We start from the raw sequence: 144,179 nt of genomic DNA, 5'->3' as shown, positions 1-144,179 counted from the left end.
TCTATGAGTTTCATATGAAAAGTAATATTTGAAATAATTTGTTCAAATTAATTTTGAGATTTCTCACTATCGAAATAGAAAACTTGAGAAATTTTAAAATTCAAGCGGTGATTTTATTTTCATTTATTTTTTTGCTTCGTGTTGATTATGAAAAGTTTCGTCATTTTGCTTTCAGATTACATTTCTTATTTGTGTAGATTCCCAAAAATGTAATCTACTCTTACTGAAAAATAAAAAATGGGGTGATCAAGGAGGAAAAAGCAAACGAACAAGTTTTTAAAAATACGCAATGAAGTTAAATAGCTATTCTGATTAAAAAAAAAAGAAAGAAAAAGAAAGAAAGAAAGAAGTGAAATAGTGTACAGTTAATAAGTGGGAGAAATATTTTTAAAAATATATTTGCGTTTCTTTAAAAAGATATTTTGCAGTTTTATATGATCTAGTACTTATACAGTAGTAATAAAAAAAAGAAGGAAAAGACAGTATTTGAAAGTAATCAAAATGTTTCGTTACACTTAATTGTTTTGTTCTCAAAGGTGCAAATGATTAATAATATTATGTTTTCAGGATACTTTTTGTGATATAAATTGGTAGAGCATGATTAAAATTTGGGAACCTTTTTTCATAAGGGTGAAGTTTTAATGTGTGCACAGTTGAATTTATCATTTATACTACACTACGCTTCAGTCATTTTAACTAACTTTGTACCAGCACCGAGGCAAGAAATAATATTATATTAAATGCTAATCAATGATTATAACGTTTTTTCAATTATGTCTTATCGTCGCCACTCTTGAGACATAGTGGCACATATGTACACACATATGTATGTATAAACACACATATGTATGTATGTACACACATATGTATGTATGTATATACACACATATGTATGTATGTACACGCATATGTATGTATAAACACACATATGTTTGTATGTTCACACATATGTATGTATGTATATACACACATATGTACGTATGTACACACATATGCATGCATGTACACATATGTATGTATGCACACACGTATGTATGTATGTATGTATGCATGTACACACGTATGTATGTATGTATGCACACACGTACGTATGTATGCATGTACACACATCACTAAGTAAGGTTGGTGACTTTGCCGACAAAATGGTACTTTTTCCTTTCAAAATACCCAATGGCAAAAACTGGGAAAATCTTGGTAAAAACAGGCAAAAATCGCAAAAACCGGTCAATGGACTCGATTCTAAAAATGTATTTTGTACGTAATCCTATTGAGATGTAAGTCAAAACAGACAAGTAGGCTTAGTTTTAATTTTCATTAATATTTACTTGATAATTAAAGCAATTTAAAATAATGTTCGAGCAAAACTCGAATAAAAGATTAGAAATATATAACATCAAAAAACGTAAAACGTGTTGAATTAAACTGAATATGTGTCAGCTTGAAGTATTTTAAGCATAACTTTCATCAACATCGTTATGCGTAGTTTAATCTTCAATATGAGTTTTACTTTTATTTTCATATTTCTATAATTTATTAATTTTGCTTTTTTGTACTCAGAGATCCATTATTCTGATGGTATAGACAAAATGATATTACTTCTCTGTGAAAAAATAAATAAAATTCAAGAATTTGTTATTTAATAGTTATGACCGTTGTTCAATAGTTTAAACCAAAGTCCTGTGAGTAATTTTAATGTTATTAACTCTCCACTTTCATTTGTTCTGCATACAAAATATTGATTAAAATGTTTTTAACTAAAACAGTACAAATTTAACATTTAGATTACTATTTCATTGATGCATTGAATAATATGTTTAATAACATTAAAAGACTTATTAGAGATAAAATTACTAAAATAAAGCTATTTACAGCCGATCGCCGTAAATAATGCACATCTAATTTCGCCACTTTGGCGAAAATAGGCAAAAATGTATTTTTACGAGTACAATTTTTACATGTTTGTTCCATGGTTTTTTCCATCTTCGTCAAAAACGTGCCACCCCTCTCAGTAAGTAAAAATTAGCATTAGAAAGGATAATTGCTCCGTAGCATTAATTTTCCAAAAATAATTTAGAAAAATATTGGTTTATTGATAAAAATGATGAAAACGGTTAATTACGAAAAATTCCAGACGTTATACCTGAGTTTTTCTTTAACGAGTCTTTAAATTTTTGAAAGGAGGTTTGCCGTTTTCTGTATATGCAATCAGTTTCACCATCTACATCAAAATATTTCCTGCTGTCTTCCGGTAGGAAGCTTAGTTGTGACAGAATTACAGCGAATAACTGAATGTTAATCTGAAAGTACTTTCGATTTATCTTTTATTTTACCTGATTCTTACAGAGAATCCTCGTTTGATCAAACGCGATTGTTTCATTTCGTTTCCGAAAATGTTTCGAAGTGTTTTGCAGATGTTTTTTAAAAGGCGATTCTAGTTAAAAACATTTGTATTATACCTTATTCAATATGGTGCCCGCCATGTTCAATAATTTTCTGACATTCCAATTTAAGGAAGAAAAAATCCTGAGTCTTTTGCAACTTCAGGACACTTCCTCATATGTAACAAAAAAAAAAAAAAAATTCTACCGGCTCACGGCAGTTTAGTTCTATGCGCCAAATCTCATATGATTCAAAATGTTAGTTTAAAATCAAATAAAAATAATAGCACACAAATGAGACATTTAAACAAAAAAAGGGACTTAAACAATGAATCACTGAAAAATCGGTGGGTTCTTTGTTGTATTAAATAAACTAAATGCAAAATTGTAAATTATATTTGTGTTATGTTAACTTACTACCACACCATTTCAAGGACAAAGATTCAGATTCGAATATGTACTCAAAAGATGAAACACCTTTCTTAGTTAGTCTTCATGCCAAATCTAATGAAAGACATCAAAAAGGTTAATTAGGCACATTAGGAGAAGAACGTTAAGAGAATAAACTGAAACGTTAAATTGAAACGTTAACTTATGAAAATGAAACATTTTTGTGGGCAACTTGGTGATCAAAAATCAATCTGAAAGGAGTATATTTTGCTGAAAATTTATCAGACGTATACTAAAATTAAAATTAAAACTAGAAGTTCAATAAAATATATTCTTTTGGAGTAGAAAAATAACTCTTAGTTCATTAAAAGCAATAAATGACATTATATTGTCAAATTTTGAACCTTCAAAATTATTTTTAGCAATTTCTCACAAACAAGGCAAACAAACTTTAGACACCTGAAACGTGACTTTTTTTTTTACTTTGATATTTTCTCTGCTTCTAAGATCAATTTGAAATGAATATCTTTTGCTGAAAATTTATCCGACGAACACTAACATTAACACTAAACCCAGAGTTTTAATAAACAAATATTTTTATGAAGTAGCAAAATAACTTTTAGTTTCATTTAAAGCAATAAATGACCTTATATTGTCATATTATTGACCTTCAAAAGAAGGCAACAACCTTTAGGCACCTGAAACGTGGCTAGATTTTTTTTTCTTTAAACTTAGTTTTTCCACTGCTATCGTAGTAGCTTTTTACTCAAAAGCTTTTCAAACTGCGTCACTGTTAATTTTTCGTACATTACCTTACATTAGGATGGTTCAAAAAAAAAAAAAAAAAAAAAAACTTTTTTTTAACTAGAATCCAGGAAACCCCCTATTTTTTAGACTTACTAATAGTATTATGCTGCAAAAGGTTTAGCTTCTAACTCAAATTTTAAGAGGGTGCTCAATGACCCCCCAATTTAACATTATCCGTGACATAAAAAAGTGTCACAAATTTAGAAACATTTAATTTACTCAGCTATTTTTTTTATTTGTAAATAATTATTTTATTGCAATGTATATGCAAATTACGCGTTTATATTATAATATGTAGCACTGTTTTTTTTTTTGTTCCATATATTTTTTTAACCCCCCTCCCCATCTTATGAAGTTTGGGGCAGGGTATTGAGCACCCTCTATCAGTTGAAATAGGAAGCTAAAATTCTTCCAGTATATTACTATACACAAGTCTAAAAATATTAAGGGGTGTCTTGTTATCTAGGAGAAACTTTTTTTTTTACATATATTTTTGAACCACCCTACTTTACAACGTAATGCGAACATTTTACCTTACAACGCTTTAGCTAAATCCATGCAGATGTTAAACATCAGTTTATTTCCAAACTTTCATCGGTGAAATATATGACCATCTTATAAGTATTCTTTGAGAAAGCATATCGGAATATTCTGTTGAATTTCGTTATTTTGGTTAAAGATTAGAATTAGATTTTTATTCGTTGTTAAAACAATAAATATTACTTATTTTTTGATTGAATGCATAAAAGTGAAGAAATTTCCACTATAGTTTCAAATAGTTTTTGACAGTTATTATTTACATGGTCAGTGGTGAATTTATTATGTCGTAATTTCAAGGGGCCCCAACGACGAATGGGCTCCGAAAGGGATCCAAAACTTCAAATGAAAAAAAGTTTACGTTAGACAAAATCAACCCCAAAATGTATTGGGGCGGTCCAGCAAATATGTATCTATGAGGATTTATAATAAACTTAAAATTGCTATTAGTAGCAATTATTCTTTATGTTTAATGCTTGAATTTTTTCCAAAACGTTTTCGTATATTTTTTGTGAGTATAAGATATTTATATATTTCAAACAATTTTCAATATAGAATGAATGTTTTTGTGTAAGTGTTCAAGACTAAATTAAAGCTAATTAAAAATTTGCTTAAAATTGAGCTGAATACTGTATAAAAATATTTTTAGAACAAATCAGGAAACTTACCATTTTTACAAATAAAATGTTTACTCTGCTCGATAAATTAAAAGCAGTGTAACACAGTTAAATTTGCACAAATATGAATAAGAATTGCATACACGTGGGTAATAAAAAAGGACCCATTTTCAATGAAGAAAGGAAATGAATTTGTGGTTGAAAAAGATAAAAGCTTTCGACGAAATATTTTGTCGAATATTTTTTCATGCATAAAAATTATTTTTTAAAAATTTCCCTGGAGAAAAAAGGTTCATTGCAACCCCCAAACACGTGACTGCTATTCTTGCTGCTATTTGTACAATTTAAAGTTATACTGTTTCGAAATTACGTTTAGAGTTCTATATTAAACTGATTACTTGACTTTATTCTCCGCTAGTCAAGCTCAAAGCAAAAAGTATTGGATACATAAATGCTTTAAGTGATATCTAGGTTTGTTTTTACATCGCGAAGAAAATATTTTTATTGCAATTGAACAACCAATAATTAGATGTTTATAAATAGTGTCATACTTTTTTCAGCAAATTTGAACCCCACTTTGTCTCAAAGTTTCATAATTTTTTTTACCCTCTTTCCCCCTTTGTCACTAGTCGCGCTGTTTTTCAAAAGCAATTTTTTACTTTAAAAAAAAAAAATTGATCTCAAGCTTCTTGTGTTACGGCTTTCCCCCTCCAATCTTATCACAAGTTCATAATTTCACGAACCCGCTCGTTTAGTTTAACGTTAATTATTTCACTAGTTGCTGTTGTTTTTGTATTTGCAAAGATGAAGACCAGATTCTGCTCGAACTTTTATGAGGTTTATAAGCTTCTGGAGAAAATATGCTTTCAGAAGGCTACCTTATTGCCTTTACAACTGTCAGAGGAGTGACGCCAGAAAAGTAACAACTTCAAACGTAACCAATAAAAACAACATCGCTCGTTCTTTTTACCAGAACTTAAACGTAATCCGTGATGCTTACACACAATTAACATTGCATTGTACAAACGTACATTTAGATAATGATAAAATTAAAAAATATATACTTACAAGGGAAAATACTGAAACGACTGGCACAAGCACGCTTTGTAGCAGTACCAAGAGAATTAATGCAATATTATTTTAATTTTGCTCAACCCCATTAGCTTGCTTTTAACTTGAGTCTGTATTAAATTGGTTATTTGCAGTCAAGAACATCTCTTAAAAATTTTAATGCTAAATAAGTCCTTAAATTTCGCCAGGTGAGGGTGTCACCCTCACCTGGCGAACTGTGTCATAATAACTGTGTCACCCGGTGACACAGTTATTATGTCGCTTGAAAATGAACAATTTTTTTGAATGTTAATAAATAATTGTACAATGTTTTTCAATAAAATATGTTTGAATGTTTATTTAGGTGCATGATTGTGGTGAAAAACATAGTGCCAGGTTATCTAAAAAAGATTATTGAACGTGTTTGTATAAGAAGTAGAAAAAAAGCAAACCAGGGGAGCTTACATTTATAACTATTTTCAGGTATTAATGCTAAATGAAGCAGATATCTACAATTGACTGTGTGGGCCAAATACAAGACAATATTCTTTATTAATCAATCATATGATAACAATAAAGCAATTAGTTTTACCTAAAAATTTTCTTTCCGCCATTAGAATTCAAAAAGCATATAATTACCCATATAGTAAGTTTTTAGTAAATCCTTACGGAGACATTTTTTTTTTGCGTTTTCTTATTTTTACCAAAAAGATATGTAGGATTTAACGCCCTTAACAATGGTGGTGCACAAAAAGTATTTTCAAGCGTAGAAAAAAAATCTATTGAATATTTTAGTTTCAAGTTTTAGGTATGTATATAAAATGGGTTTGTGTATAATTGTGTTTTTGTTTTCCTAAACGAAGTATCGTACACAGCTATGGTCGTCTAAATATTACTAGCATAATTATCACAAAATACTTTTGCATTACGAGGCGTAATTTTTCAATTTAATTGCAAACAATGGCTGAAATATACATAATGTGAAAATTGGTGAATGAAAAAATGTTAAAGTTGACTACAAATCTGTGATAAAGTGACTTGAAATTTTAAATTTCAAGTTTAAACTGCAAATTATCACTACACGTTGGAAGCACGTTTGAAACACTTTAATTCAGAAAAGTGCTACAGTTGCCTGAATGGGCGCTAAAATGTGTTCCAAATGTGCTCCGTTAAAGAAAAACTTGTACAGAAACGTGCTCCGAATCTGATCTGAAACTGTCCCGTTTAAGAAATTTGCGTTGAACTTCGGAACACATTTGGAAACAGATTGGGGGAGCATTTGAAAACTGATTGAAAACAAAGTTGGAAACGCTTGTGATTCTTTCGTACAAATATAGTTTTTACCGCTTTCTTTAACAAACAATCAATAGAATTTGATACTACTGAAAACTTGGTTGCAATGGTTTGCTGTCGGATGGTGCCCCAAATGCCGTCAAAAAGGATGTACGTAGTATGTCTAATAAATACGCGGACTCAAACAATCTAGCGGCCATAACGCGAACTATAGTCCCGCTAATTGTCGGCGATAGTTGCCTGACACCCAATGAGATGTCAATGCTTGGCAGATCTCCAAACTGCACGCATGTTGCTATTTATAATAGTTTCTGTTGTCTTTGTTTTTACTGTTCTTCGAAAATGGAAATTGATGAAATCACGGAGTAACGAATCACACAGTTCTCAAGCGTTTGAGAGATCGTGTGCGACCAAATTTGACTCAAGGAGGTGGATATGGATCACCATGAAAATGCACCAGCGCATTCCGCATTGATTGTTTGCCAGTTTCTTGCAAAAAATTCAATCACCACCCTTGAGCATCCTCCTTATTCACCAAATCTCGCACCCTGCGACTTTTTCCTATTTCCAAAATGCAAAAATGTGATGAGGGGACATCACTGGGAAAATTTAGATTCAATAAAGCTAGAAACGATGAGACAACTAAAGAGCCTAACTGCTGAAGCCTTCCAAAGGTGCTTTTAAGAGTTGAAAAGAAGATGAGATAACAGTATAGCAACGAATTGAGAGTACTTTGAAGGGGACAAAATCGATGTGGACAACATTTTGCAAAATAATTTTTTTATGGCCCAAGTTCGCATATTTATTGGACAAACTACGTACTTCCGTGATTGATGACTGTCCATTGCACTGCGGAGATTGACAGCTATCGCTCAAGCCAGCTGTAAAATTAACAGCAAATCTACTAGCATTATGAAAAGTTTTTGACATAATTATTGTAAAATGTGCCCAAAACGTGTGGTCCAAAGTGTTCTAAAAGCATGTATCAGTGTTCGAAAAATGTTCTCAAATGCTTTTCTAAAAGTGTTAAAAAAAAAATTTACTAAACCAAAAAGGTGTTTTGAATAGTGTTCTCAAAAGTGTTTTGAAAACTGTTCCAAGTAGTGTGCTTCAAAGTGTTCTAAAAATGGGGCAAGTCTCCGTGCTCAAAAAGTGCCTGAAGAGTTGAAGTGGAAGATTGGAAGACGACATCTTGATAAAATTACATGGTTTAAATTTTATACTCAACGTTATTCATGATTAGTTGGCATATTTTATGTGTTCCTAGATTTAATATTATTTAATTAAGAAAGAGAGTTTATTTTGTTTCCTTAAAGTCACTTCCCACTACACTCTCAGAAATATACTTTCAAATTTGAAGAAATTTTCTTCGTTTTTGACGAAACCACTTCCAGGGATATGCTCCGAGCGAACATTTCGTCAAATTGAAGAAACTGCTTTTGTTAGTGGTTTGAGGATGCGAATTTTGTCAAATGTAATGAAATATTTCTTCATTCTAGTTTCGTCAAATTAACAATCATTTTCGTAGTTTTGAGAGCATTAGTTTCGTCAAATTAATTTCGTCATATATTAGGACGTTAATTTCGTAAATTTTTAAGAAAATTTATTTCCTTTTTTTTTGAGAATACAGTCGAACCTTGTTAATTCGAACACGCCTTAAAACAAATAACTGCTGAAATGAACTTTTTTGCAAGTCTTGTCTTATTGTTTATTGTTTTTTGGATAAAGCGAACCACGTTTCATAATAATCGATTTTAATGGTCCCTTTAAGTTCGTTATAACGAGGTTCGACTGTATTTTATAAGATTTGTGTGCGTGTGATCAAATCCTAACATCAGAATCTTACCACCGTAGTTTCCCACTTTATTGCGTATAGTCACTTTCACAGGCCCGTCATTTACGGGGTCAGGGGGTCAATTGACCCCCCTCCCGTCTTGATTTTTGAACATACATGTTTTTACATTTGACTGGCCGTTGTTTTAGTTGATTTTCTGTAAAAATTTTATTGAGTACAGACTCTTCGTCATATTTGGGAAAAAAATTGAAACAACGGGCCTGCAGCCCCCCCATCAAAAAAATGACAAGTAATTGTTAAAAAAAGAGGCACATAAATATGTCAAGCAAATTTATGTAAAAATGCAAACAAACAACTTCTTAAAAAAGGTAAAACAAATCATTGCAGATTAAACTCCCCATGGTATCTAATTAAACCCCCCATAATGGGGGATTTCCCTCAAAAAATCTAATTTTGGTCGGATATTTTCCAAATTTGGCACAGAGGTTCGTTATTGGAGGCTCGGGGATTCACACAAGGTCGTTTATGTCCCTCTATGTGGGGGGCGGGGGGAGGTACAGACAACCCAGCATTGGGGTTTCTCCGTATTAAAAAAAAAGTTTTTTGTCCAATCTTTTTTTAAATTTGCCATAGAGGTTCTTAGATGTTCAAGAATCACGCAAGGTAGTTTTCATCACTTTATAAGGGAAGGGGGGGGGGGGGGTTCCTTGAAAAAATTCAATTTTTGTCGGATCTTTCCAAAATTTGGCACATAGGTTCTTTGATTCACGGGGATTCACGCAAGGTAGTTTTAGACCCTCTATGGGGGGGGGGGGGGGCAACCCCTATGGTAGTTTTCCTACAAAAAATCCAGTTTTTGTTGGATCTTTCTGAATTTGGCACAGAGTTTCATTATTTGATGCTCAGGAATTCTCATAGGGTGGTTTTCTTTCCGCTATGGGGGGGCAACCCCCATACGGGAGGGGGGGGGTCTTATAAAAAACCAGTTTTTATCATATCTTTTCCAAATTTGGAACAGAGGTCCTCTGATGCTCGGGAATTCACACATGGTAGTTTTCAACCCTCCATGAAGGGGGGGGGGGGGAGCAACCCCGCATTGGAGGTTCTCCTTACATAAAAAAAAGTTTTTGTCCGATCTTTTCTAAATTTGCCATAGAGGGTCTTTGATGCTCAGGAATTCACGGAGGTTAGCTTTCGTAAATGTTGGGGGGGGGGGGGGGGGGGCAACCCCGATGGGGGTTTTTCTTGAAAAAAATTCATTTTTTGTCGGATCTTTCCAAAATTGTCACAAATGTCCTTTGACGCTCGGGAATTCCCGTTTTCGTCCCGCTATGGAGTGGGAAACCACGTGTGGGGGGGGGGGGTCGTATAAGAACCCAGTTTTTGTCTGATCTGTTCCAAATTTGGTGCATTTGTCTTTTGATGCTTGGGTATTCTCATAGTGTAGTTTTCGTCCCGCTATGTGTGGCAAACCCCATAGGAGTTTTCCTTATAAAAATCCAGTTTTCGTCGGATCTTTATTCGGCCCAGATGTCCTTTGATGCTGGAAATCCACATAGGATAGTTTCCCATAGGGTAGTATTCATATGGGATACTACCCCATGTGATTAAAGAACCTATGTGCCAAATTAGAAAAAGATCTGACAAAAGTCTGGATTTTTGTAAGGAAAACTCCCCTAATGGGGTGGGGTGGGGGGGGGGGGCTGCCCCAAAAGCGGAAAGAATATTTCAAACTGTTTGAACTACATCGCTACATCGCGATGTAAGGATGGCGATGAATCACGATGTAGAAATTCCAACATCGCCCTACCCTACTGGGAATATAAAAGTGCTACTTCCTTTGCAGTCATTGGGTTCTGGAAAAATAAATCATGTGCCACTTTTATGCACAGTTATATCGATATATGCTCGGGAGAAAATTGCTGAGAAGTTTCTTCTTCATTGCATCGAATGAAAAAATTCCAGAAAAAAAAAAAAAAGATTTTTATCCAACTTATACCACAAATTTCAAAGAAAAAGTACAATAAAATGGACAACTTTTAGTATATATTTGTTCTAAAATTAGATACAGAAAATAAAATTAGATAATCTTAAGAAAAGATTACCTTTTTCTTTTTCCAATCAATTATTTGTTTTATTAATTTTGCTTGTATGCAGAATGTTTATTTGGCCAAATTTATGTTTAATACAGGAACTTTATTATTGCATGCATTTCATACTTCATATTTTGAAAACAATTCTCTGCCAAAATTGCATAAGGTATTTGAAAATATAAATTTAAAAAAAATGCAGATGTGAAATAAATCTTTTGGTAAAATTAATTTAGTGTAATGTTTGTTAAATAATTATAAAAATATACCTTTGCTTTTTACCCCTAAGTTTTTATTTTTATTTCCAAACATGTGTAACATGAAATCAATGTATAATATACGAACATTTAGAATATAGTTATAATTATGAAAAAATCTTCGTCTGTCCTTGTTCTGATTATCTCCGTGATGTTGGATCCATCCTAAAAAAGTTTAAAAAAGAGAATATATACATAATAAGTAAAGATTTAAGTCCATGGGTGTATGCCCTCATGCACATGGATCTTTTTTCTATTTCGAGGAAAGTTTTACGATTAAATTCAGCAGTTTATTTCTGAAATAAAACATGTTTTCACGATTTCTTTCAAAATCTGAGTTTTTTTTTTAAGTTAAAAAGCTACGATTCGCTTGTGACTTTGAAAAGCATCTGATTTAATTTTCATATTTTTCAAAATATATGATTATTTCGATGCTGACAGCTTTTTTTCAAGCAGATTGCAAGAATGAGTTATTTTTACAGCGGATGAACAAATTTTTTTTTTTAGGCAGCTAGACTCTCAGTTAGTTTCTGAAATTAATTTCTGAATAATATTCTAGAATTAGAGTTTCTTCAATTTATCGAGAATCAGCATTATTTAGCCATTAAACGAGTTAATTCTTTTGCACATCAAGTCGTGAATTTTCATTTTTTTGAGCTATAAAAAAATCAAGGGTGCGAAAATTGTTGGTCTGTGATTTTTTTTAAATTTATTTTTTATTTTAACCAATAGCCAAAATACACCATTTTTTTTTTCGATTTTCGTGTTCCGTTTTCTTCACAAATGTTTTCTGAAGTACTCCCCCCCCCCCTACCCAAATTAGTTCCAATAAAGTATTTATGAATTAAGTAGTACTGAAACTGGTGATTATGATTGCATTTGCACTTTTTTCAGAGATTTTATTGTGCTATGTTATCAATAAACAGCATTTACTTACCGAGCTTTACCTCCTTAAACCTCCTTTTATCAAATTAGAGTCAAAAACCCAGGGCTCTAACACTCGAAGCCACGCTCCATTTCATAAGTTAACTAGTAATTACATAAAGCTATCTTCTAGCTGATGGATAGGGATTTAGTAGAAAAAAAAACTGATTTTTCTGCTATACTGGGGGGTAGAGTAATTACAAAATGGGGCGTAGCTTAAGGGCGTGTGTACTTTGGATTTTTTTAACTCAGCTGGTAATGATTTTAAGAGGGAATGCTGGCCAAGTAAAGTTGTTAATTGATAGTATAGTACCTTGAAATCTTTAAAAAATATTCGAACAAAATCATAAAATCATCAGAATCAATCACTAGTACAAAAATATTCAAACGTAGCTCTATTAGTTTGGGACGGAGACGAAGAGAGTATCACCTTTTAACTAAGCATATTTGATTTTTAAAATATGCAATTTTCACGCAGTAAATAAAAAACGCCAAGGGAGAAGAGTTGCCAAAGATAGGGGAAACCCAATAACAAAATGCATTTTGTTATTTGTTTGTGTCTTGAGAACTAATTGACTGATATCAATGGATTTTTTTTCAAAGGAATATAATGAAAATAGGGACTAGTGTGATGAGCAAAGCTTGTTACATATATAAAGCTTATCATATATTTTCATTATCCTTTTAACTTTTCATATAGTTTCCTTATCCTTTCAATTTTTCAATTGAAGTTCGGTTAAATTTTCAGAAATTTTACTTTATATCCAGCAAAATCACAATTCCAACTAAAAGATTTGGATTTATTGGAAGTTCATCTATAAAATGCTTCTTAGTCTGATTTAATGTAGACCGGAATTTCTCACTTTTTGTTGACAATATCTTGAGGCGGCAAATATGGCAATAAAATTAATGCTGCATTTATTTTAGCTGTAGAAACTATGTAGAATGGAAAAATTCATAATTATGACAAATCATGTAACACAAATTGACATATAAAAACTTATAGATTTAGTGCATGAAGTGGGAAAATAAACAACAAAAAATGCTTATTATTGTTATTACAATTTTCAAACATGCTATACTATCTTTTCTTTTTAAATCGAGGTTAAACATTAAAGCTTCACTTCAATAATTTATTTTAATTTGGTGAAAAATTGAAAAAATATTGAAAATATTCTGCTGAAATATCAAGCACAAAGATAGAGTTCTTTGTGGAAATTAATATTTTCTCTATCTTAGAATGATTTTATCAAATTCATATTTACTTCAAGTAAAAAAAAAAAAGGCTGCACAAATAACAAACATAAGCACTTATTGCTAGAAACATCTGCCGCAGGGAAAGAGATTATATAAACAACATGGGGTAAGCTGGTAAGCCTATTGGGGGATTGGTATATAGTATTTGTTTAAGAAAATAAAAATGCAGAATGAAACAAATTTGAACTATTAAACTAAAAAATACCCTTCGTTTAACAGAATTATTTTTGTAAAATGAAAACACATAACCATGTAATTTATTCCATGTTGAAATTAAAAGCTTCAAAGTTCTATGCCTTTTATAAAAGCGCTGTATTTATCATCTGTGTTAGTTAAGCTACGGTGTAGGTTTTTTTTTTTTTTTTTTGTAATTTTAAATTCGTTCAAACTCTTTAGTCATGTTTGTAATCTTTTAAACGAAATAAAGGAAGTACGCTTTTGGAAACAAATGTCAACGAACCAACATTTTCTTTTACAAATAAAAAAAACAAGCTAGCTAAGCCTAGCGTGGAGGTGACTCAAAGTTAACACACACAGAATTCTAAACCTAATCGAACCATTCGTTTTCAATTTTAATGTGTTTTAAATACAACTATAAACACAACACTAAACAAAAATGTAACAATACATAAAAGAAGGCACATTGCACATACAAATTTCAATAAATACTAACCTTTTTTATGAATCCTTTAGAATAATTGAGGTAAGATAATTTAACGAGCAAGTACAAGATTGTAACGAAAACTCCCAGAATGCACTGCAATGTGACGAAATCGGGACGAAATAATTTCCTGAAAAATTTGAGATTTCTGGTTTCGTCAAATATCACGTGATTCGGTGACGAAAGGATCGTCGAAAATAACGAAATAGTGCTCGAGGATTGCCGAATCGTCAAAATTGAGCGTTTCATTTTTGACAGTGTACTAATATAATGATACACATTTAAAATAAAGCCATAATTTGAGCATTTAAAGCAACGACTGATTGGAGGGAAAGTAAAATTTATTTAGTACTCTACTTGCTACTTGTAAATTTTAGTAAAATATATTTGTTATTCTCCCTTCAATTGAAAGTGTACTTCTTTATAAAACTTAGCCAACTTTTTGAATACGATGGGTGTTGCACCCATTGATTAATTATGTAGCGTTTCTCATAATTGCTTTCTCAAGAGCATAACTCTCAAAGTTTCTTCTCTCTCTCCCCTTTCCCCCCCTTTTTTCAAACAATAATTTTAATCAAATATAAAGAGTTGACATCGAAAACAATACCGACACAAAGCATCGATGTAGGGGACGATATGGGTCCAAATACATCGGTGGTAAAAACACCGGTGTTTCAAACACATTGAGGTCGATGTCGCGTCATTTGGATGATCGGTGGGGGGGGGGGGGGGTAACTGACTCCCTCTGGATTTCAAAAAAAAAAAAAAAAAAAACGTTGATTTTGTGTGTAATTTGTGTTTTTTTCCTATGAAGAACCCTAAGTATATATCCCCACACTGGAAAACTTTGAAATGACGGGCCTGTGTCGCATGACAACTTAACTGACGATTGTTAGACGTTGCTACAGAGTCTCTAATATTGTGTTTTGTGTTTACAGTTAATATTTAAAGTTAAACTGAAAATCTACTCCTGTTTTTTGGGTGAACTATTGACTATTGAGCAGTTTAACATGAATATTGACAAAAGGACCATTACTTATAATGAGGAAATCAATCAAATTAAATAACAAAAAAAAAAAAAAAAAAAAAAAAAAAGATAAAGATAAAATTCCCCAACATAGCTGGAATTCCACTCACTCAACAGGTTTTCATGCAAGTTAAGGAACAAATGCTTGTTAATAAATGTTCCGAATTTCTGGTAATTCTTTCACGTTTCAAAAAATTACTGTCGTTTACTTAATGATCCAATCTTTGCAAACTTTTAAATTTATTTTTGCTTTTCTCTAAGAGGCTTTCTTTCTTAGTATACCGATTTTTTTTTTTTAGTATGTCACTTAGTTAAAATACTTCGGGAGAATAATTAAAATACACGAGCTTCTCGAATCGCAAAACAAATTATTCCTCTTTCTCTGAATTTTGAAATAGTTCAGTTCTGTATTTTATGTTTTAGAGAGTTCTTATATTTCAATATTGGGAGTAACAAAATACAACTTTTGGAGCAAAAACTGCTCGATAAATATGATTACTTTTATAAAATGTGGAAAAATAAATTTCATAGAGTTTTGCTTCAAGTTCAGAAATAAAGTACTATTCAATGTTTTGTGCGCAATCATTGCAAGTATGTGATTTAAGTAAGTTTTCTTATACCAAGATATACTGAAAAATGCTTGGAAAATTTCGATACAAGCGAAAAACAAACATTTCTCAATTTTTTTTTCGCGTTACCACATTTTTGGAGCTACTAAGCACGTTGTTTCCTTATTTTGGAAACTATTTCTCGAGTTTAGAGTGTTAATTCTAAAATTTCCACTTCCTAGTTTATACTAAATACTTGATAAACTAAATACTTGATACTTAAAACTAATCTTTTGTTGTTATCATGCTTTGGAACAACCGTCCCCTTAGATTTTCTTCTTACATGCACTCATGTTTTGTTCTAATATTGTTAAATATTTAGCATTTTTTTTACATTTATGCTACTGATTTATTTTTTAATGAAATTAACATCCTGACTTATCTCTATTCCCCCCCCCTTAAACTTCTGTAGTCTCCCATTTAGCAAACTAGTTAACACTTTTAGACATTGTTTATATAGCGAAAGTATTTTCTTCAGAATATAACTGAAGAAATTAGGAAATCTAAGCACATTTTGTTTAAAGGAAAAATCTAACTCTTTCGTCTCTTTCGATTTCATTGGAAAATTCCTTATAGTAAGTGAAGTCGAAACTTCTGTCTTATCAAATATTTCTCTGAGTAACATGAAAATAATTCGTAATTAAAATTAACACGAAAACATACCATGTAGCTTAATACGGACCATGTAATCGTCAGAGCAAACTTTATGTAATTAACCCTAAGCTGTTATAAAAATTATTAACATGACAACTTTCCAATAAAGCTTGAAGTAGATTTTTTTGTTGAGCGAAGAATTTATCGATTTTCAACGAGAGCTGTTTAGAAACTACTTATTGAAGTCATAGAAGAAAGATAACGTGTTAAAAGGTGATAAGGGTTTCCACTTAATTAACCTGCGCTACCACATCTACTTAATATTTCATTTTTGGTTTTCAGTTTTACGGCAAAATTTCTGTAATTCAAACTGCTGAACTTTATCCTCTGAATTTTTCATAGCGTATGTCATATTAATTGTTTAAACATTACTTGTGCTAGTAAATATGTGTTTCAAGCTCAATTTGAAATCATATAATGGAGAAAACGGGTAAAACCTTGCTCTGTTCTTGATTTTTAACTTATGTATATAAAAGAGGCGACATTTGTACATTCGTTTGTCTGTGCGCGATGATCAGGAGTTCCTAAGGCAATTACGACACCATGGGATAGGGGGGGGGGTCTACCCCGGGTTTACCCGTATGGGGGGTGACTTAAGATGAATTGAAAGTTTTTGAAAAATATGAAGCTAAAATTCATTTTTAGGACTATAAATTTGAAAATGTGTTCCATGGGGTAAAGTCCCGAACTACCACTGTTTTTTTTTTTTTTAGAGGGATACTTTTGGAGCTTAAATTAAACATTTTGTGTTCATTCTATTTAAAGAAAGTTACATTTTTTTTCCTTCAAGGGAGGTTAATTTTTATATCGTTTTAATCAGTGGTTGGAATTAGCGCGCTAGAAGTAGCGACGTTACTGTAGTAGCTACATTTTTTAGTATTTTGTAGTGTATCGCACTACGTTTTTTAAAAAGTAATTTAGTGAGTAGTTCGGTACAAAAAAATTGTTTGTAGGGATTTTTGTAAACTACTTTTCAATAAACTAGAAAAAAAAATCAAGGTTCAAACGAATTTGACTGGCGCAAATTTTACACAAGTACATCAGCGGATTCAATGAGAAGTAAGACTCATAAAAATAACTGCCAAGTTAGTTACTTCTTTGTTTTTTCTGGCTGCCGAGAATGTCCCGTCGATGAACGATTTAGATTTCAAAGAGATTTTTGTTCCAATACTGTAAAACCACTTATTTTTGCGAAAATTAAGATATCGGTGATTTCATGAATTGAAAATTTCATGAATTTTATATGAACAGGCCGAAAATTGAAAAACAAAAATATTTCGCGAGGCTTAAATTTTCATAATTACGATTGGCACGCGAAAATAGGTGCTTTTACAGTACACATCAAATAAAGAAACTACTGTAAATGTTACAGAGGAAGGTGATATTGAACAGTCCTAACCGGCTTATTATGGTATATCTAGACCTCGGAGCCAGAAGGACGTAAGTCACGTTATAGTAATTTTACAGGAGAAAGGAAAAACTTTTTTTGTGGTGCATGCAAAGAATCGGATGCACGCTCTTTTAATACTGGTGAAACTTTGAAGATATTTTTTAATATGAATTACGTTCACTTGGCTCGATGCGGAATAAACTTCTACATACTACAATGCACAAATAAACGGAAAATCGCAATTTTTGGACTTACGTCACTCTGACTCTGAGGTAGGGGAAGGAGGGGTACGTTGGACCGCAGGGTAATTTTCAGAAACTATAACTTTATTTTTTTTAATGATTTTCATCAAGATTGCGGGAAAAAAATTTGAACTCCTTTCTTTAGGTTTCTTTAGCTTAATATAGTTGGCAATTTTTTCATTTTTTGTCAAAAAGGAAAAAATTATGACATCACTTTTTCAGACCAAGAAGGTGGGGTAGGTTGGTTTACTCTTTGTGGAGCACGTTGAGCCCAACCGACCTACCCCACTTAATTTAAAACTTTTATTTTGCTTTTAAATCTCAATAATTAGAACAATATTCTATGATTTCTATTTTTATTTTTAAAAAATAATTGTGTACTAATGGTGAATGCTTACTGCTGTTTTTAAATAAAGAAAAACAATTTAATATGTTATATTGATCTTTAAACTTAGTATTTTTCATTCTACACACAACAGTGAATAAAGTATTTACAAAGTTAAATAGTATTTATCACTAAAATTATAAAAAATGTTGTTTGAGTTATGCGGTCCAACGTGCCCCACCAGGAGGACCAAGGTACCCTACCCGTGGGGCAGGTTGGTCCATTTTAAGAGGTTCCGTTAAAAAAATAATATAAAAAAAGTTTATCAATTCAACACTTCCAAAAAAATCTGTGGGGTTGAGAAGTGTTTAGTGAAACTTATTGTAAAAAATCAAACGGATCATTAAATTCTTTGATGAAATAAAAAATGATGTGTAAAAAAGCAGACCAACGTGCCCCGCCTCCCCTTACAGATAAAAGAGTATGATAACTTACATTTTTGGAAAAAAAAAAGAAAAGAAAAAATAGATAATTCTTAGTAATATTCCATGTTCAGGTGAGCTAATTATCAAACTAAACCTTTTTTCGTTCAAGCCTCTTACGGTGTGCGTGTGTGTGTATTAGAGTGACCCATAAAAATCGAAAATTGATTTTTCAATTATTTTTCTTTTTACGTCAAAACAATTGTAACAAAACGTTTCATGTAATTTGAACAATGGCAACCAGTGCCGACTTCCATCTGAAAGTGTAAACCAGCACTTGTAATTCTAGATTTTTTTTTTTTTTCAGAAATTCGAAATTTCTGTTGATAAGACGTTGCCCCTTTTTCCCACCTGCACCACAAAAACGTTTATACAAATTAAAAAACATTTATGTTTCTCTCACTTTGCTTAAATTTTATAATTTTCTTCCAAAAATCAATTTTTTTTTTTTTTTGATGCATATTTCTAAAAGTGTAAAGTAAATTTTACGAAATTATCAGACTGAGAAATAAAAATAGTAAAGTAGATAACTAGCAATAAATAGAATTTTTGCTCTTCTGTAATATTTAAGTCTCCCTCCCACATGGTACTCAAAGATATGGATTTTTTCAAGATTAAGTTTTTCATTAAAAATATTTTTATTTTATTATTATGCATTTGCAAAGATTGATCTGAAAATGTGTTCACAAGTAATTTTTAACTTGATATTTTATTTCAATTTTTATGCAATTTTTTAAAAGATAAATAGAAAAAAAAATACATTTTTTGAAGAAATTTATAAATTTTAGGCCAAGTGTGGGAAATTTAGATTTTTTTTAATTTGAATAAATGTTTTTGTGGCCCATGTGTGGTGTGGGGTGTATTGATGCAACGAATATTTGGCCTATTCAGCCCATCCGCCAAATATTCGGTCTCAGTCGAATACCTACTTTACTACTTGGCCTTGACCGAATACTAAACAAAAAGTGTGTTTTATTTCCCTGCATTGATAGTTTTATAAAATCATATCTATGCTTATCATATTTATTGTGCATTTTGATTGAAATCTTGGTATACTATATTGCATTACCATTTTTAAGGGCATTTATGAAGGAACGGCGATTAAAAATGTCGGTACTGCAAATCTTGACCATCTATTAACACACAATCTATACAAAGTACAGTGAAATCTGTGTATTACAATACTGTCTATAACGATTACCTGTTTATAACAATTTTTTTGGCCCTAGCAAAATGTCAGCATGAATAACCAAACTGTTTATAAAGATAACCTGTCTGTTACGATATTTTTTTTAGGTCCCAACAGTATCGTTGCAGACAAGTTTCACTGTATTCACATAAAGCCATAAAAAAAAACTTTTTCTGGCATATTAGGAAGGTAAATGAAACTAATTCTAATACATAAAGAATCTAAATAAATAAAATAGAGGCATACATCATGCATGAAGCAAAGGTTAGTTTTCTCATTTAGAATAAAATGCATAAAAATTTGAATTGTATGATATAAATGAATATTTTTTTCCGATCCTTTCATTTTTTCTTACTAAATATGTGACTTGACAATGTAGAAATATTCATTAATGTTATGATTTTCTACAAAATAATTTAAAAAAATTCTTTGTAGCACTACATGCATCCAGAGGCTGCAGTTTCGTCTTTGTTATGCACATCAGTCTGGGTTAGACATGTATTATCTTGTCTATTGCTTGTGGTTTTTTACCTTAGCCCTGGCTTAAGCGTGGTAGCTTGTTTACAGCTGTAAAGGTGATAGAGCAAAGTTTTTTTTTCTCTATTAAAAAAAATTCAGATACAGAAAAAAAAATCAGCATTTTTAATAGATAGGTCTTTTTGTGTGCATGTTAGTGTGTGTGTGTTGAAATAAAAAGTTAGCAGATTTTGAAAATGGGAGCTGTTCAATGCATTTGGTACATGTAGTAATTCTGGGAGGTACTTTCTCGTCAATTGGGATAGGTTAGGGAATTTAATTCTCACCACTTTAAAACTCTTTTTTTTCTTTAAAATAATGGTTTTAAATGGTGTAAAATGATGGTATTTTAAAGATAACAGTCCATTTCTCTTATTTCACTGAATTAAAGCTGAGATTTCAGCCAAGCTTCACTTTGTCGCTGGCTTGCAATTTGGTTAAAATACTCTTTAAAGTAATTTTGTATTTGAAAGTGTAGCACAATTATGATGGAAATATTTTCCGACTCTTCTGCTAGATTCGTGGTGATATTTTTCTCTGAATTATATATTTTTTTTAATTTTATTGTTCTGTCCACTTGAATTTTGTTGAATAAGAACAATTTGAATCTGGTATCAAAATCAGTTGCAAAGCAATATAGTATTCATGGTATCATGTAAAATTGGATCTTCAAATTTTCTTCTGGTACCCATATCAATAAAACCTGTCTTTAACTAAGTAAAATTATATTTTTTGTGTTTGAATAACTTCAGAAATTAAATGTTCTCATAGCGAAATTTGTTTTGTTACTGCTAATTTTGGCAAATGTCTATACGATAGAAAGCTATATGGTGCGATTCCGTGTTGAATCATTTTAGTTATTTAATTCTTTTTTCTTAGTTTGTTTGAGAAACTTTGTGACTTTATGACTGTAATAGAAACTATGCTCTTTTATAGCTTGAATATGGGACTCTTATCTTTACGAACAGTTGCTAAAAGGTTTCTTTTTAGCAATTTTCCAGCCGAATATGACGAAATAGTTTTAAAGTTTGAACTTATGTTAGCAATTTTTTGAAAAAAATTCTCTAATTCATTTTTTAAATCATTAGTAATGTATATTGAATTATTAACCATACAAAATTATGCTTTAAATGCAACTTGTGCTTTGCTTGTAGACAAAATTAAGCTGGCGGCAGAATAGCCGAATATTCGGCCTCGATTGTGACCGAATATTATGTATTCGATATTCGGCCAAATAACTATTCGTTGCGTCACTAGGGTATAAGAGCAACGTTTTATCAACAGAAATTTCGAGTTTCTAAAAGAAGGCTTCTTTTTTCGATTTTTTCAAGCATACAAGTGCTGCTTTATGTACTTTCAGACGCAAGTCGGCACGGGTTACCGTTGTTCAAATTATATGAATCTTTTTTTCCACAATTGTTTTGACATAAGAGAAAAAAATATTGAGACTTGAAAAATCGACTATTTTTTGTGGGACACCCTAGTGTATGTTTAAATAAAAAAGTAGTTGTAGTTAACTACATTTGAAACAAAGTAGTTGTAGCTGTAGCTCGCTACAAAAAAAAAATGTATTTTTTCCAACCACTGGTTTGAATTATGATGATTGTTGGTTAGGACTGCGATGCTTGTTGCAACCTGAATTTTTTATTAGTATGCGGGGCATTAGTCAACTGGGTGGTTTTACGAGACTTATCTCCATTGTAACGAGAATTTTGATCATTAACTCTTCTGTAAAATCGTCTAAAGAGTGATTGAAAATTTTTAACACGGGAAGCTCCGTCTGAATACAGCGAGTCTTTTACAATTTTATAGCTTCTTCCTTGAAGTTTTAATAAGTGCAGTTTTTTTTTTAATACGAGGAAAAAACACCTCCTATGTTATCCAACTTTATTTCTATAGCGCTATGTTACATATTATGCCATATCAATATTTATTTATGTTTAAGTACGTCCTTGTTAGACCTTAGCATGCCTCTAACCAATATTGCAGACACGAAAATGCGTAAGTTTGTTTCAGTTAATATATCATCTTACTCCAATTATTAGAACTTAAATAAAATATTTTACTGAATCAAATTTCCCTAACAACAGTTTAACTAGAGGTTGATGATTCAATACGATAATTATTTCAATTAAGTTTAAAAGTTTCAGTTTATAAGCGAATGTGAATAAAGATTGAAATGACTAAATTCGAGTCAAATGCTGGATTTTATGAATTAGGTTATTTTCTTCTCATTTCATTAAAACAGAGGTGAGCATGGGGGGAGGGGTCATGGCGCAGACTGCGTCATTGAAATTTTTAAAGGGGGGAGGGGATGAGTTTACAGGGCTTTTGGTATCATTTGGGGGAGTGTTCCGTAGAATTTGAGAGGTGTGCCTATATCCCTGGGGGAGGCGGACGGCATCTCTGGTAAATAAAAACAGTTTAATAATAAATTTTTCTGAATTGTTGCGAGGAAAAAAAAAACATGGTTTGTAGTCTATGGGCCAAGCACAAATATTGTTCTGGTCCGTTTCCAATCTTGGGGACTAAGAGAACATACTTGAAATCTATTATCATTGATGAACTCAATAGAAAAATACAATGTTCCCACGCAGAAACTGTCTCATTAAGTTTTAATTAGTAATTGAAATACTAGCTATGTTTCATGGCCTGTTAGCACTTACACCAAAAATGCTGCCAATACGTGGTGCTATTACACAAAATATTTGTAATATAAAAATTAAAGAAACCGTTTTTCAACCGTAACTTTATTGTTTTACTCAATTTTTCGATGCAAAATATATTAATACGTTTTAAATTACTTACTTTTACTTAGTAATTTTGTAACAAAAAGCAAATCAAAAATCGTATCAATCAGCAGTTCTTCATGTAATTCTTAATCTCAAGTTTTTTTTTTATTACACTAGAGCCAGCGCACGTAAATATTGTTAAGTACAAAAATTAGAAGGTACTTTACTTCATAAAAAAGATATTAATCGAACACCGAATAGCAACAGTTGGCCTACAAATTTTTAAGAAGATAAACAACTCTAACAGATGCCAATACCTGTTTAAAAATATTATGAAATTAAATACTAGCTGACGATAAACTAAAAAGTATATTTCACTTTTATATCACAATGTTGTATCTTTTTCTTTTTTAATAATATTGCTTTTTGATTGCAGACGATACTTTAAATTCCTTTTTAGCCTACTTTCCTGTTAAACAGACATGAAAGGGGTTTCAATGGGTTAAGTTTAATGTATCGTAAAAAATACTGCTTAGTACAAAAAAAAGTCAATAGATAAAATAATTTAAAAAAAAATTTAAAAAAAAAAATAACAACTCGAAAGTAGGATTTTAGCATGGGGAAAATTTGTGTCTGTCGGTCGATCTATGTGCTCCCTCCCCCCAATAACTTTTGAACGAATAGTACGGTTCAAACAAACTTTTTTTTTTTTTGAAAGATCTCCCCGACGGCACCTCATTCCGGTATTTCATTTTTTGATTTGAAATTTTTTTTTGTTAAACTTTGAACAGTTCAAAAAACTTAATATTAGCACTTGCGAATAAATTTAAGGAAAATATAAAGTGCGAACTTAAAGGTGGATTCATAAAAACTTTGTTGGAAAAAGCTCTTGATGAAGAACATTTTTACAAAACATTTTTTTTAACCGACTTCAAAAAGGAGGCGGTTATCAGTTCATACCGTATGTATGTTTTTTTTTTTTTGTTTGTCCACTCACAGCGTCTCACCTAGTGAACCGATTTTGATGATTCTTTCTTTAATGGATAGGGGATGGCTCAACTTAGGTCCCATTACTTTGTTTGACCATATTTGTCCTTTAGAAAAAAAGTTATGGGCAAAAAACCATACATTTCATGCAATTTCCCTATTAAATGATTAAATATTGTAACGAAGTTCGCGCTTACATTCCGTGTATAACGGTGGCTCAGTGGTAGAATTCTCGCCTTCCACGCGAACAACCCGGGTTCAAATTCCGACTAGGACGAAGTGAATTTTACTAAGATTTCGTTTCTACTGTTTCTCGTATTTTCTCGAATGTTCTATTGATTTCTGTTTCTTTCCGATTCTGGAAAATTCCGGCATTTTCTCAAGTGGTAAAGATACATTTTTAGTGTCAATCGCTTAAAGTTTAAGATGTGCTTATAGTTTTTTTTTAGTATGTAGCATTTTTAGGAAAAAAAAGGGTAAAGTTTCATGATGGTAACTTCTTACTTTTACAGAAATATATACATTTACACTAAAAAGGATGAAAAAAAAAATTTTGGAAAAAAATAGAACCGACTTCAAAATTGCTCTAAAAAGGGAAAAATAATTTTATTCTTTAAACACCATCGATAATACTTTTAAACATAATTTTTGAAGTTGGCGCAATAACGATAGAACAGATCATTCACCGCCATAATTCAACTACAACTATATATTTTACCAGGCCTAGTTCCTTGACTACCACATACATTATGCATTGATAACAGCATCTTTGGGTAACGATATAAATGTTTCGTTTCTAACTTTGGATGATTTTCTGAAAAAAATATGAACGAAGCATGGTTACACTGGATTTTACTTTTTGTTTTTGCGCCAACTTCAAAAATTATGTTTAAAAGTATTATCGATGGTGTTTAAAGAATAAAATTATTTTTCCCTTTTTAGAGCAATTTTGAAGTCGGTTCTATTTTTTTCCAAAAATTTTTAATTACTTATTTCAAGAGCATTTTTTCGACAAGAATTTTTTTTTTTTTAACATTAACGACAATGCGAAAAATTATTTTACGGCACTAAAAATTGAAAAAAAAAAGTCTAGATTCTGAATACATTCTCAGTTTTTGTGACAAGAAAAAGAAAAAGAAAAAGAAATTAATAATAAACATAGAAATACCATATCTCTCATATAGTATTTCTATGTTTATTATTAATTTCTTTAATGTGTTTTCGTTATGTCTTAACATTGACGAAAGTCAGAGATAAATATGAGTGAATCAAAATGAAATGAATTTAAAGTGCAAATGTTTTTATCCGGGCAGCGGAGTGGGAGGGAAAAAGGACTAATTCCTGACTCGTAACTTCTACCTTATCCTCTTGCTTGTGCATAACTATCAAGTAACTATTCGTTGCCGATGCTTGAATAATTTAATCCAGTGGTGGATATCCTTTTTTTACTTACGGGCCACAACTCACATTAATAGGAATTTCGCGGGCCATAACAAATATAAAATTTATATGATTGAAATTTTTCTAGATGGCGAGAGAAAGGAAAGACAATTACAAACCAAAATTGCATTATTACTACATGCTTATTTTATTGCATCTGTATTTCAGAAATCAATTTATGACTACTTGGCTTCAAAATTAATAACACCGAAAGATGTTTAGTAGTTTTGGAAGGTTTTAAAGAGATAATTTCGTTTTGTAACACTGAAAAAAAAAAAAAAAAACAACGGACCAGATTGGTCTGTTTCAAGGGCTTGTTTGGTCTGCGGGCTGTAGGTTGAGCACCACTGAAATCAGTGCTCCCAGTTCTTCAGAGCATTGGATGGATCATAAATGCGGGAAGTATTGAAATACAATGGAACACAATTCCCATTGCATCAGATAATGTAAAAAAACTAGTTTCTTGTGCATGCCCGAAAACTTGGTGTTCTTCGAAGAGATGTACATGCAAGACGTAAAATTGTTCTTGCACATAGTTTTGCTCCTTTTGTAACAGTAGCTGTGTAAACTCTCAGGAAGAAAATAGCTCTATACATGAAAACTGGATACATGAATTCAGTGATTCTGACGATGATACTTCAGAATGAAATGATTTTTTCTTGAAAAAAAAATATTTTTGGTGCATATGCATAATTTTTTTAAAGCACATGCATAATATTTTAAATGTACATGAATAATATTTTTAATATATTTAAAATTTATCCGTCGCTTGCTTGTCATTTTTACTCCTTTTCATGTATCTCTAATTGACCGTAAAAAATTTATGAGATAGTATTTAGTTGGGAACATGGTGTTTTTTTTTTCATGTGTAGACTGTCAGGAATCAGAAAAATATCATTTTTTATAGTCCCCGAAATTGGCAAGCGAACCTTGTTTCTAAGCAACTTTTATGCCTTCGTCCCACAGCCTATTTGCGGCAGTTGAGCACTGTGTGACCCCCTTTAATTATGTATTATAGCGGAGATTGGGTAAATTTGATACACATTTTCCATTTTGATTTTTGTCATTTTCGTTACTAATGTCACTAAAACAAACTTTCCTGTAACGCTATTACTATCTTCCTATTAAATAATGATTTCAACACCTTTATTGGCAAAATTTATTTCATATTAAAAAAAAAAGAGATTCTAGTTGATTCATTAATGAATGAGTTGCTATGCTGATAAGCGACGAAATGAAGTTTTAAAGAGTTATTTTAAACTGAAGACTTTGGCAGAATGTTTGAAGTTTTAATCCGAGTTAAACGATAAATGTAAATCTGAAAGTAATGTAGGTAAGATCTACCTTACCTCCATTACTTGTGGACTTGTATTGCATTTCTTCTCTCGTTCCAGTTATGTGTTATGAGTGTTCAAAGTAAGAACCATTACCTATCTGCTTGTCAAGAAAAAAAGAAGAAAAAATAGAAATTAATTTTACTTAGAATGATAAACATTCAAGTAATATTGGTTTCTTTCTGCAGCGACAGCCACAAAATACGCTTTCGTCATTTCTGTTGCAATGTAGTGTGCTGCACCGGGAGCGACAGCTGGGTGTTCCATGTCATGCTATCGAATAAATGTATTTTCTATTGTAACTTTTAAAGGGAAAAATATATGAGTAACCAATTTGCAACACAATCGCGTAAAAAACGAACTATGTGATGTGATACTAGTATATATAAATCCAATACGCCAAAAATTGGTGACAAATATTTGTCTCGTTATAGTTATTTTTCAGCAAGCATTAACGCGTAATATTAACATGCACCACAGAACAATAACGAAATATGAAACGGAATGTTTTCAATTACAGAATATTTTATTTCGCTAAGCACTTTGAATATTATTTTCGATGTAAATTAATTAAAGAATAAGATATTATCAATTAAAAATAATATTTCAAACAGTTGTACCTTGAGCACAAGAAACTCTTTTTTTTTCTTTAAAATGAAGCTAAGGTTTTGGCGTAATTATCTTTACTTCAGTATTTTAACTAAATTATCATTGATTTGGGAAAACCTGCTGTTGGGGTCATGGTTTTTAACATTATTAAAAGTAAATGCAAAGTGTGAAAGATTGTTGGATAAAAAGAAAAATGATATATCTCAGAAACGCTTTCGAAAAAATACAAATTGAAAAAATTACTGACATCAACTTTTCCTTTTTGTTTTAAGTAGCATCGAGTGCAAAGTGGCTTTTTATTTCTAAACTTCATTGATAAAACTCTGCGTTAAATTTGCTTTTATTTTCGGCAGTCGCAGAGCTACGAGGAAAGTGATAATTTGATTTATTGTCTCCGAAAAGTCTGGTTATTTCGTAGAGAAATTTATGAGTTCTTGATGTTCAGGAAAATAAAGTTAAGGCTTCGCTTATTAACTTTAATGTGATTTTTGAACATATTTTACGATTAATTTTAACTTGCCGACTCAGCTTATTTCGTATAGTAAATGCTACCGTTTCTCTAACAACAGTCTTGTAAAGTTTTCTCTACTTAAATAAATTAACGTTCGACGGCTGTACTTTAAGCAACGATAATTGATTCTTATGTGATTTAGCGTAGAATACAAAACATAATTTTCCCATTTAAAAAAAAAAAAAAAAAAAAAAAAAACGTTTTTTTTATGTTGGTCAATCCTGATGTCAATTTAGTTGAGTGGGCCGAGTTTTTGAATCATTCCAAAAGCAAACAAAAGAAAAAAAGAATAATAGTAAGTATTAAGTTAAATTTTTAACGAAGTTCAAATTATTTAAGCAATAATAGAACTGTGGATTACGGATCTGTAAAACAGTTTCAAACTTTTTCTTATGATCCAAGTTTTCAAAGCCTTCCTTTTTTCGAGTCGTCAATTTTTTAGAAAGCATTTTTTCACCATAAAAGGGAAAGTAGGATGATGACGTCAAAGGCAGATCCAGCTTCTGGTTTGGGAGGGAGGGGGGGGGGGGGGTCCAGAAAGAATTTCTCTCATTTCCAGAAAGGGGGGGGGGGTCATAAATGCCATTTTGGGGCATAAATAGGGATTTGGAGCCATTTTTTCGAAGTATCAGCTCAAAAATGCAGTTTCAGGTTATCTCTGGTCATTTCAGGGTGCGTCATGACCCAATCTAGATAATCACTTGGATGACACTCGTTTAAGAAAAAACATGAAAAGCTAGTCAAATTTACGCAAAAAATCAATATTTTTTTTCAACAAAGTATGATTCTAAAGCATAATGAACATTTTGAAAACAACTACTTTGCATTAAAGTTTTAGGAATTTATTGCATTATTTTATTTAATGGCACCAATGATTGAGTGGTAATGCACGGCACGGTAGGGTCATTGCGCTTAAACTTTGAACCGAGTATTTATGAACTAAAAAATCATACTTAGTTATGTGGGATGCTCACACGACTAAATGCGCATGTCACCACTACACGAGGGATTTATTTGATCATTTTTCACATATTGTGGTAGCAAAATCGGGATACATAACGTTTCGTTATCTCTGGGTCGTATACAAGGGGGAGGTTTATAGGGATCAAACCCCCTCTGAAATTTTTTGAAAAAATTCTAAATAATGCTTTTTGTTCATTATAAAGATTTCTTAACAAATGAATTTAGTAAAACCCTCCCCGAAACAAAACTCTGGTTACGGTCCTGCGTTATCTATTCCGAGTTCTTTGCAAAAGTAAGTTTCCTCTATCATGTCGGATTAGAAGCATGTTGTCTGGGTGATCATTGCTATCATCATCACAGAGCTGCTTATCATCCATGTCTTCTTCTGAGCTGGTGTCATGTACTCGACAGCTCACGTGAACGGCGTAACCCTTCATCGCCATGTTGGATTTCAATACATTACAGTTGACGAAACAAATAACTCAATCCCTGTTCAATGAGGATGACTGTTGCATGTTATATATCTCATGGTCATAAAGTCCTCCAAGTGAATCTATGCCTCTGGGGGCGCTGAATCAGGAGTTGTTCGGCATCTGGCTTGAATCGAAATTCTCGAAATGTTGGTAGATGGTGCTTCTATCTATCGTGTGCTGTCTGGACAAAGTCGGACTCCACATTAGTAGTGCTCTGTAAACGGAAGCCGTACCTCTTTGCCTTAAAACTAGGTAGTATTGTCTACTCGGTCTCGGATACCCCAGTGATTTAAGCAACAACAAAAGCAACAAGAACTCAAAAATAAACAAAATTGCGCACGAACAGTTAATGTACATTTTAAAGAAGAATGAGAAAATTACCATTTGGAAATAAAGTGTACACTTACCTTCAAGTAAGATGTTGAGTTTTATAACAAAAATGTTGCAAACTAATAACCTTTATATTTAGTTAAATGTTTTAGTATTCGTATTATTAATGGCACTAGAGATATTGCAATTTACTGTATAATGACTTATACAATTTACACTGCGTTTTTTGACATTGAAGTTTAAACAAATCTATTGTTTACACTGATTATAACATAACTAGAGACCAGTGCCGAACTTGTTCGGGTTGAAAAATTATCTGTCTTAAATAAATTTTATGAAGTTTTTTTTTAAAAATAATATTATGGTATACAACATTTTTTTGTTCCGTTTCTATGATGTTTTAAGAGAAATTGATTCACTTTACTTCCTAATCAAGAGAGACCAACATAATTATACGTTTGACCTTCTGTTTTGATGATGGTGATGGCATAAGAAATTATCATTGGAAATTGTAATTACTTATATTGGAAATGGAAATGTGCAAAGACCATGGGAATTCGATAAATATGAGCTGACTGACCTGCTGCTGGTCCAGGAAGAATAATACTTTAAATAATACTAGTCCATATTAATTTTACTTGGGGTCAAGTTCCATTGTATACATAAGACAAATTAAACTTTCACATATAAATTATTGTAATACCGCCTTTAATTTTAATAGAATGAATATGGGCTCTTAAAAGTGTTGACAAGATACGGATATCAAACAGAGTTCCTAAAAGGAGATGACTTTAAACTGGCTTGAAATATATCTGCACGCGTTCATCAACGGCACCCAACAGGAATGGTTTGGTTTAAGTCAACGGCAAATCCGAAGATGACGCCTCTCATAATGTTGTCTTAACCTTTTAGTTCTTTTAGAGTTCTATCCACGGCTTCTGTATTCAAACAGTGGCTCATCGTCAAGTAGTTTAAGTAGTAAAGTAGTTTCATTCAAAGTAGGTCAAAGCTGGAGTGGTCAATTTTGAGTCAGTCTGAGTAAAATTCTGAAATTTAGTAAGGAAATAACCCTCAAGCACATCCTCGGTTTACCTGTTCATTTTGGCCACTGTTATATTTATTAAACTTTTTCAGTTCCACCGGGCATGCCGAAAAACATTGATTTGAGTTCTGGTATCATAGGCGAGTCGCTGATCGGTTATCAACTTGGTTACGTACCAAATATGCGACGTATCAAACATTTAAGCATACAAAAATCCGCTCTCTCTCTCTTTATAATATTAGTTTTTAGTTTTAATTCGTTTGAATAAATTTTGAAGCATAAACATTCTGTGGCTCTAAATGGCTTGCGTTGTTCAAGGCTAATAGAACTCTATGCAATTTTCCTCTGCAGCCTCACATACATGTAAAGATTCTGGCATTCATGCACTTACATCGTGAACTTTTTTTTTCACGTGTTTCCTACCCCCAGCATTCAGTTCAAAAGAAAACCTTCGACTATTCTGCCATTGAAGGTGCGGGAAAACCGGCTATTATTTTCACGTTTATAACAATAAAACGGAACGAAACATAAACTGGTGGCAAAGACAAACCATTGGTTTGAAAAATTAGTATAAGTACATATATGCATAATTTATAGCCTATGTCACTCAGTAAGAATGCACCTTTCATACAGTGAAATAATGTTTCAAATAGTTGCAATGATTCCAAAGATTACCTCGAACATGTCGTCGCCTCAGAGCAACAGTAAGATATCCAATCCCAGAAATAACACTACGATATCTTACTGTTGCTCTGAGGCAACGATATAAACATACAAAATCCGATCTCTCTCTTTATAATATTAGTATAGATTAAAAGCATCGTTTTTTGGTAGTTATTTTGTAAATACATACATGTTTCAGTTCAGAAGCCGACAACCATTTTCAAGCTTTCTCTATTATCCGGAATTTTCCCTGTACCGAACATGGTTCAATCCACTCGATAATGGGGTCGTTTCCGAAATTGTAAAAGGTTTTTTTTTTTTTCAGTAAGAGCATGTATGGGATTTGACAATGTTTTAAATAATTCGACAAAGTTTAATATTTCTAAAAAAATGTTTTAATCGGTGCGCAAATTCAATTTTGTTTTTTACGCTTTTGCATATGACATCACAAGTGATAAAATGCCATTCACTAATGCCATTAGGGCACAGCGCAATATTTAATTCACAATTTTACTCACATGTACTGGAAACTATATGGTTGACAGCAAGCGTAGAGCGCAATATTTAATTCGCTTCTGAATTATCATAAGCTAGAAACGCGGTAGACATCAAGCGTAAGTATTCATCGTGCTAGTTAAGTACGTGCCAAAGTTCATCACTCGGGACGTCATAAAGACCACGCCTTGTTTAAAAATTTGGACATTTAAAAAATAATTAAAAATTAAACATTTTGAAAACAAAAGATTTTTTTCGCTCTATGTTTCTTTTTTTTTTTTTTTTTTTTTTGCTCATTCTTTCAACTTTAGTGACTAAAAGTAGTACTTTTGACTGATGGAAATAACCCCACTTCGATTATTCAAGGATATGCAGTAATATAGGTTGTGTAAAAGAATTTACTCATAATTTTTTAAAATTACGTAACGTAGATGACAGCAATCAAGGACCTGTTGATTTTCAAGAAATGCATGCTTGTTTTGAATCTCATACTCCTCAACACGAGGCGCCGCCCGTACTTTGCCTCGTAAAATTTATTGTACAGAAACGACATACCTCTGGTTTTATAAATATCAACAAAATAGAAAGCAGATGTGAATGGGACATTAAATGAGTCTAAAATTGGTGAAATCTATATCCTCCAGAAAAGAAAAGTTCCACAAAGCGCAGAAAAGATCTGTCCTTGACAGGCGCTTGATGATTTGAAGTGAAGAAGGAGAATTTTTCGCAGTTTCCGAGGGAAAAAATTCGAAATGACTTTCCGATTGCTTTGCACTTCATTCGCCAATACTTTGCTCTAGTTCTGAGGGGAAGTTGACATTCATTTGGTATTTGGATGAATGACATGAAATATCGAGGAAATAAAACATAATTTGAAATTAAAGTTGAGGTTTTAACGTATTTTTTTTTAAAGAAAATGAGACTGGCTAATGAATTACAGTTGAGATTTAAGTAGTTTTTAACTAATTATTACTACATAGTCAAAAAAAAAAAAAAAAAAAAAATCTGGAAACATTTCCGAGTACAGTCGGATCTCGATAACTCCAATATTTCTTTATCTTGAAGTTCTCATTGGGTCCCAAACTGTTTGAGACAGTTGTGGAACTACCAATAACTCGAACGTTTTAGACGGTCCCTTGGAGCTTCGAGTTTTCGAGAATTTACTGTATTTCGAAATCCTTTTTCTATTGTTTTCAAAAACGTTTCTGAATATTTCGGAAACCTCTTTCTGTAATTTTCAAAAACATTTCTGAATATATTGTGCAGTGCTGCTTTACATGTTTATTTAACATGTTTATTAAAGCTTTGCATTGCTTTTAAAAAGTAAAATATGCCAATTACTCTACCTGTTACTATGCCTCATAAAAATGCATAAAAAGTTGCTCATCGACTGGTCTATAAGCAACATAACATTTTTTTGCCACATGTGTTTAAATTCTTTAGTTAAAGTTAAAACAAATGAAAAACACTTTGCTTTTTAAAATTTCGATGTTTTCGTTTAGTAATCGTGATTGTAATCGTCATCAATGCACTGTATTTATAGTCAATAATGTTTTCGACTCCTCTAATTGTAGTCATATTTGTAAGCAAGTTTATAGTCAATATGATTGTAATGGATTACGTTTCACAAAAATTGATAACAAGCATGACGTAGATATGTGTGGATCTATTGCTTATATGCAATATTCATACAGAATAGTTATCTCATATATGAATTTGAAATGCACAAATAAATCTAAATGTTCCATCTTTTAAAAATGTATTAATTATTTGTTGTGTCATTATTCAAAAATTGTAGTTTTAAAGTTAATACTACAGGATTGTTGAAATCATCATTGCAGTCATCTCTTTGAGTCAACATCTTAAGTTTTTGAGTTAATACGCTGTTGCCGTTGACTTTTTGATTGATGAATAAAATCGCAATTCTAATTGCCTTTTTTCTACGCTTGTAAAAATAACCGGCACAAAAGGATTTAAACAAATATATTCATATAAAAGCATTGAATAATGTGCCCTTCTAGTTGGTTTGAAGATTCTAGTTCTTTATGTATATTTTTCTTCAGAAAAAAAATCTTACAACTTTTTGTTAACTATGGCCCAGTTTTATGACAATCCAGCTCTTTTTTTTTTATGACAATTTCAAAGTGAAACTTTATAAATACCCTTTGCATTATATTAATTCACAGAAAATATTTTTAAAATGTGCGTTTGTCGGTAGAAATTTAAAGCTAGAATTTAGAAAGAATAGAAAAAAAAAACCATGAAAATATGCAACAGCATTAAATTTATTTTTCATACTAAGAGAAAATCACCAGCTTTTTTTTCCCTTATAGTTATAACCCTTTTAATGCGTAGATAATTGTGTAAACAGCTATAGACATTTCAGCAGAATATTATAAAATGAAATGAAATGCATGTTATTAAGATCTAGCTTTTTTTAAGAATAATTTTCGATCGTAAGTTTTAAGTTAAACCAACAAAAACTGTCAACACACAATGAGAAAAACACCTGTTGGAGTGCCGCCACCACCACTATTCGGATTTTCCGATCTAAATCACCTCATTTCAAGCACTTCGAGAATTGTGCAAGAAAAATCGAGACATTTCAAGTCCACTTTCAAAATAAGACGGCAGAAAAAACAACTGAAATAGTGAGGTAAAATCACTTCCGTGTAATTCTCTCCCTACGACTCCATGGGGAGGGATTTTCATTCAATTTCGCCGTTACTTTTTTATCGCGGCGTAGGGACCTACCTCCCCATTAGCGAGACGAGAAGGATGGGAGTCACTACATCGTTATGATGAACACCGGCCATAGTCACGAAATGATCTTTAGATATTTTTTCCCCCTTTGTCTTCTCAACCCCACCTTGCGTATTCTCTTCTAGTTTTATTTTGTCTATAAATCGCATCGTCCGTAGGGATTCCCTTTGCGCTGTCACTCACAAGTTGAAGATATTAATGCAAATGAGCGAGCACACGCGCATAACGGCAAAATTAAGAATTCATGGAGCTATTAAGTAAACGCTTAAAAACATGACTTTTGGAACATTAAATTTACTTTACTACTTAATGTTTTGAAATAAGAATTTGTTATTTTAAGTGAACAAAAAAAAAAAAAAAAAAAAGCACATGGTGAAATAAAAGCTTTTAAAAACGTTTTTAACTAATTATTTCAATCAAGAAAAGCCTCATAAATCTGCATTATTTGAACCTTTTTTAGCTCAAAATCCACAAATCTATGCTTGCTTAAGTTCGACCCTGAAATTAATTTGTTGAATTTATTAAAATACTCATATAAATAATAGCCAATGATCGAGTAACCCGCGAGTTTCAACAATGAAACTGGCGCCACTGCATGATAATTTGATAATATGTTTTGGTAATGTTTAACATGCAGGGAAAGGTTTTATTGTGACAAGGCTGAACTCGATCCGGTAACTTAACTGTTTTTCTGGTAAGGCAGTCATTTTAGGGGAATGAAGAATGAAAAAAGTGGTTGAAAATTAACGCTATCCACTGGAGTTCAGGGTTAATCAACTGGAGTTAGGGTTAAAATTTCAAATATCAAAATATCCTCAAACGGGCGATTGCTTTGTTCAAATGTAGAAGAGTAGAAGCAATTTTCACCCGTCAACCTTGATGGGCGACTTTCTAGTTAACTAAAGAATTACTATAATTAATTTTTGCTTTTGAGAACAAATAATAGATTTTAGTCTCACAGAAATAGATCCACTATGTAACTGCCTGAATCCTCCTCCTTCCTGGTCTACCTCGAAAGTAAAAGTTATGCCAAGAGTCCCATGTTCAATATTCTGGCTTAAATAAAGGGAGGAAAATGTGTAAAAATTTTCTATCGGAATAATAACAATAACCCCTAAAAACCTTGGACATCAATCCCTAAAAATGCCCATTCTACTGAGAAAACTTCGTAAATAAAGGAAACACTCCTCTAAATAGGCCAATACCCGAATGAATAAATAGAAATTTTGCTAAAAGAGTCATTAAAAAAGGCAACAGTACCGAAATTGTGTCAGTAGACCCTGTAAATCCCCATTCGAATTTAGAGAACAGTCCTCAGGAATCCGCAGCAGAATCTCAACATTAATCCTTAAAAAATCCTTACTTGATGAGCACTGCAGTGCATAAAATCCCCATCAGAGTAAGGACAGCAGTCTCGGAAAATTCCTACTAGAATGAGGACAATACTGATGTTCCAAGTAAAGAAATCGTATTTACAGCAGGGCTCAAAATCAGATACTGCTTTTTCAACTTTTACGCCTTCATATATTTGATTTCGATTCCACATTTTCAGTTTTTTTAAAAAAATACTTCCCATTCGTTTACAAATGATCTCAAACATTGTATGTAAGTAAAATAAATGTTATAAAGATCCACCTCATGACAGTAATTCAATTTTTATAAAAAGTGAAGGTACGCTTTTTGTACTTAGCAATTCAGAAAAGTCCCCTAGACTTTCAATAAAAAAATGGAAAATCCTCCCTAAAACTCTCACTAGGATACGGACATATGTTTTGCAAAAATCCTCGTTAGAACAAGGGTACCGTTTACAAATAGCGTCAAAATATATAACTGGAAAGGAAAATAGTTCCAAAATACCCTTTGGAATGAGAAAAAAATTCAAAATAACATCAAAGTTCTTTTTTAAAAACCCCATTAGAATTGTAACAATAGCTTCAAAAAAATAACTTTTGAATAGGTTCTCCAAAAGTCTTCTGAACAATATCGACGTCAATCCTTCGAAATCCACATCAGCATCAACCATTCTGAAATAGCGTTAATGGTAAATCTGAAACTCCCGATTAGATTAAACATAACCGTAAACGTCTCCACTAATACAGCTGAAATCCTTGATCAATTCTGATGGAAATAAAAAACAAATATCAACAGCGAAAAAATAATCAAAGGGTTAATTTTTAAATTCCCCGTTAAAAGAAAAGTCTCAAAGCAAAAACAAGAAACTTATTTACTTGCACTCACGAAAAATATGGCAACAGATATTTATTCAGGTATTTCTTCTCATTGAGTTTTGTACGCTAACTTTAGCCTAGTTCATAAGTATTAGTTGATAAGTTTAAAATTGATTTTTTTTCTATGTTAAAAAAACTTATCACTATTTTCCTGGTTAATTTAAGCGCTTGAAATTTTCAAATTCGCAGGAGGAAAATATCCTAAAGGGGTATTTTTCACGCGCTTTCCAATGAAACTAGAATCAAGACGATACGTTAATTATTTTTGGGTACAAAGATCGTTTCATGTCAAAAAAAAAAAAAAAAACCTTAAATTTAAACTCTGAAGATTCGATTGGTTTTTTGTGGATTAAAGGTATCATATGTTCTATTCTGCACTCCTGACAACGTGCATTCAAAACTTTATGCTGATCGGTTGAGTGGTTAAGAAGTGAAAACATCACAATCAAACAAACAAACATACATTCTCACCATCGCATTTATAATATTAGTAAGGATAACGATACTTATACTTCAGTATTTACAAGTCTTTGTACATCTTATTCAACTTGATAGAAGTTCTCGAAACATGATTCTAGTTGTTTTAAACACTAAGCATATTGTAACACAAGCTACGCTATTCGAAGACTAACGAAACTTCATTTTCTCAGCCTTCAAACTAAAGGATTTACTTTTCCACTGATAGAATATATTAGAGCTCTATAACAATTTTGATGTCTAAAGTTCAATTTAGGCGGTGGTCTAATGTAGGCGGTCTTCCCTATTTTAGACATAGTTTTAGGAATGCTGTCCTCCGTGAATACAATGCATATACGTAAAATTTCCTACAAAAACTGGATAAGAGAAATCTTTGGCAGACAAATTGTTGTTCGCTAAGCGGACTTATACTTTCTCAAGGTTCCACTGTGAATGATTCATCAGTTAAATAAAAGCTCAGTTGGTTCCTGAAGAGTTTACTATAACAGAGTTCACTGAATACCGAATTTACTGAAGTGAAGTTCTTACTTCATAGTTCTGCATCACTAAGAAATACAGTACGGAAAAGCGTTTTTCACATCATTTATTTATTTATTAACTTTTTCAACTGCGCTTCAAAGATCCATGGCTATTTTTTGTCACCCCAGTAATAAAATGGAAATATATTCTATCTGAGACACATGAGGCAAGAGGACTTCTTGGTGATAAGAGCCTCGCTGTCCAGGAGAGTGATGACAGCTCACCGAAGTTGTGAACCAAGCCGTCACGACTACCATTCTTCATCCTCTGAGAGACCTTTTCGCGGTTAGTATCTATCTCATAAAGATCATTTGTGGTTAAAGAGCTCCGATTTTCCAAAATCCAACTTTTCTAGTGACAAGTTTTGTTTAGTAGACATTCAATGAGAATTTAACAGTAACTCCCCGGAGCAGTGGTTTTCCCGAGACTATATTTGACTGAGTGCTTAAAATGTTTTGTAAAACAACTTTTAAGAAGAAATTTTTTTAAATGTTATGCTAAAAGTACGCGGAACTGCACTATAAAAAAATGTGTCAAGTTACCAGTATTAATGGGTGTAACGTAATCATCAATTCGACGACCATGTCAAAGTGGATAGATCACGTCTGATACTATTTAATATTTTAGGATGAATGAAGTTTTGAGATTTTAAAAAATTCCAAACAGGTCTAAATTTAAATTTTGAGTCGGAAAATTGACATTTTTATTGACGGGCTCATTGACGGGAAATTTTACACTTTGTTTTGCCTGCTTGCTAAACATGCGTTACTTGGTTCAACTTTTATTTTTGAGGCAGACCGAGGCAACGGCAGGAAATGCAGCTAGTTCATATGTTGAAAAATAATTATTTTGTTTAATTTATGTTTTTCAACTTAAACGTTTATTTCAAAAAAATTTATTGATTTATTTTTAAGAAGAAAAGTTTTCTGATTTTTTTTTTTTTTTTTGTAATAACTAAATTTGAATAATTTTTAACAGTTTAAACTGACTTTAAGAATAGTTAACATATATTTCAGACAATCCAACCCTGCTCCTCTCAACTAATTCTCAAAAAAAAAAGAATCAAGTTCTTGGTAAATCAAAGATCCTCGTGCAACACCTTTTATTCCTGGGGTCACTTTTTCCCTTCACACCTCTTCTTTTGCCCCGGCTATCCATTATCCGTAGCCTAGCGCCCTAATGATCGATGACGTCACGCCGGAAGTCAGTCATCCGGAAATGGGGCACTTTTCTTGATGAAAGGAGCCACCATCTTGGGGCGGAAGAGTCGGTGGCTCTGAAGGAAGGGAAGCTTCCTGGGGTTACGAATCCCCAGAGCATGTGGTAGTTGGAAAGTTTCGATTGGGGTTAATGTGTTGAATGTCAAAATAAAAAGATTTTTTTTCCAAGTGTGGTAATTGATGTCATTCATTTGTAGGAGTGGTTTAAATTCTCGCGACAAGAAATCAGGTTGAAAACAATCACGTGCAAAGCTTTTCAGAGTCGTCCAATTATATTTCAATTAGAAAAATCTTTAGTGTTCTGTCCAATAGATTGAATACTTAAAATATTTTTTTCACTTCCTAAAAAGTTAAAGTAAAAATATTTTATTCTGCTGTGATATTTTTCTTAATGTGGCAAAATATAGTCCATTAACGATACAACAAGTGATTGCAATGCCGGTAGACCGAGTACCAGTATTTGGAGCTATTTTGCAATTTCGTAATACCGGTATTTGCTGGGGTACAATACCGATATTTTCGATATTAGCTAAAAACGATAAATATTTTTTAATTAAAGAGTTTTCAATTTAACTAATTATATATCTACTCTTATTTGAAACATAAATTTCTTTCTCAATGAGACAGTTCCAAAATTAATCTATAGAAGCAAAAATTTGGCTACAAATGCACGAATTTATTGAATATCGCACTTTCATAAGTTTATGAGAACCACGTTTTTAATTTCTCCATTTCCTTGACGTGCCCGTGTAATTACGGATATGTTTGTGCTATGAACAATTTATTCCAACCATCAATTGGAGCAATTCTTTATGATATTTATATTTTTTAAATATTTGTATAAACTGTACTGGAATTTCGAGAAAAACTTTTTCTTGTTAGTATAACAAACAGTAATTTGTTGTCGCCGGTATTAGCGTGCTGTTTTGTCTCGCTAATCTGTTTTATACTAAGCAAGATAATATTTATAATGTCTTGAGCCTTTACAAAGAGGTAAGACATAATCAGTTGGAGCATATTTTCAGAAATTTACATAATTGTAAAGAATTTCGAAAATAAAACGAAAAAAAAAACCTAACAAGATCAAATCATCGTAAATTTCAAACCAAAGTGCTAGCAGAAAGGAAACACAAACTTACTCTGACCAAGAGAAAATCGTTGAAGATTATCTAAATACCGGTAAAGAATTGTCGCTCGAAGAACAGTTTCTATGGTTATTTGCCAAAAGTTGATAGGTCAAATCTGTCCACTTTCTACTTTACCGTTCGTTATATGTGTTTAGAGTGGTATTTTTCTGTGCCAAAATTTGATACGTCTAAACATAAAGTTAAGCTGAAAAATATGAACTACCAAACATGATATAATAAAAACTTTCATATAATTTTGCAAACTCTACATATCGTGTTTCACCACATCAAATTTGACACATCAACTTTTAGCAAGCAACCACAAATATATCTTTATATATTAATAGGCAAGCCGTTTTCTATCGGTACCGATTCCTCCTCTGTTTGTGAACCGATTTCCTTCATTCTTTTTTTGTTCGGTACCTATTGCCGAGTTTTAGTGTCATCAATAAAATTTTTTGAAATCGAACGCTAATTAATGGAGACATTGATGAAAAACGCATTTTCGTCCTAAAGGGCTCTTTCTACGAGAACGGATGGTCCAATTTTTTCGAATTTGATATGGTTGCAAAGGTCTTTAAAAAACACTCCTAACGAAAAAATTGTCAGGGCGCCCAAGGTCCAATAACCTAAATCCACTAGAAAAAAAGTTATAAGCGTTTTTAGTTAGCGAAACTCAAAATTTTAATTTTATCTTTTTTCCATTGTTGAAACTCATTGTTGGAAACGTGAAACATTAAGTTTTAATTGATTTTTTAAACAGCTCTTTCTACATGAAAAATACATTTTAGCGCTTCGAGCTTGGTATGGTTGGAAAGCTCGTACAAAATACTATAAAACACGTTCTACTCGGTTTACCGTTCAAAAATGCCAATCCGCTAAAATGGCTAGAAAATGCGCTAGAAGCAATTAAAAGTTAGTGAACATTTATTTTTATTTGCTTTTTCACGCGACATAGTTAGCGTGAAGAAATTGCTGGATAATATTGTGGTGTGGCCAATTCTTGCTTGAGCATAAAGAAATGAAATACTTACATTTGTTTTTATTATTGAGGCTTTTTGAGTAACTACGGGCATTTAAAATACTTTCATTTTGTTTATGTTTTCGCAATTATAATTTTTAAATAAATCATTTTACGGAGTGAGGGACGGCTTTCAGTTCCAGCTCCCAATAATACCTGCATTTGCTATCACCACAAACAGATCTCAAGGTGAAACTTTTGATAAAATTGGCGTATTATTACGACGTCCAGTGCTTTCGCATGGACAATGGGGTTACAGTCAAAAATTTTACTTTTTGTCACTGAAATTGATAGAATAAGCAAAAATAAATAAATAAATAAATAAATAACATGGACCCAGAAAATACTTTCCTTTTTCCAACAGTTATTTTTTAATTAATTTTTTAAAATGTCAGATTTTTCAAACAAGGCGTGGTCTTTATGACTTCACAAATGATGCTCTTTGGCGCATCTTTCTACCACGTTTCCACGTTATGATAATCAAGAAGAGAATTAAAACTGCGCTCTACGCTTGCTATCAATCATATCGTTGCCAATACATATGAGTGAAGATGCGAATAAAATGTTTTGCACTGTGAATGGCAACATTGAATGGCATTTCATCATTTGTGATGTCATCGTCAGAAGCGTGAACAATAAAAGCACACGGATTTAAGTATTTCTTTTTAAATATTTAACTTAAACAAATTATTTAAAAAATGATTAGATCTTATGTTTTTAAGCATGCTCTTTCAGGAAAAAAATATTTTTAAAATTTTAGAAACGACCCCATTATATGTTGCCGTGAGTAGAGTTCGTTCCTTTGACTATTGGAAATTCTAATTTAACGGCAAGATCATGCCTACTTTTACAAAGAATATTGTTTGTACAGAAGTTTTACGTATTAAGGGAGTTTTGCAGCATCATTTCATTGAGAACGACTTCTATAATGGGGTTGTTTCCTTCATTCAAAAGTAGTACTTTTTTCACTGAAATTCATAGAATGAGCAAAAAAATAAATAAATAAATAATAATAATAATAACATGGACCCAGAAAATATTTTCATTTTCCCAACATTTATTTTTTAATTAGTTTTTTAAAATGTCCGATCTTTCAAACAAGGCATGATCTTGATGACGTCACAAATGATGCTTTTTGGCGCATCTTTCTATTGCGTTTCCACGTTATGATAATCAAGAAGCGAATTAAAATTGTGCTCTACGCTTGCTATCAACCATATCGTTGCCAATACACGTGAGTAAAGATGCGAATTAAATATTTTGCTCTGTGAAGGGCAACTCTGAATGGCATTTCATCATTTGTGATGTCATCGGCAGAAGCGTAAATAATAAAAGCGCACCGATTTAAGTAATTTTTTAAAAATATTAAACTTAAACAATTTATTTAAAAAATGGTTGGATCCTATGTTTTTAAGCATGCTCTTTCAGAAAAAAATACTTTTAAAATTTTGGAAACGACTCCATTGTGAAATTGGCGAACTTTATCCGTTTTGGCACCAATGCCAGGGTGAGAAATATTTTTCTTTTGCATTCTTAAAAAAGGAGTACAGAAATGTATATTTGCAAGGAACTGACTACGAATCAAGTCCCTCTTTAAGGTGGAGTTCATTAAATTGTAACCGTTCGAGACAAGGCGGAGGAAATAAATGACAAGAGGAATATACAGTGGGGAGAAAAATACATCAAGCTTTTTTTTTTTTTTTAATCAGAATGTCTATGACAAACAGTATGACATGTGGCAAAGGGAAGAGGGTTTATGGTGAAGTGTGAAACTTTGCGACAAAGGGTAGAGGGGTCAAAAATTTTGAAAAGTGCATTTGTCAGTTTTCCCCTAAACCGTAAACAAATCAGAAACACGATTTTTTTAAAAAAATAGCACTTTTATTGCGACGTCCAGTGTTTCTGAATGGACAATTTTTAACGTAGCAAGTAGGATTCGTTTATTTGACTGTTTGGAACTTAATAATTCTAACGGCAGAGGTCAAGGCAACTTAATACTCAACAATATTAATCTTATTAAAAGAAGCATTGTTCATGCAGAAGTTTTACGTATAATCTGAGTTTTGCAGGATCATTTCATTCGGGGAGATTTCGATAATTGTTAAATTGGCAGGCGCTCTTCATCTATTGGCGTCAAATTTTTGGCACCAATTGCAGCTCGAGAAATGTTTTTGCTTTGCATACGAAAACAAAGAGTAGAGAAATGTTGCCACATATGGTTGCCACAAATGAATCCATGAATGAAGTCTCGCTTTAAGGGGTCCGGGACACATTTTGAAATTTTTTTATTATGTACTTCAGAGTTTTGATTTTTTTTTTACACTGAATCACCATCTAAATAATAAGCAAAATACAACATAAATATGGAAAAAATATTTTTTTATTTAAATTTAGTTTGATTTCTTTAAAAAAATGGGTTTGCTTTAAATTGCTATAACTCAAAATATTGTCGATCAATTTTCAATTTTGTTTTAAAAAAAGTATGCACAAATATCTAAGCTTTAATTTTATTCCGCGATTTCAAAAATATTGATTCAATAAAAAATAAAAAATATTTGAAGAAAAATTTTGAAAAATTCAAAGATACTTTTTAAAAAAAAATCATATTTTTTGCAGTAAACGTTTTTTTTTTTCAAAATCGCCGAATAAAAAATAAAGTAAACTGTTTGAAAAAGACATGCTCCAAATTTCATTACTTGATCTTCATTGGTTCCTGACTTATAAGAGTTTGAATGCAAGAAATCGGGAAAAATTGCATCATGGAGGAAAACGCGTTTAAAGTTTTAAAGTTAAATACACATTAGTTAGGTGCGGGCAACAAAAAGAATTATATCTTTTGTTCTAATAAAGATAGAAACACGATTCAAACTTCCTTTTAAGCAGAAAAAAAAAACAGAGTAAGTTTTAAATGATTTAAAAAAAAAAAATTCAAAATTTGACGATTTCTGTATCCCGGACCCCCAGGTGGGGTTCACGAAATAGTAACAGTTTGTGACAAGGGAGAGGAAAGACATGACAAGAGGGGCATACAATGGGTAGAATGTGACAACAAGCTTTTTTTAATAGGAACGTGTATGGAAAACAGCGTGACATGTGACTAAGGGAAGAGGGAATATGGTGAAGTGCAAAATTTGTGACAAAAAGGGGAAAGCGTCGAAAGTGTTGAAAGAAGTGACATCAGTTATGCACCGCCTTTAACCATAATCAAATCTCAAAGACGACCTTTTTTTTAAAATTGTACTTTTTCTGCGACGTCCAGTTATTTTCGAATGGACAGTTATATGTTGCAACGAGCAGAGTTCGTTCATTTCATACTTGGAAATTTATATTTCTAATGACGATGTCAAAGCAAATTACTCAATAATAGTATAAGTTTTATAAGTAATATTGTTCACGCAGAAGTTTTACGTTATAAACTGAGTTTTGTGCTGCTTCATTCCATTCTAAAATTGGATGATTGGCGATTTTTATCCACTGGCGTGAAATTTTTTGTTTCCAGTGCCAGAGCGAAAAATGTTTTCCCTTTGCATACGTAAACAAAGAGTAGGAAAATGTCTATTTGCATAGGGTAAGCACAAAACAACATGGTATCCAAAATAAAATTATTCAAGCCAGGAATTTGACGACCACACTAAATTCTTGATGGGGTTGTTTTCTTCAGTTAAAAGTACTACTTTTAGTCAATGAAATTGATAGAATAAGCAAAAGAAATAACGTGGAGCCAGAAAAACCTTTTATTTTCCCGAAAGTTAGTTTTTATCATTTTTTTTTTAAATTTTTGATTTTGGAAATAAAGCGTGGTCTTTATGACGTTACAAGTGATGTACTTTGGCGTGCTACTCCATAGCCGAGCGAAATTTTTACGCTTTGCTGTCAACCATGTTTCCAGGTTATGATAATTTGCGTTGTGCGCTAATGACATCAGTGAATTGCATTTCATCGCTTTTGATGCCATGTGCAGAAGCGTAAAAAATGAATTTCAATGTGCGCATCAATTAAAATAGTTAAAAAATATTAATTTTTTTTCAAATTATTTAAAAAATGGTTAAAACCTTTGTTTTTAACCTCTTCAGTCGGAATTGTGAAATATTTGACCAAAAATGTTGATATTTGGTACACAGTGTACTATGGTAAAGGGTATCTTATAGACAAAATTTTGAGTTTGTAAGAGAAAAATTAAAAGAGTTATGGCACGTCCAATATTCCAGACTTATATTTTTGAAATCAATATTTCATATACAAAAACGATAAAATACCAAACAAACTTCATTATAAAATATTCTACAAACAATTATAAAGCATAATATAAGCGTTTGAAACAATTAATTAAAAACTATATATTTTTTAAAAAATCAGGAAAAAAACTTCACTTTTCAGATGAAAATCCATGGTTGGAAAAATGAGCCACTCTCTATCTCACAATCGTTATATGTCAGTGTTGTCAATCCCAAAACGAAAAATTATTTGACAGATTATAATAAGCGGAGTGTAAAGAGTTAACTACAAAGAAATCAACTAATAAAATCAATTATTAAATAATTAGCAGCTGATTAAAGTGGTTGTCCGGTATACCGGACACCAGGTCTGAAGGGGTTAAGCATGCTCTTTCAGAAAAAAAAATACCTTTAAAATTTCGGAAACGACCCCATTACCGAATTATCCCCTTTCATCCATTTATTTTGAGATTAACAGACAAAAAGCAAAATTGAAATCAATTATTACTGTTTGTTATTTTGTGTAAAAATTGTATGCTTCCAGATATGCAGCAAACATGAATAAGAGTATAAATAAAAATGTTAGAAATAGTTAAATTCATACAAGTTTTCTCAAATATTCATTTATGAATATGGTCGAATTTCGACCACTGGCGAACACTAGTTATAGTAACTGTTCAGCTATTCATAATAATGATGAAAAAAACTACCCACAACACAAAAGAAACATCTACACTCACAACAATGACTTTTTCAAAACCTTCAAGTTTAAGACCGAATTATTTGAAGATGAAGGACTTCTAGGCAACTACAAGAGTCGTATCGCGTACTATTAAGAGTAACATCGGTTTGCATGAATTCAGAAAGAATATTTTTACTACAGGAATATTTTTCACTAAAATGACTTCCAGGCTTAGTGACAATAAAAAAGATGCATCATGTTCTTTGCTATTATTGACCTTTTATTATGATATATGTCCCTTCATTTTATATTTGTTCACAATAAGTAAATAATGCACTTTTTGCACAAAATAATAAAATATGGCAACGAAACATTATGTTTTTGGGAAATTTCTAATAACGGTATCAATATCGGTATTCCGGTATTACGTTAAAAAAATACCGAACACCGGTAGTGCATTTTTAGTCCGGTTTTTCCATCTCTAGATACAACTAATGAGTCCGTAAACGCTTTTACATTTTACAAAAAAATATGAGTAACAAATGAGACGTTTAATATCCAAACAAGCTTAATCCATGATTTTTCAACGAGCTTTTTCGTTCATAAATTGTTACTTTGTCAACACTATCTCTTTAACGAAGTGATTGCAAAGAATCCCTTTCAATCAGGTTGAAAACAGCTGACAAAAAAACCATTTTATTTCACAACCAGCTCAACCCATGATTCTATCATATGGCCACTGTGGAAACGTTCACGTAGCTTCAACAACAATCAACACACATTGATTGCAAATTCCAGTACATGCCAAAATTCTCAATTTGTGATTATTTAAAATTTATTTTTCAGAAAAGTATTTTTTGCTGGAAAGGATAATATAGTTGATTGAGATCCATATACATACTGACAAAATGACATTAGACATTTCAGAAGCTCTGTTCAGAAATATTAAAGCGCTTTTACAGAAATTACATTTAAAAACTACAAAATACTACATAAAATTTAAGGAATGTGCTTATAAATGAATTCATTCATGTAATATATGATGAAAAAAAAATTGTTTTTGTAATTTCATATTTTTTCTTTTTCATTAACGAAACATGGAACAGATTTGAAACATATTAGAGATCTAAAACTTCTCAACATCTATATCGAATACGCATTATTTTTTTAAAAACGCATTCTCCGAGAAATTGAATTAATCTATTCACCGAAAAATGAATACCTAGAGAAGTAATCTAATTACTATGCACAACGTTAAACAGATTACTTCCTATTAATGCACATCCTGGACGAACTTTTACGGAGTAATGGCTTTTTAAGGATTGTCACTTGACATTTGCTTTAGAACAAAAAAATCGTCGCAAAAAACACCGTTTTTATTTTGCGGATAAAAGTAGTAATTTAACGAAATTCAGCTGAGAAATAAGGTACATGTAATAAAATTTCAAATAAACAGAAATATTTTACGGATAAACATTGATGGTTCCGCTGTAGATGCGTGAAAAGTTGAAATGAAAGATCTGTTTTACAGAACAGTTATTTTCAATAATACATTAGAATATTATGTATTTTTGAAAAATAGATGAGACAGTCAAAAAATGACACTGTTACTTTTCTAAAAATCAGATTGCTTGAAGTTAAAATTACAGAGCAGCGGTCTTGAAAGCTCAAGTCTCATTTTGGCAAAGAATATGGTTCTAGCTTATAAGCAATGTTAATCATGATAAAGTGTAAAATTCATAGTTGCCACTGGCCACAAGGAGCATAAATGTAAAAAAAAAAAAAAACGCGATTGGAAAATCATGTGTCAATAAACATAGCGGCAAAAACATAAAACAATTCATATAACCTTGTCCACCAAAATTCACATTCAACCTTTATGAATTAGTTTAGTTAAAACTAGTTGTACCCCCACGGCTTTGCCCGTAATAGAAAAATTAAAAGGTCTTTTGGTTCGCCTGTATATTTACAAATAATGTATGGTGAATTTTCTCGCCAATTGGCTTGCACCCATGTTACGGTTCCACGTTATGATAGTTTCGTATCTCGCCAATTGGCTTATGCTCATGTTACGGTTCCACGTTATGATAATTTCGTAATTTACTCGTTCATCTTATGGTAATTTTGTTCTTTAAATTGGAATAGAAAAAAAAACATCGAATTTTCAAAAATTCGCTTAGAGGTGCACACCCTTATGCTACAAACTAACTTTGTGCCAAATTTCATGAAAATTGGCCGAACGGTCTAGGCGCTATGCGCGTCACAGAGATCCAGACATCCTCCGGACATCCAGACAGAGAGACGTTCAGCTTTATTATTAGTAAAAGATATGCATTTACATTTGTTAAAGTATTTAGAATTATTAACTTCAATAAAATAAATAATATATAATTCAATATTTTTTTTTTAAATGTCGCTTAGCACTTCAAGTAAAAAAAGTGGCCACTATTAAAAAGAAGGCTACTAATGACTTAGTTCCTACCAAGCACTGAGAAAAATTTTTTCCCAGTTTTTTCTCTTTAAAACGTAACTAGTTGATTAACATTTTCTGTTTATTCTCACCCAATAGTTTGAATTTGAATTTAAAATTATGACGTCAATTATGTCAATTAATTGACGTGGTTGATGTTATTTTGCCAACCACGCTGGAAAATTGATAATTAACATTGAGACATTATTTTCACGATTTAGTATTTTTCGATTGGAAATTGGTTCTTTTTTTACTGAGGTTAAAAATTTAAATTCTTTTTCTGATGAATTCGTTGTGTGTGGACGCCGTTTTATTGCATTAACTTCTTTTTTATTGCATGACGCCATACATTATTATTTTGACATCGTTTTCATAAGTTAGTTAAACACAGTGTAACCGAAAGTGAAACAAAGAGCACGGACATTTAGTGTTATTTTTTACTGTAACTAAAATATAATTCCCATATATATAATAGCCGATAATCGAGTAACCCGCGTGTTTGAACATTGAAACTCGTGCCACGACCTGATAATTTGATAGCATGTTTTGGAAATGTTTAACATTCAGGGAAAGGCTTTATTGTGAAAAGGCTGAACTCGGTCCGGTCGGTCACTTAACTGTTTTACTGGTAAAACAGTCATTTCAGGAAAACAAAGAAACCAAAACAATGAACGCTATTCTCAACTCCAGAGTTCGAATACGCTACCTTGCGGTGGTTAATAATACTAAAGAAAATGGTAAAACATTCCATTTCACGTGTTTTCTTTGGTGTAAATTACAGGCTTCTGACAGTTTATTGTGTAATGTAATTTTAGAAGAATAAAAATGAAAGCTTCCCACAAACACGATGAAAAATTATTATCGTTCTCGAAACGTCAAAGCAAGTTATAAACTACGGCATTTGTTTGTTTTACCTTTTTCATCCGCCATTAGACAGTGGTTGCAATGCCCCCTGTAGTTAATTGGAGTTGCGAATCGACTAGAGTTTAGGGTTAATACACTGGTGTTAAAGTGAAAATTTCAACGATCGAAATATCACCAAACAAGCAATGGCTTCGTGCAAATGTAGAAACAATTTTCACCCGTCATACCATGACGGGCGATTTTCTAGTATCGTATAATAAGGGAATTGCCACAAAGAGAAATGTGTCAGAACAGCAGAACCTAAGTAAAACATCAGAACGTACGAAAACAAATTACTTTTTTTGATGCAACGTTTATTTAAGTCAAAGCGCAAATGCTTTGTGGAAATTATTCAGTCTTTTCGTTGTTTTTTATTTTTTAACTGTAAATGAACGGCGGGTTTAATCTACAGTAGAGCAAAAAAAAAAAAAAAAAAAAAAATCGCAATGCGAATGCATTCTTTTCGCCCGCCATGACAACCAAAGTAGTCAATTGCTGGAAGTTCAAATCTCGACTTGTGGAATACCGTTTGTCGCATTAAGGCTTCTGGAGCGTTCCTTGCATTCTTCTGCGATGTTGCTACGCAGCTTTGATTGAACTTCATTAAAACACGCACCCCGTGAATTTGAATCTTCTTTTTCGGATATTCGTTTTCTATTGTTTTTGTCGTCCTTTGCTAAAACGAAATGCGAGTTTCATTACAAAAAAGTGATCTCCCGTCCCTATCCCTTCTAAAAAAATTTTTTGTTGAAAAAGTTCGCTCTCAAATAAGAACTGAACTTTTTCTTGCATTTTAAGGGTTTTTTCAAGTAAAGAATAAATGCATTAGCTACATTTTGCTCTATGTTTTTATGTTGCCATGCAGTTATGGCGTTTTAATTTAAGACGCAGTTTTTAGATACACTCAATATTTATTCAAAACAGAAAATTTTTAAATGGGAAGAATCTTTACATAAAAGAAGTTATTTTCTGATACGTAATATACTTCACATCAGGGGTTCTCCATATTTTTGGCTCTGCGCCCTCCTTTGAACATTGACATGAAGTCACGCCTACCCCCCCCCCCCCCTAAACGTTATGTTTTTATACATGTACGTGGTTAATACAATAATAATCTAGAGCTGATAGTTAATAAGTAAAAGTCCAAATAATTTCACGCACAAAATTTGACATAGCCACACAAAACTTTATTTTGACTATAATATGTATTACTAGAGCATATGAAATCCAAAGAATAAAAAAGGAAATTCGAGTAAATACAATTTTTTAAGTAATTTAAAATTTAGATGAGTTTGTGCACATTAGTTGACTTCACAACATTTATGAGAGGGCTGACACTGTAATTTAATATTCAAGGTGACCACAAAATTGAGTAAATTACTGTTAGTTTTACTTTTCGATTTCTTTTATACCCTCACTCTCCCTTGAAAATGTTCACGCCCCCTAGGAAGCGCCCCCCAGGTTGAGAATCGTTGCTTGACATGAAAGAAGATATTATTTGATAGTATACTTTACGTTGATGAAAATATTTTCTGGTAGTATATATTGCATCAATGAAGGTTTTATGTGGAAGTATATTTTTTTTTCTTTCTTTCTTTCTAATGGGGCTGCGATAGAGGCCCTGCCTTTTACAGACCTAGTGCGAGCCCCCGGCATAGCAACCACTCTTTCACGTGGCACCACTTTCGATCTGATGCCATTGCCACGCGAATTTTGACGTCCAGTTTCCCCACTAGATGGAGGCACCTGGGCTCTATTTAATGCGAAACAGCACTACGAGTTTAACTTTGTCATGAGATTCTCCATGCCAAACGAGTATTCGAAGGGGATAATAATCATACGACATCATAATCATACGACATGGATGCTTACTGCATCTTAAAAATCCACCGACTGGAGCCAGGACCGAACCTGCGCCTTTGAACGTAAGAGAACAGCTTCTAACCACTACACCGCTTTGTCGGTTTACAGTATATCTTATTTCAAAGAAGTTCTTATATATATATATATATATATATATATATATATATATATATATATATATATATATATATATATATATATAAGATAGGCTATACATTTTCTTTTTTTAACTATATAAATACTCGTTCGAATCCGTATTTAATCAACACGTTTTGCATACAACAAAATCATAGCAAAATTGAGATTTTAGACTTTTCTTTATTTTTCTGTATATTATGAGAAAAAATGCAGCACATGCCCCCTTCCCCATCCCCTATATTTAATCCAAAAGCTGTCCTTCAAGTTTCGAGAAACAACGTTTCCAAAATAAGATTTCTAAACTGGGTTATTTTTTCTGAAATCTCAGTGATTTGCTTCTTTGTCACACAAGTTAGAATAACTATTGTTGGTGCAAATATAACTTGGAAGCGTGCGAAGAGGTGTATTTGGTTCTCTATAGCCTTCTCAAAGCTTCTAAATTAGCTTTTCCCCAAATATAATTTGTATTATTGGAAGCAGATATTTTTATAAAACGATTTGGCATTACTTTGTCAATGGGGTATTTTTGACTCAATATTTTCTCATCTAACACATTTTAAAACTCTAAAAAATTTTACTTGTAAAACATTGAATAAACGGTAAAAGTTCTCATGTTGGTTTGTATGAGGATATGCATTCCAGTGTAATGCAACCCAAATTCAAAATAACAGAATATCAGAACTGTTTGAACAAAACCTGTCCCTAAGTCGGAAAAATGAACGCATGCAAATTAAAAAGAGTAAAACACGTTATTCATGAATGGGTAAATCATTTTAAACAACTTTTCCGACATTATTTTAACAACTTATGGATCATTAACACATTGGAAAATTATACTAATTTTTTATATGTGTCAAAAAATTAGAATGATCTATTCATTCAATGTGTATTTTAAAAAGTAGCAAAAATATTTGCATACCTGTTAACCGACAGTTTGTCACAAGTATGGAGCTTGGTGCCCGAATAATTTTACGCCCTTTTAAAAGTCTTTTATTGTTAAAAATGGGTCGTCAAGGTGATAAATAGGAGAAAAAACGAAGTTACATATTGTATTATTGCTTAAAGCTAGAAAAACACTATCCAACTCAATTCAAATTAAACGTTTTACAATCTATGGTATGTAAGATTTTAGAGCAATATAGAAGGACTAACCAACTAAAAAGTAACCAAAGTAAATGAGATAGAAAAATTGTAACAAGTGGCAGAGAAGAACCCAAATGAAAGTAAATCGTCCAAAATAATCGTTGAAAAATGCTTCTTACGTCCACAAGTGTTGGAAAGAATGTATAGTTATCTTGTCCACGCTAACTACACTTGGACGGTTGCGTAAATTGCAGTCTCAATCGCGGATCTACGAAGTAAAGCAGATGATAAACATGAAGCAGAAACGTGCATGACTCTCCTGGAGCAAAGAGATGCTCATACAGGGGGGCCACAAGGTTGGAAAAGTATTATATCCAGTAAGGATTTTTTTTTTTAAATATCTGTGAAGAAAAAAAGGTGTTCAGGTTTGGCGTTTAAAAAGTAAAGCGTCTGAGAAATCTTGTGTAAGACGTTCTTTCCAATTTGACGTATCCTTTTTGACTTGTGGGTGCATGAGGGCCGCTGGGATTGGGAATTGTATTTATCTTAAAATGAAACAATGCGTAACTTCCGCTGTTTATCAATAATACTGCATGATACTTCATCTGAGGCACAGCAGTTACACATTTAGTGACACATTTTATCTTTCAGTAAGATTCTACTCCGTGTCATGTTTCTAAATCGACGCATAGATTTATACAGAAAGAAGAATTTCGGTATTAAACTGGTCAAGCAACTCTACCAATCTCAATACGATCAAGGACTTGTGGTACCGTCAAATCTAAAGACAGCGGTTCAAGACTTGGTGCCCGCCAACAAAATTCAGCTCGTTTCCGCATTGAAGAAAGTATGGAAACAGTGTCAGAGAGAAACGATTAATGTAAACAGGTGGTAGAATGCTTGTGTGAAAGGATTAAAGCACGAAATCCAGCAAAAAATGACGAATTCTAGTATTGATATTGTTTTTTTTAAGTGTTTTTTCCCCCTTTGATTTGAATATTCTAATTTTTTTACTCAATGTAAATCTTCATCACTATAAACTTTCGGATTATTCCGTCTAAGATTATTCTTAGTTGAGCATATTTGAAATGAAATGCACACTTTAAGGTCTAAGAAAGGTAGCACGTTCAGTTAAATTCCTAATTTGCACTCATATTTGATTCGATTTTTTTTTTCCAAAATGTGAACAGTATTCTATTCTTTTGAATTTGGGTTGTAGTATCCACATAAAGTCAACGGAAATGGAAGTTAATCGACTTGCACCGCTAAATTATTTGTGACAGTAGATGGATGTGGGGCAAAGTAAAACAATTAACAAAACTTACCTTTTTAAATTTAAGAAAATGGAAACTTGCTTTGAAAGTAACCTTACACAAAGAAAGAAAATCAATTTTAAAATAAAACTCGCTTTGAAATACTATTTTTTGTTTTTGGAAGAAAATTTTTATCTTCAAAAAGGAAAGTAATAATTATTTCACATTTGTTGGCTCTTTTTAAGTTGGTTGATCCTATTAGTTTTAATGGCACAAGAGCCTTAATACGCTATACTGCGCCAAACGATAGATTTGAAGATGTAAGAGAGTGGGGGGGGGGAAACAAAAGGTGAAAAATTACTTGAACTATAAAGGACACAAAACTTCAGGAATTCAGAAGAAGATTTTCGAAAGAAACAAGAAGGAAGGTCTGAATTTTTAAAAAGAAACCGAAATAACAAACTGTTAAAGAATTTTGAAAAGGCTATACATAAGATTTCTCCCTTTATTTATTTTAAATGAGATTCAGGTAAAAGAAGAAAAGCAAATCAAGTAAAAAATTAAGTTTCTTGAAGTTTCACCTGTATTCCTGCGCGCTTTATAATATAATTTAAATGTTATGCAAACGAATCGTAAAATTCATGATACGTGATTAAATTATTAAGTGTGTGTGTGTGTGTGTGTAAAAGGTTAAGGGGGAGTTAAAAATTACTAAATCACAAAAATGAAGTTAGCCTGAAAATGAGTTAAAAGTTTTTCTTTTATGATGATTTGTATAACTAGAATGTCCTTTATGGTCTTAGAAAATGAAAATTTGTTTCTCAAAATCTTAGTGGTTTCTACTTCTGAATAAAGTATTAAAAGTTTCGAAAGATGGTGATTACATACCGATTTTGAAATAATAATAATAATCATAATAATAATAATAATAATAATAATAATAGACTTTTAGCGCTCTTTAACTCCCAGGTAGAGATACATTCATTATTTCCGATTCTAAGAAACAAAAAAATATTATCAGCTCTATGATGATTTGATGAGATAAGGAACAGCATAAATAATTGAATTAAGAACATTTCGTTCTATTCTTTTCACTAAAATGAAAATCAAACTACCAGTTCTACAACTACCAGTTCATATTCATTTCTTTACTTTTCAGCATATTTTGCTGTAGGTTTCATTAAAATTCTCATTTCTATTTCGAGAACAAAAAGGGGGATTTCCCTAGCAAGAATTTGAACGTTTTTTAATTTTTTTGTTTAAATTGTCGGTAAATGAAAAACATATCAAAAGAAAAATAATACGAAAAACACACATTTTTTCTCCTCTCCGTTGCTTAGGCAAAACGAGCGAAATAGTTTATAGATGGCAGCGCACATTTTTGGATAATTCAGTTCATTAGAACTTCGGTTTAAAGGTAATGAGCTTTTGCTTTATATTTTCTTTTTTTTTTTATTCAGGGATATAAAATTTTAATAAGTTCTGGAAGTCCAACGATTTAAAGATAAAGTCAAAATAAAAATATTTTGCAATATTACACCGCTTTTTAAATATTATCAGGTTACTGCTAAGAGTTAACTAAATATTTCGTTATTTTAAAAAACAATTGGGGCAAAGTCATTAATTGTTCCCAACCACTTATTATTTTAACGTTACAATATGTACTAGTCCTGTGATTTTTAAAAATAAGGTTCTGCAATTGCAATAAGTATATAACTAATATGATATCAAATAACGTTTATGAAAAATGGCTGAAATTGGCAATTACCTTTTAGTAATCTGACGATGTACCATAGTGAGGCATTAGGAACTTGATCGGTAAGGCGTCAGACTCGTAATTGAAAGGTCCCAGCCTCGATGCCAAGCGGTCAAAGAATCTCCATGTTCGTTAATGGTGACTGGGGCACGTTAAATATGTCGAGGTTACAAGGTTCTAAAAGTGAATCAATACCTCTGGGGGTGCTGGGCGGCTGGGCCAGGTATTGCTACGCTTCCGGATCAAAGAATAGGAGCTGTCTTCAGGGCCCGATCCAACCGGTTAAACCACAAAGTAGTGGTAAATACTTGGGACCCTGGTGTGTGATGGTTTAATGATGTACCATAGTACAATACTGATTTCTTTTATATATTTTTTCGCTTATAAGAAGACTATATGAGCTGCTAGTGTTATAGAGCTGATATATCAAACAGTCCGTAAGGAACTTTCGAAGTACATGTTCCACTTTGTTATTAACAATATGAAAAATTCCGGTCTAGTTATTGAACGGTTTTAACTTGACATTGTTATTTTAATGGTTTCTGAATTGCGCTTAATTGATTTTTACATTGAAAGCTGTGAAACCAACGTATCTAATTTTTAAAATAAATTTATTACCACGAATGTTACACAATTTCACTTCTATCATAACAGTATTCTAGTTTTCGTCATGAGAGTAAAAATGTGTTTTCTGCAACGAAAAAATAAATAAATAAATAATCAGTTTTTACAGTGTCCTGAAGTGGGAAAAGAAATTATTGTTTTTATTAGTGGAAATTGCTGATGGAAAATAATTTTACTAGACATTTTCTTTCAAGCTCGATAACTGAAGTTTATACTGTTTTTCATGGTTCATCTTTTATTAGAAGCAAATTGGCCATTTGAGCACTTACGAAAATGTTTTTTTAGGCTTTTTAACTTAATAATAACGACATAAAGATAATGACATCATGTAGCTAGATAATTGAAGAGACTTATACAGACTGTGCTGATGCTTTTATGGTGCTCTAAGTTAACTTCGAAAAAGTTACGAAACCTTAGTTTAGCCGCTTTTGTCGTTCTTTTAATAATTTAATCAATTTTGTGCTTCTAGATAAAATTATGTATATATTTGCTAAATGACTAATATCAAAACAATAATCGATGCTAATTTTCTAAATAAAATGCAAATTATGGACATATAGTCTTTATAGAATGCATTGTCACGTGAAAAATTTGAATGACGATTTTAAAATGCAAAGAGAATTCAGGTTGAAAAGATCTTGTAGGTAAGATAAAGTTAAGAGCGAAGAAAAGGGGTAGATTAGCAATTGGCATTTTTTTTTCTTCTCACCTTGGTGAAAACATAAAAATAACGTTTACGTCGTCACTTGTTTGCTCCTCATTTTATATTCTAATGGACTTTCTTTTCTTAACTACATGATATAAGAGGAATATTTTACCTTAAATGGAGCTTTTAATGTAGTTCCTTTTGCATTTTGATGTCCTTGTGTGACATCAAGTCACACGAGGCCATCAAATAAATGATGTGTGATATCGACAAATAAGTTTTCAAGTAGCTTTTACGAAATATGGCAGCAAATGCTATGATATACTATGCCCATATAATTGCAGGATGTCACCAACTAAGAAATTTGTTGTTTCCAATAGCAATAAATTCAGTATATGAGACTTTCAGAGCGAAAGTGGATCAAGCCGTTCATGTACTTGATCCACTTAACTGTAACCGTCTCATACAGCCAAGGAAAAAGTATAAGGACAAGTTGAAAATGGGTGTTATGTATGAAAGTAATCGTCAACTGTGCAAAACAAAATCAAACATAATTTGATACTTGTGAATAGGAAACATTAGAAATCAGTTAGTATGTAATTAAATTAAAATATAATTGTTCAATCACAAATTAAGACAAATGTATTAGGTGAAACATGGAAAAAAATTATAAAGACATCAACAAATATGTCCCGAAAAAAAATAGTGTTGGACAAAATCACTTTTTTTTTTCAATCACCCTTCATCAATCGTCCAGTCGTTGACTCAGAAAATTCAGTTAAAGCTTATTTTAAAATGTTATTACATACCAATTCAATGGATGACGTCTGTTCGTCGTAATTTGCATATTGGATCCCATCGTTAGACACTTTTCTAGTTAAAATGCCACACCGATTCTCTATGGGGTTTATATAAAGACTTCTTGCTAGCCAGTTCAGAATTTTCACTGGATTGGCCTCAAACCATAAATGTGATCCTCAAGACACGGCAACTTGCATTGTCTTGGTGTAACAAATAATCAACCCTGTGATAAGGGGTGCTACAGGTAATAAATTTTCAGCTAGTATATCAACATATGATTCTGAATTCAAGAGATCTCTGATAGACACAATTGGTGGTGCTCCATTAGCTGCAAAACCTGCCCAGACTCGTCCCAAAGCAGCATCCGAATTGTCATTTGGACAAAAAGGTTTCGTTTCGCAAATCATGCCATTAATGGTTAAAATCATCTGGTCCGTGCAAATAAAAGTTTTTGCCATCAGAAAATATGGCATGTTTCTATTGAGATCTAACAGAAAAGTGTTTCTTAGCGAATTGCTTCTTTTGAACCTTTGTAAATTGTTAATGTGATCGTAGTTTAGCATATGTAACATATAGGAATTCCTTTGCAAAACATTACGCCCTGTTCGGGTAGTGCAAGGTACATTCATTTAACTTTTAATTCGAGTGATAGAAATGTGTTTTTTGAAGCAATATCCATGAACAATTGCTCGTTTCTGGCGCTTAGTAAGAGTGAGAAGCTTGCCTGTACGCTTTTTCTTTGCCATTCTCTTTTGAATTCTTCAAAAAATTATAAATTACTATTTTAGATGTTTTCCCTGCTCGCAATTTCACATGAACTAATTCTACATTTTTTGATAGCATTAATTTGTCACATTTCGCATTTAGAGAGTTGTGTGCTGTTCGGCCTGATAAAGATCGAGATAACAATTTTACTGCATAACAGTTTTGGGTTATTGTAAATAATCATATGATTCGACAAAATATGCAAATTTTTGTTCTCGGTCTCAAAATAAATGTGTGTCCTTATAATTTTTTCCAAGTGGCAAACTAGTAAAACTTAAAAAAGTCATGCAATTTAATAATTTCCAAAACATTTTAAGCGAAATTTAATTTGTTTGAAAATGCTTTGTTTCATGTATTTTTATCACAAAAATATTTGCATACTTTTCCAACCAAGTGGAGCCTAGAATTTTAAAGTGGCGCGACTTTTTGCTTATCCTTATAATTTTTTCCTCGGCTGTATAACGAATATACGGCTATTCTACACTCTAGTCCAGGAGCTCCCAAAGTACATATGTGCTACAGGAAGAAGTGAAGGTGTCTCGAAGTGGCGGCGGTGCCAATGTATAAACGTACATACACATACTAAAAATATATTGTGGTGCCGTGAGAAAAATCTAATTTTACAAAGGCTGCTGCAAATCAGACAATTTTCTTGGTCAACACTTGTCCTAGTGCATATGTCCATTGTTTGAAAATTATTTTTTTAGTTACAAAGGAACCAGACGAGGTGTGATCAGATCAAATCTGTAGTTCCAGTGATTATGCAGCTATAAAATACTAGTTTTTAGCTTCAATATTGCCATGATAAAATTATGAGATACATTTTTTTTTCTAAATACAGTATTGGACGAAATTTTTGAAAATGAATTCTCAATTTTTTTAACGAAAAAATATTGCTTCTCATCCCGAATATAATTTGACAACTTTTTTTTTTTTTTTTTTTACAGGAACTGCTTAGTTAAAAATTTACCAAGATGACTCAAGACATGACATCCACGAACTGCATTCTGGATTTGATGCAAAGGTTTCGAGGTTCAAGAAAACTTGTTCTTCTAATCGTTGCTATTGCACTGCTCTTGGACAACATGCTTCTCAGCTCTGTAGGCAAGTTTCACTTATTTTCCTTTATCTGGCGGAGAATAATAATGTCTTCTTTCAGAGATTTTTGATGTGTGATGCGTGTCACTATTGGTATCTGCCGCAGTCCAGACGCATTAACGGGATTTCTTTTCAAAATTCGAAGCATCCACCACGTGCAGTGCGGATCGCGGGTAGACGCAGGGCTGCGGAGTTGAAGTTGGAGTGATTTTGGGGTAAAGGGAGTCTGAGTCGAATGTTTAAAATTTCAGGTGTCGGAATTGGAGTCGGCTATTTTCCCTCAAATTCCACAATTCTGTCAATGCTTGCAGAACCGGGGTGGGATTAAGACTGATTTTGAGGTGGGTCTGAGTCGGAGCCGAAGCCATTTTCCCTTAATTTCCGCAGCCCTAGTCAGACAGGCATCAAAAGTAAAAATTATAAAGTTTGGTGAACTCAGGGATTGAGAGAAATACGCCTTCCAGTTCTATTGCCGATTGCTATTTTTTACGATGTCATAAAAAACTCTTAAACCTGTGAAGTACATGTATCATGGTGAAAACTGCATACTCATTCGACAATTTGTAGCTTTTGTATGAACCTTTAAAATGCATGAAGGATTTTTCAGATACTCTGTACAACCCCACCCATTTCCTCTTAATCTTATGAAATATTATTTTCTTTGCTTTACTTTTCATATTTTGACACACATTTCTCTTTACGCTTCATTATCTCGATTTTATTCGTGTATCAGCAAATGTGTTTACATTTCTTGATGTTGGTATCATTATATATCTTTCCAAATAACAATCACTTTTTTTTTTGTATTTGCATTCATTTCAACTATCAGCTGTTTAATTTTTTATTGTAGCTACTTATCTTAACATTTAATTATTTCCATGCACCACCCCAATTTTTTCTAGAGCAGGGGCAAGCTGCGACTTTCCACATCTAATTGTTTTTTACTAGTCTAGAGGCTACTTATGATTTTCGATGAGTAATTTTGACATCCTTTAGAATCGATTGCTTTAACGACTCTTCATTGTAGTTTATGAGTCGCATGTTTTATAGGTACAACAGCTTACTGGACTAATTAAAAGTATAATAAAAGTTTTTAATCAGAAAAATGAATTCTAGTTGCACTCTTTTTGTAATTTTTTTTTTTTTTTTTGCTTTTAAAATGGGCTTAAGTTAAATTTTATTATTAATTTAAATTTACTTCTTGAAGCTCTTACTATCTTTGAATATGAAATTATGCTTCTCATATACGGTACTTAATGAACTTAAACAGAATAATGCTATCATGCACGCACGTGATACCTACTTTTTCGTTATTAGCTTCTGTTACTTGGAATATACTAATACGTAGATGTTATCATACAAAGAAAAACTTGTAATGAATTCTGTTGCATTTTGAATTTATGATGTGCAGAAAAATGGAGAACTCTCATTGGCCACGTGAGAATTCATGTATTCGGATATTTGCTACTTCATCGATTAGTTTTTTATGATAAATTTTAAGTTAGACCATTTGTTTAATTTTTTTGAGTAAAAGGGGGGTGGGGTTGGCTATGAATATAAACAATAGAAAATGTTGTTGTGCAGCAATAATAATGTAGAAGAAAATCCCGAAGTTGGGTGAAACTGCACAAGCATTCTACGTCAACAGCAGCATCACCGAATTGCCGCATTTAAAACCTGTGTTTTCACTGATATTCCAAGACATCGTCTCAGATCTGAAAATTTACATGAATATTTATTTTTTTTTTTTTAAATTCATTAAAAACGTTATGGAGCTTGAAACTTCAATCTACTTAACAAAAAATTCTTAGTTGCGAAGACAGTTGTATATATCTTTCTGTGGAAATTAACTAAAAAGCATTCCATGAAAATCTCTTAAGATTGCACTTATAAGACATCATTCATTTTGAATTTCCCTTTTCAAAAAATATCTATCTTAACAAGAAATACTAGTGTTCTCATACTGACGTTATCAAAAAGATATGAGCATTACAAATATTTCAAATAGAAGTGAATTCGTTAAATACGCTAAGTTGAACATTGTACCCTCATATGAACGAAATGCAAAATTACAAATATCCCAGGTGAACTTATTTCGAGTGGGAATGGTAATCTTCTTCTAGCAATTGCCGGAAGTGAACCGAATATGACGGATCACCTGTAGATGTCATATCTATTACCGATGGAGGATCGATGTCGAGTCTTGTGTTCGAATCGGAACGGCTCGGCGGAAAATCCGAGTTTCGATAATTTGTGGAATAAGTGGAATATTGGTGAATTATACATGACCCAGGAAAATCTTTGGTAGGAATTACCAATATCGTGAAGACTGCAAAGCATTTCAGAAGATGTAATCAAAAGTTGTTCAGTCAAAGAAAAAAATCGAATACTTAGCATGGACATGGCACTTCTTCGATACGTTCATGTATGTTTTCATCCAGAGCATTTTGTTTGACTCAATTATTTGAAAATGAATTTTCTAGATCAGTTCCACAGATGGATGGGAGAATGACGTTTCTATATTGTGGATTGATAACAAAAGATAAGTGAGGTCAAACGTTAATTGTCCTAAGGGGTAACTATCTCATGTATGAATGTGTAAATTGAACGGATTTACAGAAAATTGTGGATATTTGTGTAGGAGTTACTAAGAGTCGCTAAACACGTTTTTTGCAAATTTGAACATTTATAACGGTTTTTACCTTACAAAAGTAAATAGAGTAAGTTGAGCAAAATAAATACCGTTGTTTAATTTATTTTTACTTTTTAACACAAAGGTATGTACTCATTTGTGGCCGTACACCTCGCAGTTCATTTATTTTGATCTTTTTCAAAAAGGGTTACTCGATCTCTTGTATCTAACAAAAAACTGGTTTGAAAATTATAGCGGATAGGAAGGGGGACAGTTTATACATATCGTGAGTCTATTGCACGCTTGAATTAAAACGCTTTCTTGTTGTTAGTAGAATTTGGTGCAATTACAAAAGAGGGTACAATAGCAAATTATTACACTCTTTAGCCCCCCCTCCCCCCCAGACAGGGCCGCGCCAAGCCTGATTGGCGCCGTCGTGCAATTGTCTAATGAACGCCTTTATGCACTAGCGTCCGACGAGAATATATTTAACTCCTGGAATGAGGTTTTGTGGACGAATATGACGTGGAAAAAATACGTTTGGCTTTAATTCATTAAAAAACAATGTGTAAAATGTGTCTTTAATTTTGGCTTACTGTGTATGTTTTTACTTCATATCTCGAAGTCATTTCGAGTTTGTAGCTTTTCTGATGTGCTAATGCGTTTTGGAAAAAGAAAAATGTCAAATACTAAAGTTAACGCCTCTCTAAAGATCTCTCTAACCTCTATTTGATGAATAATTAAACATTTTATGAGTGTTAAAAACCTGACAACAGGGTCTCATTATGTTCATTATGTTCAACATTATGTTTCTAAATTGAAGTATAGAGGATATTCCACCTTAAAATCTGAAACTGAAATCCCTTTTCCGATAAAACCAATAATTCTAAAATACGAAAACATTAAAAAGGCATTGGCTATGTCAATAGCTCTTTTAATACGCAAATAATTAAAATAAAAGGGCAAGGGGGGGTGGAATCGAGTAATTATGGTCAAGTCGTTACTTTTTGCAACTAAAAAGTTACCCAAAATTGATGTATACAATACACAAATATTACTCATAAGCAAAATATGCAAATGGGCTTACAGTATTTTTTTATGTATGATAACATGACATAGTCGAAATACCACGAACAATAGTTAGCAATCAAAATACAACATAGTCACATCAAGAACCAAAATGGGGAATCGAAATTTTCTTGCGCCTCATATGCTCAGCCTTGTGGACTATATACCGAACTAGCATTCACGGCTCCACATAAGGAAGAAAATTGCTAATATAAGCAATAATTAGCATCACGTTGTTTTCAGTGTGAAAGATTGCTCTTTTGAATAGAATATTTAGGCATATCAAGACAATACTTTTTCCTTTTAGATAGGTAGCGAGAGGACTGCTTGTTTCAATAAGCAGTGTAATTTCACCGCCACTATTTGATATAATCAGGGCCCAATGGACGCACGGTCCGGCAGGTCTATGGACCAGGGCACCACAGTTTTAGAGATGACAAAATAGGGTAAATTTCTTCGATTTTTTGTAAACTTCCACATGAAAAAGTATGCCGATTTTCTTGTGAGAGGCACCAAATTTTGCCCGGGCTTGGCATTACTTTGGCTTGATCGGACCCTATATTTAATAAAAAGTTCAGTTTTATTTTTTTGTTAGGAAAGATTCTCCCCATTTGGAGCAATTTTGATTGGTAGAGCTCGGCGCCTTTTTGACTCTAGCGCCGTCGTGCTCCGCACGACCTTGCACAATTGGGGACGGCGCAGCCCTGCCCCCAGGCTACCCCTTTAGTCTACCCAAGGTCCCTATAACTAGAGAACCGACGCATATGCAATTTTGGATCAAAAGAGTCGTCTGTTCTTGATCCATTGCCTTTGGGGCGTATTATTAAAAATATCGCTTTAAAGCTTTATAATAGCTTTATTTTTAAAAATTAACCTCAGTTTTTAACTAAATGAAAATATTTTGTGTCTTTTTATTTCCTGTAAATATATAACACCTAATTGTTGACCAACTATTTAGTAACAAAAGAACTTTAAAATTTAAATAATAAAATAAATAAATAAATAAATATTTAATAATAAAAATATAAATTACAAATTAACAATTTAATTTTTGAAAAATAATTTAGTAACAAAAGAGTTTAAAAAATGAGATAAATAAAACAAATAAATAATTATCCTCGTATTAATAATCGCCGATGATCGAGTAACCCGCGTGTTTCAACAATGAAGCTCGCGCCACGGCATGATAACTTGATAATATGATTTGGTAGAGTTTAACATGCAGGGAAATTCTTTATTGTAACGAGGCTGAACTCGATCCGGCGACTTAACTGTTTTACTGGTAAGACTGTCATTTTAGAAGAATGAAGAAACACAAAAATGGTCAGCAATTACAGCTATCTACTAGAATTAAGGATTAATCCACTGGAGTTAGGATTAAAACTTAAAGTACCAAAATATCACCAAACAGCAGCAATTGCTGCGTTCAAATGTGGAAGCAAATTTTCACCCGTCATACCATGACGGGCGACCTTCTAATTTAATAATAATTATAATAAATTACAAATTAACATTATGATTATAGAAAAATAATTAATCAAAATATTTATACATTTTTTAACACTTATAATATCTTACACTAATATTAACATTACGGAGGTGATATAGGAACTATTCACATATGCCCGAAGATGTTTTGGTCACAAGTGTCCCATCCTCTACCTTAGAACAAACTTGCAAAAAAAAAAGAAAAAAAAAAGAAAGAAATCTTAACTGGCTGTTACAGTACCCACGTTTGAGAGCAACAGTTACTGGGAGAGTTCCTCGACCTCTTATACTCTTTGAAGGCAATTGACTGGTTAGTGGCAGCACGAACTGTCAATTTCGCACTGCATTAATGGAGCTGTATGGCCATGCTCTAATGTAAATACGTTGTCAAGGACATTGAAATGTGAGATCCTGCTGCTAAAGTGGGAAGAGACTTCGCCGGAAAAGAGAGAGCTTTATGACCGCTGCCAAAGCTCCGCAGAAAAGATCAAGTTAAACGGTGGGCTTGCACAGTTAAGTCTATGATCCGTGAAAAATGCCCAGAATTCCAACGAAACCACTTATTTTCATGTTACATATTATTAAGAAGAAAAGTAATTGAAGTAGAAGAAACCAAATGCTATATCACTCAATATGCGTTGGTTGTAAGATCATTCTATAAAATGTATTATAGTACAGTAAAATAATACAAAGTAACGAATTTCACTTCTTGCTTACATAAGGAACAGAATTTAAAGACAGTACGGGACGTAAGTATCCCCTAAATCTAAAATTTATTTATGAACTAGTGGGCTCCGCTCCTGCTTGTTAACGCTCGCCAACCCCCGGAACTGCTGACACAGTCCCCTAAACATTTTGCTGTTGCAGAGTTTCTGAGCAAAAAATTATCAATATCTATGAAAAGAAAATGCCAACTGATAAAAATACAGGGTGATTCAAAAAGATTGACCCGATTTGAAATGCGTATATATGAAAACTATTGAAAATAGACCCTTTAGATTAATTTTATATTACGTGGATGATAATAAGTTTTTTTTTACATACAAAATTAAAGGTGCTCAATATGTCCACATTTGAAAGCGTGGCATATGTCTACATGGTAGTCAAAGTCGTCCCAAACTTTTGCAAGCATGTCTGCATCGACTGCTTCCACAAAAATCCCGTGTCTTAAAATTGTTTATAAGATCTTCTAATGCTCTCCGGGGCAGGAGGTTCGACAATAGAGTATTCTCGACGAAAATCATGCGGAACAGTTGTTAGGGATTCGCACTTCGTGAAAAGCAGAACACAATACGATTTTTGCCGTGCAGTCGCCATTTTCACTAACACTGAAATGGCAGGTGAAGAAAGAGAGTTCGTGCCAAATATCAGCCACTCTGTGAAACTCGAGGCTTTCCACATTCTAACGATACCTTTATTTACTTAAACGGATTAAACGAAACCTATGTGTCTGCAATTTCCTCCACATTTGTGCTTTCTACGTTGTTATTGCAAAATTTCACCCTTGAATACGAAGTTCTATATTACCTTTTCATTAAGTAGTAGGTTTTTACAAAAGCAAAATAAATTCTGTAAAAGTTTTTTTTACCAATAAAAGAGTATCATTGCAGTGAAACAAACCCATCTGCGTTCAATTATACAGTAGACCTTCGTTTTACGCGGTGTTGATTATACGCGGTTTAACATTTGACACCTTTATCTTATTTTACGCGGATGAGTTTCGGTTTTACGCGGATGCGGCAATGCAAGCAGATAACATTTTCCCATCTTTCAAAATCCGAACTCCTAAGTATTGCAGATTACACGTAATAAACTGCATTTTGGCGTGTTAATAATCGAGCTTGAGTCACTGGACATTTTATGTGATTGTTTAAAGGAGCTCTTTCAGAGGTAAAACTCACACAGTTCAGAGCTCACTGGAAGAAGAGCTTGCAGGAGTGACAAAGGATTCTAAAACCAACGAGGATACCGACACCGGTGACACACAACCAAAAACGTTCACATTGAAAATTCTGAGCCATTCCTAGACAATAGAAATGATCTTTCTGATTTGTTAGTGAAGGAAGATTCTATCGTGAAAATGACGCAAGTGATCATGGATGCGTTAATGCTCTGCAAAGAATTACAGAGAAAAATTCTTAATGACTTCTAAAAGACTATCATGGCCAGATCCTCTTTATAAGCAGAACACGAAATTAATAATTAAGTTTTCTTTGCACATGTTGTGCATAAAAATCGATATAGTGCACATTAAACTTATTAGACAATTAGCCATCACTAGAATGAAATATTTTTTTATCTACGGAACCTAACCCCTATTTTAACATTACTATTAGGCGTCAATTTACGCTGCATTTCCGTGGAATGTAACCCCCGCGTAAAACGAGGGTCAACTGTTGTTGCTTTACCACTTCTAAAGCTTAAAACTGACTGTCACAACATAGCTTAATCAAATCTCTTTTTGAGTTTTAAAAAGATGAAAAATCTTGCCCCCCCCCCCCCCCCCCCCTCCAACCTTTGTCCGCAATTTCCTCCAAACGTGTGCCTTACAAAGCTCACGTTTAGAGGGTGTTGGTTATATTTGTTTTTTTTTTGTTTTTTTTTTTTTTGTTTTTTTTTTAGCACAAATATATTTAGTTTATTTCTTACTGGGTGGGAGGTTTTCTTACATAAGTAAATCAATAATTCAATTATGTAAAAGTTGTTTTTTTTTTGCTAGAAAAGTATTATTGCAGCGAAACAGACCCGTCCTCACTAAAACATTAATGTTTTATTGCTTTATCACATTGAAAGCTTAAAAATAACTTTTACATCACAGTTTAGACATAAAATCATCTTGCGTTGAAAAAGATGAATAAACAACCTCACACCTCCGAAACCGTTGTTTGCAATTTCCTGCAAATGTGTGCTTAAAAAATTACACGTTTAGAAGATATTGCATGGATTTTTTTTTCTTTTTAGCATAAATGCATTTGTTTATTACTTTTTAGTGAGTCTTTTTTAGCCTACTTTCCCAGTAAAAGTCAGAAAAAGAAGAAAAAAGCATGAAAGAAGGCTTAATGCATCTTAAAAAAATATCGCGAAAAAAAAAAAAATCAAAGAAGTAAATTAATTTAATAAATGTTGAAAAATTAAAAATTGGAAAGTAGTGTATTGAGATGGGGGAAAATGTCTGTCGGTCTGTCTGTCTGTCCCCTGAAAAAAACTTTTGAATGAATAGTCCGATTCAAACAACCTTTTTTTTGTTCGAAAGATCTCAGCAAGTACACCTCATTCCCATATTTCATTTTTTGATTTGAACTATTTTTTGTTCAATTTTGAACAGTTCAAAAAGACTTAACATTAGCGCCTACGTTGAAATTCAAGGCAATTCCGAACTGTGAGGCGAATTTGCTTCAAACAAACTTTGTAGGAAAAAACTTTTGATGAAAAACTTGTATATAAAATATCTTTTTGTTTTGAACAATTTTCCGTTCAATTTTGAACAGTTCAAATCCCTTAACATTAGCGCCTACGGGGAAACTGAAAGTCAATGTAGATTCCATACTTGAAGGCGGATTTACTTCAAATAAATTTTGCTGGAAACAGCTCTTGACGCCGAACTCCAGACTCCGACTCGACTCCTGTGCTCGATAATTAATCGGACTCCGACTCCCCGACTTCGACTCTGACTTCGTAGCTTTGGCAAAAATTTATACACGGAGGACTGATGACTGACTCCGATTTTTGGATATTCGACTCCGATCCTTTAGCCCAAAATGAGATTGACTCCGACTCCGCAGCTATGGTTTTAACTGTGATATAATTATAGTTGCTATGACTTGTTTTTATTTTCACGCTAAAGTTTTAATTTAGGCATTCAGTTTTCGGCGAATAAATTCGAAGTCATTCATGTTTCTACATAAAGATATACGCAGACGATTTTTTTTTTTTTTGACAGTGGGAATTATTTCTTTAAGTTGACATTTTATTGTTTTTATTTATTTTGGTAATTGCATTAATTCATTGAAAAGATTATTTTTGGCAACAGGGGAAAAAAACATTTTTTTTTTTTTAATATGATGTATTTATTTTAATAAAAATATTTATTTATTTATTTTTTTTTAAAGATGAGTGAGGAATATTTTATTCCTAGAAATCAGCTTAAAATATTTAAAAAATATTTTTGAAACAATTTGCGATTTTAGCTATTTTTGAGAATATTGATCAGGTACTCGAAAGTAGTATGGGTGTATGGGAAAGTAGGCTCGTTTAGTTCTAGACAGAACTTCTTGTTTTAAATAAATAAATTTCCGTTAGAAAAATATAATTGCAACAAAATAAATCTGCCCTCTATAAAATATTAATATTTTATTGCTTTACCACTTTGAGAGTTGAAAATAACTGCTACATCAAAGTGTAATCACATCATCTTGTATTGAAAAAGATGAGCAACTTTACACCCCCGAAACGTGCATTTAATTCTTCTTGCAAGCATGTGCTTAAAAGAGTGCACGGTTGGATGACATGGTATATTTTTTCACTTTGGCACAAATGTATTTGTATATTTCTTATTTGGTGAATTGTTTTCTGTAATAAATAAGTAAAAATAAGTTCTGTAAAAGTTTTTTTTCTACCAGAAATGTATCGTTGCAGTAAAAAAAACTCGTCTTCTTTAGATCATTAATGTTTTATTGTTTTCTCATTCTGAAAACTTATAAATAATTGTAACATCATACTTTAATCACATCTTTTTGAAGTGGAAAAGATGAACACCTTTGTAACTCCGAAACACATGTCTGTAATTACCGGAAAATTCGTGCTTTTTTGTGTTGCTGTTGCAAATTTTTAAAGTTAAAAGCAAATGCATTTATTATTATTTAAGGTGTTTTTGAAAAAAAAAAAAGAAAGAGAGAGAATTCCGTAAAAGTTGTTTCACCGCTAGAAGAGTATCACTGCAGCGAAATCAACCCATCCGCCGTAAATTATACGTGCTGTATTGCTTCACTCTCTACTTTTAAATCTTAAAATTAGCTGCAACATCATAGCAATTTGTCCTTTATCTAACTTATGGTTAATTCCATGAGGGTGAGAATCAGAAGTTTGACTTCGGAATCTCTTTTTATTTTCATTATGTCTAAGCAGGCGAAGAACCCACTCTGACTATCTTTTAATGGATTTATTTGGTTCTGATATCGAAACGATATGTTCGAAAAGATGTAGATCTCATAAGAATGAAAATACATCGAATAAAATGTATGACATTCAAATACATTTTTGATGGTAGATAGTTTATAATACAGTTTGTCATTTGCAGAAAAGTAACCGAAAACTCTATACCATACAGTTCATTTCAAACTCTTTTTAAATCATGAGAGCTAAATACTATGTACGAAGCAATTTTTAAAACACTGCAGACACATATTCCGGGGTTGCAAGGCACCTTTTTACTTCCTTTTATAAAGTAAAGGGCTTATTATATTCGCGAAAAAAATTTCACCCAAAAATAGGCCTTAGTTTCCATTTTGCTCCCCTCCGAATGAATGTTGAGTTTATTTTTCAATCCGACCACACGTAGATATATGCCTAAGGACGTATAGACACCCGAAATATCCATTTTGATGTTCCCCGAATTAATTACAACGAGTTTTCTCGTGACGTCTGTATATACGTATGTAAGTGCGTATTTGTGTGTGTGTGTGCGTATGTATCTCGCATAACTCAAAAACGGTACGTCCTAGAAAGTTGAAATTTCGTACGCAGACTCCTAGTGGGATCTAGATGTGGGTCTCCCCTTTTGGATGTATTCGGATGTTCCTAAGGGGTCTTTAACACCTTTTTGAGGGGAAATCATTGTTAATATCAATGCAAATTCAAGTGGTGTTATAATTTGGCAAACACTTGGTGATATATCGCCAAGCTTTTTTTTGCCAAGTTTTTTCGCCAACTTGGCAACAAATTTGGAGCTTTTTTTGGTTTTATTTTGACCACTATTGGCGATATTTAGAGAGATAACCATTGAACTACATTAAAATGTCCAATATTGGGAAAATTAATCTGTATAAAACGTTTTTTTTTTTTTTTTTTGCTTCAGTTTGCACAAGCTTAGGGTAAAATTATTTAACGTGTTTCTTTGCTTACTCCAAGGCTCTACTATTATCACAAAATTCGCGTAAAAGGAAGTCATCAGCTCGTTTTCAATGCAAATTTGCCTATAAACTATCTGTCAGAAATATCTTGCAAATTTGCGTTTTTAGCAATGTTTTTGCGTATTTTTATATTTAAGTATAAAGGCGTTTATATATTCTAATTTTTATGTAGAAGAATTTTACAATTTAAATTATCCTTTAAAAATAAAACAAAGATATATAGCATTTTGCATAGACTAAGTCTTACACTTATTGAAGACAGTTTATGATTACTGCTTTTTAAATTTCCTTTAAAGGTTCATTCATCGTTTAATTCTTCGTTACAAGCAATGGGGGAGGACTTTAATCAAACCTCGATGTCACCGGAGTTTCTAAAACAATGCTACCATTTTCTTTGGCCTATCTTCTCCCCCAACTGCCTCCACGATCTCTGTCATCAATAGATAAAGGGTCTTAGTCTCTTTAAAAGGGATTTTCCACCTCCGCGGTCGTCAATGACAACTCGCTCCCCCAACTCCATTGTGCAACCTTATTAGAGAGGGTGGAAGGGTCAGACGGTTTATCCCAGGCTTCTAATAAAGAGGAGGACACAAGTCATTTGTGAGGGACCGGTGGAATATTCAAAAGGAAATGCTTGAATTTTCGACATTCAACAATGTTAGTAATGTGACGTGTAGTTTTATGGTTTCTAATTTAGTTAAATTTCATTTTGAACAACATTAAAAAAATAAGTATGGTAACGGCACTAGTAACAGAGAGTCAAAAGTTTGGATTTAAATAATACGAATTTTAAGCGGGTTAAACTGATGTTGCTGTGACTCATGAATACGGTCCAATCATCTAGTGTTATCAGAGTGAATTTTATAAGCCAGTTGGTATTTACAAGGGACTGGTGGATGATTATGAGCAGCCACAACGAGGTCTGATGGTGTTGCATGTTCATTTGAATTTCATAAGGTTTTAGATCTAAAACTAAAGAACTTTTGCACATTTTGAAGAGAAAATGAGAATGTTGTCCGTTACTCATCCTTTCCCTACCCTATCTGTTACTGGGTATCATCAGATTTTTCGTTGATTGTTATAAGAGATCGGACCTTTTTTTCGAAACTGAGCAAATAAAAATAGAAGTAACTAATTCAGAGGATCCAGAAGCAGTCAAAATGAGATGTTGTTGCATGAGAGAAAAATAATTTTAAAAGTCTAAATACATTAAAATGCTCAGAAAATTGAGGTTACCTGAGAGCGATATCTTAAGCATGTCTTTTACTGATACCGTTACCCTAATAATTAAAAAAATCAGATGAATAACGCATTAGGGGAGGTTAAAAGTTTAAATTTAATAAAATGCTATATTTCACCAAATCTGGTAAGAAATGATAGGTAATTCGATTTAATAAATATTCTTCTTCACCTAATCTAGTTATATTCCAAATATTTTTATAATTCGTCCAATGATGGCTCTCATTAGACAAAACATGCTTTTCTCAGGGGGTGCGGGATTGTTCCTAAAGCACAAAATGCTTCTACGGCACTAAATCTCTCTCTTTAGCTTCCTAGATTGCTTATGAGGTTGTAAAAAATGTCCATATCTTCTAACAAGTTCAGCAATGAAGTCTGAATTGACTGCTTGTTTAGAAATGAGCAAAGATTGTGAAAAGGGTAAAACCGCATGCTTAGAGCTTGAGAACGCTAATACATAAACGCAATGCTGTATAAGGACGCAAAATGATTGAAGGAACTCACCTTGGAGTTTGGGAAGACTCAACAGAAAAAAAATGGTGGTTTGAATCAAATTTACATTACATTTGCATTGTTTTTATAACAAGAAAACAATTATTTCGGTGAACGCTTCCTCCCGCGTCCTTTCTTCAACTACAGCAATGCAATATACAGAATATATAATTTTATTACTTGAAAAAAATTCATTTTTTTTTTTTGGTACAATAAGAGTTTGCAAATACATTCGTGAATTGTTAAATGACCAACACCCTTTCCGTTGAATAGAATAAGCATTTAAAAATGTCAATCACTTTTAATGGGAGTTTCTTTATGAATTAAAAGATTCAATATTAGCGTTCCATAGTTTTTGGCAGAATTATAGCACAAGTTCAGAGCTGCTTTCTCAGCTATTGATCCTGACATGTATACTGCTGTGTGCAGGTAAATGGCAGTATCAGTTTTCGAGACATTTGAAGAAATGTGGGATGGATTCAATACTAACAATAGGAAAGTCTTGGAATTAGACGTTTTTTTCGCGCCTTTTTTTCAGCGGAAACCAAATAAGCGAGCTTGTACAGTAAAGATAACGTACAATAGATGATAAAAATGCAGAAAAATGAAAAATTTGTTGTTACTGCCCTTTACCTGCACACGGCAGTATGAAAGTGTCTGGCTAGAATTTGGTTTTTCGAGTTATAGTCTGCAACATCAATAAAGACTAACGCATTGAAGCAAACTTAAAAAAGTTATATGAAGCTTTATCAGGTGATACAGACTTAATAGTTAATGATAATAATATTTCTCAAAGCATTTTTTATTACTTTTAGCATTCTATTAGGACTTAATAAACACGAGGCGGTTAGTTGAATCAACTTTTCAAAACAGTTGCTTGTTAGCTCGTTGACTGGAGTATTCCATTGTCTTCACACAAGGCAACTTCGTAGATTCAATTTTTCTTCTAAAAATTCTATACAACGCTGTTAAAACTGAACCGAGTTGACTCAACAAATATACTCGCGTGTAGAGAGAACGCTTGGCAATGTCCCGAAGAGTTGAATCAACTAAGACGGTGATTCAACTGATCGGGATGAGAACCTTGTTGCTGTTGTCTTGTTCTAGCCAGGCTGGGTTGCGCTGCTTTACTTTTCCAACTATACCGTAATTAGGTGTGAAGTCCGACTTCTACAGTACAAGCATGCCATAAGGACCCGTTTATAGGGTTGGCCACCATTCACAGTACAACAACACAATCATACAAAGGACGAGGACAGGAGAGAGAAAGTACATAAATGCTAGAAACGGGGTTTAAACTGGGAACCTCCTCACCACAATCAGACTTCTCTGACCACCAGACAAGATGACCGGCTGTAAACTTTGTTGCTATAATCATAACACTAACAAACACCAACTGCCCGGTTACGACATCAAGAGATCAAGGACAAAATGGAGAAATATTGCCCTTGTTTTAGGCTCCTCAGGAATATCCATTACAGCGCATAAGGCAACTGTCATCTCATTGAAGTTGAGATTACCGTCATACTGGTAGTTAAAATTAATTTAGCACACCAGTCAGTGAGAGTCTGTAACAATGGTACTGTCTAAGCTCGTGCAGTGAAAGTAAAGGCTTAGGATATAAGCTGGAAGAATATGCCCTGTATTTTTGTTATAACCCAGTAATTTTGCTAAACCTTGCAATTCTAAATCTGCTCAACTGTTGGTGCACGTATGTTTATTGTTTCTGTCGCTAAGTTGGTAGAATGTTTTGGTACATTATGACACTGTATTCAAGGTTATGATTGCCTATAGTAAGGTCAAGAAATCCTCATAGTATAATCACCTGCTAACTCAGAAATGTGATTTGAGTATCAGAGAGAAGCGAGCATATAAAGTGATTGTTATGAGAATTAATAGTCTACAACTATAAAAAAAATTGCTGAATACAGTAGCTTTCTTTTTTGTCAGAAGAAGTAAGTGACTTTTAAGCAAACTGCTATTCTAAAACAACCTATTGCTGATCACGATGTCAAAATCGAGGAACAGTTTGAGATAGGCTAAGTCAGTGTTTACATTCTTTCTCTATTCTTTTCGAATATATTTCTGACGAACGCAGCTCCAGGCTTTCCGCTTTAACCAAGTATAATAAGCCCATGATTTACCATGAGTTTTCCAATTACCAGGAATAGGTATCGTGACACAGAATGATTTACCAAAAGGGTTATCTATAAATTTTTCAAAAATTTCTTTCCAAAATTATTGGAACTGCTTGAATACTAAAGCCAAAAACCCATTTATAAATTTCCTCAACTTCACTTGCAATTGGAAGTGAGTCAACCCACCAAATAGCACTTTTGAATAAATTGAGTTTAAAGTTGAACACCAATGTCCTGTTCCATAGAAACGGGCTGGTATTAAATCATTAGATGGCACAGTAATACAGAATTTGGGGGGGACTTAAATCTTTTTTTTCATCCTATAGTATGTTAGTTTATCTAGCAACCATGTGAATAACTCATTTTTTGAATTTTTGTGAGCTAACTCATTTTGCAACTATGTGAATAACTCGTCAATTGAAACTATGTGAATAACTCATTTTTTAAACTTATTTGAAAAACTCATTTTTTTCAATTTTTGTAGGTTTACTCATTTTTCAACTATGAATAATTCTTTTTCTGAACTTATGTGAACAAATCATTTTTTGATTTTTTGTGGGTTAACTCATTTTTCAACTATGAATAAATCGTTTTTTGAATTTTTATGGGCTAACTCAGTATTTTTAACCTATGTGAATATTTATTTTTTGAACCTATGTGAATAACTCATTTTTCGAATTTTTGTGGGCTTATTCATTTTGAAATTATGTGAATAACTCATTTTTCGAATTTTTGTGGGCTAATTCATTTTGAAATTATGTGAATAACTCATTTTTCGAATTTTTGTGGGCTAATTCATATTGCAATTATGCGAATAACTCATCTTTTGAACCTATGTGAATTACTCATTTTTTTAATTTTTGTTGACTAATTGATTTTGCAACTATGTGAATAACTCATTTATTGAATTTTTGTGAACTAACTCATTTTGCAACTATGTGAATAACTCATTTTTGGAACATGTGTGAATAACCCATTTTTTAACTATGTGGTTAACTCATTTTTTAACTATGTGAATAAAACATTTTACATACTACCATCCAAAGAGATGCGGCTTCATTGAATTATCATGTTAGTGATTGTCGTACTAACGAAGATCCATTTTATAAACAGTATTTACCTATAAAGAAAAAGTGTTAAACTCATTCACCGACATATGCTCTTTCATCAGATCTAGAATCGAAGCCCATTACATCATCCCCTCCACTCTTCTGCCATTTCTCCTGAACGCAGACGAACAGCGTGGAAAAGCCAAAGGGCCCCTCATTAGCATTTGAATCGTTCGTCGGGGGTCTTCCTTGGCGACGAGAGGGGGGAAGTGAGAATGGAACGCCACGCGTATTAATAAAGAGGATGCTTCGCCAATGGATGTCACGTGACATGGGAAGGAATTTTTAAATAACGCTTCGGAGCGCCTTCCGTTTTTGTCGTTCTCGCAGACGAGAAAAATTAATATATTGGCATCGTACCGTAAAGCGATGGAACTTCTGTTCGTAGTTACGGTTAGAGGTCAATCATAATATTGCTCGGGAAAAAAACAACCTTTTTCTGGGACAATTGTTATTTTAATTGACATTTTAGGAACCCATTGAAAATATAAAAACAGGTTTATGAGCTTAGGAAAATGAATTACAAATTTTTAGTAGATTTTTTTTCTAATTTACGTAATCTGCGAGAAACTGAGTGTCAATAGTAGTTACTGAATAAACATTTTCTGACGTTGTGCATTTTTTACTTATTTAGTTTTGAAATTTAACGCAACTGTAAATCTAATTTAATGATTTGACGAGAAGTTTTAAATTTCAAAGAAACTTAAATAGTTTTTTTTTTTTTTTTTTTTTGAAAAGGTGTGTACTCATTTTATACAAAGAAAAATTATCATTTCACATTAGAAGGCGTGAGGGCGTCAATTTCTTTTTATTCAACGAACTTCCATTAAATTTTTAACTCGGGCATCGCTGTGCGGGTACTGCTAGTTTATAATAAAACTGTACAGTAGATCCAGTTATGATATTTGTAACTTCAATAAATGAAGATGTTGATGATTTATGCAGCGTTATCAGATCGTTAGTTTAATGTATTTTTAAATACAGTTGCTTCGACAGTTTTTTATAACGTTTCCATCTATTGCAACACCCCTCTTCTTAGTTTCTTTAATTCTCAAAAAGGAGCTTCAATTTTCTTAATTTTTGCATTTTGCATAGACACTACTCGGCGACTTTTACGAATTTCCTTATCCTGACTTTTAATTGTACACTAGAAAGTTTCGCGTCAAGATATGACGGTTGAAAATTGCTTCTTTTCTTCTACATTTTAACGAAGCAATTGCCTGTTTGGTGCTATTTTGATAGTTGAAATTTCAACCCTAACTCCAGTGGATTAACCCTAAACTCCAGTAGATGGCGTTAATTTTTAACCGCTTTTTCGTTTCTTCATTCCCCTGAAATGAATCTTACCAGTATAATAGTTAAGTTACTGGTAAGACTAACGCAGGATTGAGTTCAGCCTTGTTACAATAATGCCATTCTCTGCCTGTTAAACATTACCAAAACATATTATCAAATTATCTTGCCTGGGCGCGAGTTTCATTGTTGAAACACGCGGGTTACTTGATCATCGACTATTATTTAAATGACGATATGGAAGATTTACTCACACTTAATACTGTCGTGCTACCTTAGACGCATTTTTTATTTGTTCACGGACATCGAGAACCTTTAGTTTTTCTTTATTGTCTGAAACTTTTTCTTGTTCTTTCTTGACAAACTTTAGATGGAACAGTGCTCTTAGGTTTCATTATATTTCATCAACTTTCGCATTTAGAATGAAAAAAATACGGTAAATGCGGAGAAGTTATTTGTATACACAAACAAAGCTACACTCATGCTTCGGAAAATTGCAACACCGAGAAGGAATTATGCAAATGCACCGAAACTCACACGAAATGTACAGCAGGATAAGATATGCAAAGGGTTAGAATTACAGAGACGTCGCGCATGCGTGGACAGAGAAACATCCTCTGAACTAAGGGGTTGACTCTGTATATAAAGGGCTGTAAAGGTTTTTCGAAATCAGTGTATGATCTTCTTCCGGCGGTAGATGTTTCTCTAGTACTCAATATGCCTCGTCCAAAACGCAGGGCGTCATACGAACGAGCAACGGAGTTTGAATGGGGCCACATAATCGGCATGCGTTAGGGTGATCTTACGCATAGAGAAATCAGTGCCCGCACGAGGCGTATTGCCTCAACAGCGATTCGTACTTGTAAAAGATGGATAGAGGACGATGAATTTAGCCACAGGACTCGTTCCAGCCCAAACTATTGAAGGACGCCACGAGATTATCGACACTTCACCCGCTTAGCTGTGATGGATCGTATAGCGTCCTCTAGTACGCTAGCACAATGTTGGAGTATGGCTACAGGTGTCAGACTTGTTGCATCCGCGGTTGGTCAACGTCAGCTGTGCCAGGGCCTGCATGCAAGGATACCCCTAAAGAGGATTTCCTTCACCCTCGTTGCATCCGACTTCAATAAACCCGCCAACACTCCCAATGGTGTGCGGACTAGCAACAGGTCGTCTTCTCGGGTGAGTCCAAATTTAATCTGCACCATAACGATGGACGTGTAAGCGTCATGCGTTACACATGGAAACGTCACCTTCCAGTGTGTAATCCGACGTTATACCGGCATAAAACCAGGCGTCATGGTCTGGAGCGCTATTGAATATCAAGGGCAGTCACATCTACTCCGAATTACGAGCAACCTCAATAGCGAGAGCTACTTCAGGGATGCTGCGACACCGGAGGTACTACCCGTTCTTCAGAGCGTTCCTGGTGCAGTGTTTCAGCAGGATAATGCACGTCCACATGTCGCACGTATCGTATAAGTATTCTTCGGTGCACGACAGGTGACGCTACTTCCTTGGCGTGCCCGTTCTTCTTATATGAAGCCCAACGAGCAGTCTCGGATTGCGTTGGTTGGAGACTCTCCCATGTGTCTCGTCTAGCAATAAGTACGGATGAACCTTGCCTTCAAATTGAAGCTAGGTGGGATGCCAAAATGTGTACAGGCTCTCATACCTACGCGAGGTAGCTATATTGGATACTAATTTATGCCTGTTATTTTCATTTCATTGATCTGTAATTTTGATCGTTTATTTGTAGTACTATGAGTAATGAGTGCAATAAATTTTACTCCTTTCTACTGAGTCCTTCATGTTGTTGCGATTTTCACAAACATGAGTGTATATGTTCAGACTAGTACGGTGTGGAAACTTTTGCTGCCAGTGATGCTAAAGGGATGAAGGTCCATTCACGAAAAAAAATGTTTTCAGTAGCCGATAACAAAGCCGATTCCCTTCTGAAAATTTTTGTGTTGCGGGCGAAGACTTCGCGTTAGGTCTAAAATTATTTACTGGAGAAAAAATTGCGTTACATCCATTTTGCGTAAGTCGAATCGCGCTGTAGCGGGAGTAGACTATATAGTATTTGTCACATCCGCAATAAATACCTTAATATTAAGCAGTAAGTTGCCCCTCTTAAGCCAGGGCAAAGTCAGAACGACATGAACTCTATGTTGTGTTATCGCGCATGAGGAGATTTAAATCTGTTTCGGTGGTAGCGCCAAACTCGCACATTTTCAATTGTATCTATAAAGAAGTTTTAGGGGAATACGACCAATTTTGTCCTATGTAAATGTAAAATTGAAATCATCTTTCAAATCCGCAGTAGACAAGTGGACCTGCGGCAAATAAAACTCCCCGTTAGAAACGACAAATGCCTACCTCCACGTGGTGTTTCTCGGGTGACAACAGCTATAAATTTCAATTTATTAATTAGCTGTAATATACTTTTGTTCAACATAAAAATCATCTATCCAATTTTATAATTCTTGTACTAAAGAGTTTATAAGGGTCATTGAGGTTAGACTAAAAACTTTATTGACCAGTGAGCGAGCGAATCGAGCATATACCGCGTGGCGATCTTTCACAGATTATGCAAATAGGATCGAATGTTGCCTACTGTTGCTGATGAATAGAATAGATTTCCCCCAATATGCCCAGTTTCGCCGACATTTAAAATTCCCCCTCCCCTTTTTTTGGATAGAACAAGTGAATTGTATAGTAGCATCTGACATATTCTATAGACAGTCTTATTTGAAAATATAAATATTTTAGAAAGCCATTGACTAGGTCTGTAGCAATATAATCTTTGACTACATGTTGACTTGAGAAAAAAGCATTTATCATAGCAAGATGATAACCAATATGTATTGCGTGTAATCATTATGAAAAAACCAGCTATTTTCAGTTAATTGCGGACTACAGAAACAAAAAGACATTCTTCGGTAAACACTGCGTCATTTAAATTTGCTTTCGTACACCAGAAAATGAAAACTAAATAAAATAACACGATAAACTCATTTCAGATGTTCCAAAATGTAGTACTAATTTAGTATTCTTGGAATCCAGCATGTGCTCAGAGTGTTCAAATAATTACTGTTTCACCACTAAAATATTCTTAGTTATAACATTAGAAATTGCGCTGTTCATGGTGATTTTTTCCCCGACTGCAGAGGCAAACATATTTAGTGGATTTTTCTTGCTAATATTTAACTAGTTGTTCAATTACATTGAAGGTTTTTTTCTTCCTTCGTTTTTTAAGCATTATTTCTTATTTCGTTATGAGTCTACAATTATTACTAATGAACGGTAGATTTATAAATTATGAATCATTAGAAGAATCTTGTTGTTTTCATCCAATCGTGATTGTTCTGGGAAAGGAAGAATTGACAAAAATGATTACAAAGTCAAAAAATTAAAATTTGATATCAATATCTAATTGAAGGAATTATTCATAATCAAAAGTAAACGCCTTAAATGTAAGTTTAGAACACCTACTTAGGTCAGTAAATTATAATTTGTTTACCAGACAACGGACAAGAACTTGAAAGGTAACTACTGAAAAACGTCTTGCTTGCTACAGAAAATCTATTTTTTAAGTTGGTATCTCTGCAGCAAACCACTTTTACTTCCTTTTGCAAAAAAAGGAAGTATTGCATTCGTAAAAAAAATTTCACTCAAAATCGACCTTAATTTTCATTTTGCTCAACCCCGAATGAAGGTTGAGTTTTTTTTTTCGACCCAACCACACGTGCATATATACCTAAGAACGTATAGAAGCGCGAAATATCAATTTTGGCGATTCTCGAGTTAATTACAACGAGTTTTCTCGTGATGTCTGTATGTACGTTTGTATGTGCGTATGTGTGTCTGTGCGTATGTATGTCGCATAACTCAAGAACGATATGTCCTAAAAAGTTGAAACTTGGTACGTTGACTCCTGGTGAAGTTTAGTTGTGCACCTCTTCTTTTGGTTGCATTCGGATGTTTCTAAAGGGGTATTTTACACCTTTTTTGGGTGAAATCATTGTTAATTTCGATGCAAACTCAAGTGGTGTTATAATTTGGCGGACACTTGGCTATATATTGCCATATTTGGTAGCCAAGTTTTGTCGCCAACTTGGTGACAAATTTTGCTTTTTTTTTATAAAAATCTGGTTTCAATTTGGTCATTGTTGGTGATATTTAGAGAGTTAACTATTGAATCACATTAAAATATCCCATAATGGGGAAAAATCATTATATTGGTGTAAAAGGACGTCATGTGATGCACACATCAGCTCGTTTTTGTTTAGTGCATGCTTACCAAAATTCAAAAAGAAATTTTCTTCTTCAAATTGCATATTACATCTCTTTTCCGATTCCACATTACTGCTAAAATAATATTTCCGTTTTGTTGTTTCAGTGCCCATCATCCCCGCATATCTCTACGAACTTCATCACGAACAAGACTTAAAGAGACTTAACCTAACCGACACAACAGCAGCTCCCATCAGCAGCAGCTCCACGAGCCCCGTCCGATCAAGGAATGATCAGGCTGATGCTGATTCGTCTTACGAGGATCAGCCAGCGACGACCCCGGATCTGCGAGAGATCTGCGATCGACTGCGAGATCAGGACAACGCAGAATCGGATAACGGAAAAAGGAGGAAACAGAGAAATAAGGGGCGGAAGAATGCTGTCTATAGCACCACGGAAGTTTCGGAAACTACAACAGAACCTCCGATTACCACCTTGTCACCTGAAATGAAAGAGTTGAGGCACAGTGAGTTGGTGAATGAGAATGTAGAAGTAGGAATCATGTTTGCATCAAAGCCTATCGTCCAAGCGGTGACAAATCCTTTCATTGGTCCACTCACGAACAGGTAAGTCAGTCATATTCCATGATTATTTTCTTCTTCTTCATAAGTTCTACACAGCCAAGGCTGTCTCTGTCCGCTTACCCTATCTTGAACTAATTGTTGCTCAAGTCCTCTTTCTACTTGCGTCAAATTTCTGCCACTTATTTTACTCCCCTCTGGTTTTCAAAGTGTTTCAGAGTTTTTATCTTCATACCAAATTAGCTTAGATGAGAGGCTTTATTTACATTACTTTGTTATTAAAACACTAATGCTTTAACAAATTGAAAATTGACTACCCCATCTTGAACTAATTGTTGCTCAAGTCCTCTTTCTATTTACATCAAATTTCTGCCACTTCTTTTACTCTCCTCTGGTTTTCGAGGTGTAATTTTTTCACTGAGTTTCTTTTCTTCATACCTGTAACTATGACAAAACTATCTTAGATGATAGGCTTTATTTACATTTCCTTATTATTAAAACATTAGTGCTTTAACAAATTAGAAATTGATTACTCCATCTTAAACTAATTGTTGCTCAAGTCCTGCTTTTATTTACAAAAAAATTCTGCCACTTCTTTTACACTCCTCTGGCTTTAGAGGTGTTATTTTTTCCACTCAGTTTTTTTCTTCATACCTATAAATATGACCAAACTATCTTAGATGAGAGGCTTTATTTACATTATTATTAAAACACTAATGCTTCAACTCGTAAAAATTATTTCACGATTATGGTGTAAGCTTATTTAGGCGAATTCACCATTTTTAGTAATAGACATCCGAAAGATAAAGTGAGTAACGTTATTGCAAAAGCTAAGAGCAGCAAGTATTGTGGTAAGAGAATGTAAGGCAAAATGCATTTTTCAGAATGAATAAATTGGAAATTGGTTTCAAAAATTGCAATGTATAAAGAAAGAACAATGTGTATTTAATAGAACTTGTAGTAAAACGTTTTACTAGTTACGACTAGTTACGAAACTAGAGATTTCTTTGGCAGTAGTTCTCCATGTGCGCTGTATGATTTGTGATTTTTGTGATTTCAGAATTGGATACAGTATTCCAATGTTCAGCGGGTTCGTTATCATGTTTCTTTCAACATTGAGTAAGTTTATTCTGTTGATTTGCCTGTTTAATAATTAAAAATGTATAATTTATTTTCGTGTTAAGCGTGTCCATCTACAATGGTTGTACTTTAAACTATTATTCATGTTTCTTAATATACACATTCTAATATTCCTCTTAATAAAGTTTGTTCTCTGTGTACACAGGGTGGTTCGGAACAACGTGTCAGCAAAGTGCATGGAGTTCAGGCACATAGTAATAAACTAGAATCATATAGGAACATAGGGTCGCATGGGCAGTCCAGACACGCTACATTGGCTCAAAGTCTGACACAGGAAAAGGCAAAAGTCGTTAGAGAAAATGAAATTTTATTACAGAAAGTGAAGTTTACATAACATCATACGTTTACAAGAATATTTAATGTACCTACACTCAAATAATGCTTTCCGTCGCTTTATCCTGCCCAGGTATCTTCTCGACATTCAACGCCCTCTTGCGCGTCTGGATTACGCATGCGACCGTATGTTCCTATATCGTCGTCTCAGAGTAACAATAGGACATCTTACTATTGTTTCTGGGATTTGATGTCTTAAGGTCGCTCTGAGGCGACGATATGATTCTTGTTTATTACTATATGCCTGACCTCTATGCACATTTCTGATACGTTGTTCCGAAACACCCTGTATATTAGGGGATTCGGAAAATAATGTTTTTTTTTTTAAACAAATTTTTTAACAATTTTTTATTTGTATTCAATGATGTAAATTACCTCGTTTTAACAACCCTTTTTCCACCGAATAAGTAAAACTTTCAATTCCGGATGGATAAAAGTCAGAAGCTTTTTGACAAAAATGTCTGGAGGCAGCATTTATATGTCAGCGATAATTTTCAAATTTTTTCTCAGATACAATCGGAATGAATGAAAATATGAAAATTAGATGGTGCAATGTCGGGTGAGTATGCAGAGGGAAACAACCCACCTCAGTTATTTATTTTTCTTTCCGGGTTTTGTTTTGAGCAGTGTGGTCTCTAAATCATGTTTCAGAACCAAGCTTTTTCTGTTGATAATCACTGGAATAAACTTGCCTGACATTGTACCGTCTGATTCCCGTTATTCCGGTTACTATGTGATTGAAAAAACTTGAAATTTTACATGATATTCACAGTTTCACATCCAGATATTTTCATCCAAAGTCTATTGCTTTTTATTGATACGGAACTGAAAATTTGCTCTATATTTGGCAAAAGGTTGTTGATAAAGAGGATATTTGCATCACTGATTAAAATAAAATCATTCTAAAAAATTTACTGTTTGAATATACGATAATGGTCATTCTAATACTTAAACAGATAATGACAACAAATTTATACACTTAAAATTCAACATATAAATTAAAGTAGCTATAACTGACTGACTACTTCCACTATTTATAAGGTATTGGCTCAATGTATTTGCCATCGTGCGTTGTGCAAATTGCAAAATACAGGGTGATTCGGAGCAGCGTGTCAAAAATGTGCATGAAAGTCAGACATAATAAACAAAAATCATATAGGAGCATAGGGTCTCATGCGTAATCTAGACGCGCAGGAGGGCGCTGAATGTCGGGAAGATAGCAAGCCAACATGAAAGGACGAAAAGCGTCAGTTGAGTGTAGGTATTTAGAATGTTCTTGCAAACGTAAAATGTTATGTTAACTTTCTGTAATAAAATTTCATTTTCCCTAACGATTTTTGCTTTTTCCTGTTTCAGGCTTTTAGCCCACGTATCGCGTCTGGATTGCCCATGCGACCCTATGTTCCTATAAGATTCTTGTTTATTACTATATGCCTGACCTCCACGCACATTTCTGAAACGTTGTTCCGAACCACCCTGTATATGGTATACTCGTGATTTAGAGTTGAATACGGCGTAATCACAAAGTCCTTCGGGTGAATCATCACTTCTGGGGTGCTGAACCAGGGGTGCTCGGCTCCTGGCCTGGGGAAAAAAACAGAGCTGTTTTCAGAGATCTATCCAACCTGTTAAACCACAAACAATAATGGGCAAGGGGAAATCCGGGGTGTGATGTGAGTAGCAAAGGGCCCTTTTCCGGTGCAGAAAAAAAAATGATGTTTTTTAACATTATCTACTAACACACTTGTGTATATACGTATAATGATGTTGAATCTATGCCATTGTTGTTTAACATGGGTCAAAGCTACAATAAAACTCTCATTACTAATGTGCAGCAACAGGCGTTATAATTGATAGATATTTAAATTTGGTGGAAACCAGATACGAAATAACAACTTTGTGCGGCAAAAATATGTTACGTACTTAAACGTGTTTTGGGGTTAAAAGCAATCCTTTTCATGGAATGAAACAGTTTTGAGCTTTAGGACAATAGAAGCATCTACAATGATGCCATTTTGTGCAACATCTATGTCTTTATTTTGTAACAAAAAAAATATTTTTTATAAAGTCTTGTTAATTTTCTGCTTTGGGCATTTTCTTCAAGATGTTTCTTGTACTTTCTTTCCTCTTTAAAAATTGCATGCATATGAACAATGCATACAAGGGAGGTTTAAAATATTTTCATTTAAGTCTCCTTTAAGGGAAGTCTAAAGTAAAGTATTGACAAAGCATGGGAATACGCTTATGCTGGGGAGTCACGACCTCTATCTGCTACTAATAATTCAATTGACACGTGACAGGGATCATGTTCTCTTCTGGCCCAATGAGATTTCGCCAATATTACTATATCGTTAACTGATGGTAAATATAAAATGTATCAAATTAGTAGGGAGATAAAATTATCTGATCTCTCTTTCCGATTCTTACAAACTTTAGCTTTCGAAACTTCACAACGTGATGTTTCTTAAAAGAAAAATTGCGTATAGCCTGGAAATGTATGCATTTTATTTACTTTTAATTACACGACTAGCTGCGACACCCGGCGTTGCACGTTCTAAGTCGAAAATAAAAGTTGTGTCAAGTGACACTGGTAAAATAATTAGTCTTAAGTAAAAGGGAAAATAGTGTAAAATTATTCGTCAAAGTGGAGAAAAAACATTATTAATAAGGATATTATAATAATTACCCCGTTATTGGTACACTTACCTTTTTGAAGTTATGTGTATTGCACATACAGAACTGATTCTGAATGTTGCATGCAATATGTATAAAATTATGTGTTTTCATACATTGCATTTTGTTTTCTCACTTATTATTTTGCTTGCTGTACAGTTTTTGCTATGGGAACAAATTACGCCATTTTGTTTATTGCCCGATCTTTACAAGGAGTTGGATCAGCATGTACCAGTGTCGCTGGTAAGTTATTAAATTCATTATATATAATAGATTTTTAAAAAATAGAACACGAACTTGCCCCATCCAAACTGATTGGACAGAAAAAAAGAATTAATAGTTTCTAACCAACCTACATCTTTCTATCAACTGTTAACTTTTTTAAGATCTGTCTCTGCAAAAAACATTTGCAACTGAAGTACTTAACTTATCTATCCTACTAAGAAAATTAATGGTGAGAGTGATGTTTCTACCGGTTTGAAAATCAATCTTCGATCTTTACTCGTCTTTAATTTTATTGAATAACTTAGCAAAAAACTACACACAAATTTAATCTATATAGTGTATAAATTCATTTCAAGTTAAGCCTTGTGTTTGACTTAAAAAGCGTGAAACTATGTCAAGAACTTTAGGGGGTTGAAAAAGTTGCTACGTATCTTTAAAAACTTAAACATAGAATATTATCGCAACATACAACGGTGAAGTTTCTACTGGCAGATGTAAACTTTCCCCGAAAATATTTTCTCACAATATAGCCATCCAAGAATATATGAGATAGTGAGAAGTAAAGGGATGTAAGTGGACATTTTCAAGTTTGTGTAAAAAGCATTTAAAGATAAGGTCTTAGGTAGACTTTCATCTAAAAGTGTTTCTAAATCTTGCTACATAGCAACACCTACCATGCCTACCAGAGTACTACCTCTTGCCCCAAGACACAGAAGAGGTTCACCTACCATTTGTACCGATTATTTCCAAGCTTTTAATTTTGAAACTTACATTGCTTTGCTTCTTACTGCCTCATATAATAATTCAAAAAAAAAGGGGGGGGGGGCAAAATTGTTTTATGTCTTCAGATTTCAGTTTGAAGAAAATCTCTTTATATGTTTTGGAAATATGGATCTTCAACTATCTTACACAAGAGTTCCGTCACCGCTTACAAAACTTATATATTTTGTTTTTCTCGTGCTGGAAACTTTTCAGCTTTCTGAACTTATTTCTAAAGAACTTTCATTTTGTTTTAATTCCGCCATTTTCCACGAAATAAACTCTAAAGTTGAATCGACTGTGAGTTTGCTGCATCATTCGTGAGCCGTAAACTCGTTGAAACTATTACTAGCATTATTGCCATCATCAGCATTGAAATGTCATACAGTATAACCACGATTTAACGATTGTCAAGGGGCCGAAAAAAGTTATCGTTAAATCAAGGACATCGTTGATTTGAAGAGCATAGGGCATGCAGTCAAATCCGGACCTGTGAAATGTGTCATTAAATTGAGGAAATCGTTAAATTGGATGTCGTTAAATCGAAGTTATACTGTATTTAATATTTTTTCTTACTAATTTCATGATTGGTATAGCTTTGTCATCCGAATTTTTTTTGGAACATTTACCTAACACTAGAATCTAAGTTGATGAGTTCAAAATGAAATTTAATCTCTGTGTGTGTGTGTCAGAAGCGCGAAAGTTATGGGAGGAACAGTAGAAGCAACCAAAAGGGTTGGGCGTCTACTTGCAATGAAATCTTCACCCGATGTGTTTCTATGCCGTTTTCATCCTCAGCATAGAAATCCCAGATTTATAGCCAACATTTATCATCAAAACGCTCTTATCACAAAATCAATCTCACGTTGCAGGAATGGGCATGCTGGCAGCCTTCTATCCAGACGACAGAGAGCGGGGGAATGCGATGGCCATCGCTCTGGGGGGCCTGGCCCTGGGTGTGATGATTGGGCCCCCTTTCGGTGGCATCATGTACGAGTTCGTGGGCCGTGCTGCTCCTTTTCTCATCCTCGCATTCATATCTTTGTTCGATGGAAGTAAGCAGATTCATTTCCCTTTTGCATTAAACTATGGGTGGTTCAAACATACATGTAAACAAAAAAAAAGTATCTCCTAGATAACAGGACACCCCTCAATATTTTTAGGCTTGTGGATAGTAATATACTGGAAGAATTTTAGCTTCTTATTCCAACTGAAAGAAGGCGCTCAACCCCCTCCCTCAAACTTCATAAGTGTGGGGAGGGGATTAATAAAATACATTGAACTGTAAAAACAATGCTACATATTATACTATACACTAGTAATATGCTTATACATTGCAATAAAATAATTATTTACAAAAAAAAAAAGTTGCGGAAGTTAAATGTTTCAAAATTTGTGGCATTTTCTATGCTACGGCTAATGCTAAATTAAGGGGTCATTGCGCAATCTCTCTTAAAATGTGAAGAAGAAGCTAAAACTTTTACAGCATAATACTATTAGCAAGTCTAAAAAATAGGGGTGTCCTGGACTCTAGCCGAAAAAAAGTTTTTTTTTTTTTTTTTTTTTGAACCACCCTACTATACACCCAAACCTGTTTTTATGCGGTCTTTTTTTTTTTTTTTTTTATGCGATTTTTTTTTTTTTTTTTTTTTTTTGTGCGAAATATTAAGATTTCAATCAGATTGGGATTTAATTGACGAAATTATTTTTAAAACGAGTGCGAGGTAGTATCTTCAAGTGACGACATAGGCACCCCGATGGGAAGTCACTGTGACCTCCCGAAAATTTCCTTATTCGGGAAATTTCCTCCGACTACTCAGCAAAAATTATCATCACTTGGTTTGTTTTGATTTAGTTTAAATATTACAGTTTTGTAAGTGTTTTGGTTATTTGCAAGTGTTTTGTAAGTGTTTGGTAAAAATAATTTTTTTTACTGTGTTGCGAAAACAACTTTTTAAAGCTACTCGTGAAGTTTTGAACAATTTTTTTATGTGATTTTTTTTATGCGGTCCCTAACCACCGCATAAAAACAGGTATGGCTGTACTTCGTCTGTATTATTTTCAGCCTTTATTCATTTATTAATTTATTTTGTGATGACAAAAAATAGCCTATAAAAGTTTAGATTAGACCACTATACAACTAACTAAAGGTGTCAATACGTAACATTCTTACTTTCTTTCTGTATCTAATATTGATAAAAATATTGAATTGGTGAAATTGTTTCAATTTTGGCCGTTTGGCACGTTTTGAGGTGTGCTGAATCCATTTTGATCTATCATTTTTATTTCACTTGATAGGTATATTTTACACACTCAAATTAAACTTTAATTTCGGAGAAAATTTATTTTAATTAAACGTTTATAGTTTTTCTCTCGTACTTTTGTTAACTTACATATATAAAAAGAAATAGTACTTGCATTTAGAATGTTCCTGTTAAAAAAATATTGTTTGGAATTTATTGACGCATGATGCCGAAGAATTTAAAAGAATGAATTTGATATTATTTTCATATTGAATTGATTTTTTTTCTCACACAAGTCATAATTTGCTCTAAAAAACTGATTTGACTCTTATCAAGTTATAATTCAAATCATTTGGCGCCTAAGACGATTGAGTGAGAAAAATAGCTGCTGTTGGATAACCGTTGTTGACATACGGGTTAGAGTGATTGGTTTTGTAGTTAAGTAGCAAAGTATATTGGTTTAGTTCTGGTCGAACTTCTTGTTCAGCCAACGAATGTTGAATAAATGATTATCTTTTGACTCTTGTTTCCGTCTAATTTTTAGTTTTATTTCTTGCCTGGTGAAAAGCACTTTTCTTTCCATCCTTTTGTTTACAATCGGAAGAGTTTTTTCTTTTTTTTTTTAACGCTGAATGTACTCTTACAGTCTGTTTAAGGACTTTCAAATAAACTATAGTTGAGATAAGCCTAACCCGGCAGCATTGTGAAGACTACGAAGATACTAATTACAGCATTACGACGCAGCCAAGTTAGCCTTTCCCTAACTATAATACAGTAAAAGTATGAAAGAAATCCCCTGCTCCAGTGCAACATCTGCACGATTCAACAGAATATTCAAACGAAAATGAAATTTAAAATACTGTTTCTACAATACAACTACGATAATCTTGGTTTCTTCAAGATGTTCGCCATAAATATGTTCATCATATAAAAATAATACAATAGTGGTTTACCCTACTTTTTGTCGACAGTTAAAATGTATCAAAAAGTTAAGTGGAAACTAAAAAACAGAGAGAAAGTAAATTTCGTGTCGGTGAAACGTAGGTGTCACCAAAATAACAACACTAATAATAATCATGATAACAACAACAACAACAACAACAACAACAATAATAATAATAATAATAATAATAATAATAATAATAATAATAATAATAATAATAATAATAATAATAATAATAATAATAATAATAATAACAATAGTAATTATAATAATAATTATGATAACAATAATAACAACAATAATTATAATTATAATAATACTTATAATAATAGTAATTATGATAACAATAATAACAACAACAATGATAATAAAAACAACAATAATAGATGACTTAACAACTCTAGTACCAATAACATAGTTTACTTAGTGGCAATATAGTTGTAATGACATTAATTTCAGAAGCAAGGTTCGTAAAACCTCAAATTAAGTACGGTATATTGACTAAACTAAACGCGTAATATGATCTGTATTCACGGAAAGAAAAACTTCATGACCAATACTAAAGGGATATTTATGTATGTTTAAACATTGTTGAAGTCAGTGAGATATCCATAAACCATTCCTTGGTTTTCAACAAACCGGCCTTGCAAAAAAAAATGTAAATAACTAATATTTTTCTTTCTTTCTTTTTTTTTTTTTTTTTAGTAACGTCGGCTAAATATAAATTTCACCCGAAAGCCATCTGTAGTTACGCGCAAGATGAATTTCCCGAACTTAAAGGAGCTGGTATTTGCAAATTTTAATGAGTAGCGAGGATCATTGAAATATCCATCAACCATTCCCTGCTACTGGTTGTCATGGCTTTACGGATTAATTGGAAAGGTTCCAGTTTATGAGAGAGCAGGAGAAGAATATATATTCACGCAGAGAACTATGCCCGGAATTCTTCATTCGAAGGCGGCAAAATAGGGTCGGCGCGAGCGAGAATTTTTCCTCACTGTCGGCTTTGGATGGTAATAAAAGTAAAATAAAAGTTGATATTTAGAAGACGACAGAAGACCATAATACGGCTCGGTATAGGAAAGAAAATTTTATTAGGAGATCACAGCTGAAAATTGTGGAGTAGAGCTGTTCTGGTAAAATAATTGGAGAAATTATCATACATGATCTATTTTTTACTTTAGCAAGAAAAAACTGATAAATGATATTATTTGCATCAAAACTAGAAATTATGCCCATACCTTGGAAATACGTTAATTTGTCGAATTTCATCTATTTATTTAATAGTATTGCTCTTATGTTCATGCTATACATAATGTTATACCCATGTCCGAAGTCGAATGTTAAGTTTTAAATCATTTATTCTCTAAAATCTAAAAATAAGTCTGTAGCTTCAGTAAAAAAAACTTCATTCAGTTTTATATTTATTTATATTTATCACCGAGAAAGAAATCGTCCCGAATCACGAAAAATAAAGATTATCACTACAGTTGTAATAAACTTGGAAGTCCAAACTAATTTCGTCAGCGCAGGGAAATTCGTTCTTTTGATTGGTATATATATTTCAAATGTGCACGTATTTTTTTGATCCCAAAGTTTCGAAAGAATGCTAATTTGGATTTTAAGAAATATCTTTGGCAAATAAAGTCCTACAAAAGATTAGACCAGGCTTTACGGAATCCTTGAAATATTTCAAATTGTTTTATTCTTTGTTCGACCCCTATCTCCTGGCTATTCTTGCGGAGATTTTAACGGAAAATATTTAAATTTAATTAATCTTTCACGTTATGCATTTAAGCTGATTATGACTTACGCAGACGATGACAAAATTCAACGCCCTTTGTTGCGACTGGCGCCTAAAACAAGACTGCGCCGGTTTCCGTTTCTATCGATATTACACCTAGTTTTTTCTGAATTCTCGCCAATATTTAAAAGACAGATTGATTACGTCACCCCATTTATCACACTAGCACCAAAAATTGACCAGATCCGTTTTTTCTGAGGTCCACCTGCATAACAAATTTTGTCCAAATCCTTGTTTTACTTCTTTAGATATAACAGACACGAACAAGGAGGGAATATAATAGATTGCTCCACTTCTCTTGTGGTTATTCGCCACACACATCCAAACTTTATGCTTTATTTTTAGTAAAGAAAACGAGACTTATAAATGGTTTTATTTCAGTGAAGCTCTGTCATTGAGATTTTTCGAATTATAAAAAATGATCAAGTTTTTAAAATGATAAAATTTCAAATATGAAAATGGTTTTTATCTTTTCTTTTACCTTCAGTTCAGTTTCAGGTCAGTTTTAGTTACATGATATTGGTTAATAACTGAAACTGATTTAAATGTACAAATTACAATGAAAATAGCAGAAAACTCTCGAGTTATAAAAATACTTTTTAATTAAATAAGTCTTTGCATTTCCTGACATTTCTCCAAATAAGTAAAGAAACATCGTTTACAAAACTTCTCCCATTTTTTGAATTTTTGTCGACTATAATGATTTAATTTTATGCTACTATAACACTTGCACAGTATTCATTAGATGACTGTGCCCTTGTAAAAGTCTTCTAGTGGATTTTCGATTATAATGTATCCATAATTAAGTGTTTCTCTTGTTGCAGTTCTGCAGCTAATGGTACTACAGCCCAAAGTGACGAAAGAAGAACAAGAAGGGGCTTCTATATTCACACTTATTCGCGATCCGTACATTCTAATTGCAGCCGGTAAGTAGATCAGCAGAAATGCACCGTGCTTGATTTTACCTGAAATGTATGCTGAAAAAAAATAAATTACAATTAATTGATTAATAATTTGATTGTAATTTGAAAAAAGTAGCCCTCTTTATCATGCAGGTAAACTTCGGGATTTAAAGGAACTTAAACGCACTGTTTGGAAAATTTCCGCCCAACAACTATTCCCAATTTGTCATTCAAAGGCTGGTTACATATGCATATATATATACACTAAATAGCAAAAACATTCTGACCACCTAGTCAGCACCGTGTCTGTGAACAGTCTATATTTTTGGCAGTCTGTACCTTGGGCGTTCAAAACAGAAGCAACTCGCTTTGACATGGATGCTACAAGTTCTTGACAGGGGACTGGAGATGGGTTGCCTTGTGATTGGAGCGTTGCTTTGTTGCAAGACTCTATTTACAGTTGTGAATATGGACGACATGTAAGGGTGCGACTGATTCGTAATTATTATCAGGCAGTCCGCAGCTTTCATGACGTGATCTACCACAATTACGAATCCCAGAGCCGCCCTCAAGAATGTTTCTCAATGCATAATACTACCATCACTAACCTGTGCATAATCTACTGTACATCAGGGGAGGAAGGGAGGAACTGTTCACTGGGAACGACGTACCCTGATACGATCGTGGAAGAATCGATAAATCCAAATAAGCAACTCTCTCCCTCCTATCCATGGTCCACTCTCTACGTTCCCAGGCTCCCTGTAGGCATATTTACGTGGTTCTCAACGTTTTGATTACTGATTGCCATTTGTTACCCTTCTGAGTCCTAGGAGGACCACATACGACAGAAATAACATTTCCACAACAATTATATTAGAGCAAATGAGATGAATCCGTAAGTTTTCTTAAATAGGTTTAATTACAACTATTAATATGACCTAAATCAATTTCATTGGATCACAGGTTGAGAATTACTGGCACAGTTAATGACGTTGGGTCAACAGAGACACTCAAGTGGGGGACTGTTGTACCATAGCCAATAGTGTCCGCTTTACACTGGGTTTTAGAAACACTTGCACCTGATCCTGCATTGTATTTGGCTGTCTAGTGAGCTAAAACGATGAATCGTAGAATGAAGTAGCGACAAGACCGCCATCTTGGGGCTAAACAATGCTTCCTTCCAATGTCTGCTAAGGTGAAGTAGCATGTTTTGCGTCTTGATTGTGTTTTCTTATCAACTCTATGTTAATTCACAATCAAGAAGGACCACAATCAAAAAGCAAAACACGCTACTGCATTATAACAGATACAGGAAAAAAACGGATTTTATCCCCAAGATGGTGGATGTATCGCTACTAAATCTACGATCTAGAGCTTTAAACTGAGTTACTGTCTGGCATCGAATCAGACTTAGCTTTACCAAGCGGAACAATCTCCGGTGACTTTTTTCTTTGACACGAGGGCATCCTGCACCTTGGTGATAGCTGCTTAGTTCACCGTCATTTTTCCACATTTTATAAATACTAGCAATGACAGATGTTAAACGACACACCAGTCGTGCATTTTCGACGATACTCGTCCTGATTTTTCGAAACATTACAGTCATCAAATTCACTTACATCAGCTGACTTTCTTATCACTAGCAAAAGCACAAGAGCTACAATAATTCTTACTTTCTTTAGCATCATTTACATATATTTGTACCTCAGAGCCAGAAAGACGTATGTCATATTATGTTAATTTTACAGGAGAGAGGAAAAATATTTTTCTGGAGAATGCAAAGGAAGAACGTGCGCTCTTTTAATCCCGGTAAAAATTGAAAAGGATTTTTTTTGAGCAATCATGTTGCTTATTGTTCTCACTTGACTGTTTTTGGCGTCCTATGATTTTATTCCCACCCCCCGCCCCCCTCTGCAGCAACGCCGTCGACCACCCCTCCCGATGCTGCTCCTTTAGCAAAATAATCTCCAGGTTGCGTCCATATCCTACACACGCACACGTATACATACACACATCAACACACACATACCCACACACTCAAGCATGCACGCAGACACCTACACACACACACCCACACACTCATGCATGCACGCAGACGCCTACACACACACACATACCCACACACTCATGCATGCACGCAGACACCTACACACACACACCTACACACACATACACGCCTACACACACATACCCACATAAGCATACACGCCTACACACACACACACACTCGTGATTGCGAAAAACATGATTTGAATTCAAAATGTCAAAATTAATTTTTTTTTTAAAGAATTAGATTCATATGGCTCGATGCGGAATAGGCTGCTACATATAATGCACTAATTTTTGGACTTACGCCAGTCTGACTCTGAGGTACAGATGTTTCCCAGTTAATCACGTGTCCTCTACGTCATTTAGCGAGTTCATTAAAAAATGCGAGAGTAGTCATTATTGTTTTACTCTTTAGTGTATACTCTTGTCATGGCCATGGATTTGGATATATGCGTACAACCGTGATATGAAAAAAACTTTATGCAATTTTTTTAACTACATCTAGGTAACTAAGATGAGCTATTATACAAAATTTGCTTTAATTTTGTGACTGGGACACTTAATGCACCGTTAGCATTAAAAGGATTGAAGTAATTGATGTAATAGAAAGATTTTAAGCAAGAGCGAATTCATGCAACCGCTACTGAACACAGGGTCCGATGAAAAAAGAAAGTTTAAAATATTTTAAAAATTAGCTAAAATCTTTTCAAATATTAACATTTTGACGAAATGTATTCTTTGGTAGCAGCGTTATTGAATCGTTCATGGGATCATGTTAGCAGTGAAAAGGTATCTGTAGAAAGCTCATACTTTAAAACAGTTAAAGTGCAGGCCATTTTTGGACCTGTAAACAAAAAAAGAAAAGCATATCTCAAAAAGTTATAAGCTCCGTTGTAATATGAAAAGTCAGTTAAAGGCAAATAAAAGGGTAAACTGGGAAAATAGCCTAGGTTCAATTTTCATACAAAGAGAAGATGCAAGTTTACTTACAAATGAAACAACAATTAATTTCAAATTATTTTTGAAAAAATATTATTCTATTACAAATGTTATATATTAGTTAAACTTAACATTTGTGTTAGTAAATTAATAGAGAAGAACAAAGATTTTATTAAAAAGTGGTCATAAGTCGTTTCTCCAGTCGACCATTTAAATATCATTAATTCTTTTTTTAACACCTCAAAACATTTTTTTCTTGCTGATAAGTTATTTAGCAATCGATGTAAGAATGGTTCTGAAGTCTAGTGATACACTTATGATAAAGCCTGCTCTTACCTTCCTACAGCCATACCTTCTGCGTAATGTAGTTTACGAACTGTCCCGTAAAGTTCGCAAAATTGCATAAGGCTAAATTAGAATGTTTTTTGGGACGTTTCATAGTAGATTGTAAATTATAGTTATTTTTCAGATTTAATTTGGCACAGTTTAGGCAAAAAAAAAAAAAAAAAATTACATAAAACGGTAATAATGAAACCGCAGCGACATGGCATATTTTTGCTACCATTTGGGGCAAGCATGATGAAAATAGAACTAAATTGACTATATTGGTGAAATTAGGTGGGATTCTCACAGATCACGTGTTAAACTATTGTCGAGATTTCTAGTGGCAAATTCTGTGAAACCATTTTCGCATCGGTTCGTCGCACCACAGTAATCGGCAATTAATTAAATTACGAGATATTTAGAACTGCAAAGGATTGCCATGGAAATGTGATCAGAAATGCCCGATAACAACAATTGTGTGAGCAGAATTGTTGTAAAAATTAGTGAAGATAAAACATCAAAAATTAATTTTAAATAAAAAATTTCAGAAATATAATTTCTTGTGCATCATACCCAGTTTCTCTATTACTTTTGTTATTTCTATCATGTGTGTAATGTGTAGAATTTCCGTTTATTGCATTTGTAAAATAGGACAAGCGACAGGGAGTGACTTTTGGATCAAAATTTTTGTTTCTCATAGCTAAAATTGAAATAAACAAGACAATGGATTACATCATTTGAAGAAAAACATAACCGGCTTTAGGCTTTAGTATTGCAGAATATAAAATGTATAATTCCTTTGAAAAAGTATGCAAATATTTTTATAAATTGAAAATTGGCCTACTGGAAAATTCACATAATGTGTCATATCACATTCTTCTCTCGAGCCCTTCAATTTAATTTCGAAGTATAAAATAAAAAAATAGACGTCCTTTGTATAGCCCGGTACTTCTAAAATACGGTTTCGATATTACACGGTACGAAACTTGAATTTAGTACTTCATGGTTTTGATAAAACTCGAATGTTATGTTTCTAAAGATGGAATTTTATTTTTGTTTAATACACTCCGCTAATGGTTGATAACTCTAATAAGTTTTTACTACTTTGTTTTTATGAAACTTGGCTTCGATATAACACGGTACACATTCCTTGATTAACATTATTTCTAAGTTTCATATAACACGGTTTCGATATAACACGATACATCTTAACCTGATTTTTCTGATACACATACATAGTTAGTATTAAAAATAAGTAATAATGGTTTTTTTTAAGTCTTGTATAACACGGTTTCGATACTACACGGAACGAATTAACCGTGTTATACGAGGGACATTTGTATATTAGTTTGTCCCTTATCCAACGCTGAAATAAATCCAGCTTAATAATGTGCTTAAGTACTTAAGCTTCCTTTGCTTCTACTCTTCGTTTAATTACTTAGTTTAATCATTTGGTATTTTTTATTTTTTATTAATTGACTTTTTTGCCTTTTATTTCTTAATTTTGTTGACGTGCAGACTATAATTAGTTTTGGCTTTCAATGTTAGTTCCAAAGAATACGTCAGTAGTTTTACTTTTTCTGTTTTAGAGGCATACATATGAGGAATACATACGAGTTGGTAGAAAAGCATAAAAAGTGACCTTTATATTAATAAGACAAAGGTATATTCATAAAACAAAAGTTAAGTCGAAATTCGGTCATTTGGGATTTTAATTACGAAGACGCTAATTGTCAATTTCCCTTACCTTTGCAGCATTTACAGATGGAAGCAATTATCAGACTAACGTTAAAGAATTTCCCTCTGAGGAAATCAATATTTTTCCGTTTTCTGCTGCTAAATTCTTGCATAACGGCTTTTGATCTAGATTCTACTAGATTATTTAAGATGTCTGAAATCATTGAACAACTAGTACACACGCGGTGTTTATTTACTGAGTAAGAGCAAGTAGCCTAAAGTGGATCACTTGGGTCGTTTAAAATAAAAACCAGGAAAGTCCATTTTTTAAAAATTTTAAAGGAGAGTCAAAAAATAAATCCTTAAATAAATAAATAAACAAAAACATTCATTTGAACTTGACGTCCTGAATTCAATTTTTTTTTTTTTTTTTTTTGCAATCATGCGTTGCGATAGGACCTTACTCGTTGGGTTTCTTGTTTCTACAAATGTTATGGAGCGAACTGGTCCAGAAATTTGAGATTTTATAGAACAGGTAATGCGAAGCATATTTATAAAAAAAGAAATGGCGATTAAGATCCGGTAATAAAGATAAAAGTTTTATGTCCGACATCCAACAGTAAATTTATTATAAAAATTATTTACAGCGTGTAACTTTATGTATTTTTATTTCTTATCAATCTTAATACAGTAAACTCCCGATTATCCGCGGAATAGGGTGGTATGGTAACCGCGGATAAGCGAAAACCGCAGATAATCCGAGTAATAGTTAAAAAATGATACTACTGTATACAATAGCTAAAAAATATGAATAACACTCACAAAAACATTTAAATTTTTGTTAAAAACTTTGCTACATTCCATCTACCAACATTGAATGTAAAAATTATACATGTGTAAAAGCTATAAACGAGCAATAGCACAATCATAAGCTTAAAAATCATTTAATGGCCGTTAAAAAAAATATTGGAAAGACCCGCGGATAATCCGAGCCGCGGATAAACCGACCGCCGATAATCGGAAGTTTACTGTAGATAGGAATTCGTAATGTGGAAATTTTGTTCTTAGATGATGTTTTACTGTTTAAGTTTATCTATATAGGTTTTTTTCCCTGAAGAAACGTAGTTCTACACACAAAAAAACTCTTTCTTTAACGTTAAGTCTGCTTGAGATAAGCCCTGTAAAAACATGAATCAAATTAAACCGCAGACAATTTGTAGATACGGCGACCAAAATTTTGCTCTCGAAATAAATATTAAAAACAACCGTCATCATTTTTATCTGAAAAGATACATCAACTTTGATCTAGTGAGGATGATAAGCAATTCTTGATTGCTCAAAAAAGAAAAAAAAATTAATTTGAATTTTGACATCTTGAATTTAAATTATGTTTTTCGCAATCACGTGTTTTTTTTTGCGTGTGTGCAGGCATGTGTGTGTGTGTGGGTATGTGTGTGAGTGTGTGTAGGTTTGTGTCTGTGTGCAGGCGTGTGTGTGTCTGTAGGCGTGTGTTTGTGTCTGTGAGTGTGTATGTGAGCGTGTGTGTATGTGTGTGTCAGTGTGTGTATGTGTGTATGTGTGTGCCAGTGTGTGTGTAGGCATGAGTGTGTGTGTGTATGCACGTAGGATATGGACGCAACCTAGAGACGATTTTCGCTAGAGGAGCAGCATCGTGAAAGCCGGTCGACGGTGGTGCTGGCAGAGGGAGGCGGGGGGGGGGATAAAATCATAGCACGCCAAAAACAGTCAAGTGAGAACAATAAGCAATTGTGATTGCTCAATAAAAAATTCAGGCAGGGAAAACTACCTACTTTTGTCGCACGTAGGTAGCGTGCCATACAGTGTGCGACACCCAGCGTGCGCCGATCCCAAATTGACAAAATGGCAACTGGTTTTTCAAATTGTACTTTTGATTACTGTCATGTGTTTAGTGACACTCCCAAGGTTAAGACAAATCGATTGACGTAAGAATTACCAAAATTGGTCAAGGCGTTTAGCCTGTACAACGCCACATAGAAACGGACATACAAACATAGACTGATAAACACATTACCCTCCTTTGCGTCGCGCACGCGCAGTCGGGTAAAAAGAAAAGAAAAGAAATCGTGCTCTGTCCACTCAATTTTTCCATAAGACTTTTATTCGTTTGAAAAACGTTCGGTGTACGACGTAATGTTTTCTTTTTTAAATTAGTAGTTTTTTCCTAATTAATTTACAGATAAAAATAATTTGTATTGAGCTGTTTTTGAAGTAAATCGATGTATTATTATTATTATTATTCGATGTATTATTATTATTATTATTCGATGTATTATTATTATTATTACCAGCATCATCATCATCGTTATTATTATTATTGTTATTATTGTTATCATTATCATCATCATTATTATTATTATTGTTATTATTATTATCATTATCATCATCATCATTATTATTGTTATTATTATTATCATTATTATTATCATCATTATTATTGTTATTATTATTCTATTTCTCATTCAAATTCAACTAAATTCCTGTAGTTTTGTGCCGTATACTAGCCCGTACAAGCAAATTACTATAATAATATTGTTAATGTTATCCGTAAGTATTTACAGTCGTGATATGGTAAAAGCTTGGATTAAATTATTTATAAAGCAAAACTGGTTTTAGGTCGCAGTTTTCGACAATTTTTGAGAAGGATTCGTTTTAAATCAATTGGGCTTTGATAGTGAGCCTCACTTAATGTGCGATGAACTATTTGATGAATAATCGTATAAAATCGCTTATAAGATAAATTTACTTTATATACCAGTTTGTTGGAACTTTCAAATTCAATGAGATTACATCTGCGTCCAGTTCGGTTATTGTCCATTCCAGACTGGTGAATGCGTAACAAGGACGAAATTTCAGTCTCTGGATGATACAATCGGGATTGGCCAAATTGTTAGACTAAAGCGTTTTTTTTTTATTTTTTTATTTTTTTGTTTGTTTTTTGCACATTATTTGTACTAAAATACTATTTATTTTACTGTTAATGTACATACATACTGTACACTGATTATTACGTCATTTTAGCATAATTTAATGTTTGTAGGTGGCAGCACTGTATGCTTTGTTTATGTTCTTTGTTTATCTACCTACCAGGAACATAACCTCAATCAGTTTAAACAGTTCACTAGTTCTTTTTATTAGTGTGTTCTGTTATATTTAAAGTTGGTTTTAGGTAATTAGTGAGTATGTGCATGTGAATATATATAATAGTGAGTATAAACAATTTTTTACCTCCTTTTTTAAAAAGTTAAAAAATGAAGTAAACCATGTGTGAAACGTATGCCAAAAAGACTTAAAATGCTCATCACGAACAAGGGAATGCATACTAAATATTAGATAATTATTTCACTGTTCGTTAATGTGTCTATATTTATGTAATCAATAAAGAATTTGCTTTTAAAACAGTCTTAGTCTAATAATTTGGCCAGCACTGTAGGTATCTTGCAAGTACTTTAAACAATATCTCTGGCCCATTCATTCGTAATGTTTTCTTTTGTTTAAGTGTTTAAAATTTTGAAAAATGCAACATCTGTTAGTGAAAAAAGTAATTCGTTGTCTTACCAGGAGCCATCACATTCGCCAACATGGGCATCGCCACTTTGGAGCCTTCCCTGCCCCTGTGGATGATGGACACCATGAACGCCCCGAAGTGGCAGCAAGGTGCGGCTTTCCTGCCAGCCAGTATATCCTACCTGATAGGAACGAATCTTTTCGGTCCCTTGGGGCATAGGATGGGCAGGTGAGAACCTACCCATCAAATCCTTCAGTATTTCATGGAGTTCTATAACTCGTTTATTGGGGCCGTGGTAGCCCGATCGGTAGAGTCGGATTCGGGGCCGGAGGGTCCTGAGTTCGAACCTCGATGGTCGAAGACCCACCGTCTTCATTAAAAGGGACTGGGCGACGTTAAATATGCTCGTAGTCTCAATGTCTTCCAAGTGAAACGAAACTTCTGGGGGTGCTAGCACCAGGTAGCTACTTGCTCCTGGACTAGTTCTAAATTCTCATTAACTGTTCGATCCGGTGATGGTGCTGCCATCTATCGGTATATAAAATAATGGAGGCAAGGCACTTAGTATGCAGTCCTTGACATAAATACAGTTGTAGTCAGTTGTGACTCTGAATAGGAACTCGTTTATTACTATTATTTTTAATGTTATTTGGTATTTTGAGTTGTTTCATTTGTCTTAGAATGTGTTTGTTAGTACATTCCTTTTTTAAAAGCCTTACAATATTAATACTTGTTGGCTATGATGCTTATTTTTTTGTTAAAAACAAAGATTTGTTTGCAAAAGATAAATTTTTTTCCGGGGAATTTCTGGTTAATTTTTATAAAAGATCATGCCATAGCCAGAAATTACTGTCGGAGAGGTTTTCTTTATTTGTTCCTTTAACTCCAACCTTGGGATTTCCTAACGTGTAATGATTTTCTTCTTTATGAAAGAATTGATTATCCATTTCAAATTAAATGAAAATGTAACAATAACGATGCGGAAAAAGTAGAATCAAACATTATTTTTATTTCAAACATAAATAAAATCTTTACGTTGAAATTCGGAACAACAGATCGACTATAAAACTACTTATGAAATCGAATTCACAGTCACTTGGATCTGTATTGTTTCAATAGCAACTCTCTGCTAAAATGTGTATAAATAGAGCAGTTGACAGTTCTCTTTAACTCCAAAGCTCAAGCAACAAATGTTATCTGACACTTACAGTCCCAAATGAAACATGGTTTAGTTATTGCTATATAACAAAAATGGTCTAAGTCATCACTTAAAAATTTTCTCCTGAAATTCTTACAGCGTCAAACCCGTCATTTTTATGAATTTTTAGTCCCATGTGCGTGCGTACGTATGGTTAAGTTTTATTCTATAAAAACTAGTTGAAAAACTGGTATTTAAAGTAAAAATGAAAATTATACTTGCTACTTGCTGTAGAACAACAAAGGGTATCGGCAGGCTGTATTGAACTTATGTAGACTTCTAAAAACATTTCCTTAAGGTAAAATGTACTGGTTTATTCGTGGCTAATACTTTTTACCGTAAAATCTTACATCCGCAATATATCCAAAAATCACATGTACTTTTTCAGTTACTGATTTGTTCGAGTTTTATTACTAAATAAACACCTTTTAGCTGTTTCAGATGTAATTAATTTTAACTTTCAATAAATGCCCTACAGTTTTATAATACAAGGTCCGGCTATTAATTTCCAGGACTGATGTAACTGTAGGAGAACGAAAAGCCGGAGGATGGCGCTAATGAATTCATATTGAAGAGCGTTTTCTTGCTTATGGTGCAGTGCAATCAGCGTCATTCTAAAGTAAGTGTTTCTCGTGGAAAGGCTCTCATAGAACGTTGCTCTTAAGTTCCTGCTGTCGAAGTGAAAATGGAGCAAAGAATTAACATTAGATTTTGCTTCAAGTTGGGCAAGGCATTTGTAGAATCATACAAAATGTTGAAACAAGTTCACTTGAGCTTTTGAATGGTTTAAACACATTCGGGACGGGAGCAAAAGCGTCGATGATGATCCACACACAGGTCGGCCGCAAGTTCGTACGTACGATGGAAGCAATTGAAAAAGTTCGCATTTTGGTGACAGCAGGAGTTGAAGAGCTGCGTTTGATGCGCCTTTCCACGAGAACCACTAACTTCAGAATGGCGCCGATTGTACTGCACATGCGCAAGAAAGCGCTCTTCAATATGCAATCATTTGTGCCTTCTTCCGGCTTTTCGTTCCCTTACAGTTACGTCAGTACCCCTACGTCAGTAATAGCCGAACCTTGTATATTAAATTTACTTTATTTAACAACTTAAAAACTCCTGCTGAATGATATGATTTTGCTCTTTTAAAGGTGGCTATCTACTATGGTAGGATTGTTAATCATTGGAGTATGTCTTTTACTGGTAAGTGTCTTATCATTAAAATTCCTTGTAACAGATAATGAAGAAAATGTAAATTAATTCAGGGGTTTTCAATCTTTTCTATCTTGCTGCACCCTTTAAAAAATTATAATTTTTTCACGGCACCCCAGTCTATCTCTATTATATGCATATAAAAATCAAAATTCCGTCTGGCGTTTGGAAGCCTTATTGAAACAAACATTACCAATGTAGATAAAACACGCTGACTTTACTGGAGAATAAAACTGTACAAGTTTTGTTTTCGAAATGCTTTGAAATGGACTCTAAGTAATGCAGCAGATATGTAGTCTAAAGCCTAAATCTGGTTTCACTGTCTGTAACATGTCGCGATCAATCTTAGAAAGTGCGATTGTGTTCTTTTGGCGGAAATCTTGTAAAACACGTGGCCCATGGGACACAAACTCGCGATCTTTGATGTAGCACCATAAAAAAAAAAACAAATTGCATGGAATTAGGTCTGGAGAGCACGGTGGCCACGGTGACGAAGATGGGCTTTCAGGACAGCGAATTTTGAACCTTTCCAATATAATGAATATGAAGACAGCTTAAAATTACGTTGTTAAAGCCTCAATAAATGTCGCATTTTTCGGGAAGTGCAACCGAACCTTCCTATCTGTTAACGTCACCAAACAGCCTAAAAATGCAGTTTTAGGCCTTCAATCTCAATCCGTTTAAAACTTCAATATCAACAAATTCCTCAGAGCAGTCGAATTCTGATCGACCTGACCCTTCTTATAACGTTATTCAAGGTAGTGTAAAATGTGTGTTTAGGACTTTAACTTCAAACTTTAAAAACCCCATCTCATCCAATGTCTTCAAAAATCGCATAAAGATGGGTTTTTGAAACTTCAACTTCAAAAAAATTCCAAGGAAGAGGCTTCAAATGGCAGTCACCTAACAACACAATCTGGCTCAAAATTTCGTTTTTAGAAATTTCTGAAGGCTGCTAAACAACAGTTAAAATCGCGTTTAAGACGTCATTTTCGAAACGTTTCCAGGGGAGACGAAAGAGCCATCTGACTTCCCAACATTTTTAGAAACATTCAATCACTTCCTAACGCCCTCCAAAGATAGCCTACGATTGCGTTTTTTTTTTGAAACTTTTGCATCGAAAAATTTCCAGAGAGCTCCCCCGAAAGTTCCCTATTATCTTTAGCGTCATCAAAGATTGTCCAAAATTGATTTTAATATGGAAAATACTTCGGGAAGAAAATCTACTGAGAAGCCCCCACAACACTAAATACAGTATACTCGTTTGTGTTTTTGCACAGTATAGTCAAAAAACTTTCCGGACAGCGCCCCCGAACCTTCTCAAATCTGTTCACGCAACCAAAGATGTCCTAAATTGCTTTTTTAACACTTTAATTTCGGAAAATTTCCTTGAAAATACCCCTCTCCCTAACGACCCCAAATAAAGCCTAAAACTGATTTTTTTTTTTAAATTGATCTAGAGAGAGAGCTCTAAGCCTCTTTTCTATTAGCGTTACTAAAATTACGAATTTTGATTTGACTTTTGAAATTTTTCGGTGGGACCCTGAACTCTTTCTTTCTTCTGCAAGAAAAGTATGAAGAAGAAATATAAGATCATTTTCTTCTAAATTAAATTCATATTTTTACTTTAAATGCTTTCAATTTTTTCATGTACTAGCTATTTCTCATCAAAAGGGCGGCAAATTGAGGAACACCCCGGGCGGCAGAAACGCCACTGCAGCGAGGAACAGAAGAATCCCCAGTAGCACCAGAACGTTCAAATTTGGTACAGAAATCGTGTTATTGGTCAAATGACGGTGTTAAGTGTCACTTGTGCGTTATATTCGACGTACAAAAACAGTAATATTATCACGGTGCCATTCCCGTGCTAATATAACGTAATATTTCACGGCATCAAACCGGTGTTAATTTTACCGTTCAATTTTAGTGCTAATGCCACCTAATTCGAGCGCCCTCTATCTGTGTTTACCTCGAAATAGTATAATGAGCTAGAAGTTTCCTTGGGATTTTCTCTTTGTTCGAATACATAAAATTCTGTAAAATTGGATGTTTCTTTGAAGATTAAAGAACACAGTAATGGATTAACTTTTGTCAAAAGTAAGTAATCGAGTTAAATTAAGTTGGGGTAAAAAGCCTAGCTACTTTGTAATTATTGTCATAGGTTAGGCCTATGGCGAAAAAAACTAGCGATCTACTCAGTTCCATTTATCAAATTCCGTGGCAATTATTATAACTTTTTTAAAGATCTTCAACATGTAAATTTTATACACAAGTCTAACTTTATTTTATAAATTTGTTAAAATTTGGAGATGAGTGGTGTCTTTTATATGTTCTGAATTTTATCCGTTTTTCTGACCTTCGAACATTCTAAAAAAAAAAAATGTTTATTCTGTTTAAAAAAATATTCATTACAAATAACTTACTTGATTAACAGAAAAAGTTCCTCGTTCAAATAGTATTTAAAAAAAATAGATTTATCTCAAAAGAGTCAGGGTTACAAAAATAAGATTCATTGAATAAAATTTAATTCATTCTATTCTAAAGCAAAACAAAATGGCGAGCAGCCATATGTTGCAGATTTGTCTGATGTTAAAGCTATCACCTGCCGCTTGGAATTTCCTCCTGCTCATGCTTCAACGGACAGTAAAAATCAACAAATTATGACATTTTAAAGGGATAGGTAGGAAATTAAAATTATTACTTTGAAAAATAGAAAAATTTCTGCCTATAATACTACCATTTTGGTTGTCGAATCGAAGAAATGTTTTGAAGTAAAAAATAACCATTCATTGAATAATTTACGGATATATTACTGCATTAATTGTTATTTTTAATGAGTTAAGTTTTTGTGATTTATAATCTATCGTATTTCTCTGATCAGAACTAAAAAACTCGAATCCTCTTTCAGGTTTTTTTTTCTTTCCTTCATACTTGATCAATATTTAGCAATTTATGATTATTTAAAAAAAAATCTTAAAAGAGCATTACATCATTTTTCGTGGCGTGAGTTTCATTGTTGATGATATCGGGAGCGTTACTCGATCATTGGCTATTATATATATATATATATATATATATATATATATATATATATATATATATATATATATATATATATATATATATATATATATATATATATATATATATATATATACGGATTAATTGGGAATTTTGCTTATTTTCATTTTAATTTTAGGCAATAAAAGCCATAAACGGGATAGATATTATTTTTAAAATTAATTTTTGGTTGTTCCTAAAATATGTGTAAAAATGCATCATGTAAAATAAAGGATATTTAATAATTAAATTTTGCATTGACTTTTATGAGTTTCTTAATTCATTTTTGTGTGAATATGTTATTCTGATTTTATTTCGTAACGAGTATAAGAATATAATTCATATGAGTTATTTTTGAGGTCTAAGAAACTCCCCTAAGTTAGGGGAATGTGGGGTAAAGTGAAATAGGAGGGCAAAGTGAAATGGTGAAATATTTTACTCTGACTTTTACCGCCACCTATCTGGTTGGTATTATTTTAATTATATAGTAGCACATGTTGTCTATTACAGTCAGAAAAAAAAAAAACAGAAGGAGATAAAAACAGTAAGGTAATACATTCAATTTTTAAACATTGATACTCGTATTGTAACACTTTGTAGCAAGTAACAAATTATTTTTGTTGTTCTAAAATGATAAAGTAGTTCTTATTAACATTTAGCATATTAATTGAGACCTTCTAATATTCAGTGCAGTATTTATTAGTTAATATTTAGCTTATTTGTATTTTGAATATTTTTTTTACAACCAGGCAAGTTCATGCTGGGCAAAGGGAAATAGTTTATTTCTATTAGTCGCTCTATCCTTTACTGAATCACTACGTATTCATTTGTTAATAAATTCATTTGCATTACTTCATTTAGTAATTCGATTATTTATTCATTCATTCACTTATTTTCTTATTAATTCACACTTTTATTTAGTTATTTTTCTTCATACATTAATTAATCTACTTAATTATTCGCTTTAGCAATCCTGATTTTTTTAACGAAGTTATTTAATCAAAAATATTTTTTTATAATCAAATAGAAAATAATTCATTAGGAAAATATTTTATTTTTCACTTTGCTCTATGAAAAAAAAAGTGAAAATTTTCCATTTTTCTTTTAAAATCACAAGTTTACTGACAAAAGTAACAAATACTGTTTTAATGACAGTTTTATTATAAAATACAACGTTCTTTCTTTATGTACTATAATTTTCAAAACAAATCACCAATTTGTTCATTTTGTAAAAGCTCAGTCATCTTAATTGTATTTCTGTACCCCCATATTTCCCCACTTGCAGTTTACAGATAAAAAAAAGAAGAGGGAGCAGGAAACTAAGGGTTTCAACAAAAAATTCTCTAAGGGCTATTTCGAAGTATTTTGTCCAATTGTAGAGTTCGGAATATGATTTTTTTGCCATAACTATTTAATTTGCTGTTTCATTGCACAAAATTTTATTCTGAGTTAATCCTAACAAACATATAAACTCAAAATAAAACAATGTGCTAATCAAACAGCAAATTGAATAGTAATGGCAAAAAAAAGTATCATATTGCGGATTCTACACTTGGACAAAATACTGTGAAATGGCCAGTAAAATCAATCTGAAAATTTAGTACCGCAAACTGATTTAAAGGGTGAAAGTCATGGAAAATTTGAGATGTTTTTCAAGTACTTAAAAAAAGATTTTATTAAAGTAAACTTTTCAAAATTCTAAAAATTAGTTATCAGACCAACTGGAAAAAGAGAAGCAAGCACTTCAAAAAATTTCCTCCTAGCAATTTTTAGACCCATGATATTTTTAATAAAGTTGCTAACGTGTTGTTTTATTTTCTTTTGAAAATATCTCTCTCCATATACTCGCATGTAGAATACATATCAAAGCCGTACATTATTTGAAAGTTGTAAGTAGTTTAAAATACCTATTTTATTCATTGAATGTATTTTAATTCATTCATGAACAGGGTTCACCAAACTTTGCTCAGCTCGAAATAACCCACCCGGGTTTTTTCACCTGAGCCCAGTTGAAAAAACCCTACTATCTCGGTAGCGTGGGGTTTTTCAAAATTTACAGCATATTGAAACATTTACTTCAACAATAAACTGAAGATTATAACTATATTAATCGTATAGTTATAATCTTCATCCAAATTTCTAAAGTATTAAAAATTAAAACTGCTTATGGATGTTGCAATTAATTAACATACATTTTTTTTAAGGTAATCAAAATAAGCAAAACGTATCTATTTCAATCACTTTCAAACATTTTGTTCTTTCATTGTTGAAAAAAAATGTTTTAATAAACTTACAGGGAATCTTTTTTAACAGCAGATCAAATCAAGGTTGCAAATTGAAAAAGTTAAATCTAGTAATGAAGCTGAAAGTCTATATGTCTCTCTATCTGGATGTCTGGATCTCTGTGACGCGCATAGCGACTAAACCGTTCGGCCAATTTTCATGAAATTTGACACAAAATTAGTTTGTAGCATGGGGGTGTGCCCCTCGAAGCGATTTTTCAAAAATTGGATTTCCTGCTTTTTCTATTCCAATTTTAAGAACATTTTAATGATCAAAATATCATAACGTGGACGCAAATTATCATAACGTGGTACCTTAATATGGGCGAGCCATTTAACATAGCAAATTGGCGAGAAATTCATCATCCATCATTGATAAATATACAGGCGAACCAAATGATATTAATTTTCTACATGGGTAAAGCCGTGCGGGTACCGCTATTAATGACATAAAATTGGCCAACCTGTGTGATGACTACACCAGATTCTTTAATTTATAACCATACCTGAATATTTATGTCATATTCTGTATTATTATGTGTAAGATGATTTTGTGACTTTATGATTATTAATTTTAATATAGTTGAAATTTTTATTTCCAACTTCTCATTTCGAAGGATTTAAAATACATGGCATAATTCATGTTTATGGTTTATGCTGTTTCCTTTACCTTGAAACGTTGTCATGAGTTTAAAAAAAACAAACTGTTAAGTCTTGAGCATTCAATGTCTTCTTTGCCAAATTTGGCAAACATACAACATAAACTGGGATTTTGTATAAGGGAAATTTCTTTTTGGAGTTTCCGCCCCCATAGGAAAGTGAAAACTATCCATATGAATCCTGGAGCATCAAAGGTCCTCTGTGCGAAATTTGCAGAAATCTGATGTCAACTGAATTTTTGTGAAAAAAGCCCGCTCGGAGTGTTACAAACATAATTATTGCGAAGATTTTACCCGTGAAAACAGAATATTCAATTACGTGTTGTGAACACCAAAATGAAACGTCTTCCTCGCACTTTAACATAACGTAATATTCCACGTTCAAAGTTGGTGCAAAAGGGGTAGTACAACACCAGATTTCGACGTGTTATACGACATCGATCGATGAGACACATAGACGCTTTTTAGACCGTTCTGAGCGAACGTAATTTGAACGTGTCGGATGGTGTGCTGAGAACGTGTTATAGAACGAGCTTTGAACGCCTCTGTGCTGCTTGGGATTAGTCTTTGAACTTGACCCAAGCAGCACAAAGGAGTTCAAAGCTCGTTCTATAACACGTTCAGAGCACACCAGCCGACACGTTCAAATTACGTTCTCTCAGAACGGTCTAAAAAGCGTCTATGTGTCTCGTCGATCGATGTCGTATAGCACGTCGAAATATGGTGTTGTATCATCACTTTTGCAACAATTTTGAACGTGGAATATTACGTTATGTTAAAGTGGTAGGATGACGTTTCATTTTGGTGTTAGTAAAACAATACTGAATATTCTGCTTTCACAGGTAAAAAAAAAATTCGAAAAAAATAATTGTGTACCTCATAAGGGGGTTTTCCATTGACAAATTCAGTTTTCGTCAGATCTCTGCCGAATTTCGTGCTGAAGTCTTTTGATGATCGAAAATTCCTCATAGAAAGACCCTCTCCCCCCCCTTCAAAGAACACCACAATGAGGATTTTTCTTTACAAAAAAAAAAAAAAAAAAAAAAAAATCCAGTTTATGTGGGATGTTTGACAAACTTGGCATAGTCAATTTTGTTAAATCATTTGAAGGTCGAGAAGTGTCATATGGGAGTCTTCGCCCCCTATCTATGGTGTGCAGATGCTCACATTCAGGGCTTTTCCTTTTACAAATTGAGTTTACCAAATCTGACCGTAGATACTTTGATGTTCAAGAATTCCCTTGGGGTTTTCGCCCCCTGCCGATGGGAAACTATGTATAGAGGGTTTTTCCTTGTAGACATTCAGTTTACGTCGGATCTTTGCCAAATTTGGCTCATAGGTCTTTTGATGCTCAATAATTTACATAGAGGCTTTCGCCCCTCTTTATAGGGGCAAAACTCTCCATAGAGGGTTTTCCTTCTTACAAAAATCTAGTTTACCCTGGGCCTTTGATAGAATTTGCACATAGCTTTCTTTGATGCTGAAAAATCCACATAGGGGAGTTTTCGCCTCCCTATGGGGGTGGAAATCCCCCCAAAGAAGATTTGCCCTTATGCAAAATTCAGTTTATGTTGGATCGTTTAAGAGATCCTTTGATGTTCAGGAATTCACATAGGGGAGTTTTCTCCCCACCCTGAGGGAAGAAAAACCCCATAGAGTGTTTTTCTTTTAACAAATCGAGTTTATGATCTTTGCCAAATTTGGCACACAGTTCCTTTGATGCGTAAAAATTTACAAAGGCGGGGGGGGGGGGAGAAGGAGTTTGGCCTCCCTTCATAAAGGGTTTTTCCTCTGACAATTTCAGTTTACGACGGATCTTTTCCAAATTTAGTACAGAAGTGTTTTGATGCTCGAAAACTCAAGTAGAGGAGTTTTCGCTTCTCTAGTAAAATGCAAAAATATCTTATACAAAATCCAAGTAATATCAAAGCTTAGCCAAATTTATCACACATAAATTTAACGTTTTGCAAAATTTTGGCACATTGAGAGGAGACAAGGTCCTTGGATTCCTCCCGTAAATACTACCTTGAATTATAATACTCAGATTTTGTGCACTTTTTCCTAAAAGTAGTTTTTTTTTAACCTTTTGTTTGCAATATCTGCTAAATGTGTACAGTTTTTGTAATTTAGGCTTTTATATTTTCTGTTCTGCAGACTAAATAATAACACAAAATTTACAAAAATACCGATTAATTTACAGATTTTGATGAAATGAACATTTGTAGAGGCTTTACTGTCCTGAAATGCAACTCCCTAGAGCAGTTTATAGCAGTGCGTCTTGCAGCCACACCACAATTTTGAGGTTCGACTCTTGGGCTTATTCAAGGTGTATTACAACATAACTTCAAAAGTAATTTCCCATGAATACATGAACTGGGTTTGAAGAAAAACCGGGGTAATTTAAAAAACCTTAGTTACCCTGGATTTTTTTTTCATCAAGTACCCTGGTCATTGTTGAAAATTGCGGACTTTTTTTACAAGAAAAAAAAATAATCTTGATCACTATTTTAACATTGTTTAAAATGTACTACTTTGTTACTTTTTTTTTCATAGAGATATGAATAATTTTAAATCCTGAATTTATTTCTACTCAAATTTATTACAAAAATTGTCAAAATTGAAGAAAAAAAAAAGAATTTGAAAAGTATGTAGCATTTACATAAAATACACCGCTAGCTAACTTCTGAAAAACTTACTGAAAATATTTAGCATTTAGGTGAAATATTATCAAATTAATTTTTCTGAAACATGATCACATCATAAATAGAAAACAGATTCATCCATACAGAAGCAAGTATGTCACATTTTGAGAAAAGCTTTCCTTTTAGTCCCAAAAGGCATTTAGTAGTATTTTATTTCTTCAGTTTGTTTAAAAAAAACCATCTGACTAAATTTTGCCTTAAAAAGAGCTGCATGAACCATAACCATGAATCATATCAAGTATCTTATATATCCTTCCAGACGAGAAGTTGGAAATAAAAATTTGAACTGTATTAAAAAATATTAAAATTAGTAACTATAAAGTCACAAAATAATTTTGCACACAATAATTCAGAATATGTGAGAAAATTTTCAGGTATGATTACAGTTTATGGAATCTGGAATAGTCATCACACAGGTTGGTTAATTTTATGTGATTATTGTAATCTACCTTTACACTTTGCAATCTTGCATTAAACATCTATTAAAAAAAGAGATTTCCTGATATAGTTGATGAAATCATTTTTTTTTCAACAATACAAAAAGAAAAAAAGAAAAACAAAGAAAGAAAGGAAATAAAATTAAATCTTCAAAAGTGATTGAAATAAATTAAGTAAATTGCTTAGTTTGGCTTCCCAGCAAAAAAAATACTTTTTTAATTAATCGTGAAATCCATATGCAGTTTTAATTCCTAAAACTTAAGAAGTTGTTCGGAAAGGCAGATGCCAATTTTCATACTTGGTATTATTTATTTTAGATCTAATATGTAGTTTGTTTCTGAAGTAAATTTTTCAATATGCAGTAAATTAAAAAAAAAAAATCCACTTTATCGAGATAGTTTATTTTTTTCAAGTGGCCCGTGTTAACAAACCCACGAGTTTTTTTTTTTCTTTTTTTTTCTCGTGCTGTGCCCGGTTTGACGAATCCTGTACGTTAATAAATTAAAATAATTCAATAAATAAAATACATATTTTAAGGTGAGTTAGCACCCCCTATACCGTCAAAATTAATTTCCACATGTTCATGTACCTTTTTCTGAAAATCTATTAAAGATACAATTATGAATTTTTTCTTTTAATTATGTAGACTTTTTTCTCTTTACTGAAGTAAAATTTTACATAAAGAAAGCTTTTTAAAAATATTCTAATTAAATGTATGGAATTGGTGGCAAAAATTTCAAAGCCTAACACAATCTAGGTTCTGAGAAAAGGAACATTTAGTTTCAAAAATACCATTTCTTGATATAGCAATTTAAAGAAGAAAATCATACCTTATCAAAATATATTTACATTTTTCTAAAGCTTATTTTAACTTACTTCTCATATGAGCACAATCAAAAAGATTGTATCATTAAAAATGTATTTAAACGGAGTATCAAAATATGTAGAAATCAAAAAACCGAATTTTTGAAAGTATTTAGGGTATTGACTCCCCTAAAAGTTCTTACAATTTTCAAATAATGCACTATAATGGCTAAGATGTATCTACTACATATATGGAGATATAAATTTTAAAAATAAAATACAGCGATATTAGTAAAACTATCACAAATGTAAAAATTTGCTAGGGATTTTTTTTTTTTTTTTTTTTTGAAGTGCTTGCTTTTTTTTAGTTGGTCTGTGATGAATAATATTTGGATGATAAAAAAAATTACTTTAGTTGAATCATTTTATGATTCTACTTGAAAAGGGTCTCAAATTTTCAATGGACTTCCCTATTAAATCTATTTTACGGCATTAACTTTTTGATTGGATTAAAGAATTTCATGGTTAAAACCCTGAATTTCCTCTACTCCCCATTTTCTCTCTCACTAAAATGCAAGATGTTCCTTAGACCTCAGAAAAACTCATGTGAATTATATTCTTCTATTCCTTAGTTAATTGCAAAAGAATCACGTAAGTCACACAGAAAATCAATGAAGTAATACATACAAGTTAAAAAAAAAAAAATTAATCACAAAATTCCCTTCATTTTACATGATAAACTCTTACACATATTTTGATTTTAGGAACAACCAAAAAGGAATTAAAAAGAAAGACGTTGATCGTTTTGTCCCATTAATGACCTTGGCTGCCTGAAATTAAAATACAAATAAAAAGACAAATTGCAGCTTATAATAAGATTAAGTGCGTAAGAAATTTGAAGTACAGTTAGAAATCACCTGACGTAAACATTCTTATTTTTTAAATAATACAAATTAAACTAAATAAGTTGGAAAAAAATGTAACCCGAAGTGTTCAAATCCAATAGTACAATACAACCGTTGATCATACCTTGGGAGCCCAGTGTGTTCATCATTTTTTAGAAATAGTCATAGAGAGGCAATACATTCTTTTAACATAAGAGACAATTTGACTTTGATTTTCTTTAATGAAAAAAATTACATAATAATGTATGTGAAAAAAAACATAAAGGATGATTCTAATTTTAATCACGGAAAAACCATGCTGCTTTTAAAGGAATTTCAAAATCCAACTCGAGTATCCATACTGTTTAAGGCTTTCACGGCCGGCGTCAATACGAAAAGATAACATTTAACAGTCTCACCAAACTCAAACCACTGATGATGGCTGCAGCAAAGCAAACCGAAACGTCTGGAATTTCTACTCCAAATGTTATCTCCTCATATCGAGTATCCATGTTTGTGACTTGTGTGCTATATATCGGTGGGAAGACCCTTAATTTGTCTAAATGGGGAAAAAAATCACTAAGAAAGTTCTATGCGTTTTCTATGATAGTACTTTTTTTCCCACCATTTCATACTGCAAAAAACATATTTTCATTATTTTAAAAATAGATACTCTTTATTTCTGCATTTATGCATCATTTTCACATGTTTATTTTTTGTTTGATTTGGAACCTAAGTTGGTTAGTATTTTTAGTCTAATTGGGTAATAATTTTAGGTGTCATAACTTGATTCTACTTCTACACAGTAAAACTAGTTTGCACACATATAAAACATGGCCTGCTGCTTTTAGGAGAAGATGCTAGTTGCATTACTTAAATTATCTATTTTGTGCACATCTCAGAGTAAATAATGAAGAAAGGTAAGAATCAATGTACCACACATATATTCAGAGATATTACTAGAATTATTTTCAAGATATGAAAATATTCATTGATATTTTTCCAAAATCGCGTTTATTAAGACTTATAACAAAGGATGAAATGGAAGTTGTCGGACAAAGAAAAGATGTGCACTAATTTGTTTTTTTCATTGTAAAAAAAACCTCGAAATGTTCCTAGAAAATAAGGGACAGCTAAAGTATCTTGTTCCTGCCGGTAACATATCCTGCGAAAAACAGAAAAGCTTTTGTCCCTATCAGAATCTTCCCAAAATTAACCTGGTATATTTCGGAAGAATTAAAAACCTTTCCACCTTTCCAATACAAACAAACAAAGCCTCTTCACTAAAAATGTTCATGATTGGATGGAGTAATTTTCTCTTTCTGATACTATTCACTATTTTGAGGTTGTAGAAGACCCATTATGTATAGAAAAGCACAGCTGTATCTTTTATATTGAGAATACGTGGGGTTTAATGGGAAATGTCATTTGATTATTTGGTGTGACACAGGGGCGGCAAATAGGGGGGTCAAGAGGGGGCGGTCGCACCCCCAAATTTTTTAAGAGGAATGATAAAAAGTGAGCAAATCAATTTACGAAAATCGCCAATCAAAGTTGAAGAAAAACAATCTTGCTGGTTCTTCGTAATGGTTGACGAAACTTGACACATTTCCAGACAAGAGCAAGTATTTTCCGTTTTTTAAATTTTTCGAATTTCATCAAGCCTTTACCGGCCTTTTCAGAACAGAAAAAACTGATGAAGAATCATGGTTAATTTCAACGATAGACGTAATTTCCTCATATAGGCTGAATGTCTCGTTCTTGTGTGCTCTGCGTAACGATGGTTATGAGAGGCTCGTGTAGTCGTGTGGCTGCATGATTTTCAGAAGAAAATGCCGTGGTATTTTATGCTCATTGTTACGCTCATACTTTAAGTGTGTCTATTAAATGAGTGTTAATCACTTTCTTCTGCTGGAAACACATTTCAGCTGCTCAATGCATCATAGTATGCTTTCATAGATACTCTTTAAAAATACATACTATTTTTGAAAAACATATCTTGCATCAACAAATATCTTTTCTGGGGCTCTTTAACTATGCAGTCTCCCCCCCCCCCCCCCCCCACATATCGTGATTACTTGCTGTTAGTCAATGTGTGTTTTGTTCCATACTGAGGTAATTCGTATTTAAGAAACTCGACCCCCCAAATGAAATGCTGAAATGCCGCCCCTGGTGTGACACATAATTGTTTTGATTATTTTGTATGCATCTTACTTTCATGTTTTCAAGAAACAAAATTATGACTGCTTAGATGCTTTTACCTGTTATTTATTTTGCAATACATGTACTTCCTTCAACTATTTTATTTTGTTTATAATTCGAAAGATGCAAAGATTTTGCATTGACTTTAATGTCTAGGAGTTGTAGACAACATAATTCAAAACATATTAATAAGCTTATTTCATTTATTATTGTTTTAATTTCATTGTGTTCTATTTCGTATTGGGTGACTTCATGTTAAATCAGGTGGGCACTGAACCTGACCATTTCATACTAACATAAAACTTTCAGAAATTTTGCTCTTTTATATCATAAAGATACATATGGTTTAAAAAAAAATCTTTCATAAATCATCCTACATAATTAAAATCTGAGCGTCTGTACCTATCAATCTATTATTAATCTATATACATATGTCCGAGTAATTTCTCCCAAACGCCAGTAAACTGACCATCAAACCAGGTACAATTGGATTCGTAATTTTCCCGTCTTATGTTTGACTGTTTAACATAATCCTCCGATAATAATTAGCAGAGATGTCAATTGAAAACTATTTATTACTAGAATGTCACCCGTCACGGTATGACAGGTGAAAATTTGCTTCTACATTTGAACGCAGCCATTGCCTGTTTGGTGATATTTTGGTACTTTTAAATTTTAACCCTAACTCCAGTGGATCAACTCTAAACTCTAGTGAAAATTTGTTTCGATATACATTTAAACGCAGCGAACGCCTGTTTGGTGATATTTTGGTAGTTTAAGTTAAATTTGGCAGTTTAACCCTAACTCCAGTGGATTAAACATTAACTCCAGTAGACAGTGGTCATTGTTGAGCATTTTTACGTTTCTTTATTCTCCTAAAATGAGTCTTACCAGTAAAACAGTTAAGTCATCGGATCGAGTTCAGCCTTGTCACGATTAAGCATTTCCCTGCATGTTTAACATTACCAAAACATTCTCAAATTTTCATGCCGTGGCGCGAGTTTCATTGTTGAAACACGCGGGTTACTTGATCACCGACTATTATTTATATGAGGATAATACATAGGATAATACTTAGATTTCTCAAAATGAAATCTCTATTTTTCGATGACTTTCATCCATTCAAGTTATCAGTGCTTCATCTCAACTTTCCGTAACAATGCTTTTATTGAAATTTATAGCGTGAAGAAAACCATTGAGAAGGAAGATCTGTTGCCATTTTTTTTCTTGAACATAAACAAATAAAATTCTGGGTTTTGCTTTGAGGCTTTTCCTGCAATCGGTAGACTTAAAACGTTTCCTTTTCGATTATTTTTTCGGAATGTGTAGCAAAATTTTACTGTGGTTTTTTTTTCTCTTTTTGTTCAAGCGTGATTGTTGAACACGCGTCACTTGACACAACTTTCATTTTCGAGGAGTGTAGACCGTGCAAAGCCGGGAGACGCAGCTACTGCGTAATGAAGTTTTGAGGTTTGTTAATGTATCTTCCTTCGGTGCTTTTGAAATCATTTCTCAAAGCTATGGGGAGCATCAGGATTGTGTAATAGCTGACAATTACATGCACTTTGATTTGTGTGTGGTGGTCAGTAACTTAAATACTCTTCAAAAAAATTCTTTTCACATAATTTAATATTTAGAAAAAAAATATCTCAATTTTAAGATATTGTCTTTTTGAGATTTTGAAAAAAATAAAAAAAGGATTTTCACTGGAACTATTGAGAGATTAGCACCAGGGGTGATGGTGGATTCAAGTAAAATTTTCTTGAAACAGTGAAATTTTTTGGAAGTTGCCCCCTTTACCCTCCCCCCCCCCGTGAAAAGAACTTGTCAAATATGCATAGAAAAATAATTTGAAATCATTTGAAAAGTACCATTTTAAAAGGTTTTTTTTAAATATTTTTTTAGTTTTAGAATGTGTCGACCGAAAATTTTCGGAAATTAGAGATCAAACAACCCTGATTAGCACTCATTTTTTGAGATGAAGGACAATATCTCAAAAAATTATGAAATTTTGTGAGAAGCATTTTTTGAAAAGGTTTTCAACTTATATATCGAATCAAAGAGCACGTAGTTGTCTTTTAAAGGGAGCTATTTTACAAGACTGAAGTTCCCATAGAATTGAAGTTAAGCATGAAAGCACTGCCGACCAGCAAAACAAATACTTTTTAACGAATTTCAAAATCATAAGTTATGGATGATTGAATTCTTTTTTAAAATTATTTACAAATTTAAAATGTGGAAGAGTAAGATTTTTGAAAATTTCATGAAAATATGAAAAGGTCAGGTTGGGGATTTTTTTGCCCCTTTATTCGACATAAATTCGATCCCATTTAAAAATTGCACAAAACATACTCAATTCATAATTAAATACAATTTAATTCCACTTATAAGATGCCGATTGATTCAAGAGCAAGGCTGTTTTTTCCGTCAAAAAGATGTTACAAATTTAAAACCCGAATCTAAAACTCTAAATAAAGACTTAAAATAAAAAAAAAATTAAAAAAAATCTGAGTTCAAACACTTTATTACACGGCGAATATTTACGAATATTTTTCTAATACAGACAAAACTAGCAGATAATTTTAACCCTTAAAGCCAACTCTTCTGTTCAATATTATTTTTCTTTCCCCATCAGTTTCCAATTCATTAATTGATTTTTGTCAGTCTTTTTTGTTTGTTAAATCTGTGAAGAAATAATAAACGCAGAAAATTTCAAGCACCAGGTGATGACAATCAACAGCTGGTAGCCGCTCGCCATTTTGTTTTGTTGCGATAAAATAATAAACAAGCAATACGCATTCTGCATGGAATAACTAAAACAACCTCTTTTACGGAAATAAATGTAGCAATCATTTCGGATTCAGATCAGGAATGAAAATTTCACAAAGAAACGTTAGCAAAAAATGTATCCACGAAATAGTCATTGATATGAAGTTATACAAATGGAACAATTAAGTTTTGCAGAATGTTCGAATCTAAGAAAAAAAAAACCAATTAATTCAAAATTTAAATGAAATTCGACTTATAAACAAAATTTGCATGTGAAAGATTTAAAAATAATTATAATTAAATCAATCACTTACTTTTGATAAAAGAATATCCTTTGCTCCGATTGTTTTTGAGCAGTTGCTCCGAAAGCTGTTGAAGTTGGCAAGCAAAGAAAGTTTCTGAAACTATTCTAAGGTATACAGATATAGAGGGCGCTCGGATGCAGTGATATCGGAACGTCAAATATTACGTTATTTTAGCACGGGAATAACACCGTGGCATTAGAACGGTTTTTGAACGTCTAACATGACGTCACCTCAGAACTAAACTGGCACCGTGATAATATCACTGTTGCTGTACGTCTAATTTTACGTGCAAGTAACACTTAATACCGTCATTCGACCAATAACACGATTTCTGTACTAGATTTGAACGTTCTGGTGCTACTGGGGGATATCGGCCGCATTACGAGCAGTCCATGTATAAAATATTTTTGAAACATAGTTGCAGAGTCTCTTTCTCCAGTAAAGTCAACATTGTTTCTTGGCTGTTAATGGGTTTCTTTAACAAGTCTTCCAAGTCCTGGGTATCATTTTTTTTTTCAAGGGTAATTCCCCCAACCGTGTTACAACAGTAAGCCATTGTGATCAAAGTCAACGTGACAACCATTCTAATGTTGTTTTCTTATCGTTTAGTTAGATAAATCAACAGAAAAATGAAACGAACATTTTTTATATTAAAGTTATTAAAAGTACTAACTTAGATCACATACTAAAGTGAGCTGATGTGTGCATCACATGACTTCCTTTTGCTCATTTTAATGTCATTTTTTCCATTATTGGCAATTTTAATGCGATTCAATAGTTTCTAAATATCACCACCAGTGGCCAAATTGAAACCAGATTTTAAAAAAAATCGCCGAATTTGTCACCAAGTTGGCGACAAAACTTGGCGACCAAAAGACTTGCGATATATCGCCAAATGTCCGCCAAATTATAACACCACTTGAGTATCCATCGAAATTAACAATGATTTCCCCCCCAAAAAGGGGCAAAAGACCCTTTTAGAAACACCGGAATGCAGCCAAAAGCGGAGCTGCACAACTAGACCCCACTAGGAGTCTACGTACCAAATTTCAACTTTCTAGGACATACCAAAATTGAGTTATGCGACATACATACGCTCATACGTACATACGGACGTCACGAGAAAAGTCGTTGTAATTAACTCGGGAAGTGTCAAAATGGATATTTCGGGTGTTTATACGTTCTTAGGCACTTATCTGCGTGTGGTCGGGTTGAAAAAAAAAAAAAAAACTCAACATTAATTCTGGGGTGAGCAAAATGGAAATTAAGGGCGAATTTTGAGTGAAAATTTTTTCGCGAATACAATACTTTCTTTTTTGTAAAAGGAAGTAAAAAGGCCTCACTTTCCTTTTGATTTCCTTTCACATCGTAATTATCGGTAGAAATCTCCAGAAAATTACTGTATGCTATTCCAGTCATTTTTTACACCAGTGCCTCTGAAAAAATGTCCACCATCGCACTATGAAAGTGTAATTGTGAAAAATACTAATTGGGGCGTTTAAACCGGCCGGCTGTGAAATCCTGAATTACAGTATAAAATAAATGCTGTATAAAAACTTTTTAACAAAAAAAATTGAACCGCCGAAAAAACTGAAAAGCAAAAAATAATAAACCATTTTAATTAAACCTTAATAACTAAGTTCTTAAACTGATGTAAGTATACCTAAGTATATATTTTTGTAATAATTTAGAGTTTTTAATTAACCTTAATAACTCAGTTCTTAAATTAATGTAAGTATACCTAAGTAATTTTGAGTCGGTGCCAAACAAGCAAATTAATTATTTTTGTAAAGCGTGAGGCGACACGCCCCTTCGCCGGAAAATGCCGAGCGTTCACGAAGTTAAACCCGAACGTCGTCGAGTGGTCTCGAAGAAGCAAGTGTCGAGTATTTGGCTGCTACTGAGCTTTTGCCTCATATACAACAGTCAAAATGTTTATATCATTGTTCATCATACTGAAGAAGGATTTCTCATCTTGTTAAAATCTCAAATAAATGGTTTTGTGGGTCATAGTATTATTCAGCGTAAGTATGGCATAACAACTGTAGCCGTTAATTGCATACATGATCCTGAAGATTTTTCTCACTGGTTGTTTGCCTCTCTCGTGCGAGGTCCCAAAGGTTTCAAAGCTACAACGAGAGGTACTTTTTATTGTATACGATCTACTAGCATTCATGATTTAATGATGGCGTGTGGAGGGAGCATTTTTTGAAACATTTATGTTTATCGCCGGACATTTCACATTACATTGCTAATTTTACTTGGTTATTTCTTTAAATTTAGGTAATTTAGGGATCTTTGTTTATTTATTGTTTGGCACCGACTCAAAACTACTTAGGTATACTTACATTAATTTAAGAACTGAGTTATTAAGGTTAATTAAAAACTCTAAATTATTACAAAAATATATACTTAGGTATACTTACATCAGTTTAAGAACTTAGTTATTAAGGTTTAATTAAAATGGTTTATTATTTTTTGCTTTTCAGTTTTTTCGGCGGTTCAATTTTTTTTGTTAAAAAGTTTTTATTTTATAATTTTTTGTGGCTATAAGCTACTAATGTGGCTATAATCTGTATGCTTATATTTTTGATTACTTTTAAAATAGCTACCTACCTTACTTTAGCTATTAACATATATATATATATATATATATATATATATATATATATATATATATATATATATATATATATATATATATATATGTATAATCGTATTTTAACAATTATCTGTTGCGTTACATAAATAATTTTAAAAAAGCAGGCTTTATATACTAACATGGGTAGGCCTACAAAAAATGCTGCTCGGATGAGGAAAAGATGTTTAGAAGAATCTATTAATGAGAAAGAAAAAAGGTTGGAAGCAAACAGAAAGAGAATTACATTAACACGTTCACAGGAGAGTTTAGGTCAGCGCGAGGAAAGACTGTCGAGAATGAGAAACTACAATAACGATAGGTTATTGCAAGAAGGTGATAAGCAGTGCGCTCGTCGTTTAGATATGATAAGAGAGCGACTTTCAAATGAGAGTGAAGAGCAACGCGCTCATCGTTTAGATCTGATAAGAGAGTGACTTTCAAATGAGAGTGAAGAGCAACGCGCTCATCGTTTAGATCTGATAAGAGAGCGAGTTTCAAATGAAATTGAGGACGAACGTATGCTGCGTTTGGATGCTGCTCTTAACCGTTCAGCAATGGTGGTACTTCACGAATCTTCCGAGGAGAGAACTAATCGTCTGAGCGCCATGCGACAAGCAGCTCGCGAGCGAAGAAACGAGTGTAACGCAGAAAACTTTAAGAAATCAATTAATGTTTATGCCAAATTCTAGGTATACTCTTTCCAATAAAAAAACAACTATCGAAATCAGACTATTCTGTAAAAGTTATGCGTCGTCTTACACGAAAAAAAAAAAAAAAAAACCTGTGAGTGAACAATAACTCACCCCTGTTTTCCATCCTTTAGGATAGGAATTTTTTTTCAAAATTTATATGGGAACAACTTCTGGGAAAAATTTTTCCAATGAAAAAAGAACTATCAAAATCGGACGAACCTGTGAAAAGTAATGCCTGGACATACATGAAAAAAAGAACTTATATATACGGGTCGACTTGAGAACCTCCTCCGTTTTTTCGTCGGTTAAAAAACTAATCCTAATTACAAATACCAGAGATTGAGAGGTCTACACTGCCGTGGGCAGGTCAAAGGCAGTAACTGCATTTTTTTTTTCATTTCTTTCTTTCTTTTTTTCTTTTTTTTTTTTTTTTTTTTTTTTTTTTTTTTTTTTTGCATTTTGTCATCTATTGTACGTTAGCTTTGTTGTACAAACTAACTTATTTGGTTTCCGCTGAAAAAATATATAACTCCAACATTTTCTTATTGTTAGTACTACTGAATCCAACACACATTTCTTCAAATATCTCGAAAACTCATTTCTGCAGATACTGCCGCTTACCTGCCCACGGCAGTACACACGAGAGACATACAGGTCTGAAGCTCATTCATTGTGAGCTTTTTTTTTTTTTTTTGTAATACCCAACTCAGAATCAAAAAATCTTGGAGTGAACAACTAATCACCCCCTCTCCCCCCCTTAGGGTAGGAATTTTTCCCTCAAATTTATAGGGGAATTACTTCAGGCTATACCCTTTCTAATAAAAAAAGAATATTCAAAATCGGACTATTCTGTAAAAAGTTATGTATGGTCATACATTAATATATATATATATATATATATATATATATATATATATATATATATATATATATATATATATACGTGTCGACTTGAGAATCTCCTCCGTTTTTTCGTCGGTTAAAAACAGTATGTCACCATCACTAAACTTCGCCCTATTTTTTCATACAAATCCTGAATATAAAAAATGTTTGACGACTGGCACTGAAAACTAACCCTAATCACAAGTACCAGAGATTGAGAGGTCTACACTGCCGTGTGCACGTAAAGGGCTATAACTGCAATTTTATCTTTTTTTTTTTTTTTTTTTTTTGCATTTTGTCATCATTGTTTGTACGTTTGCTTTGTTGTACAAACTAACTTATTTGGTTTCCGCTAAAAAAAAAATATAATTCCAACATTTCCCAGTTGATAGTACTGAATCCAGCGCACAATTCTTCAAATATCTCGAAAACTCATTTCTGCAGATACTGTCCTTTACCTGCTCAAGACAGTACACACGAGAGACATACAAGTCTGCATCTCATTCATCGTGAGTTTTTTTTTTTTTTTTTTGTTATACCCAATTCAGCATCAAAAAATCTTAGAGTGAACTACTAATCGCCCCCCTTTCCCCACCCTTAGGGTAGGATTTTTTCCCTCAAATTTATATAGGAACAACTTCAGGCTATTCCCTTTCCAATAAAAAAAAGAACATTCTAAATCGGACTATTCTGTAAAAAGTTATGTGTGGTCATATAAAAAAAATCTGTGAGTGAACAACAAATCTCCCCCTTTTCCCACCCTTAGGGTAGGAATTTTTTCTCCAAATTTATATGAGACCAACTTCAGGGTATAACCTTTCCAATAAAAAAAGAATTATCAAAATCGGACTATTTTGTAAAAAGTTATGTGTGGTCATACATTAAAAATCTGTGAGTGAACAACAAATCAACCCCCTTTTCCCACCCTTAGGGTAGGAATTTTTTTTTAAAATTTTTATGGGACCACCTTCGGGGTATACCCTTTCCAATAAAAAAAGAATTATCAAAATCAGACTATTATGTAAAAAGTTATGCGTGGTCATACATTAAAAAAAAAATATATACGTGTCGAATTGAGAACCTCCTCCGTTTTTTCGTCGGTTAATAAAAAGGACATGTACTCTTTTTCTCTTTATTTTAACTTTTAAAACTACGCTAGTAATTTAGATTTTAATATCAGAACTAGCTGCGTCGCCCGGCTTTGCGCGGTCCACCTCGAAAATCAAGTGACGCGTGTTCAACAATCCAGGCTTGGAAAAAAAAATCAGTAATATTTTGCGGCAGAATTTCGGAAAAATGACCAGAAAGTAAACATTTTAAATCCTCCAATTACAGGAGAAGCCTTTAAAACTAAACCCAGAATTTTATTTGCTCATATTCGAGAAAAAAATGGCAACAGATATTCTTTTAAATGATTTTCGTCACGCTACAAATTTTAATAAACGCATTGTTACATAAAGTTGAGATGAAGCACTGAATAATAATTTTAATGGGGGAAAGCTTTCGAAAAATAGGGATTTTGTGTCGAAATCTATGTATCATCATTAATAGTTTTTAATTGATATCTCCGTTAATTATCATCGGAGGATTATGTTAAATAGCCAAACATAAAGACGGGAAAATACGAATCCATTGATACCTGGTTCGATGGTCACTGGCGTTCGGGAAAAGTAACTCGGACATAGGTACAGGCGCTCAATTTTTAACTATATATAAGATTGTCCAAGTAAATAAACAACTTAAAACATCTGTTAAAAAGATGTATAGTAATCGATAAGTATATTTTCTGTGCTTGTTTCCTTTCAGATTCCCATGGCTCGAAACATAACGCATCTCATTGTTCCAAATGCTGGAATAGGTTTCGCTATAGGTAAGAGAAACGCAGTTATTTTATTCCTTACTGGACTACAAAATGCAAACTTACTCGAAATGTTTTGCCTCTAGCTCTTATTTCATTTACATGAAGTTAACATTTTGTAGCACAATGTTTAAAGTAACAGTCATCTCTGTTGCTTTTCATTAGAATTTCATTTTCATTTTAGGTCCATTATTGTCAATTAAGGTGAGTGCTACAAATAGGGCCATATAGATCAATAAGATCAACCCCTATTTTCAACGTTCAATAGCAAAAATTAGCTGGATCATGATTTTATTTTTATCAGAGAATTGAACTGATGATTTCGCGTTATCAACCAGCCTTTTGTTTTCAACAGGCAAAAGTATAGCAACCTTTATTACAAAAGAGTCTTGTCAAAATTGCACGATATTGTTTTACGTACATTTTGTTACTTCATGGTTCACTGAAGTTTACAAGATTGAAAAAAAAAATAATTAGTCTAAATAAACCTATTTATGTATTTGACGAATTCAAAAAGAATTTGAAGGCGGTGAAAAATATGTTTTTCACCGCCATTTTTTCCTTTCATTTGACAACCCTCTGAAAAGTAGACTGTAACTGATTTGCATTATTAGGATCCCTGTGCTCTTATTAAGATACTGAAGGGTCAAGTAGAAATAGAATTCAGTGATGCAAATGCTGCACATCTGTGCACAAACTGTGCGTAAGTATACCCAAAAAACATAAAAATAACGACTGATTAGTGCCCCAAAAGTGACGATTGATTTTCTCCTTTCCATTGAAGTAAATATGGAATTTCTTATAATGTTTTTCAGCTTATCAAATGTGGTCTGATATGTTTTCATAACGATATAGTAAGGAATTTTTCAATTTTATTTTGGTTTTGTATTGACCTTATAAGCAGTTTTTCAGAGTTGACCGAATTAGGAACCCCTGTTCCTAATAATATCAATTTGCCATTTTTGTTAAACTGCTGCCAAACATCATATGAATTGAAATTTTTACATAAAATGGTTTTTTATATAATATTACTTATGACTCATTTGATGAATGTATCAATTGAACCAGAAACTAGCGAGATATTAGGCCCTGAACCTCAGATTAGCCTTATTTGGGACACTTACTTTATTAATACTAAAGTAGAGTTTATCGGATCTACGTAGGTTCGACAAAAAGTTAGTTCCATTCCTTGAAAAAACAAAACAGGATAGAAATTTCAAAATATGATATTTTGTGAACGTGTTCCGGGAATAGATAGAGTTGTTACTGTGTTTAGAATAGTAAATGGAGAGAGTACAGGGGTGCAGATAAAAAAAAAAACTTAGATATAGTTTGCATCATCGAATAGAAGTAAAATAATTTTTTTTGTCTCTCACTTTAATTAGAAAAAAAATATCTATTTAGTACTTTATGTTTTTTTTTTTTGGTTTTCTAACAATTTTAAGCAAAAGATGTGCTATTTTAAAGTTGTTTTACCAAGGAGACCGACAGCTCGTTTGCTTGTTGAGCCTCGGCAAACAGTATTCGATGCAGTATGCCGTTTCAAGTAGCTTTGAAATGATAGTCGACGTCTAAGAAGTGTACAAAAACGAACAGTGAACATTTCTAATAGTCGTTAGGTCATCAAAAATGGAGTTCAATGAAATCGTCAGGTTTTCATGAGAGAAGTCGTTCGTGAGACAAGGGTGATATGGGATCGATCAGTGCCGCTAAGGACAAAAACAGAGTTTGGGCAGAAGCTATAAAAGTTCCAAAAAGTTTAGCCTTTTGCTGAAGAAAATAAATTTGTGCTATGCAAATTTATAATCGAAAGATGCCAGAAACGTTTGAGATGGGCCGGAAGTTCGCACTGGAAGAGATGCCTTTCGCTGATGAGCAGCTCTTTACTATTCAACCTACTCATGAACAATAGGATTTGGTATGTAGACACCCCAAGCACCTTAGCAAATGTTGAACATCTCCGTAGTCAGGCTTTATCTGTGATGGAGTTAGCACAAGCGACCAAAAATCTCTATTTTTGTGGATAAGGGAGGTAAAAAAAATCAAAAATTGAACCAGGGGGACATTTTAGAAGCTGTTTTTGATTTCGTGGGCTTGAGAGCACTTTAGAACTGTAGATTGGACTCATCAATTAGACTCCGCACCACTTCATACTGCCAAAAAGACAAGGGTGGAGCAAGGAGCATTTTCCTGACATGATATAACCTGTAGAGTAGACGCTCTAGTCGCTAGACCATTGTATGGCCTATTTTAGAAGGTAAGGTCTACCCTAAACTACACAAAATTTTGGTCTCTCTAAAACTTTTGCTTTTTGAAAGGAATGAGATTGGTGAAAAGTAAAAGACTTGCGGCCCTTGGCTGAAAATTTCAATAAGCTGTTGCGCTTATGTATCACTGCAAAAGGCGACTAATTTGAAGTTCACTAAATATATTCATTGATAAAGGTCGACTCATATTTTTTTTCCGTTTTGTTAATTTATTTATTTTTAATAAAGTTATATATTAAAAATTGTTCGTCCGAGGTTTTTTTTTTTTTTTTTTTTGCCGCACCCTGAATTAAGCAGTAAGTTACAATCCTTAAACCAGGGCTAAGGCAGAACTACGTAGACAATAACTGAGTGTCTTAACACTGAAGGTGTAAACAATGCCTTGAATAGATAATACATGAGCTAAACGGTTATTGTCTATTCAAGACTGATGAGTCAATAGCAAGGACGAAACGACTGTCTCTGGATGGCATAACCGGGCTGGTGGTATATTGCACGTGTAGAAAGTATACGGTTTGTCCCAAAAGTAATGACTGATTTTTTGCCACGAGACTATATTGCCCACACCTGCGTGACCTGTTGGAAGTGGTAGGAGGGACTCTAAGCTTTCCAGAGACCTTAGGTTTAGTTGCTTACGAGCTCTCGCAGCGGTGGGAGGTCAATTTTAGTAAACCTCCGCGTGGAGCTTCGTCATGGACAGAACTTTGGAGCTATGCTATGCGATTAAAATATTGCGTCGAACTCCAAAAGACAGCAATGAAAACGTTTGATTAGTTCCCTCACGCCCTCAAGGATGAATGCTGGTCGTACTAGCAGGTCAGAAAGTGGCACAAGTCGTTCAAAGACGGCTGGGAGGAAGTCGCCGATGAGGCTCCTTCCGGGCGTCCATCATCATCGCGAACGGACGATAATGTCCCTCGTAATCGAGATTTATAAATACAATACAAATACAAATGTGACGATCAGCAACAGGCTCTTGGCCCAGCTAGGCTGGTCCTAGCCAATGGTCCTGGTCTAGTCCCCAATGAAGATCAATGGCCCTATTAAAGCTATCCACCCATTTGCTCATCACCACCTCGTCCGGTAAGATGTTTCAAGTGCCCACAACCCTACTAAAGTGATTATTTTCCTTCTTTCCAGGTTAGCCTGAGATTTGAATAGCTTAAAACAATGACCCTCGTCCTGCTTTCGGTGCAAAAATTTAATCCATTGACATCATTCATTTTGATAACCAGGCTATTTCCTGAAGGCTATTTGCTAAACGAAGACCTCCGAATGAGTGTTCGTTTGATGTCAGAACAATTAAATTTGCCGAAAACAGATGTTCATTGAATTATTACGAAAGACTTGGTTATGCGTAAGATTTTCGCGAAACTTGTGACAAAAGTCTTGTTTGATCGCCTTCGTTGTCAGTTCCTATCTGACCCGGATCGGTGTTTCAACGGTGCCAAAGACCCCCTATAGCCTCGGCAGACTTCTTCTTGCTCCCAAAGGTGAAAAAGGAGTTGAAAGGAAAGCATTTGGAGACCATGAACAACACCCTAAAGATCACGACGAGGTGCCTTAACTGGATTCCCAAAAACGAGTTCCCAAGGACCTTCGATGCACGGAAAACAAATGGACAAAGGTGCATAGACGCAGAAGGAGACTATCTTGAAGAGTATTAAGTTTTATTACATATTCGATCAATAAAACTATTTTTTTGAAAAACATCTTATTACTTTTGGAAAACATCTTATTACTTTTGGAACAAACCGTATGAAATATTAATTTTTGAACATTTTCATTTTTTTTTTTTTGAACTGATGTAATAAATTACTGTGATAAGTTTATTTTCGTGAGAGTTGTTCAAAAATTCAACTGAGTTTTTGAGTTATGTCGGAAGACTTTCTAATACTGTTTTATTTCAAGTACCCCAACTGACCACTTAATTTTTGTGTACATTCTAGGCATGGTTGATTCTTCGATGATGCCGATGCTAGGATACTTGGTCGACATCAGACATACGTCAATATATGGAAGTGTGTACGCCATAGGTGACGTGGCATTCTGTGTGGGATTTGCTGTCGGTAAGCATATCAAAATTTCTTGAAAGATTTAATGCGTGCAAAACTATATAAGCTCTAGTAAGTAGCTCGTCAAGGTAAGACGGGTGAAATTGCTTCTACATTTGAACGAAGCCATTGCCTGTTTGGTGATATTTTGATAGTTGACATTTTAACCCTAACTCCAGCGGATTAACAAAAGTAAACTTTTAATAATAATAATATAAAAAATTCTTATTGACAGTTACTTTACAATTTAAACTGACTTAGTAAAGGTTACAAATTCTACAATGTAATTGATATATACGTATATGTTTCATATTAAAGAGTTTTTCGTTAAAATATGATGCTGGTCCTGCATTTTTCAATCTTGTTCATAGGTGGCCCAGACTTGCTCACATGTACCCCTTGTAGGGGCACATGTGAACAAATAAAGACATTTTTTTTTAAATTCCATATACTTAAAAAATATTTTTTTAAAAAATCTGGAAAAAATCCAGGACACATAGAAAAGACTATTCAATCATGGGGACAATTTTGCTCTGAGAAATTGATAATATTTTTTGAGAAACTAAAAAATTAAAAAAAAAATGTTCCCATTTGGCCCCTTTTCCCCTATATGTATCTAACCTCGTTGAATAGACGCTACTGATTGGCTGTTTGATGGATGATGTCGCTGGTGGCAATCGCGTGTTTAATTAACACGTTTTAAGAATCACGTGACCTCGATAACATATTAGTTACGCTCATATGATTGTCCTCTTGCTTGAGACATAGACGAAAGACACATGAATCTACTGCGAAAGTCTTTGAAGAATCAAGAAGTTTCTGGTTCGAATATTCTAAAGGGTCCGTTAAAAAAATAATAAAAAAATCCACTATCCAGTCCATAGCATTCACATTTGAATTTTTATGTCTTGAATTCAAATTATGATTTGCACAATCAGGAATTGCGGTAGGACCCTGCTTGTTGGGTTTCTTGTTTCTACAAATGCAATGGAATGGAGAAAAAATTCGCACCCGTCATATTGCGACTGATAATTTTCTAGATTACGTAATAAGAGTCATTTCCATGAAAACAAATGTGATAATTTGGATGCGGCTATAAAGATATTTTTGCTTTGGTCAATTTACACTCGTACTGTTATCATAAGGATTACAGTCACAGCGTATACCCTTAAGGTATTTTCTTATATTCATGTTATATGTTGGAATTAATGATTTTCAAAGTTTGTATTTAAATAAAGTTTTACCATTAAAGTTTATCTATATAGATTTTTTTAACATGATTTCACAAAAAGAAAAAAAACACCGCAGTTTTACAATGTAAAATCTGCTTGAGTTAAGCCTTTGGAGGAAAAAAACTGAATGAACGCAAAGCGCAGACGATTTGTAACCATGACGACAAAAATTGGTCTTCCTAAACGAATATTAAAACTAACGGTCGGTTTAAGGAGTCAGAGGGACATGGGTTTTACTGTACATAGCATTCGATAGAGATAATGTGTATACATATTTTACAGAATTAAGGGGGTCCGGGATACAAAGATGATCAAATTTCGCATTTGTTTTTTAATCATTTAAAAAACTTCTCCGCTTTTTTCTTCCTAAAATGACGTTTGAATCTTATTTCTATCCTAATAAGAACAAAGGATGTAATGGTAGAATCCATGTCAATTCAACAAGGGCTGTAACATGATGGTCTCAGATTTTTTGAATTTAACTTAAGTTAAAATTCATAAAAAGTTAAGAAATACTTTTTTTTGCGCAAAAAATATCCTAGGCTGAGATACAGGCCGCCAAAGATGGCGGTTCTCGCATGATTTCTCACTTGGGATTTTCGTCAAAATTTTTAAAGTACATTATCTCAGAAACGGTAGAACATATTTTGTTGCGGTTTGTTTTATTTAAAAAGATATTTTTTCCTGTTTAAGAAAATATGCTACATTTTGAAATATGTGCTTTAGTTTTTTTTTTCCACAGTCTTTGAAAAAAAAAGTTTAAAATAATGTTTTTGAGTTTTCTCAAATATGTCAGTTTCAGAAATTTTCATTTTTTTACAGTTTATTAGTACTACTGAGCACTACGTTCCCTGAAAAGAAGAGTAGTCACTTCTTCGTTCAACAGATTTTAGAGGCATTTGAAAAAATGAATGTTTTAAAGGAACTCTTTACGTAATTGCGGACCTGTAAATTCAAAAAAAAATTTCGCAACAAGTGGCCAGAAAACACTTTCAATTAAGTTATATAGCGAAATTTTCATTTTGAGTCACCATTTTATTCAGGATATGAAATTTAGTGAGAACACTTAGCTTAACGATTCTTTCGGCGCTACGCTGAAAGGTTGCGTGGGGAAATACAGCGAATCGGCTGGAGACCGCGTTCCAGTTTTCATAAAAAATTAAACTCCTGTTAAGTAGAGACTCAAAATGAAAATTTCGCTATATAAACTAATTAAAAGTGTTTTCTGGCCACTTGTTGAGGATTTTTTTTTTTTTTTTTTTTTTTGAATTTTCAGGTCTGCAATTATGTAAAGAGTTCCTTAAAAACCCTCATTTCTTTAAATGTCTCTAAAATCTGTTAAACAAAAAAGCGGAAGCTCTCATTTTCAGGGAACGTAGTGCTCAGTGGTACTAATAAACTGTAAAAAAAGGGAAATTTTTTGAAATTGACATATTTGAAAAAAATCAAAAACATTATTTAAAACTTTTTTTTCCAAAAGACTGGAGAAAACTAAAGAACACATTTCAAAATGTTGCATATGTTTTTAAACAAAAAAAATATCCTTCTAAGTAAAACAAACTTCAACAAAATATATTCTACCGTTCCTGAGATAATGTACTTGAAAGATTTTGACGAAATTCCCCAGTGAGAAATCATGACAAGACCGCCAAAAATGGCGGTCTGTATCTCGGCTCAGAATTTTTTTTTTGGGGCAAAGCAAAAAAAAACCGTATTTCTTTTTTTTTTATGAATTTTAACATTTGTTAAATTCAAAAAAATCCGAGATCATCATGTTACAGCTCTTGTTGAGTTGACATGGATTCTACCAATTGTTTTTGTAAAATGCATTTAATTAGTAATATTTATAATTTTAAAACTTTAAATGCGTTTTTCTTCATGATGCATTTTTTCCCGATTTTTTGGATTCAAACTCTTACAAGTCAAGAACTGATAAAGTAATGAAATTTGGAGCATATCTTTTTCAAACAGTTTACTTTAATTTTTATTCCGCAAATTTGAAAAAAAAAAAAAAGTTTGCTACGAAAAATGTGATTTAAAAAAGAAAAAAACAAAGTGTCTTAGAATTTTTCTTCAAATTTTTCCATTTTTTTATTGAACTAATATTTTTTAAATTGCATTAAAAAAATAAAACTTAGATATTTGTGCTTACTTTTTGAAAAAAAAATTGAAAATTGACCAAGAATGTTTCGTGTTTTTGCGATTGAAAGCAACCCTCCCCCTCCCCGTTTTTTAAATTAATTGAATTAAAATAATTTTTTTTAAGTATTTATGTTATAATTCTGCTTATTAGCTTATTAAATAGATGGTGAATCAGTGCAAAAAATTTCAAAACTCTAAACTGTTTTTTTTTTTTCAATATGTGTCCTTAAATTCAAAAATGAAATATCGTGGTGAGTTTTATGCGAAAGCCAGAATGATAAAAAGTAAATACGTCTATTTCACGTATTTCTGCCTTAGCCCTGGCTATAGGGCGGTAACTTACTGAATATACCTGCCTTGCCTTCAAAATTCGAGTTGAACCGAACTATTGCTTCGGTCACTCGCCTGGTCAGTGTTAATTCTGTATTAGCTACCAGTTTGTTTGGCACTCTTGGCTTCCTTAAGAGGTTTTCCATCTCCAGCTCAGTCACTTTACTATGCCGAGATGATGAGTGCTAATAAGCACGAAACTGCAGTCCTCGACTGGAAATGACTGAGCTGGCGGTGTATTTCACGTATGATAAAAGGGTGCTCATTTTTTCTTCTACTTGAAATGTGCCAGTTTAGTTACGAACAAGGTTTTCCACAGCACCGGAACGATAAACTTGGTGTAAAAAAGGGAAACAAAATGTGTACGTATCAATATTTTTTTAGAAATTTTTCATACATTAAAAGCTTTAGCAATTTTTTAATGATTCTTTTCAGGACCTATGCTGAGTGGCAGTATTGTCAAAGCCATTGGTTTTACTGGGTAAGAATCGTTTTTTATTCTGAGCTGATTCATTTTCCAAAATTGAAAACTTCAAGTAAAGTAGATAATATGATTTGTTTGTGCCTTAACAGTAGATAGAGTTATTGGACTAGGCATTGTGTAAGTTTGAACATTCGCTAAAAATCCACGTTTACGGAAACAGGATAATCAGCAAAATAAATTTGCCATCCGAATGAAAACATTTTAGTGTTAACAGCTACAGAAATGTAACTCTAAATAATAGCTATAATAGCTGGATAACAACGCATTTTGCTGCAATTTTAGCTAAAATTACAAGAAATCGAAATTTTTCTAGTCGCTTGGAACTACAAATTGCGTTGCATATTAACTGAAGTCTTCACCAGTTAATCAGTTTTGTGAAACGACCCGTTGATGGTCTCTTTTAAAGACGTTGAATGTATGGTTAAATAAGTCTTCCTTTGATTTTGAAAGTGACTGAAATTTTCTTAAACTTATCCTTTTATTTGATTTATAGGATAACAAAATTTGTGTCTTGTGTGTGTGAGTAATAATTTATCATCGATTTGATTTCGCAAAGACATTGAAACTTAGTTCAGATTAATTTTGGTTTCACTTTGTAAAACGTTGACATTTAATGTAAATACTTTCCGAGATTTTAGGTCGTAGTCCGTCCAAGAAATTTCTGGTAGACATTTTGTCTGGTATGTCTCAAGCTTCCTCAGAGTGAACCACAGCGTACAAGCCTGAAATTGATTTACTATTGACACAGACAGTGAAAGCCTCCGTTATTATGCTCGTTCAGCTTGAATTTAATGACGTAGATTTGTCCTTAAAAAATAAATTTTAAAAACTCAGTAAAAACTAGTTAACGCTAGAATTTCTAACGCTGATTTGGTTCTGTGAGACACTGAAACTTGGCTAGCATTAGCAGCGACTTTTTAAGAAACTGAAGTGTTTTTTTTTTTTTTTTTTTTTTTTTTTTTTTTTTGAAATACGCCGTGATTTTGAATTTTCAAGGAGCTGGTACTTTGTTCTTCCTTTTAATTTAAGCTTGGTTAAAATAAACATTAATTTAAAGCTTCAAGGAACTAAATTTTGTATCGTAATATCATTTCGCTTAAAGATTTTTCCACTTGTTTTGAAATTACAGAAAGCTATTTCGTCAGGCCGCAGAAACTAAGCACCATTTTCACCCGTTTTCGACAGCCGGAAAAGCGTATCACGGAATTTTAAAACACATATACAGGCTGTTCCGTTTTAACCTGAAAGATTTATATTTTCGCAATCGTTAGTCCTAGATGCATACTTCCAATTGCTAAAATGTTCAACATCAGATGCGGGGTTAAGATATTGAAAGTTTAAAGCAAAAATAAAAATGAGTCAAAAATACAAAATTTAACTTTTTATACGGACCCTAGGTTTCCTAACTTATATTCAAGGAAATGATCTCCATTGAAAAATAATTCCAACAAAAAATGTTTGACATTAGTACGATCAATATTCGCCGAGATATGGAACTCAGCGTTCCGTGACTTACACCACTTCACACCCCGTCCGTCAATAACACCTTTGGGGGGGGGGGGGAATATAGCAGTTAACAAGGATTTAAAACTATATATGCGTACAGAGGGGTTTTTGAAATTCATTGAGGATTTGTAGTGTGTTTTTGCGTATCATGGCATAACATTTTCATTTATTTTTTAATAGTTATGAAAAGTATAAATAGATTGTTTTTTTACTTCGACAACCTGTCATTCTTCTGAAAGGGTGATAAGTTCCAATGTCATCTTTTACATGGTCCCTTAAGACTTTGAACTCGAATATCTCCTTGAGTTTTGGTCGTACAAATGTCAAATTTTTTGTGTTAGTAATATCTTTCAATGGAGATTATTTCTCTAAATATAATTAGGAGACCTAGGGCCCGTATAAAAAGCTAAATTTTGTAATTTTTGACTCATTTTTATTTTTGCTTCAAGCTTTCAATAACTCTGCATCTGATTTTGAACATTTTTGAAATTGGAAGTAAGCATCTAGGACTAATGGTTACGAAAATAGAGGTCTTGCAGGTTAAAACGGAACACCCTGTAGACAGTTATTATTCCTAACTATGGGTGCCCTTGCGCAAAATTGTAGGGAGAGGGTGTCAGATATTTTCCTGATGGTTTAGCAAGATATTTTTCCCATTGAAACTGATTTCAGTACAGATCAGAGTTATTAAAACTTGACATTTTTAATAACTTTTTCATTAATGGCTGGAGAAGAAATGTTTTTACATTTCTGCAAAGAAAAAAGTACTAAAACCAAGGCAGTTCTAATGAAAAGCAATCACAATCCAAAACAACGTAATTTGAAGTTACAGAATTTAATTATTTCGAAAGACACTTGATGAAAATTATCATTGACATGATTTCTTAATGTTTTCAGGCTCGTGTATTGCATCGCTGTTGTTTGTTTCCTCTACGCGCCTCTGATGTTTCTTCTACGAAAACCACCGGGGAGAGCGGAAGATCAAGTAACTGCTTTGGGTTTGCTTTACGTAGCACGATCCAAACGTTTGGGGACAAGCTGTATAAAACCTTATATCTTGAATAGTTCACATCACCGAAGAACATCCAACTTCGAAATAGTCACCTTGAGCGACTATATACTTCTGCCAACGTTCGTATAATTATTGGAAGCTCTCCTGGAAGCCATTTTTCGCAACCTCACGTAAGTCCTCCTGCAATGCAGCTTTAAAACTTCATCTGGCAGAAAAAAAAATCAGCGTCCCTGCAAATGTTTTTTTTTTCACTGCTGGGAATAGGTGAAAGTCACATGGGGCTAAGTCCGACGAAAAATGGTGTTACTTGTTTGACATCCAATCGCAGTGTGCATCCTCAACATAGAAGTCGCCTTCTTCATCACGATGAAGTTAAAGCTGCATCGCAGGAGACCTTACAGGAGGTTTCAAAATTGGCTTCCAAGAGTGCATCCAAAAGTAATGCGAACGTTGGCAGTAGTACATAGTCGTTCAAGGTGACTATTTTAAAGGCGGATGTCCTTCGGTGAAGTGAACTATAATTCAGGGTAAGGTTTTATACAACTTGTCCCCGAACTTTTGGATCGCACTACTTATGTGCTATTTTGATCTCATGAAAGTGATTTTAAGCAATGTAAATCAAGTTGCTTTTTCAACGAGTGAAAGAACTTTAAGTGTTGCATTACGTGTCCTAATTTTGAAATTATTTAATATCATGACACTGTTTTCAATAACAGTTTTCGAAAATGTTTTCTTCAGGTACTACTAAAAGACACCGCAATCCGTTATGTCAGCTACACAAACGACGAATCACCGGACGAAGAAGATTTTAGAAAACCACAACCGCAGCAACAAGAGTGGGTAAAGTGATGAAGTGAATTCTAGTCACTCTCTTGATCCAGAACAAATGCCTGCTCTCCAACCTTTGATGCCAAAAAATTGTTTAAATATGAGACTGATGGCTATAATCGTTGTCTTTTCTGCATTCTCCATGAGAATAGCGCTATTGTCTTCAAAGCTCATCCCCCTCGCCAAACATCGCCAAGTTTTGAAAGAGAACACATACAGCAAGGTTTTCAAGGAGTATTTGCATATGAATCATTGAATTCGATAAGTAGAATGTACATCAGGGTGGTTCAAAAATACATGTAGAAAAAAAAAGTTTTTTCTAGATAACAGGGACACTACTCAATATTTTTAGACTTCTGGATAGTAATATACTGGAAGAATTTTAGCTTCTTAATTCAACTGAAAGAGGGTGCTCAACCCCGTCCCCCAAACTTCATAAGTATGGGGATCGAGGGGGTATTAAAAATACATTCAACTGTAAAAAACAATGCTACATAATATAATATACACGAGTAATATTCATATACAGGTAGTTATCAAAATAATGGAAACACTCTGTGACAAGTGTGTTGAAAATCGCTACTCTACCATAAATGTTCTGTTGATAAAGGTGGCTTCTGACTCTAATCACTCACACTGTTGAATCCAGATGGTGATTGAGTTCTCTGGTCATTTTTGCTGATATTGTGTGTTCGCTTTTCAGACATTACAATCCTCTTCAATACCCGTCGGTTTCATTTACTGACCTTATCTTTCCTTCCACTATTTTGCTTTGACGAGCTTGTCTTACCGCGCTGTGTGTATGCCTAATAATGCCCTGTGTGTATAACCTTAAATACAGTACCTCTAGAAACACCAAAAAGTTGGGATGTTTCAGTTACACTTGTTTCAGCTAGAGGCGCTCCAACAATTTGGCCTCTTTTAAAATTTGAGAGATCCGATATTTCACGCGCTTGAAAAAAATCCAAGACTTCCAGAACTTCAATTAAACCACCTTATACTACCAGAATATGGACATTGCTATTTATAAAAAAACCAGATATCTAGTTTTATTCTTTATTACATACAAAGCACATTCAAAAATGTCACTTTTATTCACAGGTGTTTCGACTATTTTGATAACTACCTGTACATTGCAATAAAATAATTATTTATATAAAAAAAAAACAGGTGGGGAAATTAAATGTGTCTAAATTTGTGGCATTTTCTATGCTACGTCTAATGTATAATTAAAGGGTCATTGAGAACCCTCTTAAAATTTGAGTAAGAAGCTAAAACTTTTGCAGCATAATAATATTAGTAAGTCTAAAAAAAAATAGGGGGGTGTCCTGGACTCCAGCTGGAAAAAAGTTTTGTTTGAACCACCTAAATGTACATTATGAATAGTTTTATAATTTCGAAGGCTTGAGCTGAGCAAAATAACTATTTTAGAAAAAGAACGTAAATAATAAATTGGGTCCTCAAAGGTAGAAGCGTGTCTAATAGTTCCAGAAAAAATGTTATAGAATTTGGTTTCTCAGCGTTTATTTCAGCATTAAACTGATCACTATATTTACAGGTCTATTTAATTATGATAATGACATGCAAAACTTTTTTGTTAGATGATTAACCATATCGAAAGAAACTAATTAAGTCAGAGCTTAAATTGAAATCAGAAATTAGTTAGTTAGTAATAGTTGAGGACTGATTACAAATTTTAAACACAGGGCGAACACCCTAATTTCCTAGAAAATTGCTTTTGAGAGATTTAAATAGCTTCAATACTCTGATTTACAAATGCGAAAAAAGTTTTTTAGTTGATAAATTATCAAGAAACTAGAAGACAGTTCATAAAAAGCAAATGTAATGTTTTTAATTGAAATGAATTTTTTTCATAGTAAATTTTATTAAAAAGACTTCTTTACAAAAATTTTATTCTCGCGAATAGCTTTAGAGCTATAAAATTCTTCGAAGGTTTTTTCAAGTATTTCTTTATGAATTTCAACTTCCCAGTTACTTTTGATGCGCAATTTGATGTTTCCATTTATCACATAAATACTGTAATCAGGGGGTAAATGGAAACAATTAAGTTTACAATACTTCCTTTTTTTTTTAAATTAAATTTTCGTGAAAATTGCACTTTTTATAAACTGAGCGTATAGCTAAAAACTTTATGCAATTTTTTTAAAAAAAAAATGATTTTAGATTACATTTGGAGACTTAAGCGTGCCACATGAGACCTATGGGCCGTAAATTGAGTATTATTGGTGCAGAACTTCCTAAATCTCTGTTTTTGTACATTCTGATCATTTATCTACCTACACCAACTAGTACTTGGGAAAATAACTCCTGTTTCCATTTACTAGTTAGTCTCGAGGAAGAAATAGAAAAACTCTGAGCATAGCCGAATTTAGCTCCACGTCGTTCCTAGGCAGATTTGAAATCTGCCCACCTCCCCCCCCCCCCCATTTTCTTCTCTCTAGCTTTTACAGCTAAAAGCAACTTACCTTGAATGTCTCAACTAAATCTGCTTTAAATAGTGCTTTTAAAGTTTCTAAGTTTCAGCTGCATAGAAAATGATGAAGTTTAATAACATTGTGTTGCAAAAAATGCCCTCTCAAAATGATTCTGACACCCCTTTTTGCTGATTCTTCTGCAGGACACCCTGAATCCAAATATGACCTTCTTTCCTCCGTATTACCGTATTACTCACCCCGCTTTAGAGATAGCAACCCCCCCCCCCCCTTTCCATTTTTTTTTTTCAATTTTGTCTTCTAGCCATTATTTTTTGGAAGGGGGAAAGCACATTATAATTTCCTTTAATATTCTTCTGAAGGACTACAGTGGAGAAAAGTTCAAAAGCATGAACATTTGCAGCAAGGAAACATCCTGATGATGGTATTAAATCTAAAAAATTTAAATTCATCAAAACGATCTCCCCCCCCCCCCCACATTGTTTTTTGTTTCACAATTTTTTTCATTTTTTTTTCGGTGTAAAACTAAAGTACTATGTCTAAAAAAAATTTCACCGTATAAAAACCTCGAAGCATTGCATGTTACACACGAATAGCATTGCAGATCTTCTATCACAAACTTCCCCGAATGATTAATTTACATTGAAGTTACATTCACAGATGTAATTAAGATTAGACAATCACCCCGTCAAGGTATGACGGGTGAAAATTGCTTCTACATTTGAATGTAGCAAAGGCATGTTTCATGATATTTTTTCTAGTTGAAATTTTAACCCTAACTCCAGCGGATTAACCCTAAACTCCAGTAGATAGCGTTCATTGTTGACCATTCATTCCCCTGAAAAAACAGTCTTAGCAGTAAAACAGTTAATTTACCGGATCCAGATCAGCCTTGTCGAAATAAAGCATTTCTGTGCATGTCAAATTTTACCAAAAAATAGTATCAAATTATCACACCGTGACACGAGTATCATTGTTAATGACGTCTGGAGCGTTACTCGATCATTGGCTATTATATTTATGAGGATTACAAATGAAATTCAGTACCTCTATAATTTAGTATTAATGTATAATTACATTTCTGGGGATGCATCACATCCATTGTTTATCACTTCTAGATTTTGTGATAAAATTTAATAACATGAAAATGAACTCACCTTAGAAAATAAAAATATTGATATTTTATTTTAAGAATACTAAAAAAAGTGATTAAAGCAGAATTTGGCGGCACTTAAAAATTTGACGCCCTAGGCAGCTGCCTACTCTTGCCTATTTGGAAACTCAGCCCTGAATGCAAATGTTTACATGATTTTATTCGTCAAAAACAGTCATGAACTCAAATTTTTCATAATCAGATTTTATACTGACAGTACTTAATACACTTCGTTTCAAAATGATACCGAGAACAATAAATTGTTCAAGCATCATTACAATCATGATGCTATTATTCAACATGATCATCATCAATCATGTTGCATCTTAATTTAGAATTGATGCAGTTGAATTTGAGTACAAATTTGTCTCTAGCAAAAATCGGGTTAACCAAAATTACCTGTTTCACTATAATTCCCTTTGCTTAAGTTCCGAGAATGTTCTACGTTCGAAATACGATGGTATTTTTCTCAAAACCTTGTTAAGTAGCAAATTAATGCGTCATTTAAAAGGAGCTATTCTTCAAAATCTAGGGGATTATTTATAGAAAGTTATCGTGTTCCTTTCAAATCTCAGCCCACGTGACGATACATCGAAAAGAACCAAGATTTTTGGCGAGGTGGATCTAGTGTTAATTGTGCTTTCATCGTCGCCAAAGTCCCACAAGCTTAATGCATTGTTTGTGTGATGTGTGTTAAGCCTATTTGGATCGATATTTTTATATAAAAGAAACCAACTGCGTAATTTTCCAAAGTAATCATATTTCTGTAATTTGTAAAGTTACTGTCATAAAAGACTTCTTAGGGGGGGGGGGGGGGGTGTTGGGCGGATTAGGTTGCAAATCAAGAATTTTTAAAGAATTCCATATTTTCAAAATGGTAAGTTTTTTGACAAAACTCCATCTTGTTTGTTGTTGTAAAATGTAAATACGATTTTCAATGTTTGGACCATTTTTGTGTAAAACTTGTTAAAGATGCACATAATATCCAGAATGTGCTAATAATATGAATGTTACTTTTGCTTATAGTTCTACTAAAGGTAACTTATAATGTGTTTAACTTCAATTAACACATTCAAAACGCTTCAGATTTCATTTGTGCTATACCTTTGTATAAAAAAATGTTGATTTGACTAAAAGCTTTGTAATGTTGGAGAAGTAAAAGTCACAAAATAATATTGAAACACTAAAAAAACAAAAGAAGACTCAGAAACTGTTCAAAAAAAGAAAGCCTATTTTTCTTATTATTCTTACAAAAGTGTGTAAATAGGATTACTGAATGATGTAGCCAGAGGAGCTTTAGTTTCTCCAGTAAATTTTTGTTGTATTTTTATTAATGTTCAATCATAGGGCTTTATGTTGATACTTTGATAAACTAAATTGTTTTTTCATAGAGGGAAATGTAAGTTTTCTATATTCTTCATCTTACCTAGTTCTGATTAATTAGGTGCTGTGCTAGTACCTTTCATACGTGAGGTGAAGAAACTTTTTCAATGTTTTCATTTGCTTATACAATTCGAAAAACAAGAAATTCTCGCATCAATAGTAAAATTTGAAAACAGCAACGTATTTAAGACACATTATCCAAACAATTTTAAAATTTCTACTTCGAATACTTGCTACTATCAAGTACTAACGCAAAATTTGATCTATTGTAATATGAGTTTAAAATGTATCAAAAATTTCCAAATATTTCGTCAGTTTTATTTAGTTTCTTTTTTTCTAGACTGCATAATTTTGAACTTGATTTGTTTTTGAATTGGTTATTCTTAATTAACGATAAAAGATAAGTTTTTTTGAATACATTGTAAATTTCTTTGAAATTACATGCAACTGAGCTATGAATTTGAAATTATTTTTAAATGCGGGATTTTAAATACATCAAAACATTTTCTTGCAAAATCACAATTTTTTACGGAAGTAAAAGTTAGTGTCTAACGTAAAACATTATTTGACCTACCTTCGTCGATTTTCTTCTTATGTTACACATGAAAATGTAGATGAAAATGTTACAAATGCGATGGCATATGATTGTCTAAAGCAATAAAGCTTCATTCACAGAGTTGCCGCGACTTGAAGTTTCAATGATTGAGTTGATTCTACAAATTTTCTGCGGGTATCTTCAAATTTTGCAAGAACCTGCAAATTTTTTTAAATAAAAAAATTGGATCTGTTTCCCACAAATTACGCTTATTCTGGTCAAAACTCGACATTTTCAAGGGAAAATGATTATATGATGCATTTACAATATTACAATATTCTGCAACGTATCTGCAGATATTTTTCAGATTTCCGCAAAATTTCCTTTTTGATACCTGCAGAAAATCTGCAGAATTGCTGCCATTCATTGAAATTTTAAATCGCGATAACCATATAATTAGAAAACTTTTGACTCGACAATCCTAAACCACATCGCGTTTGAAATATTTTTGTCCTTATTTTTCTATAC

General features: G+C 33.1%; 1 protein-coding gene across 1 annotated transcript; it reads left to right on the top strand.

Annotated features, from left to right (window-relative positions):
• The first annotated feature begins 59,595 nt into the window (after positions 1 to 59,595).
• On the top strand, positions 59,596 to 138,148 carry LOC129226144 (synaptic vesicular amine transporter-like). The gene is made up of 14 exons (XM_054860744.1): positions 59,596 to 59,725; positions 81,712 to 81,791; positions 81,873 to 82,171; positions 83,187 to 83,245; positions 86,432 to 86,515; positions 88,129 to 88,311; positions 93,071 to 93,172; positions 101,738 to 101,912; positions 104,034 to 104,085; positions 126,221 to 126,284; positions 130,489 to 130,608; positions 134,733 to 134,778; positions 137,185 to 137,272; positions 138,038 to 138,148. The coding sequence occupies exons 1-14, from the start codon at positions 59,596 to 59,598 to the stop codon at positions 138,146 to 138,148; spliced, it is 1,593 nt and encodes a 530-aa protein (XP_054716719.1).
• Positions 138,149 to 144,179: the final 6,031 nt, after the last annotated feature.

The sequence above is a fragment of the Uloborus diversus genome, chromosome 7 (assembly GCF_026930045.1).
Source record: "Uloborus diversus isolate 005 chromosome 7, Udiv.v.3.1, whole genome shotgun sequence".
Lineage (NCBI taxonomy): Eukaryota > Metazoa > Arthropoda > Arachnida > Araneae > Uloboridae > Uloborus > Uloborus diversus.
The sequence above is the reverse complement of the archived record's forward strand: the minus strand, read 5'-3'. Positions and strand labels throughout refer to the sequence as shown.

Bases quoted from the DNA above. Each gene is read 5' to 3' on its own strand.
- LOC129226144 (XM_054860744.1), top strand. From the start codon at position 59,596: ATGACTCAAGACATGACATCCACGAACTGCATTCTGGATTTGATGCAA. The intron at 86,516-88,128 runs GTAAGTTATTAA...CTCACGTTGCAG, and splicing joins AGCATGTACCAGTGTCGCTG to GAATGGGCATGCTGGCAGCC. The intron at 137,273-138,037 runs GTAACTGCTTTG...TGTTTTCTTCAG, and splicing joins CGGGGAGAGCGGAAGATCAA to GTACTACTAAAAGACACCGC.